This window comes from Triticum urartu, chromosome 3A, assembly GCF_056163025.1.
Source record: "Triticum urartu cultivar PI428250 chromosome 3A, HENAU_Tu73, whole genome shotgun sequence".
NCBI lineage: Eukaryota > Viridiplantae > Streptophyta > Magnoliopsida > Poales > Poaceae > Triticum > Triticum urartu.
The window spans coordinates 667,285,624-667,429,802 of NC_141875.1; the positions used below are offsets into that span (position 1 = coordinate 667,285,624).

At 45.9% G+C, this 144,179-nt stretch overlaps 9 protein-coding genes and 3 pseudogenes across 11 annotated transcripts; 11 read left to right on the forward strand and 1 right to left on the reverse strand.

Moving 5' to 3' along the window:
- Positions 1-158: 158 nt before the first annotated feature.
- Positions 159-853, forward strand: LOC125549080 (protein LURP-one-related 11-like). Its single transcript, XM_048712569.2, has one exon. The coding sequence runs from the start codon at positions 203-205 to the stop codon at positions 794-796; it is 594 nt and encodes a 197-aa protein (XP_048568526.2). The 5' UTR covers positions 159-202; the 3' UTR covers positions 797-853.
- Positions 854-15,975: 15,122 nt separating this feature from the next.
- Positions 15,976-17,178, forward strand: LOC147981276 (uncharacterized). Its single transcript, XM_087517071.1, has 3 exons — positions 15,976-16,038; positions 16,158-16,304; positions 16,654-17,178. Exons 1-3 carry the CDS (start codon positions 15,976-15,978, stop codon positions 17,176-17,178), a joined length of 735 nt encoding a protein of 244 aa, XP_087373197.1.
- Positions 17,179-20,038: 2,860 nt separating this feature from the next.
- On the reverse strand, positions 20,039-22,426 carry LOC147981277 (uncharacterized). Its single transcript, XM_087517072.1, has one exon. The coding sequence runs from the start codon at positions 22,102-22,104 to the stop codon at positions 20,134-20,136; it is 1,971 nt and encodes a 656-aa protein (XP_087373198.1). The 5' UTR covers positions 22,105-22,426; the 3' UTR covers positions 20,039-20,133.
- A 4,566-nt stretch (positions 22,427-26,992) lies between these two features.
- LOC147981278 (protein LURP-one-related 11-like) lies at positions 26,993-27,883 on the forward strand. The gene has a single exon (XM_087517073.1). The coding sequence runs from the start codon at positions 27,037-27,039 to the stop codon at positions 27,631-27,633; it is 597 nt and encodes a 198-aa protein (XP_087373199.1). The 5' UTR covers positions 26,993-27,036; the 3' UTR covers positions 27,634-27,883.
- Positions 27,884-31,252: 3,369 nt separating this feature from the next.
- On the forward strand, positions 31,253-32,545 carry LOC125549082 (uncharacterized). The gene is made up of 2 exons (XM_048712570.2): positions 31,253-32,089; positions 32,176-32,545. The coding sequence occupies exons 1-2, from the start codon at positions 31,394-31,396 to the stop codon at positions 32,200-32,202; spliced, it is 723 nt and encodes a 240-aa protein (XP_048568527.2). The 5' UTR covers positions 31,253-31,393; the 3' UTR covers positions 32,203-32,545.
- Positions 32,546-34,117: 1,572 nt separating this feature from the next.
- On the forward strand, positions 34,118-35,354 carry LOC125549083 (uncharacterized; annotated as a pseudogene). Its single transcript, XR_015599885.1, has 2 exons — positions 34,118-34,928; positions 35,023-35,354. The product of XR_015599885.1 is annotated as an uncharacterized LOC125549083 (transcript).
- A 21,767-nt stretch (positions 35,355-57,121) lies between these two features.
- On the forward strand, positions 57,122-58,267 carry LOC147981279 (uncharacterized; annotated as a pseudogene).
- A 5,246-nt stretch (positions 58,268-63,513) lies between these two features.
- Positions 63,514-65,019, forward strand: LOC125549084 (uncharacterized; annotated as a pseudogene). The gene is made up of 2 exons (XR_015599886.1): positions 63,514-64,380; positions 64,495-65,019. The product of XR_015599886.1 is annotated as an uncharacterized LOC125549084 (transcript).
- Positions 65,020-69,244: 4,225 nt separating this feature from the next.
- On the forward strand, positions 69,245-71,077 carry LOC147981280 (uncharacterized). The gene is made up of 2 exons (XM_087515920.1): positions 69,245-69,555; positions 69,982-71,077. The coding sequence occupies exons 1-2, from the start codon at positions 69,245-69,247 to the stop codon at positions 71,075-71,077; spliced, it is 1,407 nt and encodes a 468-aa protein (XP_087372046.1).
- Positions 71,078-71,297: 220 nt separating this feature from the next.
- On the forward strand, positions 71,298-73,857 carry LOC147981281 (uncharacterized). The gene is made up of 3 exons (XM_087515921.1): positions 71,298-71,681; positions 72,456-73,409; positions 73,489-73,857. The coding sequence occupies exons 1-3, from the start codon at positions 71,298-71,300 to the stop codon at positions 73,855-73,857; spliced, it is 1,707 nt and encodes a 568-aa protein (XP_087372047.1).
- Positions 73,858-80,229: 6,372 nt separating this feature from the next.
- On the forward strand, positions 80,230-81,558 carry LOC125549085 (uncharacterized). Its single transcript, XM_048712575.2, has 2 exons — positions 80,230-81,045; positions 81,146-81,558. Exons 1-2 carry the CDS (start codon positions 80,326-80,328, stop codon positions 81,185-81,187), a joined length of 762 nt encoding a protein of 253 aa, XP_048568532.2. The 5' UTR covers positions 80,230-80,325; the 3' UTR covers positions 81,188-81,558.
- A 19,266-nt stretch (positions 81,559-100,824) lies between these two features.
- LOC125527907 (potassium transporter 6-like) lies at positions 100,825-103,976 on the forward strand. The gene is made up of 6 exons (XM_048692410.2): positions 100,825-100,977; positions 101,078-101,549; positions 101,687-101,737; positions 101,829-102,089; positions 102,188-102,240; positions 102,412-103,976. The coding sequence occupies exons 1-6, from the start codon at positions 100,825-100,827 to the stop codon at positions 103,618-103,620; spliced, it is 2,199 nt and encodes a 732-aa protein (XP_048548367.2). The 3' UTR covers positions 103,621-103,976.
- The last annotated feature ends 40,203 nt before the right edge of the window (positions 103,977-144,179 follow it).

The window sequence follows — 144,179 nt, forward strand, 5'->3', positions numbered from 1 at the left end:
GCAGTACATTAGTACTACTAGATGGAGCATAAACAACTTTGGTGTGCGGCACTATTATATCCTTACGCATGACGCACACACTGCCATTAGCAAAGTAGTTCAAGCATCTATAAATAGATGAAACCAACCACTGCAGCCACCATCCCAATCATCGCAACAGCAGCAGCAGAGCAGAGCTATCTTCTTCTTCCATCTCTCGTCGATGGCCAAGATCCAGCCCCTTCCATCCTCTCCCTGCTCCATCTCTTCCTCCGATGATCACCAGCAGGGCAGACAGGCGTACACGCTCTGGATGAAGTCGCTGGTGTTCAACGGCAACGGCTGCGCGGTGTACGGCCCAGACGGCGCCGTCGCCTTCCGCGTCGACAACTACGGCTTCAGGGGCGGCCGCGAGGTCCTCTTCATGGACCGCGCCGGCAACGCCCTCATCAGGATCAGGCGCAAAGGCTTCGGCATGTTCAGGAGGTGGGAGGTCTGCCGGTGTGCCCACGACGGAGGCGAGGGGGACGAGGCGACTCCTTGGTTCAGCGTGCGCCGGGCCGAGAAGGGCGGGGCCGCAGTCGCGATGCACGACGGCGCGGGGACGTGCTACACGATGGACGGATGCTCACGCAAGCCGGAGTACAGAATCCGCGACGTCGATGGCATGGTCGTGGCCGAGGTGGCGCGGAAGCAGACGGCGGCGGGTGTGGTGCTCGGAGACGACGTGCTGACGCTGACGGTGGGGCCGGAGGTGGGCCACCTGCTCGTCTTGGGCTTGGTCGCCGTGCGTGGTCTCATGAACGGATCCATGTGATAGATGCATGCAAAGGGTGTTCGTTCTCCGGTTCTCCTGGTCAAAAATCTCGACTTTTGAACATCTAGTTTAGAGTAGCCAAGAGTTTGTTTCGCACGGACATTTAGAAACCATTTTGGGAACATTTTTAGCCAAACTGAGGACATGAAAACTCTTTTTGATGGATGGTTTTTCACCCTTTATCAAGGGTTGTTCGACGAAATTCTTGTAGACGTATACATGTGGTAACATAATTATAGATGTTTTCTATTTGGATGGAACGCAACAACAATTTAACAAGTCAGAGCCAGATTCTTTTGAGGATGGGATGCCATGAAAAGGAAATACCATATGGTTGGATGGACTTGGGCTGTTCACTTGCAAGAAGATGAATATATTACTTCTCATGAAATGGTGTTTGAAGCTTTCTTAGAATCCCACGGGGTTGTGGGTGACGATCTTAAATTAGTTTAGATACTAAATTTGCGGTAGGCAACGGATGGGACACTTTTTTCTAGTTCACCAAATGGCTTAGTACAACGCCCCTTCGTGAGAAATACCCTCACCTCTTTGTCCTAGCCTCTGAGCCTACAATTAGTGTTACCAAGATTTTGCAAGACAAGTGAGTCAACATCAAGTTTAAGTGCAACCTCAATTAACTGAGTGCTAGGAAATTGGGATTTGCTCTGTGGGGAGTTGGTTTGAGTTACCCTTAATGACAACACCGATACAACCTCATCGGAGTTGGAAGCATAAGGTCACTACTTGTTTGACACGAGAAAAATATTTAGGGACTCCGGGGAGAAGGGAAGAAGGGAGTGTGTTTCTCTCATACGCTGGGAAAAACAATGAGTATGCGGGCGTGCCAGTGCATTGTAGTACACAAAGAAAATAAGGTACGGGAAGCATGTATTTCATTAATCTCGTTGGAGAAATAAAATTACAAGATCCCATAATAAAAATGTGCGCTCCATGGCCTACTAGCGCGGCCGGGCTGACTATGGCGATTGTATGATCTCCTGGTTCCCGAGGCCTCGGAAGGCTCCCGGTTAATTACTCCCGCGGGTTGCTCCGCGAGATACCTCCGATTGAGCTGTGTGGTCGTCTTCGTCATCTTCGCTTCGTGTTCTCCATGCATGATGATGGTGATGTGTGTGTGGGCGGCGCCAGAGCCCGTGTCCTCTCGGTACACGCGCCGCGTGTAGCGTAGCCTTTGCGATGGCCACGCTCGCCCTCGCCGTCGTGCCTCGTCGGTCTTCGCGACGTTGGAGGAGTTGTTGTTGTTGGGGTAGCATGGATCACGCTCGGCTCGGACTTCTCGACGACCAGTAGCTTCTCGGGGTGTACAAGGGTCTACACCCTACGGGAGTAATTGTCGATGGAGACCGCCGTCGGTGTATGACCGTCGCGTTGCTCGCGCCAGCATGCCTGAGTGGTCGACACCTCGTCCCGGCCAGACGCCGAGTCCACGGCAGTCGGTGTCGTCAAGGCGTCGTCTCACGAGTTCGTAGAGGAGCAGTGTTGTCGTTGAAGTTGCATCGCCTCGCCGTCGCATCTTGTCTTCGGACCAAATAGACATATTTCTCTTCATCCACCGGCGAGCAGGGCGGTGGCACCATCTTCTAAGGAGGCCACAGACCGCCACGTGGTCGACATAAGCTTCTTCCTGCTCGGATGACGACACCGAACTAAATGTCTTCGTCTTCTCTAAGCGCTCGATGTAGACGATGGTGATGATGTTGCAGAACGTAGGAGAGCTTGGTCACGAGTCATCTCGCGTGAGGGCTCCGATGGCTTTTCCGGTCGACGAAAGGTTGACAAACATGCCATCCTGCCATCAAATGACTACGTGCATGGCCCATGCGCGCGCAATGGCCACTTCGTGGTGCACAGCAACACAAAGATGATTTCACCGGCAAGAGGTAGACTAGAAACTTAGCGACAAGGCTAGGCATCTGTCGTCATACGTGGCCGTCTCCAGTGATTGCCAGCCGGCGATCAGTCTTCATGCGTGCACTGGTGCTGGGCCTTATACGTGCACCTGTACATAGTGTACTCCGTCTCACGATGTTCAGCTCTTCTCCGGGTACACCACAGGCGGGGAGGTCCTACTGGGCCGGCCCACACCGAAATACTGTAGCGCAAAAACATACAGAAAAAGCAGGGGTCGACAGGGATCGATCTCACGCCACGACGGTAATGCAAGAGACTAGCTACCACTGTATCACTGGAGTGCTAATAATCGAAAGCAGCGTGCATTTCTAAATAACTATCGCGCACAAAAAGTTCACCAGTTAAAAAAAGGGTGACGAATTTAAATGGAAAAAGTTCATCGTTTTGAAAAAAAGTTCATCAATTTTGAAAAAAAGTTCATTGTTTTGGAAAAAAAATCATAGATTTTGGGAAAAAGTTCATCGAATCTGAAAAAAGTTCATCGTTTTAGAAAAAATTCATAAAATTTGAAAAAAGGTTCATTGATTTCTAAAATAGTTCATCAACTTTGAAAATAGTTCGCCGAATCTGAAAAAAGTTCATTGGATTTGAAAAAAAGTTCATCGGATTTCGAAAAAAAGTTCCTTGGATCTAAAAGAAGTTCATCGGATTAAAAAAAAGTTCATCGGATTTCAAAAAAAAGTTCAACGAAATTGCAAAGGAATTTATTGATTTCGAAAAAGGTTCACAGAATTTGAAAAAGGATGGGGTGAAAAGAAAAATAAAAAACTGAACTTACGTAGATAATAAATAAGTGGGCTAAAAACGGATTTAACAGAAGCGATCACGGCCGGGTGGCTAGAACGTAGCGCTCGCAGCGGCGAGGTACTGGGTTCGATCCCTCGGTCATGCACTTTTTGTTGACGTTTCTCTATAAACAGAAGAAGAAAAAAAAAGCAAATCGGGCCGAGCACACTGCACCGGCATCAAAGTTAGGCCTCGTCATCCTCAACCAAGACATAGGGCAGCATAGTATGCTGTGCTCCGCAGCTTCGTCCTTCAGGGCACGAGCTCGATGTAGCGAGCGAAGGGTGTGTGATGATGGCTATCTTCGTGGCATCCACCTCCATGGCAGTGGCTTGGCGACGTCGGCGGTGGGCGGCATCTCGGCGAGCTCTATGTCAACACCTTCACCGCGCCGCCATGACAAGGTAGATGTGAGTGGTGATGATGATTTTGTTGGAAATATGCCCTAGAGGCAATAATAAAAGTATTATTATTATATTTATTTTTTCATGATAATTGTCTTTATTCATGCTATAACTGTATTATCCGGAAATCGTAATACACGTGTGAATACATAGACCATAATATGTCCCGAGTAAGCCTCTAGTTGACTAGCTCGTTGATCAACAGATAGTCATGGTTTCCTGGCTATGGACATTGGATGTCATTGATAACGGGATCACATCATTAGGAGAATGATGTGATGGACAAGACCTAATCCTAAGCATAACACAAGATCGTGTAGTTCGTTTGCTAGAGCTTTTCCAATGTCAAGTATCTTTTCCTTTGACCATGAGATCGTGTAACTCCCGGATACCGTAAGAGTGCTTTGGGTGTATCAAACGTCACAACGTAACTGGGTGACTATAAAGGTGCACTACAGGTATTTCCGAAAGTGTCTGTTGGGTTGACACGGATCGAGACTGGGATTTGTCACTCCATATAACGGAGAGGTATCACTGGGCCCACTCGGTAATGCATCATCATTATGAGCTCAAGGTGACCAAGTGGTTGATCACGGGATCATGCATTACGGTACGAGTAAAGTGACTTGCCGGTAACGAGACTGAACAAGGTATTGGGATACCGACGATCGAGTCTCGGACAAGTGACATACCGATTGACAAAGGGAATTGTATGCGGGGTTGATTAAATCCTCGACATCGTGGTTCATTCGATGAGATCATCGTGGAGCATGTGGGAGCCAACATGGGTATCCAGATCCCGCTGTTGGTTATTGACCGGAGAGTCGTCCCGGTCATGTCTGCATGTCTCCCGAACCCGTAGGGTCTACACACTTAAGGTTCGGTGACGCTAGGGTTGTGAAGATATGTGTATGCAGTAACCCGAATGTTGTTCGGAGTCCCGGATGAGATCCCGGACGTCACAAGGAGTTCCGGAATGATCCGAAGGTAAAGAATTATATATAGGAAGTGCTGTTTCGGCCATCGGGACAAGTTTCGGGGTTATCGGTATTGTACCGGGACCACCGGAGGGGTCCCGGGGGCCCACCGGGTGGGGCCACCTGTCCCGGGGGGCCACATGGGCTGTAAGGGGTGCGCCCTAGAGGCAATAATAAAAGTATTATTATTATATTTATTTTTTCATGATAATTGTCTTTATTCATGCTATAACTGTATTATCCGGAAATCGTAATACACGTGTGAATACATAGACCATAATATGTCCCAAGTAAGCCTCTAGTTGACTAGCTCGTTGATCAACAGATAGTCATGGTTTCCTGGCTATGGACATTGGATGTCATTGATAACGGGATCACATCATTAGGAGAATGATGTGATGGACAAGACCTAATCCTAAGCATAGCACAAGATCGTGTAGTTCGTTTGCTAGAGCTTTTCCAATGTCAAGTATCTTTTCCTTTGACCATGAGATCGTGTAACTCCCGGATACCGTAAGAGTGCTTTGGGTGTATCAAACGTCACAACGTAACTGAGTGACTATAAAGGTGCACTACAGGTATTTCCGAAAGTGTCTGTTGGGTTGACACGGATCGAGACTGGGATTTGTCACTCCATATAACGGAGAGGTATCACTGGGCCCACTCGGTAATGCATCATCATTATGAGCTCAAGGTGACCAAGTGGTTGATCACGGGATCATGCATTACGGTACGAGTAAAGTGACTTGCCGGTAACGAGACTGAACAAGGTATTGGGATACCGACGATCGAGTCTCGGGCAAGTGACATACCGATTGACAAAGGGAATTGTATGCGGGGTTGATTAAATCCTCGACATCGTGGTTCATTCGATGAGATCATCGTGGAGCATGTGGGAGCCAACATGGGTATCCAGATCCCACTGTTGGTTATTGACCGGAGAGTCGTCCCGGTCATGTCTGCATGTCTCCCGAACCCGTAGGGTCTACACACTTAAGGTTCGGTGACGCTAGGGTTGTGAAGATATGTGTATGCAGTAACCCGAATGTTGTTCGGAGTCCCGGATGAGATCCCGGACGTCACAAGGAGTTCCGGAATGATCCGAAGGTAAAGAATTATATATAGGAAGTGCTGTTTCAGCCATCGGGACAAGTTTCGGGGTTATCGGTATTGTACCGGGACCACCGGAGGGGTCCCGGGGGCCCACCGGGTGGGGCCACCTGTCCCGGGGGGCCACATGGGCTGTAAGGGGTGCGCCTTGGCCTAGATGGGCCAAGGGCACCAGCCCCAAAAGCCCATGCGCCTAGGGTTCCACTTAAGGGAAGAGTCCCAATGGTGGAAGGCACCTCTAGGTGCCTTGGGGGGGAGGGAAACCTCCCCTTGGCTGCCGCACCTAGGAGATTGGATCTCCTAGGCTGGCGCAACCCCCCCCCCCCCTTGGCCCTCCTATATATAGTTGAGGAGAGGGAGGACTTCATACCTCAGCCTTGGCGCCTCCCTCTCTCCTCGTTACGTCTCTCTCTCGTAGTATAGGCGAAGCCCTGCTACTGTGACGCCCTGCATCCACCACCACGCCGTCGTGCTGCTGGATCTTCATCAACCTCTCCTCCCCCCTTGCTGGATCAAGAAAGGAGGAGACGTCATCCGCTCCGTACGTGTGTTGAACGCGGAGGTACCGTCCGTTCGGTGCTAGGATCTCTGGTGATTTGAATCACGTCGTGTTCGACTACATCAACCCCGTTCTTCGAACGCTTCCGCTCGCGATCTACAAAGGTATGTAGATGCATCTAATCACTCGTTGCTAGATGAACTCCTAGATGGATCTTGGTGAAACGAGTAGGAAATTTTTTGTTTTCTGCTACGTTCCCCAACAGTGGCATCATGAGATAGGTCTATGCGTAGTTCTCTTGCGCGAGTAGAACACAATTTGTTGTGGGCGTAGATGTTGTCAACTTTCTTGCCGCTACTAGTCTTATCTTGCTTCAACGGTATTGTGGGATGAAGCGGCCCGGACCAACCTTACACGTATGCTTACGTGAGACCGGTTCCACCGACTAACATGCACAAGTTGCATAAGGTGGCTGGCGGGTGTCTGTCTCTCCTACTTTAGTTGGAGCAGATTCGATGAACAGGGTCCTTATGAAGGGTAAATAGAAGTTGACAAATCACGTTGTGGCTTTCACGTAGGTAAGAAAACGTTCTTGTTAGAACCCTACTTCAGCCACGTAAAACCTGCAACAACAATTAGAGGACGTCTAACTTGTTTTTGCAGCAAGTGCTTTGTGATATGATATGGCCAAAGTTGTGATGAATGATGAATGATCTATATGTGATGTATGAGATGTTCATGCTATTGTACAAGGAATCACAACTTACATGTCGATGAGTATGATGGTGACAGGATGATCATGGAGCCCCAAGATTGAGATCAAAGGAGCTATGTGATATTGGCCATATCATGTCACTATTATTATTTGATTGCATGTGATGTTTATCATGTTTTGCATCTTGTTTACTTAGAACGACGGTAGTAAATAAGATGATCCCTTACAACAATTTCAAGAAGTGTTCTCCCCTAACTGTGCACCGTTGCTACAGTTCGTCGTTTCGAAGCACCACGTGTTAATCGGGTATGATAGATCCTTACGTTCACATACAACGGGTGTAAGACAGTTTTACACATGCAAAAACACTTAGGGTTAACTTGACGAGCCTAGCATGTACAGACATGGCCTCGGAACACAGAGACCGAAAGGTCGAACACGAGTCGTATGGAAGATACGATCAACATGAAGATGTTCACCGGCGATGACTAGTCCGTCTCACGTGTTAATCGGACACGGCCTAGTCGACTCGGATCGTGTAACACTTAGATGACTAGAGGGATGTCTAATCTGAGTGGGAGTTCATTAATAATTTGATTAGATGAACTTAATTATCATGAACTTAGTCTAAAATCTTTACAATATGTCTTGTAGATCAAATGGCCAACGTTGTATTCAATTTCAACGCGTTCCTAGAGAAAACCAAGCTGAAAGACGATGGCAGCAACTATACGGACTGGGTTCGGAACCTGAGGATCATCCTCATAGCTGCCAAGAAAGATTATGTCCTACAAGCACCGCTAGGTGATCCACCCGTCCCACAGAACCAAGACGCTATGAACGCTTGGCAGACACGTACTGATGACTACTCCCTCGTTCAGTGCGGCATGCTTTACAGCTTAGAGCCGGGGCTCCAAAAGCGTTTTGAGAGACATGGAGCATATGAGATGTTCGAAGAGCTAAAAATGGTTTTTTAAGCTCATGCCCGGATCGAGAGATATGAAGTCTCCGATAAGTTCTTCAGCTGGAAGATGGAGGAAAATAGTTCTGTCAGTGAGCACATACTCACTATGTCTGGGTTACATAACCGCTTGACTTAGCTGAGAGTTGATCTCCCGGATGATGCGGTCATTGACAGAATCCTTCAGTCGCTTCCACCAAGCTACAAGAGCTTTGTGATGAACTTCAATATGCAGGGGATGGTAAAGACCATTCCTGAAGTATTTGCTATGCTGAAATCAGCAGAGGTAGAAGTCAAGAAGGAACATCAAGTGTTGATGATGAATAAAACCACTAAGTTCAAGAAGGGCAAGGGTAAAAAGAACTTTAAGAAGGACGGCAAGGAAGTTGCTGCGCCCGGCAAGCAAGCTGTCGAGAAGAAGTCAAAGAATGGACCCAAGCCTGAGACAAAGTGCTTTTATTGCAAAGGGAAGGGTCACTGGAAGCGGAACTGCCCCAAATACTTAGCGGACAAGAAGGCCGGCAACACCAAAGGTATATTTGATATACATATAATTGATGTGTACCTTACCGGTGCTCGTAGTAACTCCTGGGTATTTGATACCGGTGCCGTTGCTCATATTTGTAACTCACAGCAGGAGCTGCGGAATAAACGGAGACTGGCGAAGGACGAGGTGACGATGCGCGTCGGGAATGGTTCCAAGGTCGATGTGATCGCCGTCGGCACGCTACCTCTACATTTACCTATGGGATTAGTTATAAACCTCAATAATTGTTATTTAGTGCCATGTTTGAGCATGAACATTGTATCAGGATCTTGTTTAATACGAGATGGCTACTCATTTAAATCCGAGAATAATGGTTGTTCTCTTTATATGAAAGATATGTTTTATGGTCATGCTCCGATAGTCAATGGTTTATTCTTAATGAATCTCGAGCGTATTACTACACATATTCATAGTGTGAGTACCAAAAGATGTAAGGTTGATAATGATAGTCCCACATACTTGTGGCACTGCCGCCTTGGTCACATAGGTGTCAAACGCATGAAGAAGCTCCATGCAGATGGACTTTTAGAGTCTCTTGATTATGAATCATTTGACACGTGCGAACCATGCCTCATGGGAAAAATGACCAAGACTCCGTTCTCAGGAACAATGGAGCGAGCAACCAACTTATTGGAAATCATACATACTGATGTGTGCGGTCCAATGAGTGTTGAGGCTCGCGGTGGCTATCGTTATGTTCTCACCCTCACTGATGACTTGAGTAGATATGGGTATGTCTACTTAATGAAACACAAGTCTGAAACATTTGAAAAGTTCAAGGAATTTCAGAGTGAGGTTGAGAATCAACGTGACAGGAAAATCAAGTTTCTACGATCAGATCGTGGAGGAGAATACTTGAGTCATGAATTTGGCACACACTTAAGAAAATGTGGAATAGTTTCACAACCCACGCCGCCTGGAACACCTCAACGTAATGGTGTGTCCGAACGTCGTAATCGCACTCTATTAGATATGGTACGATCTATGATGTCTCTTACCGATTTACCGCTATCTTTTTGGGGCTATGCTTTAGAGACTGCCGCATTCACTTTAAATAGGGCTCTGTCGAAATCCGTTGAGACGACACCGTATGAATTATGGTTTGGGAAGAAACCTAAGCTGTCGTTTCTAAAAGTTTGGGGATGCGATGCTTATGTCAAGAAACTTCAACCTGAAAAGCTCGAACCCAAGTCGGAAAAATGCGTCTTCATAGGATACCCTAAAGAAACTGCTGGGTATACCTTCTACCTCAGATCCGAAGGCAAGATCTTTATTGCCAGGAATGGATCCTTTCTAGAGAAAGAGTTTCTCTCGAAAGAAGTAAGTGGGAGGAAAGTAGAACTTGATGAAGTATTGCCTCTTGAACCGGTAAATGGCGCAACTCAAGAAAATGTTTCTGAGGTGCCTGCACCGACTAGAGAGGAAGTTATTCATGATGATCAAGATACTTCTGATCAAGCTCCTACTGAAATTCGAAGGTCCACAAGAACACGTTCCGCACCAGAGTGGTACGGCAACCCTGTCTTGGAAATCATGTTGTTAGACAACGGTGAACCTTCGAACTATGAAGAAGCGATGGCGGGACCGGATTCCGACAAATGGCTAGAAGCCATGAAATCCGAGATAGGATCCATGTATGAGAACGAAGTATGGACTTTGACTGACTTGCCCGTTGAACGACGAGCCATAGAAAATAAATGGATCTTTAAGAAGAAGACAGACGCGGATGGTAATGTGACCATCTATAAAGCTCGGCTTGTCGCTAAGGGTTATCGACAAGTTCAAGGGGTTGACTACGATGAGACTTTCTCACCGGTAGCGAAGCTAAAGTCCGTCCGAATCATGTTAGCAATTGCCGCATTCTACGATTATGAAATATGGCAAATGGACGTCAAAACGGCATTCCTTAATGGTTTCCTTAAGGAAGAATTGTATATGATGCAGCCGGAAGGTTTTGTCGATCCTAAGAATGCTGACAAGGTGTGCAAGCTCCAACGCTCGATTTATGGGCTGGTGCAAGCATCTCGGAGTTGGAACATTCGCTTTGATGAGATGATCAAAGCATTTGGGTTTACGCAGACTTATGGAGAAGTCTGCGTTTACAAGAAAGTGAGTGGGAGCTCTGTAGCATTCCTCATACTATATGTAGATGACATACTTTTGATGGGAAATGATATAGAACTCTTGGACAGCATCAAGGCCTACTTGAATAAGAGTTTTTCAATGAAGGACCTTGGAGAAGCTGCTTATATATTAGGCATCAAGATCTATAGGGATAGATCGAGACGCCTCATAGGTCTTTCACAAAGCACATACCTTGATAAGATTTTGAAGAAGTTCAAAATGGATCAGTCCAAGAAAGGGTTCTTGCCTGTTTTGCAAGGTATGAAATTGAGCTCGGCTCAATGCCCGACCACGGCAGAAGATATAGAAGAGATGAGTGTCATCCCCTATGCCTCAGCCATAGGTTCTATTATGTATGCCATGCTGTGTACCAGACCTGATGTAAACCTTGCCGTAAGTTTGGTAGGAAGGTACCAAAGTAATCCCGGCAAGGAACACTGGACAGCGGTCAAGAATATCCTGAAGTACCTGAAAAGGACTAAGGAAATGTTTCTCGTTTATGGAGGTGACGAAGAGCTCGTCGTAAAGTGTTACGTCGGCGCTAGTTTCGACACAGATCTGGATGACTCTAAGTCACAAACCGGATACGTGTATATGTTGAATGGTGGAGCAGTGAGCTGGTGCAGCTGCAAGCAGAGCGTCGTGGCGGGATCTACATGTGAAGCGGAGTACATGGCAGCCTCGAGGCAGCACATGAAGCAATATGGGTGAAGGAGTTCATCACCGACCTAGGAGTCATACCCAATGCGTCGGGGCCAATCAAACTCTTTTGTGACAACAATGGGGCTATTGCACTTGCCAAGGAGCCCAGGTTTCACAAGAAGACAAGGCACATCAAGCGTCGCTTCAACTCCATTCATGAAAATGTTCAAGATGGAGACATAGAGATTTGTAAAGTACATACGGACCTGAATATAGCAGATCCGTTGACTAAACCTCTCCCCAGGGCAAAACATGATCAACACCAGAATTCCATGGGTGTTCGATTCATCACAATGTAACTAGATTATTGACTCTAGTGCAAGTAGGAGACTGTTGGAAATATGCCCTAGAGGCAATAATAAAAGTATTATTATTATATTTCTTTGTTCATGATAATTGTCTTTATTCATGCTATAACTGTATTATCCGGAAATCGTAATACACGTGTGAATACATAGACCATAATATGTCCCTAGTAAGCCTCTAGTTGACTCGCTCGTTGATCAACAGATAGTCATGGTTTCCTGGCTATGGACATTGGATGTCATTGATAATGGGATCACATCATTAGGAGAATGATGTGATGGACAAGACCTAATCCTAAGCATAGCACAAGATCGTGTAGTTCTTTTGCTAGAGCTTTTCCAATGTCAAGTATCTTTTCCTTTGACCATGAGATCGTGTAACTCCCGGATACCGTAAGAGTGCTTTGGGTGTATCAAACGTCACAACGTAACTGGGTGACTATAAAGGTGCACTACAGGTATTTCCGAAAGTGTCTGTTGGGTTGACACGGATCGAGACTGGGATTTGTCACTCCATATAACGGAGAGGTATCATTGGGCCCACTCGGTAATGCATCATCATTATGAGCTCAAGGTGACCAAGTGGTTGATCACGGGATCATGCATTACGGTACGAGTAAAGTGACTTGCCGGTAACGAGACTGAACAAGGTATTGGGATACCGACGATCGAGTCTCGGGCAAGTGACATACCGATTGACAAAGGGAATTGTATGCGGGGTTGATTAAATCCTCGACATCGTGGTTCATTCGATGAGATCATCGTGGAGAATGTGGGAGCCAACATGGGTATCCAGATCCCGCTGTTGGTTATTGACCGGAGAGTCGTCCCGGTCATGTCTGCATGTCTCCCGAACCCGTAGGGTCTACACACTTAAGGTTCGGTGACGCTAGGGTTGTGAAGATATGTGTATGCAGTAACCCGAATGTTGTTCGGAGTCCCGGATGAGATCCCGGACGTCACGAGGAGTTCCGGAATGGTCCGGAGGTAAAGAATTATATATAGGAAGTGCTGTTTCGGCCATCGGGACAAGTTTCGGGGTTATCGGTATTGTACCGGGACCACCGGAGGGGTCCCGGGGGCCCACCGGGTGGGGCCACCTGTCCCGGGGGGCCACATGGGCTGTAAGGGGTGCGCCTTGGCCTAGATGGGCCAAGGGCACCAGCCCCGAAAGCCCATGCGCCTAGGGTTCCACTTAAGGGAAGAGTCCCAATGGTGGAAGGCACCTCTAGGTGCCTTGGGGGGGAGGGAAACCTCCCCTTGGCTGCCGCACCTAGGAGATTGGATCTCCTAGGCTGGCGCAACCCCCCCCCCCCTTGGCCCTCCTATATATAGTTGAGGAGAGGGAGGACTTCATACCTCAGCCTTGGCGCCTCCCTCTCTCCCCGTTACGTCTCTCTCTCGTAGTATAGGCGAAGCCCTGCTACTGTGACGCCCTGCATCCACCACCACGCCGTCGTGCTGCTGGATCTTCATCAACCTCTCCTCCCCCCTTGCTGGATCAAGAAAGGAGGAGACTTCATCCGCTCCGTACGTGTGTTGAACGCGGAGGTACCGTCCGTTCGGTGCTAGGATCTCCGGTGATTTGAATCACGTCGTGTTCGACTACATCAACCCCGTTCTTCGAACGCTTCCGCTCGCGATCTACAAAGGTATGTAGATGCATCTAATCACTCGTTGCTAGATGAACTCCTAGATGGATCTTGGTGAAACGAGTAGGAAATTTTTTGTTTTCTGCTACGTTCCCCATCAGATTTGTGTCGTTGGCCTCGATTGCTAGCTTGGTGAAAACGAGCCCCGGCGACTCGTCGTCTCCGTCGAGGGGTGGTGAGTAGGGGCGGCATCCGTTGCGTCGATGCCCAGGGCATCGAACTTGGTGGTGTCAGCATCCGTAGCGTGGGCTTGGTGAAGTCGAGCTCCGGCGGCGCGTCATCTTCGTCGAGCGGTGGTGAGTGGGGTCGGCCTCCATGGCGTCGACCTTCGGGACATCGACCTAGGTGGCGTCAGCATCCATAGCACGGGCTTGGTGAAGACGAGCTCCGGCGACGTGCCGTCTTCGTCGATCGGTGATGAGTGGGGGCGGCCTCCGTGGTGTCGACCTCCGGGGCATCAACCTTGGTGGCGTCAGCGTCCATAGCGTAGGCTTGGTGAAGACGTGCTCCGGCTACGCGTCGTCTTCGTCGAGCGGCGATGAGTGGGGTCGGCCTCTGCTTGCGTCGACCTCCGGGGCATCGACCTTGGTGGCGTCAGCGTCCATAGCGCGGGCTTGGTGAAGACGAGCTCCGGCGACGCGCCGTCTTCGTCGAGCGGTGATGAGTGAGGGCGGCCTCCATGGTGTCGACCTCCGGGGCATTGACCTTGGTGGCGTCAGCGACCATAGCGCAGGCTTGGTGAAGACGAGCTCCCGGAGATGCATCGCCTTCGTCGACCTCATCTTCTAGTCCGGTGGCTCCATCTCCGGCGGCGGTCCGATCGTGCGAACTTCGCGTTCGGCAACGCTCCCGGCTTGTGTGCGTGCATGCTATGTGCGTGGAAGAAAGAGAGAAGTGAGATTAGTTAGACAATCCTTTTACTCTCCGGGAACACGAGTTTGGCCCCCATTGTGGTTTGGCTCCTCCTCCTCGCGTTGCTCCCGGGATGCAGCCGCCTGAAACTCTGCCAGAGGTGATCCACTCGGCCTCCGGCCGCTGCGTGAGGACTCTACGTACGTGCTTCCCTTCGCCTGGCCGTGAGTCCCGATCGATGGGTGCGTGGGTTGTGGATGGATGGATTGCTGCGTGATTTGATGGATTGATGTGTGCGTGAGATGACCAATGGATGCGTGCGTGCGTGCCTTAAGAATGGGTGTGTGCTTGAGTCGCCTCTCCCGTCTCTGAGGAACCTGCTAAGGAAATGAAAAGAAGAGGGCTGTTGTATGTGCATGCATCTCGAGCCCAGGATGCTCCTCGTGTACGACGCGCCCTACAGCATACCGCCGCCACGGGCGAGTCTCCCGCGTGTGCTTGCGCCTTTCTCTCAGCTGGGTGCCCCTTGGCGCACGCGCGGCCGCATGGGCGCGCCCTCCGATCTCCTCGACGCTGCCACCAGGGGCGTGTCTCCGTCTTGTCTTCTCTCCTGATGTTTGTTTGTGCTGGACTCCTTCTTTCGGTTGTTCTTCTTGTGTAGAACCTGATGGATGGAAGACATAGTAACAAATAGAATTAATCAGCGGGGCTTGGTCTTCTCCCGTTTCTTCATCTCCTCGGACGCCTACATGCTCGCCGTGGGCAGACCGCCGCCGTCGCCTCCTGGGGCGTTCCTTTTGGATCCCTCCTGGTGCCTCCTGGTGCGAGGCCTCCCTGCCCAAGTGGTGCTCGTGGACCCTTGTACGTGTATGTGGTTCCTCGCCTGATACACAAGAGAGATAGATGAATGTATTTATTGTTAGTTAACCTGAGAGATGGTACTCCATGTTGTATCTTGACACGCCAATCCGCTTGCGGCTGCCGTCCTCCTTGTCACCGGCGTAGCCGCCGGATAGGCAGGGGTGCGTGTGTGTGCGCAAGGGCGCCGGCGCCAGCCACGTCCTCAAGACTTGACGTGTGTTGCCGCCATAGCAGCGAGCGCGTCACTCGCCGTGGTTGCCCTTCGCCCCCTCAAGGCTTATCTGCATCTGCATGTCGACGCTGCCGCCATCGGGCGCGTCTTCTCTTGGTGCGTCCATCCCGATCTCGTTGATGCTGCCGCGAGGGCGCATCTCCTCTTCGTCTTCTGTGAGTTATTTACCAGCAACCACCACATTATGGGCTAGGGTAACAAATCAGTACCACAATTGAGGCAGGGCACACAAAACCACCAACAATGGGGCTAATCTGTAACGCGGAGCACTGACGCTGCGTTTTAGCCCAGAAAACAGCGAATCCGACAGGTGGGTCCCGCCTGTCGGGCTGACGTGGCGCTTGTTGACGGACGCCGTTAGACGGCGAGAGACGGCCGTTTCGGCGCGCCCGTTCAAGTGGCCCGTACCGGTCGGTGTTCGAACCAGACCAGCCATTTCCTCACTCTCTCTGTCCTCTCTCTCGACCCCGACCACCGCCGGCGCCACCACTGTCGACTCGCCGCCTTTCGCCGCTCCGCCATGGTTTCTTGGAGCGACCAGTCCTCGAGCTCTTCTTCGGACGGCGAAGAAGTCACTAGCCAGGTATGCGTGTTCTCCTCTCGCCTCCCCCACGGATTAGGGTTCATCCCGCTAGGGTTAGGGTTCATCATTTGGGGATTTTTTACCAGGCCACTGATTTGTGCAATTTGTGTGCTGGTTAGCTTCCTAGGACTATCTCTTGCTATGAATGGAGTGGCATTGCTCACGACCTGTCGTCTCGTTGTCTGCATCAAGCACCTTGCGTCAGGCTTGTTGCATTTGAATCTGTGGACACAGGCAGACGTTTTCTTGCGTGTGCTGAGGAGAAGGTATGTTGCTTCTGTTGCTTCTGTTGATGTAATAGTTGTTGCCCATAATCTATGCATATACAATCTTATAGATGGAAAAAATTATATATGCTTTTATAATTGGTTCTGCCCATAATTTGTGCATACAATTTTGACAATATATCTATTAATTAAGAGTGATGTAATATTTGATTTAGGCACCAATTGATGCATAGAATATAATTCAGTGGATAGAACTAAACTAAAATTCAGTGGATATAACTGAACTACAATTCAGTGGATAGAACAAAGTAGAGAGTGTACAGAGTATTATAGAATTTGTGCACATTTCATACAATTTCTTATTGAGAACATATTTATTTAATTGTAGGCAGAACTAAAGTGCAATTATCTGGAGTGGATAGACCCAGAGTGGTCAGTGGCTATGCAGTTCACCCTCACTGAATTGTGGAGCATGTATAACAAAGAAATCGATGACAGGCTGAAAGAAAATGTTGAGCTTGGTGAAAGAAATTACAAACTAGTTGGAGAAAAGAGGAAGATGGAGGAAGATCTGAGGTTTTTCAAACTGGACTTTGCAAAAATGGTTGCTGACAAGGAGGATGCTATCACAGAGCTGGGCAATGTTAGGTTGGTTCTAAGTGATCTCAAAGAGGAGATGGAGAAGAAGAAGCTGGCAGACCATGGTTGTACCAATCTTCATCAGGTACTTAGGGCAAAGGCAGAGAAACAGAGGGACCAGCTAGTGGCAGAGAGAGACCAAGTTGTGACAGAGAGGGACCAACTAAAACAAGAGAAGAAAAAACTGGAGTACATGATTGCAGATCTGCTCAAACAGAAACATGGGTACAAGGACAAGATCAAGAAGTTGAAGGACATATGTGATGATTTTTAAGTATGTATTGTGGTGTGGTTTAGGGTAGCACTGTAGTTGATATGAATGTGCTCTTATGCACTTCCAAAGTTGTGATGCTTTATGTATCTTTATGTCCAATACTTGTGTTGTGTACTCCGAAGACTTGTGTTGTGTACTCCCAAGAACTAATTAATGTTCTACTTATTATCAATGTATCCTTGGATCAATGGCCTACTTATTAATGTATTTTGTTTGTATCAAATGAAATGTTTGTAGTTGTCCATACTATTTGCACAGAACATATATTGCACAGATCTTTTTTGCTCAAAATTTATTTTGCACACAACATATATTTGCACAGAACATATATTGCACAGATCTTTTTTGCTCAAAATTTATTTTGCACACAACATATATTTGCACAGAACATATATTGCAAAGATCTTTTTTGCTCAAAATTTATTTTGCACACAACATATATTTGCACAGAACATATATTGCACAGATCTTTTTTGCTCAAAATTTATTTTGCACAGAACATATATTGCACAGATCTTTTTTGCTCAAAATTTATTTTGCACACAACATATATTTGCACAGAACATCTATTTGCATAGAATTTTAACAGCAGGAGATAAACATAGATAACTTCAAAGTGCCATACATAGGTTCACAACTCCATACATAGGTTTTAACAAACATAGGTTCTGAGTGCCATACATAGGTTCATAATGTCAAAATAAAGTGATGTAATGCCTGATTTAGCACACATAGACTTCAAATTTGAGCATTTAGTAGTTCCCACTGGCATAGAAGTACCCCTCCATCCTCTTGCTCATGTACTTTGTCCTCTTTGGCCTACTGCCTGCAGGCTGGCTAGTAGAAGCTTCTGCAGAACTTCTTGGAGGCTTGAACCTTTTTGCACCCCTTCAAACAGCAGTGGAAGATCTTGCACCTCTACCAGCAGCAGTAGGAGAAGAACTAGCACCCCTTCCAGCAGCAGGAGTAGTAGCAGACCTTGCTCCCCTTCCAGCAGCAGCAGGAGTAGTAGCAGACCTTGCTCCCCTTCCAGCAGCAGCAGGAGTAGTAGCATACCTTACTCCCCTTCCAGTAGCAGCAGGAGAGGAGTTTGTAGTAGATGATGATGGTGCACCCCTAGCACTTCCAGTAGCTGATGAAGCTGCACCATGGTGCCATTCTGGTACAGTCCTGTTTGCCTGTAATCAAAAAATTAAACAACTTTATAATGATCAGTCAATAGAAATGAACATTCAAGTGATTTCAAAATGAAAATACCATGTGCTTGTTCTTCCTGATTTGCAGATCAGGCCTCAATGGCTTTGGACAACTTGTGTACTTGTGTCCTTGCAGCTTGTAGTTCCCACATGTTATAGTAGCCATCCTAGATGTCTGCTTTGCTTGAGGTGGCTCAAACTTTCCTTTTTTCCTTTTCTCTTCTGCCGGCCCCTTCTTGTCATCTTTGAACTGTGGTGGTTCAATGTCAGGTGTTGGAGTTTTCACCCAGCTATCTGGACCAGGAACAGGGTAAATCACTGGCTTATATGCCTCCAAGTACATAGATTTCTTGAAAAACACATTGATATGATCCTCTGGCAGCTGTTTAGACCTATAGATGGCAGAACAAGCATGTTTGCAAGGAACTCCAGTGATGTCCCATTTCTTGCACCCACATGTCTGTATGTTTGTGTCAACACCATAGGTCTTGTCTCCACTAGTGACTTGGAAAAGTCCTTGGCCAGCTATGAGTGCTTTGCAATCCCTTGCATACTTCTTGTTCATCTCCAACTTCTCTGCATAGGTTGGTGCAATCTCCCATCTAGCACATTTTCCACCCTCTCTCTTCTGGTGGAACCTCACTAGCAACTTGTCCTTGATCCCATTGATCATTGTGACAATTGGCTTGTTCCTTACATCTAGAATGTACTTATTAAAAACTTCACTGAAGTTATTCACCACTAAATCAGTTTTGCAATTAGTGTCCATTGCATGCCTAGACCAAGCTTTAGCAGGAATTCTTGACATCCACTCCCAAGCAGCAGTGCACTCAGCCTTCATGCTTTCCATGGCCAAATTGAAGTCATGTTCAGTGTAAGCATAGGCAGCTGCATCCATGCATCTCTTCAAATCCTCTCCTCCAAATCCTGCTCTCTGGAAGTTTGCATAGATGTGCCTCAAACAGTACCTATGATGGCAGTTTGGGAATACTGTTGTCACTGCATTGAGTAGACCCTGCATGAAAGTGAATTGAAATGATTTTAAATGATTTTAAATGATTTTATATGATTTTATATGAGTTAATATGATTTTATATGATTTTATATGATTTTATATGAGTTAATATGATTTTATATGATTTAAAATGATTTTATATGAGTTAATATGGGTTAATATGATTTTATATGAGTTAATATGATTTAATATGATTTTATATGGGTTAATATGATTTTATATGAGTTAATATGATTTTAAATGATTTTATATGATTTTATATGAGTTAATATGATTTTAAATGATTTTATATGAGTTAATTAGATTTTAAATGATTTTATATGGGTCACCCTAGTCACCCTAGGCTATCTATGCCTAAGTGTCGACAAGAAGGGTTACGACTCGACACCTACCAACTAGTCATGATGGCATCACTTTGATGATGGATATGTCATATGATACCACATGGGTCACCCTAGGCTATCTATGCCTAAGTGTCGACAAGAAGGGTTACGACTCGACACCTACCAACTAGTCATGATGGCATCACTTTGATGATGGATATGTTATATGATACCACATGGGTCACCCTAGGCTATCTATGCCTAAGTGTCGACAAGAAGGGTTACGACTCGACACCTACCAACTAGTCATGATGGCATCACTTTGATGATGGATATGTTCTTTGATACCACATGGGTCACCCTAGGCTATCTATGCCTAAGTGTCGACAAGAAGGGTTACGACTCGACACCTACCAACTAGTCATGAACAAGTAAATGAACTAAATGAACATGTAAATGAACAAGTAAATGAACTAAATGAACAACTAAATGAACAAGCAAATGAACTAACCTTCTGTCTATCAGACATGAATGTGTACTTTCCAAACTTGCCCTCTTCACTTCCCCCTAGAGCATACTTTAGCTGTGTCAAGAACCAGGACCAGTTAACTGTATCTTCAACTCCAACCACTCCAAAGGCAATGGGGTACATATTGTTGTTTGCATCCCTTCCAGTAGCTGCTAGTATCTGTGCACCACTAGTCAATTTGATGAAGCAGCCATCTAGACCTATGAATGGCCTACATCCATTCAAGAAGCCCTCACAACATGCATTCAAACTGAAAAATAGACCATGGAACCTTGGTCCAGCAGTAGGATTTTCTCTGGTTCCACTAACAGTAGTGACAATGCACCTAGATCCAGGATTTGTAAGCTTCACAGTCTCCAAATAGTCTCTCGGCCTCTTATATTGCTTCTTGTGATCACCAAGCACAATCTCTTTTGCTTTCTTCTTAGCCCTCCATGCCATCATCCTAGGAATCTCAAGCCCAAATTGCCTCTTTGCCTTGTCAACAATAGCAGGTACAGTAGTGTTGGGATCTGATCTGATGGTCTCAAGCATTTTGTTGCCAAGCCACCTTGAACTAATCCTAGTTTTCTCAGACTGGGTGGGACATGTGTGCTCCAACCTCATCTTCTTAATGCAGAAAGTGGGCTCATTTGTTATCTGTGCTGCTACCATGTAGAACCGACAACCATCTCCCTCACAGCAAACAATTACCCTATCACTGCAGTTTCTGTGGTATTTATACCTTCTAAGTTGTTTCACATGCAAATTGACTAGGGCCTCTCTGAATTGGTAAACATCTTTGAAACAGAGCTTTAGCTGGAATTGCTGTTCTGGATGCATCCTGTCCTCATCATACCAGACCCTAGGTGGTCTTTTCTTAGCCCTACTCCTTCTGCTAGAGCTGATAACAAAGGACATTGGTTCATTTCCATCATCATCTGCTTCAAAGTCTGTATCTTCCTCTTCTGAAGATGGAAACCAATCAGGATTAATGCTTGGACCAGCACTAGAGTGGGACCTACTAGTAGGACCTGGCCTCTTTGCCTTCTTCTTAACAGGCTCAGGAACTGGAATCTCTTGGGCCTCCTCATCATCTTCTTCCTCCTCCATGTCATATATATCTTCAGGATCTGTGTCCCCCTCACAGTGTGTACTTGACATATATTCAACTCTCTTCCTCTTTATTTCAGAAAGAGTTTCATCTAGCTCAGGTTCCTCTGTCCTCCTATTTGCAATTTGTTCTTCTACATAATGCACTGAATCTGAGTCATCTTCTTCTTCTCCTGCATCTAAGTGGTCAACATCAACTACAAAATCTTCATCACTGCTTGAACCTTCCTCACTAACTGCATTGTCCTCCTCATCAGTGTCCATGCCTACAGGAATTGCTTCCTCACTAACTGCATTGTCCTCCTCATCTGAATCAAACTGAAAATCAGCATAATTGACACTTACTTCAGTGTTAAGCTGTGTCCCAAAATGGAACTGGTAGTTAGGAGGAACTGATGTGAGTGGCAAAAAATTTACACTTTCCTGTGTCCCAAGATGTAACTGACAGTTAGGAGGAACTGTTTTGTGCACAACACCTGATTCAGCAACAGCAAAAACAACAGGTGCTTCTTCTTCTATTTGCTGTGCATGTTGATCTTCTCCAACTGCTGGTTCAATAACTACCTTTCCCTTTCTAACTGTCAGTGACAATGTCTGGGTGCTCTCAAATTGTCTCAGCATGTGAATTACTTCAATGTTGCCTTTAATCACACAAACACCTTGCAGCCCTATATTTTCATCTTTCAAGTAGCAAAGACTGTCATCCTTACAGTATCCATTGCTGACCATTACATTGACCAAACTACCATAAGTGATTTCTCTTTCAGACATCTTAACAAGAGCATACTTCTCTCCAGGAAACTGGAAATAGATTGACCATAAATCTTCAGGCCTAAAATAGACATACAAATGAATATTAACAAGTCAATTGTATTAACATAACTGACCATTATATCTGACAATTATAATGAACTATTTTAAATTATAGTAACTGGCAAATCAGTACTAACATTACTATCAGTGTAAGCAAAATTTTAAATTACAGTAACATGACAATGCAGTGTAAGCAATTCAGGCCTAAAATAGACATATATTAACAAGACAATATCTACAAGCCTAATATAGCTCAGACTGGTTACAATGCAGTGTAAAGCATTACAATGCAGTGTAGTGTAGCAATACCATAAATGAAAACTACAGTGTGATTTCCTCCAAAAATTCAGAACCATACAGTACTACTAAGATAACTGAACCCTAGCTAAAGATGTGATAGTCGACAAAAATTCAGGACTACAATCACTTCTAAATGACTAACAAATAAATGTTTAAAACAGATGCTGCAGTAAGGAGGAAAGATTGAAGCCCGGTGACGATGGGATGATCCTGTAGTCGATAAACATGGCCAAATGATCCTGCAGTAAGAACAGATTTTGAAAGATTCAGATTACCTAGCTGAAGATGGGACGAACGGGAGCACATCCGCGGGACCAATCTGCGAAGCTGCTTCCTCGGTACCATGCTCCGGTGACAGGCCCGCCGCCGCGGCAGACTCTGGATCTAGGTCGCAGCCGCCATCGGTGTGGGGGCCGATGACCCCGCATTGCGAGCGCAACAGCTTCTGCCCTGAAGTAGTACCAAGGCCCTCGCCGCTGAGTGCGGCGTCGCCGCTTCCGTCGACTCCGTGTGCGCCGTCGCCGCCGGAGCTGGTCGCCATCGGAGCGGAGCGGGGAAGGACTGAATCGACTGGATTGAATCGAGCGGGGGAAGGGAACGGCTTGACCTCGTAGACGGGCGCGCCGAAACGACCGTCTCTCGCCGTCTAACGGCGTCCGTCAACACGCGCCACGTCAGCCCGACATGCGGGACCAACCTGTCGGATTCGCTGTTTTCGGGGCTAAAACGCAGCGTCAGTGCTCCGCATTACAAATTAGACCCATTGTTGGTGGTTTTGTGTGACCTGCCTGAAATGTGATACCGATCTGTTACCCTAGCTCATAATGTGGTGGTTTTGGATAAATAACTCGTCTTCTGTCCCTCGGCCTCGTCTTCCTTTGGCTGTATGTGTGCATTTATAAGCAGGAGGAGATAGGCGCTGCGCGTAGCCTCGGCTGTTCGGCCGCTCCGATCTTCTTGGCCAAGGCGACGTCTGAGTTATCTTATCTTTCTCTCGTGCTTATCTTCATCTGTAAAAGAAAACAACTTATACATATCTAGTTAGCTTTCAACTGACTGCAGGTGGGTCAATCTATTTGCCAAACGAGTGACTTTTTGCCGTGTCGGAGGTTCATCAACTGGATACGGGTATTCGGGTGTGTACGCGTGCTTGCCGGTCGGGTATTTTGTACGCAGTTGTGCGTGTCGGTCGTGGCGGCCGATGCGTACAGGCAAAGAGGTGCACATTGCTGCTATACCTGGTCTTCACTGCATGCTTGTAGTACGTAGGCATTCCTTTTGTTTGTGCCATGCACCATGCACCACGTACAAGGATATGCATGCATGCTCCTTGTATACACATATTCTTCTCTTTATCCTGCACTCAAGAGAAACATTCTACAACAATATTTCAATCATATGGGTTAGTCATATAAAAGCGAGAAAAGCAAATCATGGGATGATTCTTTTTTACTACAAAAGGTATTTGACTTTTCTGCTTTGGTACAAAATCGCGTCGAACACTACTATGTTAAATCTATGTATAAGTGTTTGCCTTGCTAAGTGCCTTTGGTCTACAATGTTGCCACTGAAAGTGTGTGTCTTCTTGTGGAAAATGGTACGGGACTGTCCCGGCCTTGGCCATCAACCCACTGAAACATCATGGCCTAGGTGGTGGCATATGTGTGTTACGCTTGAACCTGAGAACACCAATCACATTATCTTCATATGCACTGACCGGATCATTTGGAGATGTATTTGCGAATGCTTTGGTTGCACTTGGGACCCAACCTCTTCTAATGAGGTGATTGATATCCTCAAGAATCTTAGAGGTCATCTCGGACGCGTAGCTTGAAGGGCATTTGTGATGCTAGCCTTGAAGTTGTGTAATTGTCGCAACAAATTTGCTATTGAGGGGGCATCCCAAATCATCCAACTGACTATATTAAAATCTCTATTTTCTTTAATTGTGGGAGTCCCTATGGAAGATGAAGGCCATAGGAATGTGCACTGAATCAACAGAGAAAGTCAGATCCCATGATCATCACTAGCAACGTTTATCTAGAACCCATTCCTATGTTTGTGTGCTGGATGTCGAGGCCTTGTTTTAGTATTTGGTACTTACATATCTTTGTAATTTTTGTTTGTTCTATAAGACTATGTTATGTTGGTCTATCCACTTCTCGAGCGTTATTCATTTAAAGTAGGAAGCTTCAGGCACCTTTCATATAAAACAACTACAAATGTTCTCTTAGCGAGTACATTTTCCTGAACTTTATCATTAGCAAGATCAATGATCTTGGTCATGCTTTAATTTGAACTGGAGAATAGGATCGTTCAATTCCTAAATCACCTCCCAGAACAACTTACATAAAAGGAGGCACAAACATCATATATCCATTTAATGTTTGTTACCTACTTATATGACAGCTTCAACCCGGTCAAATACATTCTTATTTGACCAATTGGCTCAAGAAAAAGTGTGTGTGGTAAACCATACTTTCCTTGGAATTTCCACTGGTGGGTGCTAGAAGGACCTCTGTTTTTTAAATCTGCTATCGTGATTCGTATTTTTTTTAATTTCTGTAAGGGTTTGTGCTGATTGATATACAACTTCTGGACTTTTATCAAGAGAAAAAGTCGCACACACGTGGGGAGAATCCACATTTTGCGTTGGGAAAGGGGCACAAGTCACATTTGTATTATTTCTAATATTTTTACCTACTTATATGTCAGTTTCCATTCAACCCAGTCAAATATATTCTTATCTCACCAATTAACTCATGAGCCAACACGACCCTGTATGATTAAGCATACTTTCCTTGGAATTTCCACCAGTGGCTGCTATCTAAAGAATATCTCTATTTTAAATTTGCTAAATTGTTTCAAACTTTCAATAGGGATGAAGTTCCAAGGTTGATCATGGCTTCACCGGAAACGGTTAGAATACAATTTATTTGCTGGTTAATGAAAATATCACCTAACACAGAATGCATAGTTTCCTTTATGAGACAGATAGTTTGATACCTCGTGCGTTGAGGGTACAACCACCCTCCCTAACCATTCAACCGTATGTCAAGCACGGAGTCTTTGATGATAAACATGTGCTCTATGGTTGTCACTACCGTTGTAGACTTGTATTAGTCTGATCCATTCGTTGAGGTGTCACTTTCATTTCTATTATTCTCACATCTTGCAGAAAAAGTGCAACTGATATGGTCAGCAAGCTTCACTTCTGAAGATTCCATTTGTCTCGTATAAAGTACTCCGGTACAGTAGTAGTTACGTATGCATGCATCTTGTGATCTCTACCAAAATGATTAATTGTCACCACTAAATGATTTCAGAAGTCTCCCGTCCCAAAAAAAAATTGTTTATGCTAAAAATAATCCGCAGAAGGCTCCCGAGTTCGTGGTACGCATGCCATCTTGTGTTCCTAGCTCTTCTGATATGGGAGATAAGCTAATCACTTGGCCCATTACAATATACTCACTTTCTCTCATATTAGTTGTCGCTGAAATAGATGTATCCGAGTTCTCACTTCAGCATTAACCATGTAGTGCATCTGTATCCGTTTATATTAGGTCATCACCACAAACTGCCACTACATTGCAGGAAACACGCTCATCCGTGCACTAATCTAGGTAGATGATGGAAACATATGAATGGAGCTTCATTTTTTGGTACTCTGTCAACAGCCATGTGTGGATAACTATCTGTTTAGCAAAAAAAAAATCATGGCATGGCGTTTGTGGAGTGACATCAAGAAAACGACACTGTAAACAAGTACGGGCATTAGATCGCCCTTTAGCTAAACCTAGATAGCCTTTTTTAGCTAGCAACTTAATTAGGTGCAATGCAACAAAGAGTACTTATATCGTTGGGTCGCTGTGCGTACACGTACCCGCTTTATAGATATATTATATGCTCACCAAATAGAACAAATAATCAGTAAGATGTTCCCATCATCGGCATTGTGATTGGTCCAATAACTCGCAGAAACTTTCCTCGTGCGCAAGCGATTGGGTTTGCAGCTCGCTTCATGTCGGTGCCTCCAGCCTCTAAATCTGAAGGTTGTGACCCACTATTTGGATCGGCCGACAAAATTATGCTATGGATGTTAAGGCCGGTTAGACCATTCTTTGGGCTGCAAACACCATATGAGTTGTTATTACGGTGATCCGGGTGACATGGCGCATCTGCTAGAGTTTGTTCTCATTGTGCTGCTTCAGATTAATTTGCTTCCATTTTTTCCCCCTCTGATGCACTTGCAAATTTCATTAACCACTATGCCCCAGATTGCCATGTCATACTAAAAACCAAGTCCAAACAAACGACATGTCATGCAAAATGCTCCACGTACAGGCACCATGCAAACGTGGCGCTAACTGAATGCTGGCTGGCAGGTACCCAGTGCAAACAACTCGGGTGCAGAACTATTCTATACTAACGCGTGATGTGTACAGCGCCGATAGACTAATTCAGACGGACCACGTGATAACGAACGAGGTGCGAGTATACATAGGTGGAACCAGCCATTGACGCTTACCATCCCAATCATCCCATCTACTTCGTCGCAACAGCAGCGGAGCAGAGCAATCATTCTCGACCATGGCCAAGATCCAGCCCCTTCATTCCTCTCCCTGCTCCACTTCTTCCTCCGGAGTTCAACAGGGCAGGCAGGCGTACACGGTGTGGATGAAGTCGCTGGTGTTCAACGGCAACGGCTGCGCGGTGTACGGCCCCGACGGCGCCGTCGCCTTCCGCGTCGACAACTACGGCTGCAGGGGCGGCCGCGAGGCCCTCTTCATGGACCGTCAAGGGAACGCACTCATTAGGATCAGACGCAAGGGCTTCTGGACGTTCAGGAGGTGGGAGGTCTGCCGTTGCACCCACGACGGCAGCGAGGAGGAGGAGGCGACGCCGTGGTTCAGCGTGCGTCGTGCTAAGAAGGGCGGGGCCGTCGTGGCGATGCACGGTGGCGCAAGGACGTGCTACAGGATGGACGGGTGCTCCGGCGCGCGCAAGCCCGAGTACAGAGTCCGCGGCGTGGATGGCTCGGTCGTGGCGGAGGTGGCGCGGAAGCAGACGTCGGCGGGGGTGGTGCTGGGGGAGGACGTGCTGATGCTGACGGTGGCGCCGGAAATGGATCACCTGCTCGTCCTGGGCTTGGTCGTCGTGCGTGGTCTCATCAACCGCTCCTTGTGATGGATGCCTGAACTGGCAATCCTCTTCTTCTGGTTCAGTTCTCTCCAGGTGATCGATGCTTGGAACGGGTCGTGACTCTCCTAGAGATTTTGGCGAACATATTGAAGTTTCTGCTAGCTAGTTTGAGAGTTTGTTTCAGGTGAAACATTTAGAAACTCTAATTTGCGAGCTTTTTTTTTGTCGAACATGGTGGATGGTTTTTCACCAGTTTAGGCCATGCTTTAAATTTTGTACTAGGGAATATCTTAATGCATAACCTAAATAACCACAGTTGACCCACATGTTAATTTTATTTTATTACCTTGTTAACCTATTTATATAAATTATATAAACCATCGTCACCTAGACAAATTTACATGTGCCCGTTCACGCAAAAATAGTAAAAATGTATTTCTCACAACTTGATGCACGCTGGATCCACCCGTCTTTCTTCGTATATTCCCATCAACCCACATTTCCAGCAAAATTCTTTTCTAAGCCTTCTTCTTTTCTCCAGAAAAGTGCTTGTTCCTTTCTACTATCTGTGATCCATGGTCTCCATGATAGATAGTCCCTTCTCGATGTTGTCTGCTAGCTTCCTAGGGCTCCCTCCATCAACGATCCAAGCCTCCACTCTTGCCCACCTTCGCAAGCACATCACAACTGCATGACCTAATAGTGCCCATTTTTTGCCATGGATGCCTCTCGTCGTTCACCACGGTAAGACGTCATCAGAGGAGGTCTAGGACATGGTAGGGATGGCCAAAAAACTCAACTTTGTTTTGTCCTTTTTTGCAGTATAGATATGAGGTGGTTGAGTTCGAAAATTGATGTGTTCGAGCTTAAGCTTCGCTCGAAGACCAAATTTGAACCCATCACTTTCCTTTTTAGATATGTTTGGTATCAATCCAGTTCGGTCAGATTATTCAACTGCTACTATATCTGTGTTGAGAAGAAGCGTAGCTTTCTTAATTAGTTTCATCATCACTTACAGGTAGGGGGTGATGTGGTGTAATGTCATATCTGCCTCTTATCTGTCAAAATTAGGAATTTGGGCATGCTACTATACATACAATGTGCTCAATTGTTTTATGGGATGGAATTTGCTTCGATCATAGGACAGTAATCTTGCTCTGCATCGCGTTACCGGTTATCTGGTATGGCTGTGAATTGTAATGATCGACCCATAGTCACCGAGAAACTCATGATGAACTGCATGATACATTTGCTGGTCAGGTTGTTTGGGAGGATGCATCAATAACAGTATGCTTCCTACATGTGCCACACTTCAGTCAGTTGGTAGTTAAAAAAATAAAGGTGGTTCAGATTATCAGAGATTCAGAGTTAATTACAGTTTGTCCTTTGTACTTATGTGAGAAACTCACTTCAGTCCTGGCGCTCGTGGAATGCTGATTCGATATCATAGGCTTTTCTTTTTACCGCACTTTAGTCCTAAGAGCATGGCCAATGCATAGTCCTAGAGTGATGCCCCGCATTCCCGGACAACTGGCTCCGTTGGGGTGATCGGCGCAACCACCGACTCGGCACGAGTGGGGCTGCCGGAAGCGACGAGCCTGGCCCGTAAAGCCAACTGGACCTGCTCAAGCCCGTTCAGAGGGACGGGGATCCCGTGAAGGACCGGCTCCGTGAGATGGAAGCGGTCGGATCTCGGGACAACGTCGGCTTCCAAGGATCGGGCGCATTGGCGCGCCACACAATAGAGATCCCGGTGGTGAGCACCCTTTGTGCAGTGAGTTCCGCACGGACCTCAATTTTGATTATTTTTGTGCCAAATATTAACTAATGTTTTCATAGTTTTCAAAGTTTCTCCACCGGATCATTTCTTGAGTATTCACCGGATCAAAACAACACTTTTGGTTTGGAAATGTTTTTAATCACACATCATCCGTGCAAGTCCGCCACCCGTCAATGACACCACGGCACCCAACGACACCACTTCCCTGCGCGCAAACTGCTGAGCACGTCGCGGTCGCCGCCGGCACACTGCAGCACCATGCCACCAAGTACCACCAGCCGATGCAGCCTGAAGTCTCTGGAGGATATGTCGTGCGTAACACCTGCCGGCCAGGCATGACACAGCATAGCACCTGTTGGCGAGACATGACTTGACATCTCTACCGAAGCTCCGTCCAAGACGAAGCCGCTCCACCTCGTGCCTCTGTCATCCAGCGCAACTCCACAAAGGATGCTCCCAAGAGAGAAACGACACCACAGTGCCGCTATCATCCGATCTAGAAGGCCAGATCCTAGGGTTTGCCTCAGAGCAGTACGAGTGGGTCGACACTAGTTACACGATGATGCCTTCATCAAGATAACGGCGCAGAACACCGCCATCGCCCGCCGCCGGCTCGGTTTTCACCGACAAATATGTCTCCCCGGCTCGCAGCCGGGACTAAATGACGGATCTCGAGATCCGATCACCCATTGTTTAGGCCGACCACCTCCGACGAAGGAGATAACCACCACCAAGCTTAGGGTCGTCGCCCCAGGCGTCGCGTGATGATGGAGGAGAATGGATGTGGGGTGGGTAACTCTAGATCCATTGCTGCTAGTCGTCATGGACGGCCTCACGCTCCCCCCCCCTGTCGTGGTGGCTCAGCCGCCGCCCAATCATACAAACTCCGCCTCCACACCGGGCTCCCAGGGTCGTCGTCGTGTCTTGGCTAGAGATCCCCTCGCGGAGAGAGAAGGAGAGCTCGCCGTCCGTCGGGTGAGCTTCGCTCGCCGGCCTCCTCCGGCGGCGGCGGGGAAGCATGGACGGATCAAAAAAACATTTCTGTTTGGAAATGTATATGAGCTCGGGATCAAAACAACACTTCCAGTTTGGAAATGTATATGAGTTCGGGATCAAAACAACACTTTCGGTTTGGAAATGTATATGAGTTCGGGATCAAAACAACACTTTCGGTTTGGAAACGTATATGAGTTCAGGATCAAAACAACACTTTCGGTTTGGAAACGTATATGAGTTCGGGATCAAAACAACACTTTCGGTTTGAAAATGTATATGAGCTCGGGATCAAAACAACAGTTTCGGTTTGAAAATGTATATGAGCTTGGGATCAAAACAACACTTTCGATTTGTAAATGTCCTTCACTCCCCAGCTCACCTTTCTTCAAAGCTCCAACCTCTCCTCTCCCCTCAATTCTTGAAGTCAACAAGCGGAGCGGCAAGCATGGCAGGAGAGGTGAGCAAGGAGAAGGTAGGGAGCGTGCACATGCATGCAGGCCATGCTGGCCCGCAGGAACTTACGGTGGCAACGCAACCTCCTCCAAGAGCGCCAACGAGCCGCCTGCTACTCGGACATCTAGGACGGCAATGTTGGCCATGGTCGCTCGATTCTCGCTGTGCTGCCCAACTCGACGGTCTTCCCTTTGCACCTAGTAGATGCTAGTCGATGCAAATCCCCGTGTTCCTATGATACAAATTTACAAAAAAAATCCACTGTGTTGCCAGTAAGAATTTTTTTCTCAGGGTTTTGAAATTTCAAAAATCACCTACAGTGATGGTAATTGTCCTGTAGCGGTAGCTGAGGTAGCAGGCGACCCTTGGTGACGGCAGCCAAAAGGAGTCAAAGAGGCCGTTCGAGTGGGCCCACCTGGCAGAGCCTCATCGCCTGCAAAGCCAGAAGGATTCGCGTCCGTTGCCCCATCCCGATTCCCTCCTCCATTGTTCAAAAATCAAAGCTCCAAACTTTTCTCCTGTCCTTCCTCCCATCCCACAACTGCGATCCGAGAGAGAGATCAGGAGGCGGCGGCCATGGCGGGAGAGGTGAGCAAGGAGGAGGTAGGGAGCGTCCTCATGCAGGTCATGATGGCCGCCAAGAACCTGCGCCCGCAGCGCGACCGCCTGCTGCAGCTCCAGCGCCGCCTGCAGCGCCTGCGGGCCGCCACCCCCGCCGCCGCCCCCGCGAACGCCGACGACGCCAAGCTCCGGGAGCTCGCCACGGACCTCTTCAAGGTCTACTACATCGGCATGGAGGCCGGCGCCCGCATGCTGAGCACCTGCCTCGAGCTGGCCGTCAAGACCGGGGGCCGCTTCGCCATGAACCCCTCCTTCGCCGTCATGCCCGACGAGCAGCTCCACGACGCGCTGCTCGCGCAGCGCCTCCCGGCCCGCCCCACCACCCAGCCCGAGGCCTTGGCCCGCGTCGAGGCCGCGCTCTTCGCCGTCAAGCTGCCCGAGGAGTACCACATCCCGCGCTGCATCGAGCACCTCGTCGGCTCCCGCCCCTCGCACCCCGGCGGCAAGCGCGACACCGCCTCGCCGGACGGCAAGCCCAAGACGGCCATCGACCTGGACAAGGCGCTCGACTTCCTGGACCGCGGGTGCACCATCCTGAGCCTCGCCGTGAAGCACGTGGACCTCGCCGTCGCCGTGCTCTCCCGCTTCCTCGACCCCAAGGAGCTCGCCAGCCTCGCCGAGTTCACCGACAAGGTCACGTACATCTCAGAGGTCTGTCCAAAGCCCAACAAACCTTCCTCTGCTGTCCAATTCATCCATCAATGATCAATCTGAGTGTCCAATTCATCTTGCTGCAGGACGGGCCATATCCATCAACAGATTAGGCAGCTCGTTACTTCACCCGATCGATCCAGGCTGTTGACAAGCGATTCAAGGTGGTGGGATTGGGAACCCTTGAATTGTTGATCCAAGCCATGCTCCTCCTACCAATCAGTCTTTTCTGTTACCTATGATGATCTCTAGCTACTGTACTTTATTATTCAGAAGACTTATGGTTTCAGTTCAGTTTGGTCCGTCAGATTAATCTGCTGCTATGCTACTATCTGTATTTAGCTTCATCAGTCAGGGGTAATGTAGTAGTGTAGTATGGCTCTGCATATTATCTGTGACTGTGAGACAATCGAATCGAACGTCAAATTTGGGATTTTGGACATGCCACTATGTTTTTAATCATGCATTCCCCAGTTTGTATTTTGTTCTAGCTGTGATGCTCGATTTGTGGTCAGCAAGCACCTCATGAACCGCATGCACATCCTACATGCCGGTTAATTATCCCATGCATTATTAATCGTCAACGGCGAGTTTAACTAGTTTGTTATGCAGACTTATGATTTAAATTCATTTCCGTCAGATTAGTAATTTGCTAGCTGCTGCTAGTATCTGCGTTTACTTAATCTCTAAACGGTTCCTGCTATCTAGTGTAATGTCGATCTAGCTGCATCTTATTAGTGGCCTAGCTAGTGGGACAACCGGATTGAATCGAATTGTTGCGTACAATGGATGTCAAATTTGCGATTTTGGGCACGCTATGTTTGATCATGTTCTGTCATGTCATTTGCTCCAATTCTAGGATTGCTAGCAATCTTGCATCATGATATGTCCATGATGCCCGGTTTGTGAATATTCGCCCGAAAGGCATAACAGTGATTCTCTTCTGGTCGATTTTTTTTCTTCTGAAATGATGAAGAGATGATCGATAGTCACCAAGAAACTTATCGACTGGATCCTACTTCCTCCGTCCCACAATATATGACATTTTTACAAGTTATGTTAGCTTGCAAAAACGTCTTATATTGTGAGACCGGGGAAGTAAATGCTAGTTGGTTATATGGGACAATGCATGAGGGATACTGTGCTAGTTGCCCCTTCTCCAGCATGTTTGGTAATTTTCTGCCTATTTTAGTTATTTTTGTATGTGTAATCTTGTCCCTACTTGCTCGATACAAATCTATGGAAGTTCTTGTAGATAAAAAGACAAGGTCACTAGTGATTCCTGCGTGAGTAGTTTTTTTTAATATTTAGTTTAAGATCCAATGTTTGCAAATATATGTCTTTTGTTTACGTTCCCTAATGTGTTTTTAGATGAATCAAATCGCATATCTTTACACGGATACTAGCTCCTTTTACTTAAGCAGGCATGCTAAGAAAGGATTATGTCTGAAATTCGTAAAGCATTCTACATAAGCAGGTTCATATGTTGGCATGCCATATTTTCATTTGGTATTGCGAGAGACTATCTTGTTCACTTGTAATGGGTCTGAGCTACTAATAAGATATCCTAATGTCGGATAACTGAACCACCATCACTCAATGAAAATCGATCAAGCAAACTGACGTTTTTGAACTACCACCACTCAATGAAATCCATCTAGCAAACCGAGTTTTGTGAACCACCATCACTCAATGTGCATGTGTCAGAAGAATCGTCAAAAAGGCACAAAACCCATAGTTCACAAGTAATCTACATTGCGTGTAACCAATTTTATGATAGGAGTATTTATCTACCAGCATTTTCAAATTTGGAAAATTTACTTCAAGAGTGATGGTGATTGTCTTTGTAGTGGTAGCGGAGGGAGCAGGCTACCCCCTTTGGATGAGCATGACCTCGGTCAAAATGAGTCAAAGTGGGAGGCCGCTCTGGTGGGCCCATCCTGCAGAGCCAGCCAGCAGCAGGATTTCTCTTCAATAGCCACACGACACGTGTCCCCCTCCATTTTCTTTTCACCTGTCTCGCTCGCCTCCTCTGAAAAATCCAACCTTTCTCTGCTCTCCTTCCTTCCTTACAGCGAGAGAGAGGAGCGGCGGCCATGGCGAGAGAGCTGAGCAAGGAGAACCTGGAGTTGGTCCTCATGCAGGCCATGATGGCCGCCAAGAACGTGCGGACGCAGCACGACCGCCTCCTGGAGCTCCACCGCCGCCTGCGGCGCCACCAGGCCGACGCCGACGCCAAGCTCGGGGAGATCGCGTCGGACGTCTTCAAGGTCTACTACTTTGGCCTGGATGCCGGCGCCAAGATGCTCTCGGTCTGCCTCAAGATCGCCGTCGAGAACCGCGCCGTCTCCACCATCAACATCGCTTTCGCGCTGATGCCCGGCGAGCAGCTCTACGACGCTCTGCTCGCGCAGCGCCTCCCGGCCCGCCCCACCACCCAGGCCCCATCGCCCGCGTCGAATCCGCCATCTCGGCGGTCATGATGCTCGGGGAGCACCACCTCCCCCGCTGCGTCGAGTGCCTCGTCGGCGGCCGAGCCCCCGTCCGAGGCAAGCCTGACAGCAGCCCCGACAGGGACGACGATCCGGTCGCCGCCGCCACCGAGGGCTTCGCTAAGGTCGGCCTTTCAACCGCCTCCGCCACCGCCAAAACCGGCAGCAAGCCCCGTCACGCAGACGTCGACAAGGCGCTGGACTACCTGTGCCGCGCAATCAGGATGGCGACCCTCGCCATCAAGCACATCGACCTCGTCGTCGCCGTCCTCTCCCGCTTCCTTGACCCCAACGAGCTCGCCCGCCTCGCCGAGGTTACCGACGGTGCCGCCTACCTCGGAGTTGAGGTTCAAAGTCCAATCCTCTGTCTTGTGTTCCTTCCTCCTCCCTAGCATATCAATCTGACATTTCCGATTATGCATCATGTTCATCTCACTGCAGATTAGCCAGCCCACTACTTCACCTGATCCGTCAACAGATTAGCCAGCCACTACTTCGCCTGCTGATATGGAATTAAGCCATGCTGATGCTCCTCCTTTCAGTCACTTAGTTTACCAATTACTATGCAGACTTATGGTTTTCAGTTCAGTTTCGTCAGAGTAATCTGCTGCCGTGCTACTCTATACGTGTGTTCAATTCATTCCTGGACGGCCGGTGGCAATCCATGGGATGATTGCCGAGTTTATCTGATCGTAGCTTCATCCGCTAGGGGTAATCAATGCTGAACTACATCTTGTTCTTATCTATGTCTATGTGTTTTACTCCCTCCGTTCCGAAATAAATGACATAATTTTGTATTAAAGTTAGTACAAAATTGTTTCATTTATTTTGAAACGGAAGAAGTAATAATCATGTTGCGTGATGCCATATTTTTGTTGGGATCCTAGCTAGCTAGCTAGCTAGCGTGCATCCCCAGTTTGCAAATCATGTTTTCTTCTGCATGCAGTACATAGTCAGCACAGCAGCGTGCCCGGTTATCTTCCTAGCTAGCAAGCTACGTGTCTGCTCAGACCATCTACAATCGGGCGCCCCACACTCTCTTCAAACGTCCGGGGCGACCAACTCAATCGCTGACCGAACATAAAAAATTAACTCAGACGGACCCTCAAACGGACCTTAAAGTCTGGTCTGACCGACACCCCTCATATCCAGCTCAAATATGAAGCGGGTATGGGGCGCTCGGGCACACTCGACACGCTGGCCTGGCTCACAATGACCCCACTCCAGCCCCGACAAATATATGACAACCGACGAGCAAACCCTAGTGATGTGAGCACGACCTCAGGCGTGCCGATAATTTGTCCCGATCTTTTACGATGCAACGAACTCCTCCAGATCCACCGATAAAAAATACCCCCAATTACACGAGCAGTACGCGTAACCTGAAGTAGGGGTGACGACGACCAACAGACAATCCCCCGGCACACGAGGAACCTCCCGCCATAGTAGACGTAACCAGCGCGCAACCCGTCGATGATGACGGACCTCAAACCAAGTGCAACTTTCACGTAGAAAATTCATATAAAATAGATAACAACGACACCCAAAGAGGGCCGTTTAATAGTCGATACACATGTTGTCTAAACTGGAGAAAATAACCTCATTTTTACATCGGCTATACCTGGCTATTTATAGCCTTACATGACTTGCACACGTACCTAACACGACTGAAAAAAACTGACTTGAATTAAACAAACGAACGACAAATAGAGACCCGCCATAGAAGTTGCTATATAAAATCTGGACTCTATTCACGTTGGTCTCTCTTGGTGGGGCCCATCCAGTTTCCTTCAAGCACAAAAATCTTCATGGTAGAAAATCTCTGGACCTGCCTTTTATTTCCTTTCGTGGTAAAAAGATAAACCCAAATCTGATCTTGGTCACTTGCCGTTTGAATAAAAGGTAGATGGATGTCCACGGGAAGCAACAAGACTTGTTCCTAACAAAACCAAACAACCCTTCACGTAATTCTCTAAGTTGGTAGCTTCTGGTTAATATTTGGCTAGGCCCACTTGCATGTGTAGCTAATTTAGCCTTGCATTTCAAGGTGCTAGCTTGCCTCTGGTCATTCTCTTTGAACCGAAAATACAGAGTCCCGTGAGTAACATTATATATTGGCAGCGCCACATCACCTAGTTAAACCCAGTCCGTACTTACTTAACCTCTCCACTTCTCCCCCAAATCCACTTCGTCTTACCCCGCCCAGCATGTCTGACAGTGAATCCGACCAACCGTAGTGGCTCAAGGCCGTCGGGGATTCTGATGGCTCGTCGGCGCCCGACGAGGAGGAGCTAGCGCCCGACATTGCCCTCCGCTGGTCGCTGCTAGATCGGAGCGGAAGCTCCTCTTTCGGGGCGTCGGTAACTGGCCGCGTGGGTGGCCGCGTGGGGAGCAGTAGCTTTGCGTCGCCCCGCGCTCGTCCGTCGCGCTCCCTTTCGGCCCCTGCCTGGCGGCACCTAGCACTGCCCGCACCTGCCCCTCTAGGGCGCCACTGGGTGCTGTTGCCGGCGGAACCGCAGTTGGAGACTGTGGGCCGCGCGTATCGGCTCGCAAAGAAGCGGGCGGAGGAGTTGGCTAACATCCACGAATACAAGGGAGGATCGAGCAGATCCGTGCCACGGCCACTTTCCCCTGTCAGCTACGACGACAAGGACCTCCGCGCCGCCATCCACCGCTCGTTCACGTCCACGGGGACGAACGCCCGCCGTCATCGTCACAAAGAAGCAAAGGCGCTTCACGTGTAACTGGAGGAGTCGAAGCGGTTGGCGAGGCAGCGGGCGACAGTGATGGAGAGAGCCGCACGGCTCCAGGAGGAGCAGTACCATGAAGCCCGTCGCATGGCGGGTATCATCATCTCATCGTCCTCGTCCTCCGCTTCAGACAGTGTCGACGACGCGCCCAGAGCAGCTAACGCCTATGCCGAGTCCAGCCGCCGAGACCCCAAGGGAAAGCGTCCGGCATGGAGGAAGTGGTGAAATCCCCTCCCCTGTCGGTTTTAGTTAATTTTTAGTATTGTAAGTGATGAACTCGACCTACATTCTTTGTATCGAACTATCGGACTATTGGAAATATGCCCTAGAGGCAATAATAAATTGATTATTATTATATTTCCTTGTTCATGATAATCGTTTATTATCCATGCTATAATTGTATTGATAGGAAACTCAGATACATGTGTGGATACATAGACAACACCATGTCCCTAGTAAGCCTCTAGTTGACTAGCTCGTTGATCAATAGATGGTTAATTGATAACAGGATCACATCATTAGGAGAATGATGTGATGGACAAAGACCCAATCCTAAGCCTAGCACAAGATCATGTAGTTCGTATGCTAAAGCTTTTCTAATGTCAAGTATCATTTCCTTAGACCATGAGATTGTGCAACTCCCGGATACCGTAGGAGTGCTTTGGGTGTGCCAAACGTCACAACGTAACTTGGTGGCTATAAAGATACACTACAGGTATCTCCGAAAGTGTCTGTTGGGTTGGCACGAATCGAGACTGGGATTTGTCACTCCTTGTAAACGGAGAGGTATCTCTGGGCCCACTCGGTAGGACATCATCATAATGTGCACAATGTGATCAAGGAGTTGATCACGGGATGATGTGTTACAGAACGAGTAAAAGAGACTTGCCGGTAACGAGATTGAACAAGGTATCGGGATACCGACGATCGAATCTCGGGCAAGTATCGCACCGCTAGACAAAGGGAATTGTATACGGGATTGATTAAGTCCTTGACATCGTGGTTCATCCGATGAGATCATCGTGGAACATGTGGGAGCCAACATGGGTATCCAGATCCCGCTGTTGGTTATTGACCGGAGAGTCATCTCGGTCATGTCTGCATGTCTCCAAACCCGTAGGGTCTACACACTAAAGGTTCGGTGACGCTAGGGTTATAGAGATATTAGTATGCGGTAACCCGAAAGTTGTTCGGAGTCCCGGATGAGATCCCGGACGTCACGAGGAGTTCCGGAATGGTCCGGAGGTAAAGAATTATATATAGGAAGTGCTATTTCGGCCATCGGGACAAGTTCCGGGGTCACCGGTATTGTACCGGGACCACCGGAAGGGTCCCGGGGGTCCACCGGGTGGGGCCACCTGCCCCGGGGGGCCACATGGGCTGTAGGGGGTGCGCCTTGGCCTATATGGGCCAAGGGCACCAGCCCCAAGAGGCCCATGCGCCAAGAGAAGAGGAAAAGGGAGAGTCCTAAAAGGGGAAGGCACCTCCGAGGTGCCTTGGGGAGGATGGACTCCTCCCCCCCTTGGCCGCACCCTTCCTTGGAGGAAGGGGCAAGGCTGCGCCCTCCCCCTCTCCCTTGGCCCTATATATAGTGGGGGGAAGGGAGGGCAACCATACCTAAGCCCTGGTGTAAGTGCATCTAGTGCCACCCCTAGTTGGTTTTGGAGTATTGACGACAAACCTAGTTGAGGGACTAATGTGTTTGTGAGAATTGCAGGATAACACAGGTAGAAGTCCCTCATTGATTCGGTTTCACTACCATAGATGACCCCTAAAAATGTACGAAGACATTGAAGACAATGGTGGTTTATGAAGATATTCATATTGAAGACAATGACATAAGAAGACTCCCTATGAAGCTTATGGAACTCGAAGACTTAGATCCTTCGTAGTGTTATTTCATTTATGTTGTGTCATAGGAACCACCGTACTGTTAAGTGGGGTCCAAGAGAACCAGTCAGAATGATTGAAGTGATGCCTAATTCAAAGCCTATGTCTTCGAGCGAAGACTATGAGAGCAAATCTTGTCCAGAGTCGGACAAGTCAGCTTTACTTGCAGCTCAAGTAAAGTTGCCATGAGAGTTCGAAATCTGACCATTGAGACACGTGTCAGTTCCTTAGTGACCCAGGGTCATTTCTGACAAATCAGGTCGGGTTGCCAAGTGGCTATAAATAGCCCACCCCCACAACCTTAAACGGTTGGCTGCTCAGATTTCAGTGCACGGCTTTTGTCATTTGAGAGCAACCCACCTCGAAGCCTTTGAGAGAAAATTCCTAGTAAGGAGAAAAGCCCTAACCACCCAGAGCCAGAGTAAATTGGGCATCACTTAAGTCTTCTTGTCTGTGTGATCTGAAGACTTATTACACTTGAGGACTGTGAATCCTCCAGACGGTTAGGCGTCGCGTTGAGAGCATCCAAGAGACATTGTGGATTGCCAGTGAACGAAGTCTGTGAAGGTTTGGGAGTCTACCTTGAAGACTTACCAGAGTGATTGGGCGAGGACTAAGTGACCTTAGCTCGGAGATTACGGTGAGGACTTGGTGTCCTGAACTGTGTGTTCAGGACTGGGTGTCCGGGACTGTGTGTCCTAAGGTTTAAATACCTAGCCGCTCCAACCAGACGTACAGTTGTCACAGCAACTGGAACTAGTCCAACATATCATTGTCCTCAACGAGTCACTGGTTTCATCTTCACTTCCTTCTCTTGTTGTTACTCATTGTGAAGTCATTGCGTGCTTGCTTTATCATTTGTCTTCACAACGTGAATGCATGATCTGTTTGGCTTCATAACTTCTTCCTACTTGATCCTTATTACACTGAAGCTGTTTGTCACTGTGCTTTCACTCTATTGAATACATGACCATGGCTGGCCTAGTGTAATCTAACTTCCGCTGCATAGTAATAGGCATAATCTTCACTGTTTGTCTTCATAACTCCCAAGTTTTGAAGAGTTTCATAAAAATCGCCTATTCACCCCCCCTAGTCGATATAATGCACTTTCAATTGGTATCAGAGCAAGGTGCTCCCTTGTTCTGTGTGATTCGGTTTAACCACCTGGAGTTTTAGCTATGTCGACTGCAAGGATAATCAAAGTCTCCGCTGCGTGCCCCGTCTTCGATGGAACTGAATATCCCTACTGGAAGAATAAGATGCGCATGCATCATGAAGCCATTGACGTCGACCTATGGTATGTCGTCGAGAACGGCGTTCCCAAGGCTGGAGAAGGTGTCACTGCTGCTGATGTCAAGAAATTTGTTCAACTGGACTCTACTGCCAAGAACATCATCTGTGGTCATCTGACCAAAGAACAGTATGGCCGTGTGAGTGCCTTGAAGACATCCAAACTGGTCTGGGACTGGCTCTCCAAGGTCAATGAAGGCATCTCAACCCAGAGAGATCAACGAATCAGTGTCCTTCGCAATCTCTTCAACCGCTTCAAGCGAAATGACAATGAGAATGTCCAGCACACATTTGATAGACTCACTGACATCACAAATGAGCTTCAAGCCCTCGGCGCCACTGAAATCACCAAACATGAAATCGTCAAAACACTGCTGAGATCACTTGATAGTTCGTTTGACATCCTGGCCCTGATGATTCAAGAACGTCCTGATTTTAAGACACTCGATCCGTCTGACATACTTGAGAGGCTCAACACATACGAGTTTCAGCTTTCTGAGAAAAGAGATATCTACGGTCCAAATTATGGGCGAACTCGCGCCTTGAAGGCAAAATCTGTCTCCTCATCTGAAGAAGAATCTGACTGCAGTTCTGATGATCCTGAAGACATTGGAAGAGAACTTGCAATGCTAGTGAAGAAGTTCCAAAAATTCACCAAGAAGAAAGGCTTCAGAAAATCTTCACGATCAAGCTCAAGGAATGATGAAGTTTCTGCTCATGACTACAAGAAGAAAACATGTCACAAGTGCAAGAAAACTGGACACTTCATCTCTGAGTGTCCACAGTGGGACAATGAGAACAGAAGGAAGAAGAAGAGCAAGGAATATGATTCTGACAATAAGAAGAAGAAGAAATACTCAAAGTCTTCTTCCAAGTCTTTATCAAAGTCTTCATCACACAAGAAGAGCTCATCTGGCAAGGCACGTGCGTTTGTTGGAAAGGAGATGGATTCAGAGGAGGAGTCCGCATCTGAGGAGGCAGAGGTGGAGTCTGAGGAGGAGTCTGATTCTGGCATTGCGAGTCTGGCTACAGCATACGTCGCCAAGTCCATCTTCAACACTGAAGACAATGACTGCATCACCGACACCAACGCAAATGACAAGAACGACTCCACTCCTACCTACTGCTTCATGGCACGCGGTGCCAAGGTAAACACATGCACTACTCACTATGAAACATCTAGTGACGATGACTCTGAATGTGATTCAAAACCTAGCTACAAAACACTTGCTAAAATTGCAACTGAACAACAGAAAGCTATGGAACATATTCAAAAACTGTTAGACAGAAGCGATGATCTATTGGGTGCTGAAATGACTCGATCTGAATCCTTAATTGAAGACATAAAAAACCTTCACGTTAAGTATCAGGAACTTGAAGATCGTCATGATACTCTCTCAACAACTCATGAAAAGCTTTCCTATGATTATCTTCAAAGGAAGCAAGAACTTGAGAAATTGAGGCTGCCTCATGAAGATCTTCAAAAGGAAAACGAGTCACTTCGCTCCGAACAGATCAGTCCCGCTCAGGAAGGATTTGAACCACCATGTCTTAAATGCATTGAGCGTGATAATGCCAATTCTGTTGCTGAATGTTCCATTTCTACTGCTGCTGCAATATCTTCAACTGTTGACGTGGTAACTAACCCCTCTGCTGAGAATACCACTGCTATTGCTGATGAGAATGATATGTTGAAGACATTGCTTGAAATAGGGATGTACAAAAGTCTTAAAGGACATCAGACACTATGTGATGTCCTCAAGAAGCAGATCCTGAATCGAAACCCTAGGAAAGAGGGTGTTGGATTTGTGAGGAAAATCAATGCAGATGGCTTTTACTGGAAACCTGAGCAGTACCCCAAAACCACATGGGTTGCTGCAAAGAAACTTTCAGCAGATCCATCCAACTTATCTGGCTTCACTTGTGCTAACCCCATTATCATTGATGAATCCTTTGATGCAAACTACAAACTGTTTAAGAATCAGAATGGTGAAGTGTTTGCCAGGTACATTGGTACTAACTGCAGGAATGGACCGCCTATAAAGAAGATTTGGGTTTCCAAAAGGTGTCTGGAAATCTTCCTGTGAATGTCTTCATGACACCTCACTTGAAAAAGACAAATCTCAGACCAAAGGCTTCATACGGTCCAATGGCTTCATACAAACAGAGGACTCACCTGAGTCACACTAACACAAATGTTTTGTAGGGAAACTATACTCAGGCACATGAGTATGAGAGCGGCTCATCGAACCGTGTTCATATGACCAAAAATTATTCTGCTTATTCCTATGAGTATTATTTTCCACCTGCTAGACTGTTTGCTAAGGCTTCAAAGCCAAAATTCTCAGATGCTGCACTTAGACTTATTGCTTCTAAACCACCCTTGAAGATGTGGGTGGTTAAGAAAGCTTAACTCTCTTTTGCAGGGAAAGGTCTCCAGCAGAAAAATAAAATCTTCTGACGCTATTGCTGGGGACCTTAAAAATCTTGCAGCGCGCAAGATAAAATGCCCGAATGGCATCATTATGTACTTCGTTCCTGAATCGCATGCTACTCTCCCTATTAGTCCTAATCTGGATTTAAGTTTTCATAACCCACTGGTTCGTCAAATGTTTATGCTTCACAATTCTCTTCGTGAAGCCTATCCCCCTAACTGTACTGTAGGGTACGACACCAGCGACTTCAAAATCTTCAGAATGGATTATTGACAGTGGGTGTACAAATCACATGACTGGCAGAAGAAGCCTTCTTATGGACTCAACATTACGTCCATCCGACAAGAGCCACATCACATTTGCTGACACTGGTAAAAGTAAGGTATTGGGTCTAGGTAGAGTTGCAATCTCAAAGGATCAACACATGGATAAAGTCATGCTTGTTGAATCCCTTGGCTTCAACTTAATGTCCGTCTCAATGCTTTGCGATCTGAATATGATTGTAATGTTTGGAAAATATCGCTGCCTGGTGCTAATGGAATCTGACAAATCTCTAGTGTTTGAAGGGTTTCGGAAAGGTGATTTGTACGTGGTAGATTCCTCAGCAGGACCACAACTTGCGGTATGCCTTCTTGCAAAAGCTTCAGAATGCTGGCTTTGGCATCGAAGGCTTGGGCATGCTGGCATGAGGAACCTCCACACCCTTGCGAAGAAGAAGCATGTCATAGGCATCGAGGGCGTCAAGTTCAAGAAAGATCATTTATGCGGTGCCTGTGAAGCAGGGAAGATGACAAGGGCAAAACATCCGTCGAAGACAATCATGACTACTACACAACCCTTCGAACTGCTCCACATGGATCTTTTCGTTCCCACTCACTACTCAACTTTTACTACTACTGCTTGCCTCTATGGCTTCGTTATTGTTGATGATTACTCTAGATATACTTGGGTACACATAATCCTTTACAAGAGTGAAGTGCAGGATGTCTTCAGACGCTTCGCAAATCGAGCTATGAACAACTTTGGCGCCAAGATAAAGCACATCAGAAGTGACAATGGCACTGAATTCAAGAACACTGGCCTTGATACATATCTGGATACCTTGGGCATCACACATGAATTCTCAGCTCCATACACGCCACAGCAAAATGGCGTCGTCGAACGCAAGAACAGAACACTCATTGAGATGGCCAGAACAATGCTAGATGAATACAAGACTCCAAGAAAATTCTGGACTGAAGCCATTGATACTGCATGCCATACAATCAATCGTGTTTATCTTCACAAGCTTCTGAACAAGACATCTTATGAACTCCTAACTGGCAAGAAGCCAAATGTCAGTTACTTCAGAGTATTTGGCGCAAAGTGCTGGATCAAGAACCCACACCACACCTCAAAGTTTGCATCAAAAGCACATGAGGGCTTTATGCTTGGATATGGAAAGGATTCACACTCCTACAGAGTCTTCAATCTCTTCCATTACAAAGTGGTCGAAACAGTGGATGTGCGGTTTGATGAAACAAATGGTTCACAAAGAGAGCAACTGCCAAATGTGCTAGATGAAGTCCCAGCTAGTGAATCAATCAAGCTTATGGGAACTGGAGAGATCATGCCTTCTGAAGCTCATCCTGAAGAAGAACTCATCATCTCAGCACCTGATCAACATGAAGACAATGCTCAGCATGAAGACATTCCTCCAAACGACAACGCAGATCAGCAAGAGCAAAGTCTTCGCCCTATACATCCTCGTGTTGCAAATGAAGTGCAAATTGACAAAATACTTGACAGCATCAATGCACCTGGTCCACTCACTCGTTCAAGGGCAACTCAGCTAGCAAACTTCTGTGGGCATTTCGCATTCGTCTCAATATCAGAACCCAAGAAAGTTGAAGAAGCCTTCATGGAACCTGAATGGATTCAAGCTATGCAAGAAGAGCTTCAAAAGTTTGAGCTGAATAATGTATGGGAACTGGTTAAGCGTCCTGATCCACGGAAGCACAACATAATAGGCACCAAATGGATATACCGCAACAAGCAAGATGAGCATGGTCAAGTTGTCAGAAATAAAGCTCGTCTCGTTGCTCAAGGATATACTCAAAGTGGAGGGCATTGACTTCGATGAAACATTTGCTCCTGTGGCTAGGCTTGAAGCCATACTCATACTGCTGGCCTATGCAAATCATCATAACATACTTCTATATCAAATGGATGTGAAAAGTGCCTTTCTCAATGGCAAGATTGAAGAAGAAGTGTATGTTGCACAACCACCTGACTTTGAAAATCCAAAACATCCTGATATGGTATACAAACTCAATAAGGCACTGTATGGCCTCAAACAAGCCCCTAGGGCCTGGTATGATACTCTCAAGTACTTTCTGAAGAGCAAAGGCTTCATACCTGGTTCCCTGGATCCCACTCTTTTCACGAAGACATACGATGGTGAACTGTTTGTGTGCCAAATATATGTGGATGACATTATCTTCGGCTGCACCAATCAGAAGTACAGTGAAGAGTTTGGATATATGATGCAAGAGCAATATCAGATGTCCATGATGGGGGAGCTGAAGTTCTTTCTTGGTCTTCAAATCCGACAACAGCGCAATGGCATCTTCATATCTCAAGAGAAGTATCTCAAAGATTGCCTGAAGAAGTTCGGTATGCAAGACTGCAAAGGCTTCACAACACCAATGCCAGCCAAACATCATTTAGGTCCTGACGACAATGGTAAAGAGTTCGATTAAAAGGTATACCGCTCCATGATTGGGTCTTTGCTTTATTTATGTGCATCTAGGCCAGATATCATGCTTAGTGTTTGCATGTGTGCTCGATTTCAAGCGGCATCAAAGGAGTCGCATCATTTAGCTGTGAAGCGAATTCTTCGATATTTGGCTCACACCCCAACTCTAGGATTATGGTATCCAAAGGGCTCAGAGTTTGACTTGGTTGGATTTTCGGATGCTGATTATGCTGGTGACAAAGTTGATCGCAAGTCTACATCAGGCACATGTCACTTTCTAGGACGATCACTTGTATGTTGGTCTTCAAAGAAGGAGAACTGTGTATCTCTCTCCACTGCTGAATCTGAATACATTGCCGCTGGATCTTGCTGCGCTCAGCTTCTGTGGATGAAGCAAACACTCAAGGATTATGGCATTCATCTGAAGCAAGTGCCACTTTACTGCGACAACGAAAGCGCCATCAAGATTGCCAAAAACCCAGTTCAGCACTCGAAGACAAAGCACATTGAAATTCGCCATCACTTTCTCAGAGATCATGTTGTGAAGGAAGACATTGATATCATACACGTCAACACTGAGGAGCAATTGGCAGATATCTTCACCAAGCCCTTGGATGAGAAGAGGTTTTGCAAGTTACGGTGTGAGCTAAATATCTTGGAATCCTCAAATGTCCAGTGATCAGGCACACATCCTAACACTTATGCATATTGATGATTTAGATGTGCAACACACGAAGTAACGTATATCTTCAATCAATGAAGACATACATTCTAAGTGTGAATACATTAATGTGGAATTTGACTTCGGAGCGCCACGATAATTGTGCGCCGTGTCTGGGTCTAATACTTCCTATACGGTGGGTAACGCCACCACCAAACGTTCTATTTTGAAGTGTTTCACTCATGGCGTTACCTTGCAATGTCTTCACATTTGGTTTGGCTTCAATCTCAATATGTCTTCATGATTATCTTCACTGCGTTGATTATATATATATATATATATGTACTGGTGTTCTGTCCTCTACAGCATTCACTTATAGCTATGTCTTCTTGTTTGAATCTTTTGAACTAAGTGAATGTGATCGGACCCTAACCTCTCCATGATTTCTACCTCAAACTCTATCTCTCCAAGTCGTATGCATTCTATTGAAACTGTCGAATGTCTTCTCTGCATCCTTGTCAGCAGAAGACACAGAGATAAACTTTAAAACCGTTTTTGATGCTCATATCATCCACAAGAAATCCGGAGAAGTAGGAACGACACCCGACAATCAAGGCGTGCGTGGGATGTGGAACTGCCCCCGAAATACCGCATGATGGCCACGTGCTGTTCAGATGCGAATCGCCAGGGGCACCTGAGTAATAGCACAGTGCCGCCTCTATCCCTATAAATACACGATTCACTGCGGCCATTATCTCTTCTTCCACCCTCGCACGAACCCTAGCGCCACCGCTAGCTCTCAACGACGCCGGCGACGAAGCGCTTCACTGCCGCAACCTCTCCGACGCCGTTTTCACGCCAACAGCGGACATCACTCTCTCCGCCGTCGCCGTAGGTGTCTTCCGTCGCCAAGTTAGGGCACGGAGGATCGAACTGCTCGGCCTCAACTCCCACTTCGTCTAGCAGTTCCAAGTGTGAGTACTTGCAGCATCACATCAACTCTCCTGAAGCCAGTTCTTGTTGGTCAAGCAAAAGGAAGCCTTTGAAGACTTTGAACGTCTTGAAGCTTTCCAAGTTAAGATTCATGGCTTCAGAAACAGCAGCAAGGAAGGGAGGCAGACAGAGACATGGTGAAACGTCCAAAGATCTGCCTGATGAGTTGGCAGAGATGTACAAAACTGATCCTGAAGAAAGCTATGGTCAGCGCAAGACACGAATCCAATGGATTCGAAGATATTGGACAGAGCAATGGTTTCAATACCGCTTCATCACTCAGGAGTATGCCGAAAAGTGCGCCATCAAGAGACCGTGGGGAAACGTATTATACAAAAATCTCGTACCCAGGTCCAGAGACGAAGCCATTGCTCAGGGCTTCTATCCATGCATGGTGAGAGGACCACAACCAGCTGAAGCTCATCCGTCATCACTTCTCTGGTGTCACGATGACAATCTGTTCAGGCGCAACTTCCAATTTGCTCAGAACTCTGCAAAGCAAAACAAGAAGAAGCTGAGATTAGACTTCAACCCTGGTCCCTCTGAACCAAGAGCAGATGGCACACGCGACACCGATCCCAATATCATCGGGCCGTATGCCAATCTTGCAGGCCTCATCACCCGCATCCTAGTCCAAGGGACTGCCGTGAATGACCCTCCAGCAGATACTGAGTCTGATGACGCCCCTGCTGCGCCGAAGCCAAAGCAGAAGAAACCAAAAGCTTCAAAGCCGGCCCCTGCCTCAAAAATCTCAAGGGCGAAGCCATTGAAAACTGCACCTCCTGAAGTCAGTGTGCAGTCTGAAGATGTATCCCGCATCTCCAAGCCCCTGAAGGATAAGGAGCCCCAGCAACACACAGGCAAAGAGCTCACTGCTGCTGCCATTCTGCGCAGTGAAGCCATTGATCTATCAAGCGATGAAGATCTTGGAGATGACGCTCTTGAGCAGCTCATCAAGAGCAAGGAGGAGGCTGAAATCTTCAACAATCTGCCTCTGTTTGATGTTGCCATAATCCACAGCTTCATCGATGAATGGTTTGACACTCCAGATATGAGCTTCGATGATCTGCAGCTGCCCATAGGCCTCAGCGTCGTCTTCCAAGGCGCAATTGCTTCAGAACTGGCCATTGCTCAGCGCATTGTTGAGCTGAAGCAGAAAATTGATTTCGAAAAGGCTCAGTTCAAGAAGCACGTGGCCAAGCTCAACGTGCAAGAAGTGAAAAACTTTAAGATCATGTTGCATGATCTCAAAGAAAACTTTCTGAAAAAGCGTGCTGAAGCTCAAGGCTCACGTGAAAGGATGAAGTCATTGGCTGACAAATGTGTTCAGGCCTACAATGAGGCTGAGAAGCACAAGGCACTTGGGCGTCCCGGCATTGACCCCAGGATGGCCACGAAGAAGAAAAAGAAGCCTGCTGTGCCTGAACCAGAGGCGCCAAGGTCAGAAACTGCTCCGACTGTCTTCCCCACTGCAACGACTGGCTCAAAGCCAAAGAGTCGATCTACCGCCTCAGAGCTCAAGAAGACACGGACTGCAGAGGCTGAAGCCAGGAAGAGGAAACACTCTGAAGCCTCTCCTTCTGACCCCACCATCAAAAAGCGCAAGACCAAGAAATCTCGGGCTGCTCCCACAGAGCCCTTGATAGTTGAACCCCTCTCTGTCCGCTATCCTGACGCAGATCGTCAGTTAACAGTGCATGAGCCTGCTTTCACAGAGGCTCCGCACGCTGAAGACATTCCAGCAGCCGACCCCAACGCTGCTGAAGACATTGGTCTCCAAGACAATGTCCAAGGTGATGCAGCCCTTCCTCAGCTTGAGACAAGCGAACTGATCAGCATTGGTCGTCCATTGACGCCAATCACACAAGATGCATCGTGGGCAGATCGCCTACAGGAGGAAGATAATGAGCCCCAGCCCACTGCAACTCCACCGGCGTCGCCTATATTCCGTAGGCTTCGCAAAGGGCCAAGGGCTCAGGCTGACGACATTCCGGCTGCATCAGCCGAAGAGCATGCAGAAATACCACAAGCTCCAACTCCCCCGCACGAACAAGAAGCAGTTCTCCAGAAGAACGTGCCTGAGTTCGTCCCTCCCACTACACGTGTGGAGGCTGCAAATGTTGAGGCTGCCACAAACAACGCCGAAGCAAATGTGGAGCCCTCCCCAACTACAGCTTCAGAAGACACTGAAGCTACTGCTCCTGAATCTTCTGTGCCTGAGTCTGCTGCCGGTCCCCAATTCAACTATCATGTTGCGCACAGGCCCCAGGTCCAGAAGCCGATCCCACGACTGCCAAGGTTCCCAGGTCCTGCATCAGCTCCTGGCTCCTTTAACATCAACAGCTTCAGGGCAGACAACACATTTTTTAACAGCTCCAAGAACCCTTATTCAAGGGAACGGATTGTATCAGATAGGTTCTGGAGCTGTCAACAGCGCAGCTATTATTCATGCATCCTATACAACCAAGGCCGCATCTTTCCTCACAAGCGCCTTGAGGTTGAAGCTGTTGCTGGCTTGCCTAGCCTGGAAGACGCACTGGATTGCTTCAAGCAAGTGGGTCTGCTGCCGTTTATCACCGATGAAGAGCACTGGAATGAAGAGCTTCTGCTCCAGTTCTATGCCACCCTGCATATCAAAGGCTACAACAGAGATCCGAAAACTTGGGTCCTAGAGTGGATGACCGGCAATGTCCATCATGAAGCCAATGCTTTCGATATCATTGAGCTTACCGGCCTTCCCACTCCTGGTGAATTCTTCGAAGAAGGCTGCCAACCCCATGCTGAAGCAATTGAGAGCATATTTCAGCGTCCTAAACCAAATATGAGTCAGATGCTCTCAATGATGAAGCCATTGCCTCATGATGCACCTTATCCAACTGAGTTCTTCGTTGAAGACTTAGAGTACCTGCCCAGAACTATATATCACATCGTCCGGCGGACCCTATGGCCCATTAAGGGGCACTCTCCATATGCCAAGGTTGAAGGTGCAATGAAGACTCTTATCTTCTGTATTCTGCATGGCAAATGCTTCAACGCACAGGATCTCTTTATCCGCCAACTTGCAGCATCCGGCTCAGATCTCTTTGGTTTGAAGTTTTATGCTCGTTGGGTTATGAGGCTGATTAAGGTTCACTCTGCAACTTCATATCAGCCCTCAGCCCGCAACCATCGGATCTTCTTGCCAGATGTGGACACCTCTGCTAAAGCAATATACCCTGAGCCTGCCAAGCAACCAATAAGTCTTCAGAATGCCGAACACCAGAGCTTCACGCAGAATGTTGAAGGTGTTGAAGCCATGTCCAGGGTCTATCCGATGGCCGGCACCACACGTGCACCAGCATCAACTGAAGCCACAGATAGCGCAAACGCTCCAAGACCCAAGAAGCGTGCTCGTGTCCTCACTGACCGAGAGCTTCTTGTGGCCCTTCACCAAAAGCAAGATAGGCATCACGACTGGCTGAAACGTCAGATGAAGAGCCTCTTGGTGGATGTCAATCGTCTTCGAAACCTGGCCACCAAGAATGCCTTCGTTACGCATGAGACTTGCCGTCGTACGTGGAAAGGGCTCTCAATGATCTGCACTGAAGCTGAACTTGAAGAGGATGGCTTCACAGAGCGCTTCAAATTTAACACCACACCTCCTAGGAGGGCTGTGATGCGCAATACACCGTCACTTGAAGACTCTGAGTATTCCTCATCTGCTGCCACCGTCACTGCGAGGATCATTGATGAAGATGATGATGCTACTTCACCACCACCTGCCTCAGCACCTCAAAGCTCAGCACCGCCAAACAACTCCACCGACTCTGCTACGCCTGGGAACGCGTAGAAAACTCTATGTCCTCAAACCTTTTTGGTCATTTCTGACAAAAGGGGGAGAAGCATATGATGTTTATAGTCTTCAAGCGGGTCAACATGGGCGGGTGCCTTGTTTTGTTATACTTTGCTTCGTGTTTACAACTCTTGTTTTTGCTTCATTTGGTTCTTTTGAGTTGTAAACACTAAAACTCGATGGTCGTCTGCTACCTGTTTACCACTCTGTTTGCGAAGATAAATTCCGCATGTGCGACGATAAATTCCGCACTCATCTCATCCTGCAGACGTCCATTTTCCATTATGCATGTCATTATCTTCATATACTCTCACATGCATAGTGGATTGTCATCATAAGCTGAAGCTGATCTCCACAAGTACAACCTGCCATGTGCATTTGCATTCCAAAAGCAAATTACTTATATGCACATCTTCAGGGGGAGCCCTTGCAACTTATGAAGACAATCCCTTTACAATTTCACAAATTATATTCCCCGTTGAAAACTTCAACTAGTTTGTCATCAATCACCAAAAAGGGGGAGATTGTAAGTGCATCTAGTGCCACCCCTAGTTGGTTTTGGAGTATTGACGACAAACCTAGTTGAGGGACTAATGTGTTTGTGAGAATTGCAGGATAACACAGGTAGAAGTCCCTCATTGATTCGGTTTCACTACCAGAGATGACCCCTAAAAATGTACGAAGACATTGAAGACAATGGTGGTTTATGAAGATATTCATATTGAAGACAATGACATAAGAAGACTCCCTATGAAGCTTATGGAACTCGAAGACTTAGATCCTTCGTAGTGTTATTTCATTTATGTTGTGTCATAGGAACCACCGTACTGTTAAGTGGGGTCCAAGAGAACCAGTCAGAATGATTGAAGTGATGCCTAATTCAAAGCCTATGTCTTCGAGCGAAGACTATGAGAGCAAATCTTGTCCAGAGTCGGACAAGTCAGCTTTACTTGCAGCTCAAGTAAAGTTGCCATGAGAGTTCAAAATCTGACCGTTGAGACACGTGTCAGTTCCTTAGTGACCCAGGGTCATTTCTGACAAATCAGGTCGGGTTGCCAAGTGGCTATAAATAGCCCACCCCCACAACCTTAAACGGTTGGCTGCTCAGATTTCAGTGCACGGCTTTTGTCGTTTGAGAGCAACCCACCTCGAAGCCTTTGAGAGAAAATTCCTAGTAAGGAGAAAAGCCCTAACCACCCAGAGCCAGAGTAAATTGGGCATCACTTAAGTCTTCTTGTCTGTGTGATCTGAAGACTTATTACACTTGAGGACTGTGAATCCTCCAGACGGTTAGGCGTCGCGTTCAGAGCATCCAAGAGACATTGTGGATTGCCAGTGAACGAAGTCTGTGAAGGTTTGGGAGTCTACCTTGAAGACTTACCAGAGTGATTGGGCGAGGACTAAGTGACCTTAGCTCAGGGAGATTACGGTGAGGACTTGGTGTCCTGAACTGTGTGTTCAGGACTGGGTGTCCGGGACTGTGTGTCCTAAGGTTTAAATACCTAGCCGCTCCAACCAGACGTACAGTTGTCACAGCAACTGGAACTGGTCCAACATATCATTGTCCTCAACGAGTCACTGGTTTCATCTTCACTTCCTTCTCTTGTTGTTACTCATTTTGAAGTCATTGCGTGCTTGCTTTATCATTTGTCTTCACAACGTGAATGCATGATCTGTTTGGCTTCATAACTTCTTCCTACTTGATCCTTATTACACTGAAGCTGTTTGTCACTGTGCTTTCACTCTATTGAATACATGACCATGGCTGGCCTAGTGTAATCTAACTTCCGCTGCATAGTAATAGGCATAATCTTCACTGTTTGTCTTCATAACTCCCAAGTTTTGAAGCCTTTCATAAAAATCGCCTATTCACCCCCCTAGTCGATATAACACACTTTCACCTGGCGCCTCCCTCTCCCTCCCATGACACATCTCCCTCCTCCCACAGCGCTTGGCGAAGCCCTGTTGGAATCCCGCTACTTCCACCACCACGCTGTCGTGCTGCTGGATCTCCATCAACCTCTCCTCCCCCCTTGCTGGATCAAGAAGGAGGAGACGTCGCTGCTCCGTACGTGTGTTGAACGCGGAGGTGCCGTCCGTTCGGCGTTAAGATCATCGGTGATTTGAATCACGACGAGTACGACTCCATCAACCCCGTTCTCTTGAACGCTTCCGCGCGCGATCTACAAGGGTATGTAGATCCACTCCTCCCTCGTTGCTAGATGACTCCATAGATTGATCTTGGTGACACGTAGAAATTTTTTGAATTATTGCTATGTTCCCCAACACGGACTATGTTATCTATGCCGGATTGCTATGTTCTATGCTCAAGTACGTAGAAACACCGTTTGCACGGTTTTGTATGGATTTGAGGTAAGACAAATGAAGGATGCGGTTGTGGAACAGAAGAAATGAGGTCCACCCGGTCACCTTCAGCGGACGCACCTGGACGCATTCACGGGCGTATAGGAGGTCAAATTAGGTGACCGCGGCTGTAGATGCTCTTATCTATCTCGGAACGGAAGAATCTGTCAGGAACAGTGTGCTTGCTGTCCTAGAATGTAGAATGTGGCACTGTACTATGCCAACAAACTAGTTCAGTTTTGTGTTTTCCTTGTTTTGTTTCTGCGGACCACCCGTTGGCTCTTCCCAAAAATGGACACTTGTTTTCCCAAAATGGAGGCTAAATTTCGTGCTTTGACCCTTTTCCAAACCTATTTGAAATCTGACTCTAGTTTGATTTTTTTCGAGATTTGACCCTTTTGCTACCGCCAGGGACCATGGAGGTAGGGTATTACAGCCTACCGCCAAGGACCCTGGCGGTAGGGTTGCATGCCCTACCGCCAAAAACCTCCTAAGTATTGAACATAGTGTGTCCTCGTGCCTACCGCCAAGCACCTTGGCGGTAGGGTTGTGCAGGCTACCGCCAGCCCGTTTGGCAGTAGCGATGTTTTCAACTGCCAAAGTCCCTGGCGGTAGGCTGTTAGACCCTACCGCATGGACTCTGGCAGTAGCAAATGGGTCAGATCTCGAAATTTTTTCAATCTAGGGTCAGATCTCGAATAGATTTCAGAAAAGGGTCAAAACATGAAATTTTGCTAAAAATGGACACCTGTTTCACGTAACTGTCCAAGAATTTCAAAACTAAAAAAGAGCTTGCTTTTTTGGAATTGTCTTTTGTCACCAAAGATATTATCTTTAAAAAATGATTTTTATTTTGCTAGTGCTGAACAATTGAGGTTGTCGACAAGCGACCCAAGGGGATGGAATCCCTTGCATTGTTGATCCAAGTTCAGTTCAAGCCGGGCTCTCCTTATGAGTCAGTTTACTTCATCTATGATGATCCATAGCTAGTCCATTATGCAGACTTATGTTTTCAGTTCAGTTCAATGCGGTCACACTAATGCTAGTTTACGTACATCTAGCATTACTCGTGCTACAAACTACGTATAAACGGTTGGCTGTTCCCGAAAATGGCATTCGTTTGACTTGTCTGTCCAAGAATTTGAAGACAAAGAAAACATCTGCATTTTCGAACCCCTTCATCACCAAAGAAATTGGCTTAAAAACGAGAGAAAAGTATACTTTTCGTCCCTCAGCTTTTAACGGAGTCTAGATTTGGTCCCTCGGCTTTGAAAGACAAGATTCATCCCTTGTCTCGGTTTTGGTGCTGGCTCACCCCGGTTTTGACAGGTGCTGACTTAAATACATGTATATCTTTCAAATCTATAAATCTTTTGAAATTCATGTAGTTTTTCCAAATCTTTGTACTTTTTCACGCTTCCGTAAAAATTTCAAATTCACATACCTTTTTGAAATCCGCACTATTTTCAAATCCACGTACTTTTTCAATTTCACATAATTTTCCAAATTTGCATACTTTTTCTAGTTCGCGTATTTTTCTCAAATCCGCGTACTTTTTTCAAATCCGTGTACTTTTTCGAATTCATGAACTTTTACAAAAAGTACATGGATTTTTTTAAAAAGCACTTGAACTTGAAAATGGTATGCATGCCTGAATAAAATAAATGTATTTGAAGAAAGTATGCGAATTTGAGTGTAAACATGATCAAAACCGGCAAAAGTCAGCACGAAAACCGGTCAAAACCGTGTCCAGGGACAAACCTTGTCCGGTTTTAATAGTTTGGGGTGCAAGTTGTCCGATTTCAGAGTTGAGGGACCAAATCTAGACTCTGCAAGAGTTAAGGGTATCCCCAACCCACCAGGGTTCAAATCCTGGTGCTCGCATTATTCCTGGATTTATTTTAGGATTTCCGGCGATACGCTTTCAGTGGGAGGAGACGTTCCCGTCGACGACGAGGCGCCTACGGTGACTTCGTAAATCTCAAGATGATATGCCGGCTCAGTCTCTCGGAGGTGCTCATAGGGGTAGGGTGTGCGTGTGTGCGTTCATAGGGGTGAGTGTATGCGCGTGTATATGAGCGCTTGTGTCTGGACTGATGCTCAAAAAAAAAGAGTTAAGGGACAAAAAAAATGAAATTTTCGATCGATCGATGGAGGCTGTTGACAAGTGCGAAGGAGTTGGCATCCGTATCTCATTGTTCCAAGCCGTAATAACCATTTACTTATTGAGACTTCATTTCTATTCTGGCAGTAAAATGTCATGCATGCATGCAAGCAGCTTTGCATGCCCATGATCCATCCATCCATCCTGCTCCTGCTCCTCTATGGGCTGCTGCTGTGCTATTCTGTTTGCCCACGCTTATCTTCATCTACCGTGCAGCACGGACAACTTTTGGCTCGTCAGGACAGAGGGATATGGTACACGTTCTGTACAAGATGATTTTCTTTTTCCGGATCACAGGGTGTTTGATTTGATTTGATGGCACGGGAAGAAAGGAAATGATACACGCCCTAGCTCACTCTTGACCGTCGCAACCATGTTTCACTCCGGCAACGGCACCTCCTCGGAAGCCAACCACATTGCATAGGATGTTCTCGTGACGGAGTGTGACAAGGACCCTCAGTCAGTCATGGATGGATAGGGGTGGAAGCTTGAGCTCCGCATCTAAGTTTGGGAATAGTTTGGGCTCAAACTTAAGTTTTAGTTTGATTTTCCTAGTGAGTCGTTTTGGATTGGTTTAAATGGTCTGGAGCCGTAATGTAATCTGGTCTGGTTTGGATTTTAGCAATTATTGAACTAGATTGGATCGGTCTGGACACAGACCAAGCAGTCTCAAAATCGTTTCGATCTTGTACTCTAAATCAGCTAACGTACCTGCGAACAGACCAGCGTCTCTAAAAAAAGACGTATGAGACCAACTTCAACTGCGAATCGCCAGGTCGTCGTTGCTACAGGAGTTCCGGCCGCCGCATTTCCCTAGCGGCAGCGCACCCGCGTGCCCCACTTGGCGGAGGCGGTGACATTAATCTCTGCCACCAAAGACGCATAGATTGACCTGTCAATGTCCTTGTCCTTCAACATGTTCACCGTTATTAATGAATCTATCTCAATACAAGCTGAAAGTTCCGTCCGCTAAAGTTTATCCATTACTTCATCTCTATGCTAAGCTGCCAGTAAAATTAAAATACCTACCCATACACGCATGCAAGCAGCATTGCATGCCCATCCATCCATCCTCCTCTATGCACAAGCTTCCGGCCTCCACGACCCAGAACATCGCACTCAATGTGGTTGGTTTGGGAGGAGCATACTCCGATCGCCGCCGTTTGTCACGACCATGTTCGGCATCAACAACGGCTCCTCCGAAACCAACCACACACACGCACACACACACTCGGGCATACTCCAATCGCCGCCGTTTGTCACGACCATGTTCGGCATCAACAACGGCTCCTCCGAAACCAACTATTAAAGTATATATTCGGTTTGTATATTTGGTAGTTTAAATTGTAATCTATCTCTACTATCCTTGACCCCCAAGTTTTGTATCTTATATAAACAGCCCTTTGAGGCCCTAATACATATTCATGGTATCCTTCAACCCTAGTTCCCTTACCCACCACCAATATGCCCTTCTGCCACCACCAATCTCTCTAGCAGATACAATTGCCGATGTTGCGCCGTTTATACCCATCTCGCTTGACCTGGCTGCCCACAATTACTACCATTGGCGCCATCTCTTCCACATCCACCTTGGTCGCTGCGGTCTACGCCACCATAATCATCCATCCTCTGTGCCGCAGCCTGCCAATCCTCGTTGGGTGAAGGACGATCTTACGATCATCCAATGAATTTATACTCGGATCTCCACCGAGCTTTTCAATCTTGTCTCCAACGACGATGCCACTGCAGCCGATCTTTGGGCCGCCCTTCAACAGTTGTTTCAAGACAACTCCGACGCCCGCATCAACGCTCTCCACACCGAGCTCCGCACCATCACCCAAGGAGACTCCCCGGTCACCGTCTTTTGCCAGCGGATCAAGTCGATCGGTGATGAACTCCGGCAACTTGATGATCACGTCGACGACCGCGTTCTTATAAACGCTCTTCTCGTCGGTCTTGGTGAGCAGTTCGAGAAACAGGTGGCCTTCATCCCCATGTTGCGGCCCTACCCGTCCTTCGGCGAGGTCCGCTCTCTCCTTCAGCTCGAGGCTCAGAATCAAGCTCGCAAGGCCACTCGTCCACAAGTGTTTCACGCCACCACCAAGTCTTCGGCGCCAGCTCCATCCACTTCGTCGTCGGCCCCTGTCCAGCCGCCTCCAGGCTGGCGCCCGAGCCCTAACTACCGCGGCAAGAATCCCGTCTACCGGCCGCCCCAGCCTCGCTCCGCCAGCTCCTCGGCGTCATCATCATCATCGTCTACACCGGCATCTACTCCAACGGCATGGCACCAGCAGCAAGATCCCTGGACCGGGCTGGTTCAGGCGTGGCCCATGCCTTGGTCTGCTCCGTCTCCTTACGGCGCTCCTCCAGCATACACGGGCGCCTGGAGCCCGGGCCATCGTCCTGCCACCGGCTCCCCTGGTCTCCTCGGACCCTGACCGCCGGCTCACGTCTACACCGCCACTACTACACCGACCACGCCCGGCGCCCCCGTGCTTCCGCCCGGCTACGCCCTGGTTCCCTATGCGCCCGGTGCTCCTTCGGCTCCGTCACCGTACGCATACGGGTAGCATGCACCAATGAACATGCCTGCTCCCTCTCCTACGACCACATCGCCGAGCTGGGATCAGGCTGCTTTCATCGCCGCCATGAACAATTTCAGCCTCAACAACGAAGGTACGGATTGGATTTTCGATTCTGGTGCATCTACGCATATGTCTTCAACTATGAATTTTCTGTCAGCTCGTTTCCCTTCTTCTTTTTCTTCCATTACCATCGGTGATGGTTCTACTATTCCTGTCTCTTGCACCGGTGATTCTTACATCCCCTATTCTTCTAACAATTTTCTTTTACGCAATATTCTTGTAGTCCCATCCTTAATTACTAATCTTATCTCCGTTCGTCAGTTTACCATCGATAATCAAGTTATTGTGGCCTTTGACCCCTTTGGTTTATCTGTGAAGGATCTGACAACGGGGGAGGTTCTAGATCGGTACAATAGCACCGGCGATCTTTATCCTCTTCATGGCGCCCCCATTTCCACTCCTCGCGCCATGCTTGCATCAGTTCATCTATGGCATCGTCGGCTTGGTCATCCTAATAAAGCTACACTATCATCATTGTTACAGGAATTTTGTATCCCTAGTTCTAGTGTCCCTCATGATTCCTCTCTTTGTAATGCCTGTCAATGTGGCAAACATGTTAGACTACCTTTTGGTACATCCTCTACTATTAGTACTTTTCCTTTTGAATTGCTCCATTGTGATCTATGGACCTCTCCAATTCCTAGTGTTTCTGGTTACAAATACTATCTTGTAATTCTTGATGATTATTCCCATTATGTTTGGACCTTTCCTCTCCGAGCCAAGTCCGATGTACACTCAATTTTTCTCAATTTTCATCAATATGTTCTAACCCACTTTGGTCTTCCAATACGCTTTATTCAATGTGACAATGGACGAGAATTTGATAATACTCGCAATCGCACTTTCTTTCTTTCTCACGGCATACTTCTTCGTTTTTCTTGTCCCTATACATCTCCTCAAAATGGCAAAGCAGAACGCTCTCTTCGTTCCATCAATGATATTCTTCGCACCTTGCTTATTCAAGCTTCTCTTCCTCCCCGTTTTTGGGTTGAAGCATTACGCACTGCCACACTTCTTCTCAATATTAGACCAACCAAAACATGTCCTCTCTACACTCCCTTTCAATCCCTCTTTCTTTCCCATCCCGACTATCTTTCCCTTCGCGTTTTTGGTTGTCTCTGTTTTCCCAACATCACTTCTACCACTTCTCATAAACTAGAACCTCGCTCTTTACCCTGCATTTATCTTGGTCTCTCCGATGATCATAAGGGCTCTCGCTGCTTTGATCCCTCATCCGTCCGTGTCATTATTTCCCGTCACATCGTCTTTGACGAATATACCTTTCCCTACGCTGCCACACAAACATCATCCACAACCCAACCTTCCTCTGTTCGTTCTTCATCTCCTCTCCTCCCTCTTCTAGCTCCTACCTCTATTGTCCCGGAGCAACAACCACCACCGCATCAGTCTTCCATGCCTCCACAGCAGCCTTCTGCACCGCCCACTTCTCCTTCACCACAGCCTTCCGCGCCCCCACTCCTCCCTTGACAGCAGCTTCCTCTCCTCCCACGCCCATCTCCCCTATTGTTGCTTCTCCTTCTTCCTCTTCTTCCTCCACACCGCCTCTTCCATCTAATGCCGTTCCTATAATACCTCCGGCCAATGATCATGTCATGTGCACTCGTGGTAAGCGTGGCTTTCACCTCCCTACACGACGTCTTAACCTCACGGCCGTTCCCACTATCTCCCCTATCCCTACATCTTATAAACGTGCTCTTCTCGATCCTCTTTGGCACTCTGCTATGCGTGATGAGTTTCATGCTCTTCAGCAAAATAACACCTGGACTCTCGTTCCCAAACCACCCGGTGTCAATGTTGTTTCCGGCAAATGGGTTTTCCGTCACAAATTTCATGCTGATGGTACTCTTGCTCGTTATAAAGCTCGTTGGGTTTGTCGTGGGTTTTCTCAGCAACACGGTGTTGATTTTGATGAGACTTTTTCTCCAGTTGTAAAACCTAGTACCATTCGTGTTGTTCTCAGTCTCGCTGTCTCCTCCTCTTGGCTGATCCATCAGTTAGATGTTAAAAATGCCTTCCTCCATGGCACTCTCAATGAAACTGTCTATTGTCAACAACCTTCGGGTTTTGAGAATTCCTCTTCTCCTGATTTTGTTTGTCTTCTTCACAAATCTCTGTACGGTCTTAAACAAGCTCCTCGTGCTTGGTTTCATCGCTTCACCACCTTTATTCACACAATAGGTTTTACCGCGTCTAAATCTGATTCATCTCTCTTCATTTTTCGTTCCTCCTCCCATACTGCCTATCTTCTCTTATATGTTGATGACATAATTCTCACTGCCTCTTCTGATTCCTTTTTACAACACATTATATCTTCTCTTAATCGTGAATTTTCCATGACTGATCTCGGTCCTCTTCATCACTTTCTTGGGATCACTGTCTCCCGCACTTCATCTACACTCTTTCTGTCTCAACGCCAGTACATTCTTGACTTGCTCTCTCGTGCAGGGATGACTGACTGTCAACCATGTCGTACGCCGGTCGACGTTGGTACCAAGTTGTCGGCCGACGGTGAACCTTTTTCTGATCCTACTCTATATCGCAGTATCACTGGTGCTCTCCAATATGCCACACTCACTCGTCCTGATATATCTTATTCTGTTCAACAAGCGTGCTTATATATGCATGATCCTCGTGTTCCTCATTATTCTCATGTCAAGAGAATACTTCGGTATCTCAAAGGCACTATTGATCATGGTCTTCTCCTTAATTCTTCCTCTCCAACAAGCTTGACAGTTTATTCTGATGCAGACTGGGCGGGTTGTCCAGATACTCGACGATCTACATCCGGCTTTTGTGTTTATTTGGGTGACAATCTTGTTTCTTGGTCTTCTAAAAGGCAGGTTACAGTTTCCAGATCGTTTGCAGAAGCTGAATACAGGTCTGTTGCTCATTCTGTGGCCGAGGCGGTGTGGCTCCGTCAGCTTTTGGTTGAGCTCCATCGACCAATCGAGCGTGCAACTATTGTTTATTGCGACAATATTTCTGCAGTCTACATGGCGTCCAATCCTGTTCAGCATCGACGCACCAAGCACATCGAGATTGATATTCATTTTGTTCGTGAAAAAGTGGCTCTTGGCGAGGTCCGTGTGCTTCATGTTCCTACCACTGCGCAATTTGCTGATATTTTCACCAAGGGGCTCCCCACTGCAGCATTCACTGGCATTCGCTCCAGTCTCAACATTGTTACACCTGATGTTGACACTGCGGGGGGGTATTAGAGTATATATTCGGTTTGTATATTTGGTAGTTCAAATTGTAATCTATCTCTACTATCCTTGGCCCCCAAGTTTTGTATCTTATATAAACAGCCCTTTGAGGCCCTAATACATATTTAGAATTCAATAATCTTCACCAACCACATTGAGTGCGATGTTCTGGGTCGTGGAGGCCGGAAGCTTGAGCTCTGCGCCCTCCCCGGTGGCCCGTCGAGGCTCCCTCCAGCCCCATGCCCGACTGTGGTGGCTCGTCGCGTTCCGCGCCCCCAACGGGGCTCTTGAGGCGTTCGGGCTGCCCCCTATCGCCACCGACACATAATGCAAAAGCATTGCGGTTCGATCTTGAGGCGTTTGGGTGCCTCGCGAAGGAGCAAGTTGCCGTTGCCTCCATTGTCGGTCGTTTCTCCAAGCAGCATGCCAGTATGCGAAGGAGTACAATGAAAGACCATTGTCCTCAACTTGTTTGTTTCAAATAAGGATTGAGTGCCTGCTAACAAAGCTTGGGAATCTTGCTGGGAAGAGGTTACGTGGCCAAGAATCACAACATTATGGCGAGTTACTACTGTTCAAACTCCTTGTTGTCAAACACGTATGTTTTGCTTCGAGTTTTAAAGGTAAGTGAACATGTAGTAAAATGATCATTTTTCATGTTTTATTCATCATGCATGTGATGGTGATGGTAATATACATATGGATTCACCCCCTTCCCTTTGACCCCCTCCATGCGAGCGAGTTTTCTTCCTAAGGTTTAGTTGGGGGTCTCACACATAAATGTTTGTTTTTAATTAATCAATTCAATGATCAAATGTAGACTTTTGAAATTCATGTATGCGAACGTAACCAACAAAAATATGCATCATGCATGCGAACGAAATTAGCTTCAATATACATGCATGATGGGGCAGTTCGCATGCATGATGCATATACATCATGCAAACGAAACCAAGAAAAATGGATAGATCTTGCATTGATCTATCTTTTCTTCAACTTCACCATCTTCAAAAAAAAGGCAGCCCAGTGCATGTAGCTCCCGCTTTCGCAGGGTCCGATCATTTTGGATCTATAGTATGCAGCCTTTCCCTACATTTCTGTCAAGGCAGCAGCTTTACCACAGCGCCAAGGCTCCCCTTCAACTTCACCATCTTCGAAATCCAACTCTAAATTGCGAGTGAAAGTGACTACTGAGCTTTTCTTTCTCTGTGTTCTTGGTCACTTAGAGGAGTAGAGGCACTGAAGGTAACCAGACTGCTTCTGCGCACGGAGTAACAGCGTTGCATATAAAAAGGCGAGGAGCACCTCAGTGTCGGCACAACGGGTTAAAACTCACCTACCGCAGCCTCGGATCCCAGCCACGGTGCTGTCGTGTTAGCCGCAGTAATAGAAGCACCGTCGCCTCATCAGCAGCAAGAGCAGTGCATGCCGCCTTACCCGGTGGCGGCAGGGCCCACCACAGCGGCCCCGTCCCGTCATGAGTTGCCGCTCGCCGAAAATTCCTGCAATGGGTGACCTGCCGCCCGGCCCTATGGCGGGAGGGCCTGCCGCCTTGGATCGCGCCGGAATGTGCCACGTGTCAGCTGACGCGCCTGCCGTCACCGCTCGGGTGGTCTTTTGTGCCAATTTGACCCAGAGGTGGTGCTTTGAGTCAACTCCACGACAGGTGATCCTTCTAGACAAAAATTGTGCATTTTCAAATTTTCTGTGGTGATGTTACAAAGCATTCCACCTTGCATGCATTTTCCAAATTTTGAAAATCACCTACGGTGAGAGTTGTCTTGTTGTGGTAGCTGAGGTGGCCAAACGAGTCATTGGGCAGAGTGGGCCCATTTTGTCTGTAGAGCCAGCAGCAGGAATGGCCGCTCGACACGTGCCCCCCTCGTCCTCTTTTCACCTTCGGCCATCGCTCGCCTCCTCCAAAACTCCAGCCTTTCTCTGCTCGTCTGCTCTCCTTCACCTCCGGCCGGCCTCAGAGCGAGCGAGAGAGAGAGAGAGAGCGACCATGGCGGGAAAGGGGAGCAAGAAGGACATCGAATCCGTCCTCATGCAGGCCATGCTGGCCGCCAAGACCGTGCGCGCCCAGCGCGACCACCTCCTGCAGCTCCAGCAGCGCCTGCAGGAGCTCCAGGCCGACGCCGCCCCCGCCGTCGTCGAGGCGGACGCGGACGCCAAGCTCAAGGAGCTCGCCTCCAACCTCTTCAAGGTCTACTACATCGGCCTGGAGGCCGGCGCCCGCATCCTCACGACCTGCGTCCACCTCGCCGCGGAGAAGGACATTCGCTTCTCCCCGCCCAACCTGGCTTTCGCAGTCATGCCCGACGAGCAGCTCCACGACGCGCTACTCGCGCAGCAGTTCCCGGCCCGCCCCAGGCCATCGACCGCGTCATGGCCGCCGTCTTGGCCATCAAGCTGCTGGAGGAGCACCTCCTCCCGCGCTGCGTCAAGTGCCTCATCGGCGGCGAGGCCCCCGTCCCCGGCAAGAACGCCGACTCCTCCTCGCCCGACAGCAGCCCCGGGGACGACAACCCGGTCGCCGCCGCCTCCGAGGCCCTCGCCAAGGTTGACCTCTCCGACGACCCGGACGCCACCGCCACCGCCAAGTCCGGCTCCAGCAAGCCCCGTCAGGCAGCCAGAGGCGGCGGCGGCGACGTGGGCAAGTCGCTCGACTACCTGTACCGCGCAAACAGGATCGCGGGCCTCGCCGTGAAGCACATCGACGTCGCCGTCGCCGTCCTCTGCCGCTTCATGGACCCCAAGAAGCTCACCAGCCTCGCCGAGTTCTGCGACGACCACGCCTACATCTCCGAGGTCCGTCCAAACTCTCCAAACCTTGCTCTTTTCTTCTCCTTCCTCCTAGTCCTGGATGAAAATGATGAATCCATGGATGGATCACGGTGGAATCCATTTGTTCGCTTGCTGCAGGAGGGATTCTATGATTCTATCTAGCATCCGATTGACTACTTCACCTCATCGATCTTCAAGCCATGCTCTCCTTATCGGTCTTCTCTTTAATTTACCATCCATACAGACAGACCTGTGGTTTCAGTTCAGTTTGGTCAGCTATGCTCTTCTATTTGTGCTCAATTAATTCCTGGACGCCCGTGGCTATCTATCTTAGCTTCATCACATCAATTAGGGGTAATCAGTGTAGCATTGTGGTCATGTTGATCTGCATCTTATCGTACCTGTGGGACAAATGATCGAATCGAATCTCAGGAGCTATCTTAATTAGCTTCATGTATCGCAGTAGTTCAAATGTCCTAGCTGCATCTTGTTTGTGGACGATGGAATCGAATCGCATGACAAAATTGGGATTTTGGACGTGCTACTACTATGTGTTTTAGTAATCATGTTCTCTAATGCCATTTTTCTGTTCAGATCCTAGCTGGCTTGCATCCCCAGTTTGTGAATCATGTTTTCTTGTATGTGGCGTAACAACATTCTAGTGTGTTTGGCAATCCTCCTACACGCCTTTTTTTAGCCGAATCGTCCTGAATGCTGGTTTATCTGGGAAAGTTTGCTTGAAGTCCCTGTTATCCAGAATGTTTGGTGGCCTTCTGCCTTAATGTCATTATGTGTGTTGTTCTGATGTCCCTACTCCTTCTTTTGAATCATTATATTGAAGATGGAAGTATAGAACCAGCATACATGATCTGGAACCTTTTGATTTCAGTTGCATTGCTGGTCGTAGAGGAGCTCCTGCTAGTCGCTTAGTTCATCTATATATGCTCTCTAGTTCATGCAACCTTTTGATTTCAGTGCAGTCGGATCAGATTACTCTGCTGCATGCTCCAAATTTGTGTCAAATTAATTTCTGGGCGACCGTGGCTATCTTAACTAGCTTCATTAGGGGTAAATGTCGTATGCAGTGTAATGTTAATCTTAGACATACTATATGTGAGACAACTGGATCAGATCAAATTGCAGTTTCAGCGCATGTCAAAATTGGGATTTTGGACATGCTACTAATATGTGTTTAATCATTTTCTGGGATGGCATTTGCTTCGATCATAGGATAGTAATCTAGATTGATTAGTGAATGTGTTAACCCCCAGTTCGGTAATCTTGTTCCCAATGGCGTAACAGTTATCTGTTATGGTTGTGTACTGTGATGATTGATCGATGGTCACCGAGAAACTCATGGTGAACTGCATCCTGCATATGCTATTGGTTTGGGAGTATGCATTAGTCACAGTACTCTGTCGCTTTTCCAGCATGTTGTTTGGAAATTGTCTGCCTAGTCTTGGTTATTTTGTACTACTCCCTTTGTTTCTAAATATAAGTCTCTTTAGAGATTTAAATATAGACTACATACAGATGTATATAGACGTATTTTAGAGTATAGATTCACTCATTTTGCTCCGTATGTAGTCTACATTGAAATCTCTAAAAAGATTTATTTAGGAATGGCGGGAGTAGAGTAGTAGGTAGGATAAGATGAGGGTGATTCAGATTAGAGTTAAATACACGTACGTTCTTGTACTAGTGTGATTAGTTTGCTTCATTCCTCTACTCCTGAAATGCTGGATGGATATGAAAGACATTTCTTTGTGACACATTTTATTCTAAATCTTGCTAGTGTGATTAGTTTGCTTCATTCCTCTACTCCTGAAATGCTGGATGGATATGAAAGACATTTCTTTGTGACACATTTTATTCTAAATCTTGCTAGTGTGATTAGTTTGCTTCATTCCTCTACTCCTGAAATGCTGGATGGATATGAAAGACATTTCTTTGTGACACATTTTATTCTAAATCTTGCTAGTGTGATTAGTTTGCTTCATTCCTCTACACCCAGTCGTTGTGTCCAAAGATAGAACAACAAAGAGAAAAGTGACTTAGATCCTGAAATCAATCCCCATTGGGCACTAACTGATCCTATTGTTGAGCTTACATTCTCCCGTGATAATAAAAAATAAAAAATATAGTTAAACGTCGGATAAAACTGAAATGTTTGCAGCAAATATGCTCATGCCTTTACATGCATAAATTATTGTGTAAAAATGAAAACAAATTTAAAACTGTGCTAAAATAGCATTTGAATATATATTTTTAAACACAACCTTAGAGGTGGTGGAGTGGAGTTTAGAGGTGGAGTGTACTTGGGTGAAGTAGAGTAGTCCCAAACACAACCTTAGACTCATGAAAGCAATGCGACATACTCCCTCTGTTTCTAAATATAAGACCTTTTAAAGATTTCAATACGGACTACATATGAATGTATATAGACATATTTTAGACTGTAGATTCTCGCATTTTGCTCCGTATGTAGTTCATATTGGAATCCCTAAAATATTGTAGACAAGATTATGTGAAATTATGTGGACAGCACCGACTATATAAAATGTGAAATTATGACTTATGTTGAATTGAATCTAATGATATATGGGTAGACGTAAATGTTTTTTTCTCCACAACCAGTATGTTTCCAAACTTCTGTAAGAAATACACAAGCAATTGAACGAAAGCAAAACTACAATTGTACGTGCTGTTGAACAACGTGTATGATGATCAGACTAGAGAAGGAGTTGCCTTGTGGCTAAAGGAGTCCTGTAGCGATGACGTTTGGTGACTCCATGCCAAAGAGGCCCCATGCAGCAACGGCCAACGGACGCCCACGCGTCGGCTCCTTGTTCGCCTCACGTCCGCATGTCGGCCACCCACCTACTTCCTACCGCCCAAATTAAGTGCACACCCACCTACCAGTCACCCATCCACCCGGTCATCATCCTTTTTAATGTGGAAGCCGTGGTAGGCCAGTCCACAAGCTTCCACTTCCATCTTCGTCTGCCTCCTCAAACCCCGACACCCAAATCCTAGCTTGCTGCTATTCCACATCCTCTCCTCCCCTGCGGGCGACAATGGTGTGGGAGTGCATCCCCGACTGCGCGGGGGAAGGGGGGACACGACCACGAGGCCGGGTTGTCTTCCGGCCATCGTGGCCGCTCCAACCCTACTCCTCCACCTTCCGCATTCCACATTCCACATCGCACCACCGGCGGCCGCACCTTGGATGCGACCGTATGCCGTGGACACTTCGGTGTGGAATACATGGCTCCATGACGAGCACGACCTTCGTCGACAATACTTCTTTGCCGGTCATGATCCGAGCCCGCCGAGCGGCGTGCTCTGCCCGCGCCGCAACCGCCTCAGCCACACGTGCGTAGGCTAGTTCGTGGCCTGACGCCCACGTCGTCCCCGCCACCACCCGTTCCGATGACCGCCGAGGAGGAGGAAGAGTTGATCAGGCGGGTGCTGGAGGACTATGTCCACACCCATGACGAGGCCGAGTGGCAGGTCCTCGAAGAGATGATGGCCCTCTCCGCGGCCAGCGACGTCGCCATGGAGGTGAAGAAGGAGGCCATGGAGGAGAAGGGGCCCGTGGCACTGGCCGGCCAGAGATGGTCATGGACGGAGACAGTGCCGTGCACACCGGAGCACGTGCACGCCAACGCAGGGTCACCGTCCATGTCATTGCTAGAGGTGATGCAGGCACATCCGCATGCGCCTCCCGAGGCCACCTTTGGACGCCGCCGGCCTACATCGACCTCACTGGCAACGAGGACGGCCACGGCGGCAACGGGCTTATCTACCTTTTTAAATTTTGTTTAAATTTTTAGGTTAGTTAACTATGTGGTGGACTGGACTTTTGTGGACGTTTATGTCTATATTAATATTTTTATAAATTATGTTCAATGTCTATTTGAGTTTTATTTGGGTAAATTTGCAAGTCTAAAAAAAAGACAATTTAAGATGCGGCGGACCGTTACCGTATCCGGATGCTCATGTCCGTTTTGCTGATCCAAATGACCAAATCCGAACAAAACATACGTCTGTTTGGATTCCACGGTTGAAGTTGGGCTGATCAGAGTTTGGGGTCGACGGTTGAAGCTGGGCTTATCAGATCACCGGCAAGCAAAGCAGCTTGTATGTACCGTACAAAGCAAAGCTACTGCTGCCTACTCCATTTTGTCCGCCAGCGATCCATGAGCTGTACAGTGCAGGACGGGACTACTGTGGGAAGACAACTTTTGACCGGTCTGTCCCCGACATTTGCCAGACTATTGATGGTCACAGGAAGCAATGAGACACTCGTATGAAACGAATAAACCGGGGATGATCAAATCAAAAGGTCGGTTTCTTTCTTGAAGCAAAACAAAATAATACTCCAGTTCAGTTCATCCCATTCCTCCAAGAAACAGCATAGAACGTGCGCGTTCGGTGTTTCAGTGTATCTTGACCATTACTGCTACTGTTGCTGCTGGGTTTTTCTAACGTAGATGCACACACATATGCACATATACCAACCGCTAGGAATGCACACTTTAACCTTACGAGGGCCGATGTACTGTGTCGACGTGAGTTATTTACCCAAAACCACCACACTTGGGGTTAGGGTAACAGCTCAGTACCAGATTTGAGCCAAGTCACAAAAAACCACCAACTCTGGGCCTAATCGGTAACGCGGAGCACTGACGGGCCGATTTAGCCGCGAAAACAGCGAAACCGACAGGTGGGACCCACCTGTCGGGCCGACGTGGCGCGGGCTGACGGACGCCGTTAGACGGAGGGGGACGGCCGTTTCCGCGCCCGCTGATTAGGTCACGCACCCGCCGTTTCCCTGTCCAATCCCCGATTCAGTTTCCTCCCGCGCGTTCCTCCAGCTCCACTCATGGCGACCAGCTCCGGCGGCGGCGATGGCGAAGAAGGAGTCGACGGCTCTGGCGGCGATGGCCGTTCTAAAAGTGGCCGCCGCCCGCAATGCGACCCCGATGGCAAGTCGGTCCCCAACCCCAATGGCGATTCGGACTCGACGGCGGCGGCTTGGGGTAAAGCTGTCCTGCCGCTGCCGTCCCAATATGCGGAGGAGGTAGGGAAGGCAGCTGCGGAGGAGGCAGAGAAGGCAGCTGCGGAGGCCGAGAAGGCGGCGGCAGCTGATTCGTTCGGGGAGGAAGTAACCCCCTTGCATCCATCTGAATCCAGGTAAATCTCAGTGCAAAATACCTAGGGTTAGGGTCTAGCAGTACTGGTTGGTTAGGATACCTAGTGTCAGTTCTAGCTGTACCTAGGGTTAGGCCTAGTTGATTGCAGCAATATTGTGCTGAATATGTAATAGTTTTTATTGTGCTACTGAATGAGGAATTGCATTTTATTATCTGAATATTATACATAGATCTTAATTGTATTTTATTATCCTCATACATAGATCTTAGTGAATGAGGAACTTCTTATTAATGACATGTTGTTCAGAGTTGTTTGTACTGAATATTGCTGTTATTCAGTGTTTTTGTACTGAATATTGCTGTTATTCAGTGTTGTTTGTACTGAATATTGCTGTTATTTAGTGTTGTTTGTACTGAATTTTTTAACTGTACTGAAAATGTTGTTATTTTGTTTTGTATTGTGTAGGCCTGAGGAGCCATGGTCATTATATTTTAAGTTTCCTTCTAAAGATGCTGCCAGAAAGTATGCCCTTGTGAAGATGTATGAGAGAGACATCACTTATGGCAGTTTGCTTAATGTGATGGTCAGAAATGGATATGGAAGTGATGACAGTATTTGCTACCTGAGGAAGGATGGCATAGGGATGCAAGGGATATCTGTCATCACAAACAACACTGAAGTGGATGATATGATAAATCAATTTAAAACCAGTCAGACATTGTGTTTGTATGTTAAAGAGGGGAAGTTATATAGGAAGAGGAAGCAAGCACCAGTAGAACCTGAAGAAGTGGACCCAGCTGAAACAGTTGTAGATTTGACAGTGGACCAACCTGTTGTTTTTGCTGTTAATGAGTCAGGTGTTGTGCACAAAACAACAGATCATTATGGTGGCTCATCATATGTTCTTGGTACACAAGAAAGTGTGAACTATATGCCAATAAAAACAATTCCTCCACCATGCCAGCTTGTTGAGCCAGAGAAGGCAGATGCAGAGCATGAAAATAATGCATTGCAGCAAGTCAACACTCAAGTAAGTGTGAATTATGCAGATTTCCAGTTTGATACAGATGAGGAGGAGCTTGCAGCTACTGAGGACACATCTGATGAAGATGATGATGACTCAGTATTTGATGAAGACTTTGTAGCTGATCTGGACATCCCAGATGCAGATTCAGATTCCATGGACTATGAAGAAGAAGATAATGTAGCTAGAGAAGAAGAACAGAGGAGTAAAGTGGACAGTGATCTGAAAGACACAATTGCTGACATTAAGAGGAAGAGAGCTCAATACATGAGCAGTACACACTGTGAAGGGGACACAGACCCTGAAGATTTATATGACATAGACTTGGAGGAAGAGGATGATGACTATCAAGAGATAGCAGTTCCTGAGCCTGTTGAGAAGAAGATAAAGAGGCCTGGGCCTACTAGTAGGTCCCACTCTAGTGCTGACAGAAGCATGAATGAGGACTGGTATCCATCTTCAGAAGAGGATGATACAGGCTTTGAAGCTGATGATGATGGCAATGAACCAATGTTCTTTTGTAATCCCATCTGGTAGAAGGAGCAGAGCTAAGAAAAGACCACCCAGGGTCTGGTATGATGAGGGAAGGCTGCATCCAGAGCAGCAATTCCAGCTTAGGCTTTGTTTCAGAGATGTGTACCAATTTAGAGAGGCTCTTCTGAATTTGCATGTGAAGCAACTTAGAAGATACAAATATCACAGAAACTGCAGTGATAGGGTAATAGTGTGTTGTGATGGAGAGGGCTGTCAGTTCCACATGGTTGCAGCAAAGATCACTAATGAGCCCACTTTTTGCATTAAGAAGATGATATTGGAGCACACATGTCCCACCCAATCTGAGAAGATAAGGATTAGCTCAAAGTGGCTTGGCAACAAAATGCTTGAAACTATCAGATCAGACCCCAACACTACTGTACCTGCTATAGTTGACAAGGTTAAGAGGCAGTTTGGTGTTGAGGTGCCCAAGATGATGGCATGGAGAGCAAAGAGGAAAGCAAAGGACATTGTGCTTGGAGATCACAAGAGGCAATACAAGAGGCTGAGAGATTTTTTGGAGACTGAAAGCTACAAATCCTGGATCAAGATGCATTGTCAGTACTATGAGTGGAAAAACAAGAGAAAACCCAACTGCAGGACCAAGGTTTCATGGTCTTTTTTTCTGTTTGAATGCATGTGTTGAGGGATTTTTGAATGGATGCAGGCCATTCATAGGCCTAGATGGTTGTTTCATTAAGTTAACTAGTGGGGCACAAATACTAGCTGCTACTGGAAGGGATGCAAACAACAATATGTATCCCATAGCATTTGGAGTGGTTGGAGTTGAAGACACACCAAATTGTTCCTGGTTTTTGACTCAACTGAAGTATGCCCTAGGAGGGACTGAAGAGGGAAAATTTGGGAAGTACACATTCATGTCTGATAGATAGAAGGTGAGTTCATCTACATTAGTTCGGCACTTAGTATAATTAGTTCATTATGTTGTTTTGCATTTAGTCTAATTAGTTCAGCACTTAGTATAATTAGTTCATTATGTTGTAATGCAACTTGGCGACACTTTGGTCAAGATAGCCTAGGGTGGCCCAAAAGGGCCACCATATCCTAACCAACCTTAATTTGAGCCCACCTACCCTAGTTGCCACTTGTCGAGTGGTACCGCAACTTGGCGACACTTTGGTCAAGATAGCCTAGGGTGACCCAAAAGGGCCACCATAACCTAACCAACCTTATTACTACACCAATTAAATTGAATTAAATCAATATAATATTACTACACCAATTAAATTGAATTAAATCAATATAATATTACTACACCAATTAAATTGAATTAAATCAATACAATTAAATCATTATAATTTCTTTTCATAATTTGTTTTCATAATTTCTTTCATGTTAACGAATTCAAAATCCTTTTCAGGGTCTGTTGAATGCAATCACAGCAGTCTTTCCCAACTGCCCTCATAGGTACTGCTTGAGGCACATTTATGCCAACTTTCAGAGAGCAGGATTCAGAGGGGAAGACTTGAAGAAATGCATGGATGCAGCTGCATATGCTTACACTGAACATTACTTTCAGTTGGCAATGGAGAGCATGAAGGCTGAGTGCAAGGCTGCTTGGGAGTGGATGTCAAGGATTCCTCCAAAAGCTTGGTCAAGACATGCAATGGATACTAACTGCAAAACTGATCTAGTTGTCAATAACTTAAGTGAAGTTTTTAATAAGTACATACTTGATGTAAGGAACAAGCCAATTGTCACCATGATCAATGGGATCAAGGACAAACTTATGGTAAGGTATCAGCAAAAGAGAGAGGGTGGACTAGTTTCAAGATGGGAAATTGCACCAACTTATGTTGAGAGGTTAGAGGTGAACAAGAGATATGCAAGGGACTGCAAATCATTGATAGCTGGACCAGGTCTTTTCCAAGTGAGTAGTGGGGATAAGACCTACTCTGTTGACACTAATCTGAAAACATGTGGTTGTAAGAAGTGGGACATCTCTGGAATTCCTTGCAACCATGCTTGTTCTGCCATCTACAGGTCTAAACAACTACCAGAGGACCATGTAAATGTTTTCTTCAAAAAGGCTATGTACTTGGAGTCATACAAGCCTATCATTTACCCAGTTCCTGGTCCTGATTGTTGGGTGAAAACTGCAACTCCTGACATTGACCCACCTCAGTTCAAAGAAGACAAGAAGGGACCAGCAGAAGAGAAAAGGAAGAAAGGCAGATTTGAGCCTCCTCAAGCAAAGCAGACATCAAGGATGGCTACAATAACTTGTAGTAACTGCAAGTTGCAGGGCCACAAATACACAAGTTGTGCAAAGCCATTGAGGCCAGATCTGCAAATCAGGAAGAACAAGCACATGGTATGTTTTTTTTGACTTCCTTCTCTGTCTCATCACTCATTAAGTATCACTGAAATTTATCCAACAAAAATAATTGCAGGAAAACAGGACAGTCCCTGCATGGCAGCAAGGTGGAAGCTCAACATCTGGTACAACAACTCCTAGGGGTGCAAGCTCTACATCTGCTTCAAGGGGATCTGCTGCTGGTGCTTCAAAGGGCAAATCTGCTAGAGCTGCTGCTACATCTGCTAGAGCTGCTGGTTCATCTGCTAGTGCTGCAAATTCTTCTCCTTCTGGTACTGGTACTGCTGCTGCAAGGAGAGGTGCAAAAACAGGTGCAAGAAGCTTCAATCCTCCAAGAACTACTGCAGAAGCTTCAACTAGCCAGCCAACAGGAAATAGGCCTAAAAGGACAAGATACATGAGCAAAAGGATGGAGGGGTACTTCTATGCCAGTGGGAACTATTGAGAGTTCTTGTTTGACTATGTATCCAAGTGCATGTGTGCTCCATCAGGCACTAGAGCAATTTATGTACCTATCTATAATTATGTGCTTGCTAAACCTATGTATGGATCTTGGTTTTATGCTATGAGGAACTGCTATCTATTATTCTTGTGTACCGCTATGTTGGCTTGCTTCAATCATCATGTACCTATCTATAATTATGTGCTTGCATTGCTACATTTACTCTGTACTGCTATGTTGTTTGCACTCCCTGATAATCACATTATGTGCATAATAATAATGCCAGAAGGTTCCTGGTATACTCATGCCATAAGTTACTAGTATTTCAAATTTTTCTGTGCACAATAATCAAACTATCACACCAGTTTCACCTGGAGTGAAGTAAATATAATATAGTACTCAATATGATACAAGAGATAGCACTACAAATTAAGTTCAAATTCATGCCATAAGTTCAAATTCTAGACTTGCAGATAAACTGCATAACAGTGCACTTCTAGTAGGGCTGATTATTCAGTGCAACAGAGCACAACTACACAAGTACAATGCCACATTACATAACTAAAATTCATCACAGATATCCTTCAACTTCTTGATCTTGTCCTTGTAGCCATGCTTCTGTTTCAGCAAATCAGAGATGATGTACTCTAGCTTTTTCTTCTCTTCCTTTAGTTGGTCTCTCTCTGTGAGCACTTGGTCTCTCTCTACCACAAGCTTGTCCCTCTCTTGCTCTGCCTTTGCCCTGAGTAACTGATGTAGTTTGTGCAACCATGGTCTGCCAGCTTCTTCTTCTTCATCTCCTCTTTCAGATCATTGAGAGCCAACCTAGTATTGCCCAGCTCAGTAATAGCATCCTCCTTGTCAGCCACCATTTTTGCAAAATCAAGTTTGAAAAATCTCAGCTCTTCTTCCATCTTCCTCTTTTCTCCAACTAATTTGTAATTCTAATCACCAAGCTGAACATTGTCTCTCACCCTGTCATTGATTTCTTTGTCATACATGCCCCACAATTCAGTTAGGCAGAACTGCATAGCCACTGACCACTCAGGGTCTATCCACTCCAGATAGTTGCACTTTAGTTCAGCCTATAATTCAGGAAAAAAATATTGTCAATCATACTACATAAGAGAGCCTATCAAATTAATATGTGTTGTCAATAAGAAAGCCTATCAACTTGTGTTCATTTAAATGCACAAACAATTCAGAAAAGCCTATCAAATTAATATGTGTTGTCAATAAGAAATTTTTGTCACTTTTAACATCATATAAACTAAATATATGTTGTCATTAGTAAGTACAAAAGCATAATTTCCTACTGGCACTACTTAATTTTTTGAGCAAATTACACTGCCATAGCATAATTTCCTACTGGCACTAACAATGTTGTACACTACTTAATTATTTGGAGCAAATTACACTCGCGTAGCATAATTTACTACTGTAAGAGCATAATTAAATCCAACTGTGGGCAATGACAATTGTTCACACTAATAAGCAGAGCAAAATTTCCTTCTGGCATTTGAATGGAGCAAAAACTAACTAAGGTTAACTAAATACAGTACTAACCAACATACCTTCTCCTCAGCGCAAGCAAGAAAACGTCGGCCAGTGTCCGTAGATTCAAATGCTACTAGCCTGAGGCAAGGCTCGCGATGCAGACAGCGAGAGGAGAGCTCATGAGCAATGCCACTCCATTCATAGCATGGGATAGTCTTAGGAAGCTTAAAACCAAAGAGATTGAAGAAATCAGCGAGTTGACTCTAAGAAATCCCCAACTCAAGAACCCTAACCCTAAATGCTGGAATCCCCAAATGCACGTACCTGGCTAGTCACTGACTCGTCGTCCGAAGAAGAAGAGCTTGACCCCTCGCTCCAAGAAACCATGGCGGACCGGCGGACGGCGGCGAGACGACGGTGGCGGCGGCGGCGGTCGTCGAGGTCGAGACAGAGGGGTCGGATGTGCTCTGGTGCGGTCTGGTCCGACCAGCGACCCGCATGGCCCACTAATCAGCGGGCGCGGAAACGGCCGTCCCCCTCCGTCTAACGGCGTCCGTCAGCCCGCGCCACGTCGGCCCGACAGGTGGGTCCCACCTGTCGGTTTCGCTGTTTTCGCGGCTAAATCGGCCCGTCAGTGCTCCGCGTTACCGATTAGGTCCAGAGTTGGTGGTTTTTTGTGACTTGGCTCAAATCTGGTACTGAGCCGTTACCCTAGCCCCAAGTGTGGTGGTTTTGGGTAAATAACTCTGTCGACGCATCATCTTGAGATTGACCAAATCACCACAGACGTCTCTTAAACGAGAGGAATGTCTTCTACTAAACGAACATCATCGGATTGGTTGAAATAAATCTAGAAAAATGGGAGCATCAATGCCAAGTCTATGACTTGTGAGCCCTGGTGGACTGTTTTCATCCTAAAACCTAACCATCTGAACTATGCTCATAAGAAACCACTTTTGAAGGGGTGATATTGCTTTATTGTTTGTAAGATTTGTTTGCTCGTGGAACAAAAGATTCTTGTGTTACTCACATTTCGTACAACCAAAAATGATGCAAACCATTTTAAGGCAACTTATCGTAGAATGTCTTGGCACAACTACGGAGCGGCTCGGGGCTTGCCCATGCGAAGCCGTTAAACAATGTAATAACATGGAAGGACTGCATTAATTGTCTAACGTTATGTTTTAAGCGTACCTAGAGAGAAGGCCTCAATTCTCTGCACTGGAGTAGTTACAAGCATGCATGCAATGAAATAACTCAAACCGTCATTTCATGTTGGTATGTTTGAAATTTTTAGAATATTTTGTAGCCCAAACCGTCACTTTGATTCAAATCCCATCATGTTGGTATGTTCGCAACGAGACCTTTGAAACTAGAACTCATGTTGGTATATTCCAAAAACATTTTTGAGGGATCAAAAAGTTATCACGCCTGCCCATAGACCACCACAACAAGCTCCTGCCGCAGAAAAGAAACGATCATTAGCTTCACGGTACCCTTCTCTTGCAGTTGCAGTTGGAGTGTCCTCTTTTTTTTTTTCTTTTTTTGACAAAGGCATGCAGTGCCCTTGTGTTTGGCGAAAGAAACGTACGAGTTGATTGGGAAATGCATCCTAGTGACCTATTGTTTGCTCTTCGTTTTCTACTCCAACAAATTACTACTCTCTCTGTTCCAAGTTATTCGTCGTGAAAATGAATGTATCTAAAACTAAAATACATCTAGATAAACATCCATACCTGCTACAAGTAATTCGGAACGGAGGGAGTAGTTGATTGTGAAATGCAGCGGAGCTACACTTGCTCAAGGATGCGATCCAAGCTAAATTTAACCCGAACAGCACTTGCTCAAGGTGTTTGCTGTTTGTGCCACCGGACGAGGTGAGAATGTGATGATCAGATCACCGGCAAGGCAGAGGTACTACTGTATATTTTCCATGGGGTGTACAGTGAGTGCAGGACGGGACTGCTACGAGTGCCCTGCCAGTACGATGGATGACAACTTTTGAACGATGGATGACCACTTTTGACCCCACTTTGACAGCCAAGGTGGTAAAGTCCTGTTGACGGTCACAGGTAGAGATATGGTACACTGCACAAGATGATGATTTTCTGTCCGGATGATACGTCGCTTCATTTGATGTGGTTGGATGGGACGCCACAGAAGGCCATGAGCCATCCATATGATCGAATAAACCAAGGGTCATCTCACTGAATTTCGTACTGGCGAAGAGCAGAGCAGAGGTCCCTCCCTTCCTTCCAAAGTTCCACCATGTTTAAAAGCTCCAATAAAGAAGAAATAAAATAATGAAGGTTTTCTAGGAAATAATGAATAAGCGGCACTGGTATTACCCTATAAGAACAACTAAAATAAAATAAAAATGAAACAAAATCAAAATAATGAACTTTTCAAAGAAAGAATGAACTAGTGGCATTGGTGTTACCCTTCAATATGAAAAATAAATAAAACACAATGAAGAAATTCCTTCACTGTTTTCTCTAATCTTGCCGTGCACATAGCTCTGCCATTGCACAACTTGTGTGTTTTATAATATGCATAAAATAAACGCCCAATACTTGAATTCGCACAAAAAGTAGGTTCCCCAAAAAAATGAATTAGTAGAATTGGTATTGCCCTTTCAAAAAAGAAAGTGAAAAAACTAAAACAAATAACATAATTTGCACACCGTTTATACAGAAAATTGCACCTTTTGTAATATGCAATAATTAGCATATAATACTGAAATTCTAAAAAAACTTTCATTTGAAAGGATGTATTAGTAGCATTGGCATTACCAGTAAAGAAGAAAGAAAACGAAATAAAAACTAAAAAAGTCAAAAATAATTAAATTTTCAAAGAAAGGATGAATTAGTGGCATTCGTATCACCTTTAAGAAAAAATGTTTTAAATAATAATAACACAAATTTTCCACAATTTACACAGAAAATACATTTTTTTATAATATGCAAGTACATATAACAATGGAATTTCCGAAAAACTCAGTTTTCTAAAAAAAAAGAATAAATTTGTGCCATAGGTATTGCCTTTAAAGAATAAAATGAAAAAATAAAGAAAAATATAAGTAAATTTTCTAAAGAAGACTGGATTAGTGGTATTACCCTTAGATAATAAATAAAATAAAACAAAAAAAGTAATGACAAAATTTGCACACGGTTTACATTGAAATCGTGTTTTCTTTTAATATGCAAGAATACGCATATAGAGTGGGGTTTTCATAGAATAGTAAGTATCCTAGGAAGCAATGGATTAGTGGCATTGTTATTAGCCTTAAAGAAGAAAGAGAACAAAATAAGAAACTAAAACAAAATCAAATTAATAAAGTTTTCTAGGGAAGAATGAATTAGTGGCATTGCTATTACTCTTCCCAAAAAAGAAAATAAAAATATTAAAACACTTAATGAATTTTTTTGCGCATAATTCACACAGAAAGTACGCTTTCTTCATAATATGCAAGGATAAGCATATATTACTTAAGTATATTAAAAAAGTTTCGTATGGAGAAATAAATTAGTGGCATTGATATTACCATTAATGAAGAAATAAAAACAAAAAAAAATCAAAATAATGATTTTTTATAAGGAAGAATTGATTAGGGGCATTGGTAGTACCCTTTTAGAAGAAAGAAAATTAAATAAAAACTAAAAAAATCAAAATATTGTAATTTTTGTGGAATAATTAATTTTTATAAGGAATAACAAATTAGTGGCATTGGTATTACCCATTAAGAAGAAATAATGAAATAAAATCTAAAACAAAATCAAAACAATGGATTTTTTCTAAGGAATAATTAATTAGTTACATTGGTGTTATTTATTAAGATACACCATCTCCAACACTGACATGAAGTTTTGCAGTGCAATTGCACGAGCAGAGACAATGTGGCCATCAGGCTTGTCAACCATGGAGATCATAAGTTTTGCTTCTTGTTGCTCTACATATTGGTCAATTCATTGATTCACTCAAATTTTCAATTTGATAATCACCACGTTGTATAGCCCGGACAGGTTAAGGAACACAACTCCTATACACTCTATGACGAGGTTGAAGTTAGCCAACCTTTGTCGGTCGAAACAAAAGCTAGAGGACCAAAACACACAATCATGCCATCTGCTCTGCCGGACAGTGCCACCGAGATAAACCTACGGAATAAAAACAAATCCGACTCAAAGAAACAGATCAAGGGAAACACCTCGCAACAACACAAAAATACCATTAGCGCGAGAATGAGCCAGGGAAGACTTGCTCCATGTTTGACGATAGCTCCATCGCCACACCACCGACGACAAAGGATCAAAACCTTAATAGAAAAACCCAGCTACTACCATCGACACGAAATAATAAGCTCCATGTCTCTTTTCGTTGCGGAGGTGGCGAATGGAGAAAGGGAGCGGGGGGAGGCGCGAGCTCGTTGGGAGGAGGTAGATCAGCAATGTTGTGCTACTACCTCCGTTCGGGTTACTAGTCCTCATATTTTGATCATATTTTTATAGTGAATTTAACTTATAAAATATAATTTATACGTAGCAAAAATATTTCAATAAAAAATACATTTGGATACGAATCCAACAACATATTCTTTTTATGATATCCTTAACATTTTGATTTTGCTAGTCAAATACATGGTCAAACCTCCATCCCGAAGAGAGAGGTTTCACGGTACTATTGATGGCATTTCCCAAATGCTATTCATCTGCCACCTTTCCTAAATTTCTGAAATTGCACGTCTTGTAGTGGTAGCGGAGGGAGCACGCCACCCCGGTCAAAAGGAGTCAACGTGCAGGCTGAGACGCGGTTCTGGTGGGCCCATCCTGCAGAGATGCATTGCCTCCATTAGCTCTCCAGTAGCCGCTCGACACGCGTCCTCCTTTCACCTGCCTGCATTCTCTGTCGCTCGCCTCTCCGGAAAACCCCAACCTTGCTCTCCTCTCCTCTCCAAGAACTCACCTCCGTCCGGCCATGGCGAGGCAGGTGAGCAAGAAGGACCTGGAGCTGGTCCTGACGCAGGCCATGATGGCCGCCAAGAACGTGCGGGCGCAGCGCGAGCGCCTCCTGGAGCTCCACCGCCGCCTGCAGCGCCACAAGGCGGCCGCCCCCGCCCCCGCCGACGCCGACGCCAGGCTCGGGGAGCTCGGCTCGGACGTCATCAAGGTCTACTACCTCGGCCTGGAGGCCGGCGCCAAGATGCTCGGGAGCTGCGTCGAGATCGCCGTGGAGAACAGCGCCATCGCCGCCATCAACATTGCCTTCGCGCTCATGCCCGACGAGCAGCTCTACGACGCGCTGCTCGCGCAGCGGCTCCCGCCCCGCCCCACCACCCAGGCCCACGCCTTCGCCCGCCTCGAGGCCGCCCTCCTCGCCGTCAAGATGCTCGAGGAGCACCACCTCCCGCGCTGCGTCGAGTGCCTCGTCGGCGGCCAGGCCCCCGTCCCCGGCAAGCCCGCGCCTGATGCCGCCTCCGCCGACGCCGACCGCCCGGACGCCACCGCCAAGAAGAGCAGCAAGCCCCGTCAAGACGTGCACAAGGCGCTCGACTACCTGCGCCGCGCAAACAAGATCACCAACCTCGCCGTGAAGCACATCGACCACGCCGTCACCGTCCTCTCCCGCTACGCCGACGCCGAGGAGGTCGCCCGCCTCACCGAGTTGGCCGACAAGCACGCCTACCTCGGAGTTGAGGTCCGAACTCCAAACCTCTCTCGTGCTCCTTCTTACTGTAGAATCTACCGGCATGAGCATCAATCTGACAGTTCGATTCACCATGTTCATCTCACTGCAGATTAGCCAACCCACTACCTCAGCTGACCCATCAACAGATTAGCCAGCTTACAACTTCACCTGATCGATCGAGGCTGTCGACACGATCAAGGGGGGTGGGATCCCTTGAATTGCTGATCGAATTAAGCCCTACTCCTCCTAGCATATATACCAGTGGTTGACTTCATCTATCATCTCTAGATAGTTCATCATGCATTGCAGACTACTTATGGCTTCAGTTGAGTTGGGTCCTTCAGATTAACCTGCTAATATGCTACTATGATCTGGATGCAATCTATCTTAGAATTGCAGGAGCTATCGTACTAGTTCAATGCGAAGCTGCATCTTTGTTCGTGGTTGATCGAATCGAGTTGCACGATAAAATTGCATCTGTTGTGTGTTTGTTTAATCACATTATATGTGATGTCACTACCATGTTTGGTAATCTTCGTAGCTACATGTTGGTTATTTGGGACTGGGAGCATCGATCAGGCACAGTTTGCTTGATGTCCCTGTTCATCCAAACTTACTGCCTAATTGTGTTATTATGTGTGGTGGCCTGATGTCCCTACTTGATGTGCCTCAAGGTAGAACCAGCGTACATGATTTCAGTTGCATTGTTGATCAAAACCGATCGAGTTCTTATCAGTCGCTTAGTTTATCTAGGCTCTCTAGTTCATCCAACCTTTTGATTGATATCAGTTAAGTTTGGTCTGTATAATCTGCTGCTACTATATCTGTGTTTAATTTCGGGAGAACTGTGGATATTCTTAATTTAGCTTGTAATATAGGAGTAGTAGTGTGATGCTGACATGCATCTTGTATCTGTGGGACAACTGAATCGAATTGCCGTTTAGGAGCATGTCAAAAATTGGGATTTTGAACACACTACTACTATGTGTTTAATCATTTTCTGTGTTGGCATTTGCTTTCGATCATAGGATAATAATCTAGATTAATAAATGTGTGCATCCCCAACTTGGTTAGTCTTGTTCTGCATGGCTTAACAGTTATCTGGTATGGTTGTGAATTACAATGATCAACCATAGTCACCGAGAAACCCATGATGAACTGCATCCTACGTATGCTGTTTGTTTGGGAGCATGCATCAGGCACATTATGCTATCCTTGCTCCAACATGTTTAGTAATCTTCTGCCTCGTATTATTTTGTATGCAATCTTTTACCTACTAGTTAGTTGTTGGCGTGATATCTGAACTGATTCCGCCTAGTGATTCAGATTAGAGTTAGATATACCACTACGGGAAAAAGGCTCGTCGAGTTCTTTTCTGTGGGTACTCGGTAAACAAGGACCTTGCCAAGTGCTCCCCAAAATAAACTCTGCAAAAAGAAGACACTCTGTAACTACCAACCATCCTTAGGTAAACTCCGCAAGGGCCTTAGGAAAAAAATCCCTCTTTTTCCTCGAGGAGAGGCACCGAAGTTGGAAGGTAAGTGTGATGTAAATCACAAAGTAGTATCATACTCAATCTAGTGGGTAAGTAGGGTAACAAATAGAGAGATCAAACTAATCTTGTAAAAAGAAAATTAGTAATCCAGGAAGGATTGGTCAGAGAAATTAAATGACACACTTTGGGCTTATAGAACTGTATATAAAAATCTTATGGGTATGTTACAATAAAAAATGCTTTATGGACAACATGTCACTTACCCTTAGAACTAGATCATGAAGCTCATTGGGATGCATGTCAATCAAATTAGTTATAATTTCCAGTTAGCCGAAGAGAAGAGGTTGTTTGACATGAGTGCTTTAGATGAATGGAGGAATGAATATTACAAAAATGCAAAGATGTTTAAATAAAAAGTTAAAAATTGGCGTGAGGAGAGATACAATATGAATTAAAAATAGGAGACAAACTTATTTTCTTCAAGTCTAGTTTCAGACATTTTGCTAATAAACTTCTATCCAAATGGGAAGGTCCAAATATCATGGAGGGCATTACCGGTTAGGTGCAATCAAGATCAGTGATGCCATGGGCACAAGAAGTGGTGAACAGGAAAAGACTCAACATTCTATTGCCTACCTCAAGTCAAACAACCTCTTGAAGTGGACACCGATGTTATAAAACTAAGTACCCCAGAAGAATTCATTGAAAATAAATTCTGGGAGGCTCCACAACCGGAAAAAATAGGTATGTGAAAAGGTTTGAAAATGACCTCCTGACAATTATGTATTTTTTTGCGAGCTTTTATGAAAGTCAGGAATATCGGACGAAAGAAGTAACAGAGGGGAGACACTTGGGGCCCATGTGTCCCTACCTCACGGTCCACCCTCGGTCATGAGCCAGGGGCGTGTGAAGCCTGCGGGGTCCCCCTCTATCCAGTCTTTTGCCCGATGCTCGTCTATATACTTTTTTCGGATTTTTCTGATATGTGTATCGAACCTATTAGCCTCTGTTTCATATCGAGTTATTTTCTATCTAGATTTTGAGGATGTACATTACCATGTCTTCCATCTAACAAGGAGTATGTAGCACGACTTGTTGATCCTGCCATGATTTCCAACCCCCGCTAATAAAAACCGGAACCACACAGTCTACTGGTTAATGATTTAATTAGTATCCAGGTGTGTGTCCAGTTAGGCGGGATGGGCTCCAACGAGGCAAAAGATCCGCGTCGATGTTGCGATGATCTGATGGAGGCAAAGACGGTAACATGGAACAAGCTACATGCATGGCTACCTCGTCCGTTTCGATGTGTTACGACAGAGAGGGTAGCACTAGAAGGCAGCCGCATCCGCAGTGTCGCTCGCACGTAGATCCGCTGCTAATTCTTTCTTTTTTTACCCTATATATCATTTGTCCGCCACCTCCTACGGTTTTGCTATTTGTGCTGCTCGGTCAGCCGCGTTCTTCTTCTTCCATGTGACACCTTCGTGCCCTCTGCCTTGCCGCCACCCCCTATAGCACGGCTATTTGTGCCTATGCTTATGTGAAAGGGAAGTATGTTCTGGAATTACACATAGATCTAGGGATTCTCAATTCTGGTCCAGCATATTAAAAGTGAAGGGACTTTTTTTATCACAATGTTAAAAAATTGGGGATAAAAAAAATAGATTCTAGGAGGATTGGTGGGTTGATATAAACCTTTGAAAGAAGCCTATCCTAATATTTATTTATCAACAATGATCATAACATTTATGTTTTAGAAGCTATTGAAAAAGGATGGCAAAACTTTCTTTTAGAAGAGCTCTTTTTGGAGTCTTTAGACATTTAGAACAGTTTAAAATTGAGATGTGAGGAAGTGTTGATGCATGGTGGTAGAGATAAACCCATGTGGATGCTCACTTATGATAGAGTGTTCTCTATGAAATCTTTGTACTTGCATTTAATCAAGAATGATTGTGGCTTCCCTCATAAATTTTTGTGAAAGTCAAAGTGCCTACTAAAATAAAAGTTTGTCTTTGGTTTTTGAATAGGAAAAGCATATTAACTAGATATAGTTTGTTGAAAAGGGGATAGAAAGGAGATAAGAATTGCATTTACTGTGGAAAAGATGAAAGCATTGACCATTTGTTTTTCTCTTGCTCTGTAGCTAAATTGATTTGGAATATTTTAAGATGTGCTTTTGATTTACATTCCATTCCTATTGATTTGCATGATTGCTTTAGCAGATGGATCAAAACATTTGCGAAGAATGATCGAAAGTGAAGGAAATATGCCCTAGAGGCAATAATAAAGTTGTTATTTACATTTCCTTATATCATGATGAATGTTTATTATTCATGCTAGAATTGTATTAACCGGAAACTTAGTACATGTGTGAATACATAGACAAACATAGTGTCACTAGTATGCCTCTACTTGACTAGCTCGTTAATCACGTTAAAGTTTCCTAACCATAGACTTGAGTTGTCATTTGATAAACGGGATCACATCATTAGAGAATGATGTGATTGACATGACCCATCCGTTAGCTTAGCAATATAATCGTTTAGTTTATTGCTATTGCTTTCTTCATAACTTATACATGTTCCTATGACTATGAGATTATGCAACTCCCGAATACCGGAGGAACACCTTGTGTGCTACCAAACGTCACAACGTAACTGGGTGATTATAAAGATGCTCTACAGGTGTCTCCAATGGTGTTTGTTGAGTTGGCATAGATCGAGATTAGGATTTGTCACTCCGATTGTCTGAGAGGTATCTCTGGGCCTTCTCGGTAATGCACATCACTATAAGCCTTGCAAGCAATGTGACTAATGAGTTAGTTGCGGGATGATGCATTACGGAACGAGTAAAGAGACTTGCCGGTAACGATATTGAACTAGGTATGGGGATACCGATGATCGAATCTCGGGCAAGTAACATATCAATGACAAAGGGGGCAACGTATATTGTTATGCGGTTTGACCGATAAAGATCTTCGTAGAATATGTAGGAGCCAATATGAGCATCCAGGTTCCGCTATTGGTTATTGACCGGAGATGTGTCTCGGTCATGTCTACATGGTTCTCGAACCCGTAGGGTCCGCACGCTTAACGTTTGATGACGATTTGTATTATGAATTATGTGATTTGATGTACCGAAGGTTGTTCAGAGTCCCGGATGAGATCACAGACATGACAAGGAGTCTCGAAATGGTCGAGACGTAATGATCGATATATTGGAAGGCTATATTCGGATATCAGAAAGGTTCCGAGTGATTCGTTTATTTTTTGAAGTATCGGATGTTGGGTTTCGTAGTAATTTCAAAATTTTCCTACGCACATGCAAGATCATGTGATGCATAGCAACGAGAGGGGGAGTATGATCTACATACCTAGTAGATCGACAACGGAAGCGTTTGGTTGATGTAGTCGTACGTCTTTACGATCTGACCGATCAAGCACCGAAACTACGGCACCTCCGAGTTCTAGCACACGTTCAGCTCGATGACGATCCCCGGACTCCGATCCAGCAAAGTGTCGGGGAAGAGTTCCGTCAGCACGACGGCGTGGTGACGATCTTGACATACTACTGGTGCAGGGCTTCGCCTAAGCACCGCTAAAATATTATCGAGGACTATGGTGGCTGGGGGCGCCGCACACGGCTAAGGAATAGATCACGTGGATCAACTTGTGTGTATCTGGGGTGCTCCTGCCTCCGTATATAAAGGACTAGAGGGGGGAGGCTGGCCGGCCAAGGAGGGCGCGCCAGGAGAGTCCTACTCCCTCTGGGAGTAGGATCCCCCCCCCCCCAATCCTAGTTGGAATAGGATTCGCGGAGGGGGGAAAAGAGAGAGAGGGGCCGACCCCCTCTCCTTGTCTTATTCGGACCAAGGGAGGGGAGGGCCGCGTGGCCCATGTAGGGCTGCCTCTTCTCTTTTCCACTAAGGCCCATCATGGCCCATTTAGCTCCCGGGGGGTTCCGGTAACCTCCCGGTACTCCGGTAAAATCCCGATTTTACCCGGAACACTTCCGGTATCCAAACATAGGCTTCCAATATATCAATCTTTATGTCTCAACCATTTCGAGACTCCTCGTCATGTCCGTGATCACATCCGGGACTCCGAACAACCTTCGGTACATCAAAATGCATAAACTCATAATATAACTGTCATCGTAACCTTAAGCGTGCGGACCCTACGGGTTCGAGAACAATGTAGACATGACCGAGACATGTCTCCAGTCAATAACCAATAGCGGGACCTGGATGCCCATATTGGCTCCTACATATTCTACGAAGATCTTTATCGGTCAGACCGCATAACAACATACGTTGTTCCCTTTGTCATCGGTATGTTACTTGCCCGAGATTCGATCGTCGGTATTCCAATACCTAGTTCAATCTCGTTACCGGCAATTCTCTTTACTCGTTCTGTAATACATCATCCCGCAACTAACTCATTTAGTTGCAATGCTTGCAAGGCTTAAGTGATGTGCATTACCGAGAGGGCCCAGAGATACCTCTCCGACAATCGGAGTGACAAAACCTAATCTCGAAATACGCCAACCCAACATGTACCTTTGGAGACACCTGTAGTACTCCTTTATAATCACCCAGTTACGTTGTGACGTTTGGTAGTACCCAAAGTGTTCCTCCGGTAAACGGGAGTTGCATAATCTCATAGTTATAGGAACATGTATAAGTCATGAAGAAAGCAATAGCAACATACTAAACGATCGGGTGCTAAGCTAATGGAATGGGTCATGTCAATCAGATCATTCTCTTAATGATGTGATCCCGTTAATCAAATAACAACTCATTGTTCATGGTTAGGAAACATAACCATCTTTGATTAACGAGCTAGTCAAGTAGAGGCATACTAGTGACACTTTGTTTGTCTATGTATTCACACATGTATTATGTTTCCGGTTAATACAATTCTAGCATGAATAATAAACATTTATCATGATTATAAGGAAATAAATAATAACTTTATTATTGCCTCTAGGGCATATTTCCTTCAGTCTCCCACTTGCACTAGAGTCAATAATCTAGATTACATAGTAATGATTCTAACACCCATGGAGCTTTGGTGCTGATCATGTTTTGCTCGTGGAAGAGGCTTAGTCAACGGGTCTGCAATATTCATATCCGTATGTATCTTGCAAATCTCTATGTCTCCCACCTGGACTAGATCCCGGATGGAATTGAAGCGTCTTTTGATGTGCTTGGTTCTCTTGTGAAATCTGGATTCCTTTGCCAAGGCAATTGCACCAGTATTGTCACAAAAGATTTTCATTGGACCCGATGCACTAGGTATGACACCTAGATCGGATATGAACTCCTTCATCCAGACTCCTTCATTTGCTGCTTCCGAAGCAGCTATGTACTCCGCTTCACATGTAGATCCCGCTACAACGCTTTGTTTAGAACTGCACCAACTGACAGCTCCACCGTTTAATGTAAACACGTATCCGGTTTGCGATTTAGAATCGTCCGGATCAGTGTCAAAGCTTGCATCAACGTAACCTTTTACGATGAGCTCTTTGTCACCTCCATATATGAGAAACATATCCTTAGTCCTTTTCAGGTATTTCAGGATGTTCTTGACCGCTGTCTAGTGATCCACTCCTGGATTACTTTGGTACCTCCCTGCTAGACTTATAGCAAGGCACACATCAGGTCTGGTACACAGCATTGCATACATGATAGATCCTATGGCTGATGCATAGGGAACATCTTTCATATTCTCTCTATCTTCTGCAGTGGTCGGGCATTGAGTCTTACTCAACTTCACACCTTGTAACACAGGCAAGAACCCTTTCTTTGCTTGATCCATTTTGAAATTTTTCAAAACTTTGTCAAGGTATGTGGTTTGTGAAAGTCCAATTAAGCGTCTTGATCTATCTCTATAGATCTTAATGCCTAATATGTAAGCAGCTTCACCGAGGTCTTTCATAGAAAAACTTTTATTCAAGTATCCCTTTATGCTACCCAGAAATTCTACATCATTTCCAATTAGTAATATGTCATCTACATATAATATCAGAAATGCTACAGAGCTCCCACTCACTTTCTTGTAAATACAGGCTTCTCCAAAAGTCTGTATAAAACCAAATGCTTTGATCACACTATCAAAATGTTTATTCCAACTCCGAGAGGCTTGCACCAGTCCATAAATGGATCGCTGGAGCTTGCACACTTTGTTAGCTCCCTTTGGATCGACAAAACCTTCTGGTTGCATCATATACAACTCTTCTTCCAGAAATCCATTCAGGAATGCAGTTTTGACATCCATCTGCCAAATTTCTTAATCATAAAATGCGGTAATTGCTAACATGATTCGGACAGACTTAAGCATCGCTACGGGTGAGAAGGTCTCATCATAGTCAATCCCTTGAACTTGCCGAAAACCTTTTGCGACAAGTCGAGCTTTGTAGACAGTAATATTACCGTCAGCATCAGTCTTCTTCTTGAAGATCCATTTATTCTCAATTGCTTGCCGATCATCGGGCAAGTCAACCAAAGTCCACACTTTGTTCTCATACATGGATCCCATCTCAGATTTCATGGCTTCAAGCCACTTTGCGGAATCTGGGCTCACCATCGCTTCTTCATAGTTCGTAGGTTCATCATGATCTAGTAGCATGACTTCCAGAACAGGATTACCGTACCACTCTGGCGCGGATCTTACTCTGGTTGATCTACGAGGTTCAGTAGTATCTTGTTCTGAAGTTTCATGATCATCATCATTAGCTTCCTCGCTAACTGGTGTAGGTGTTGCAGAAACAGTTTTCTGTGATGTACTACTTTCCAATAAGGGAGAAGGTACAGTTACCTCGTCAAGTTCTACTTTCCTCCCACTCACTTCTTTCGAGAGAAATTCCTTCTCCAGAAAGTTTCCGAATTTAGCAATAAAAGTCTTGCCTTCGGATCTGTGATAGAAGGTGTATCCAATAGTTTCCTTTGGATATCCTATGAAGACACATTTCTCCGATTTGGGTTCGAGCTTATCAGGTTGAAGCTTTTTCACATAAGCATCGTAGCCCCAAACTTTCAGAAACGATAACTTTGGTTTCTTGCCAAACCACAGTTCATAAGGCGTCGTCTCAATGGATTTTGATGGTGCCCTATTTAACCTGAATGCGGCCGTCTCTAGAGCGTATCCCCAAAACGATAGCGGTAAATCAGTAAGAGACATCATAGATCGCACCATATCCAGTAAAGTATGATTATGACGTTCAGACACACCATTACGCTGAGGTGTTCCGGGTGGCGTGAGTTGCGAAACTATTCCATAATTTTTCAAATGTACACCAAACTCGTAACTCAAATATTCTCCTCCACGATCAGATCGTAGAAACTTTATTTTCTTGTTACGATGATTTTCAACTTCACTCTGAAATTCCTTGAACTTTTCAAATGTTTCAGACTTATGTTTCATTAAGTAGATATACCCATATCTGCTTAAATCATCTGTGAAGGTGAGAAAATAATGATATCCGCCACGAGCCTCAATATTCATCGAACCACATACATCTGTATGTATGATTTCCAACAAATCTGTTGCTCTCTCCATAGTACCGGAGAACGGCGTTTTAGTCATCTTGCCCATGAGGCACGGTTCGCAAGTACCAAGTGATTCATAATCAAGTGGTTCCAAAAGTCCATCAGTATGGAGTTTCTTCATGCGCTTTACACCGATATGACCTAAACGGCAGTGCCACAAATAAGTTGCACTTTCATTATCAACTCTGCATCTTTTGGCTTCAACATTATGAATATGCGTGTTACTACTATCGAGATTCAACAAGAATAGACCACTCTTCAAGGGTGCATGACCATAAAAGATATTACTCATATAAATAGAACAACCATTATTCTCTGATTTAAATGAATAACCGTCTCGCATCAAACAAGATCCAGATATAATGTTCATGCTTAACGCTGGCACCAAATAACAATTATTTAGGTCTAATACTAATCCCGAAGGTAGATGTAGAGGTAGCGTGCCGACTGCGATCACATCGAATTTGGAACCGTTTCCCACGCGCATCGTCACCTCGTCCTTAGCCAATCTTCGCTTAATCTGTAGTCCCTGTTTCGAGTTGCAAACATTAGCAACAGAACCAGTATCAAATACCCAGGTGCTACTGTGAGCATTGGTAAGGTACACATCAATAACATGTATATCACATATACCTTTGTTCACCTTGCCATCCTTCCTATCCGCCAAATACTTGGGGCAGTTCCGCTTCCAGTGACCAGTCTGCTTGCAGTAGAAGCACTCAGTTTCAGGCTTAGGTCCAGACTTGGGTTTCTTCTCTTGAGCAGCAACTTGCTTGCCGTTCTTCTTGAAGTTCCCCTTCTTCTTCTCTTTGCCCTTTTTCTTGAAACTAGTGGTCTTGTTGACCATCAACACTTGATGCTCCTTCTTGATTTCTACCTCCGCAGCTTTCAGCATCGCGAAGAGCTCGGGAATAGTCTTATTCATCCCTTGCATATTATAGTTCATCACGAAGCTCTTGTAGCTTGGTGGCAGTGATTGGAGAATTCTGTCAATGACGCAATCATCCGGAAGATTAACTCCCAATTGAATCAAGTGATTATTATACCCAGACATTTTGAGTATATGCTCACTAACAGAACTGTTCTCCTCCATCTTGCAGCTATAGAACTTATTGGAGACTTCATATCTCTCAATCCGGGCATTTGCTTGAAATATTAACTTCAACTCCTGGAACATCTCATATGCTCCATGACGTTCAAAACGTCGTTGAAGTCCCGATTCTAAGCCGTAAAGCATGGCACACTGAACTATCGAGTAGTCATCAGCTTTGCTCTGCCAGACGTTCATAACATCCGGCGTTGCTCCTGCAGCAGGCCTGGCACCCAGCGGTGCTTCCAGGACGTAATTCTTCTGTGCAGCAATGAGGATAATCCTCAAGTTACGGACCCAATCCGTGTAATTGCTACCATCATCTTTCAACTTTGCTTTCTCAAGAAACGCATTAAAATTCAACGGAACAAAAGCACGAGCAATCTATCTACATTCAAACATAAACAAGCAAGATGCTAATCAGGTACTAAGTTTCATGATAAATTTAAGTTCAGTTAATTTACTTAAAGAACTCCCACTTAGATAGACATCCCTCTAATCCTCTAAGTGATTACGTGATCCAAATCAACTAAACCATGTCCGATCATCACGTGAGATGGAGTAGTTTCATTGGTGAACATCATTATGTTGATCATATCTACTATATGATTCACGCTCGACCTTTCGGTCTCCGTGTTCCGAGGCCATATCTGTATATGCTTGGCTCGTCAAGTATAACCTGAGTATTCCGCGTGTGCAACTGTTTTGCACCCGTTGTATTTGAACGTAGAACCTATCACACCCGATCATCACGTGGTGTCTCAGCACGAAGAACTTTCGCAACGGTGCATACTCAGGGAGAACACTTCTTGATAATTTAGTGAGAGATCATCTTATAATGCTACCGTCAATCAAAGCAAGATAAGATGCATAATAGATAAACATCACATGCAATCAATATAAGTGATATGATATGGTCATCATCATCTTGTGCTTGTGATCTCCATCTCCGAAGTACCGTCGTGATCACCATCGTCACTGGCATGACACCTTGATCTCCATCGTAGCATCGTTGTCGTCTCGCCAAGCTTGCGCTTCTACGACTATCGCTACCGTATAGTGATAAAGTAAAGCATTACATCGCGATTGCATTGCATACAATAAAGCGACAACCATATGGCTCCTGCCGGTTGCCGATAACTCGGTTACAAAACATGATCATCTCATACAATAAAATTCAGCATCATGTCTTGACCATATCACATCACAATATGCCCTGCAAAAACAAGTTAGACGTCCTCTACTTTATTGTTGCAAGTTTTACGTGGATGCTACGGGCTTAAGTAAGAACCAATCTCACCTACGCATCAAAACCACAACGATAGTTTGTCAATTTGACTCCATTTTAACCTTCGCAAGGACTGGGCGTAGCCACACTTGGTTCAACTAAAGTTGGAGAAACTGTCACCCACAAGCCACCTCTGTGCAAAGCACGTCGGGAGAACCGGTCTCGCGTAAGCGTACGCGTAATGTCGGTCTGGGCTGCTTCATCCAACAATACCGCCGAACCAAAGTATGACATGCTGGAAGGCAGTATGACTTATATCGCCCACAACTCACTTGTGTTCTACTCGTGCATATAACATCAACATATAAAACCTAGGCTCGGATGCCACTGTTGGGTTTCGTAGTAATTTCAAAATTTTCCTACGCACACGCAAGATCATGTGATGCATAGCAACGAGAGGGGGAGTATGATCTACATACCTAGTAGATCGACAACGGAAGCGTTTGGTTGATGTAGTCGTACGTCTTCATGATCCGACCGATCAAGCACCGAAACTACGACACCTCCGAGTTCTAGCACACGTTCAGCTCGATGACGATCCCCGGACTCCGATCCAGCAAAGTGTCGGGGAAGAGTTCCGTCAGCACGACGGCGTGGTGACGATCTTGACGTACTACTGCTGCAGGGCTTCGCCTAAGCACCGCTACAATATTATCAAGGACTATGGTGGCTGGGGGCGCCGCACACGGCTAAGGAATAGATCACATGGATCAACTTGTGTGTCTCTGGGGTGCTCCTGCCTCCGTATATAAAGGACTAGAGGGGGGAGGCTGGCCGGCCAAGGAGGGCGCGCTAGGAGAGTCCTACTCCCTCTGGGAGTAGGATTCCCCCCCCCCCCAATCCTAGTTGGAATAGGATTCGCGGAGGGGGGAAAAGAGAGAGAGGGGCCGGCCCCCTCTCCTTGTCCTATTCGGACCAAGGGAGGGGAGGGGCGCGCGGCCCATGTAGGGCTGCCTCTTCTCTTTTCCACTAAGGCCCATCATGGCCCATTTAGCTCCCGGGGGGTTCCGGTAACCTCCCGGTACTCCGGTAAAATCCCGATTTTACCCGGAACACTTCCGGTATCCAAACATAGGCTTCCAATATATCAATCTTTATGTCTCAACCATTTCGAGACTCCTCGTCATGTCCGTGATCACATCCGGGACTCCGAACAACCTTCAGTACATCAAAAAGTATAAACTCATAATATAACTGTCATCGTAACCTTAAGCGTGCGGACCCTACGGGTTCGAGAACAATGTAGACATGACTGAGACATGTCTCTAGTCAATAACCAATAGCGGGACCTGGATGCCCATATTGGCTCCTACATATTCTACGAAGATCTTTATCGGTCAGACCGCATAACAACATACGTTGTTCCCTTTGTCATCGGTATGTTACTTTCCCGAGATTCGATCGTCGGTATTCCAATACCTAGTTCAATCTCGTTACTGGAAAGTCTCTTTACTCGTTCTGTAATACATCATCCCGCAACTAACTCATTTAGTTGCAATGCTTGCAAGGCTTAAGTGATGTGCATTACCGAGAGGGCCCAGAGATACCTCTCCGACAATCGGAGTGACAAAACCTAATCTCGAAATATGCCAACCCAACATGTACCTTTGGAGACACCTGTAGTACTCCTTTATAATCACCCAGTTACGTTGTGACGTTTGGTAGTACCCAAAGTGTTCCTCCGGTAAACGAGAGTTGCATAATCTCATAGTTATAGGAACATGTATAAGTCATGAAGAAAGCAATAGCAACATACTAAACGATCGGGTGCTAAGCTAATGGAATGGGTCATGTCAATCAGATCATTCTCTTAATGATGTGATCCCGTTAATCAAATAACAACTCATTGTTCATGGTTAGGAAACATAACCATCTTTGATTAACGAGCTAGTCAAGTAGAGGCATACTAGTGACACTTTGTTTGTCTATGTATTCACACATGTATTATGTTTCCGGTTAATACAATTCTAGCATGAATAATAAACATTTATCATGATTATAAGGAAATAAATAATAACTTTATTATTGCCTCTAGGGCATATTTCCTTCACCGGAGAGTTACGAGAATTCACCGGGGGAAGTAGTGGGCCTTAATGGGCCATACGGGAAAGGAGAGAAGGGCCTCAAGGGGTGGCCGCCCCCCCATGGCAAGTCCGAATTGTACTAGGGAGGGGGCGGCGCCCCCCTCTCTTTCCTTCTCCCTCTCCTACTCCTTCCCTCTCCCCCCTCTTGGAAAAGGAAGGGGACTTCAACTAGGATTGGGAATCCTAGTTGGACTTCCCCTATAGGCGCGGCCCTCCTAGGCCAGCCTCCTCTTCCCCTCCTTTATATACGTGGGCAGGGGGGCACCCCGAAGGCACTCCAAGATTTGTCTTAGCCGTGTACGGTGCCCCCCTCCACAGTTTTCCATCTCGGTCATATTGTTGTAGTGCTTAGGCGAAGCCCTGCGTCGGTAACTTCATCATCACCGTCACCACGCCGTCATGCTGACTAAACTCTCCCTCGGCCTCAACTGGATCAAGAGTTCGAGGGACGTCACTGAGCTGAATGTGTGCAGATCACGGAGGTGCCGTGCGTTCGGTACTTGGATCGGTTGGATCGCGAAGACGTTCGACTACATCAATCGCATTACTTAATGCTTCCGCTTTCGGTCTACGAGGGTACGTAGACACACTCTCCCCTCTCGTTTCTATGCATCTCCTAGATAGATCTTGCGTGTTCGTAGGAAATTTTTTGAAATACTGCGTTCCCCAACAGAAAGTTGGTTTTAGTAGGAATTTCAGCCCTATTTTGGGCAATTTGGAAAAGTCATATGACATGATATTCAACAGAAAGAAAATTTATGGTCCTATGTGTGTGGTGAAACTAATATGCAACTGGATTTCAGATTGGACCATTTTATAGATAAAGGAACTAGAGGAAAGAACGTTGATGCTGGGGGCAAAGGTGGTAGAACAAGTGGCAAGTAAAGTCTATCGTGTTGCACAGGGATCAAGGCTGGGTGTTCCAAGACTTGGTGACTAAAGCTGAGTTCACAGGAGCGTGTTGGTCTCTCACCTGGCATGTGATCTGCCACTTTTGTGTAGTATAATGTCTAGTTGATCGTTTATCTTTCAATGTTTGGTTGCTTGATGTGAGTATGTGACCAAGTTGGGCCAGGTCTGTATAGACTTAGCAGGAGTTATGTTAAGTGACTTCTGATGGTGGGAGTGAGAAAATGAAAATTGAGGGGCAAACCCCTCTTTTTCTAAAAAAATGTGCCGATGTTGGACGATCGGACAGTTGGGTTCTCCTTCTCGGTGACATCTCTATACCCTCTACCTTGCAAACATCTCTCTCTCTCTCTCTCTCTCTCCCAGCGTTGTTGCCCCCAGGAAGTGATGCATGGAGCCACAAACCATCGGCGAGGACTCAGTTCAAGCTGCCTACACAAGGCACCATGTTGATGGCTACGATGTGGCATTGTTGGATGTGCTACTTCAATTTAGTGCATGTTTTAATTAACCAATATCGTTATGCATACAAATAATCATCACCAAGAAGGCTTGCATCTGTAGTACTTTAAGGACATAGAGGAAAGCATATCGGTTGCAGAAGAAGAATGCATTGTGGTTGCATGAGTGTGTTGTGCCCAATGAGGTGAAGTGATTAGGAGGCTCACGCTAGGTGCCAATGGCGAGTACGCTACATGCAGATTGCATCGCGCATCCAGATGCGGTAAGTAGATATTGTATCAAGCAGGTTTAATATTACTATGTGTTTTCTCTAGATTTGGATAGTGCATATGATTTGGTGGAGTTGTGGAATTTGTTGATACTTTGACACAAGATGTGATAACTACACATATCTTCTTATTTTTTTCAGACCAAGAGGCGGAGGTCTCCGCTGACAGTGCCCACCATGTTGCGCGGGATGTGCATCGACCTAGGTTTTGGCACCAAATTATATAAGGGTGTGTCATCGCAGGTGCATCTGGGATCTGTATTCACTACAGTTACCTGCGAGTCTGTAGGGTGATCACCAGCGAGCTAAGCATCTCCTCGACCTTCCGACAGCATGACACCTTCTAGTTTAATCCCAGAGATGGCCCTGCTACCTTCATCCCTCCCTCAACCTCGCCGGGAACTCTGAATGTAATAAAATCATGCAATGCTTTCTCATTTTTTTTCAACAACATATCATAGGATTTTGCAGGCGACTGAAGTAAACCATTGCTCATTGGTACCAATCACACAGTCGGCAACCTCACTAGGGGAGATAGGGTGACATAGAAGGAAGCAACGAAACCGATGGCAAATGGGAAGACTGAGATGGAGGTCTAATTTGGCGGCATCGCAGTCACCAACCCACCAGTGAACGTCCTCTCCATTGATGGTGAATCACTCCCATTTTCCTCAATGTCATAGTTTCAGTGCATAAATTTGTTAGATTTTTTGCAAAGATGGTATGCTTAAAAGAATAATTCTTCTTCATGATAGTGATATAGGCCATACTTACTCCATTTTTGTTGAGAGAAACATACTGATTGAATTAGGAGTGTCGGAATGCAATGAAGTGTTCTCCCGTTGCAAAACACGGGCGTATTTGCTAGCCTACTAATAAGAAGAGGTGTGTTTCTCCAATTTTTTGGTCCATTCATCCATATTAAAAGTTTTCATTTGTCCAAAATATTGGTATATTTTCTCGATCGCTATTTTTTTTCCTTCAAGCGCACAAGCTGGTGTCTATTGGGCCTCATCCGCCATGTGACCCAGTATTATAGTCAGGAGAAACTTCTTTTTGAAGAAAATGGGTTTTCCCCCACCCCATTTTATTGAAAAATGAGGCAACAACAAGACATAGCTAAACTGTTTTCAATGCTTGAGCAAGCGAAGGTAGGTGAACCAGATTAAACCAAACTTTTTAGACAGGAGGAGGGAGAGCCAACTGCGACAAACGACAGCATACATGATTTATCAAAGACAACCAGGCAAAACTATTATAGATCATCTAGCCTAGTAGGAATGAGCCTTCAGATAGAAGCCCCGGTTTTTGCCTTGGTGGATCATCTTAGTCTTCCCTGCTAGGCGATCCTCTGGACCTCTCCTCTTCTTTGGTCCAGCAGATGAAGGCATTCTTTCATCAGCTTTGATTGTTCATCCGAGAACAAAACGGTCCGCTGGTGAAGAAGTAGGCTTATCTTTCCCAGAATAGTCCAGGTATCTTTCCAAACATCTCCCTGAAAAAAATCATTAAGAGTGGTCCATAAGCAGGAAATGGTAGCAATCTCAACCATAGCAAGAACATTTTTCTTGTTATTCCTATTCCACATATCAAACATAGCCAAAAAAATCATATCAGCTGAAAATCCATAAATGTCAGCAATATCCCTCCAAATAAGCTTAGCAACAGTGTAGATTCTTGCTCATAAAAGAATAAGCAGGAGATATCCTCCAAATGTTGTCTTTTACTCAGATTATCTCTAGTAAGGATTTTATTATGAATAGCAATCCAAACAAAGACTAAGTACCTATGGGGCATAATTATCTTCTAACATTTATACTAACCTGGATTAGAAACCCACCCCTCCCCCATTAATACTTTATAAAAAGATTTAGTAGAATAATTACCAGAAGCTTATCAGGTTCACTAGAAGGAATAAAATTACTTACAGTCTCTTTAAGCATATTCCACATATGTAACACATCGATCAGGGGCAACACACCTTCTAAAAGTAAGTTTTAGAGTATGGCCATCCTACACTTGTTTGACAGTGCAATTCTGTTACTGACATAAATCAAACAATACCCAATATTGAGTTGTAAGAGAAATCTCCAGCCCAAGCTTCATGCCATAAGGATATAGTATTCCCATTCCCCGGGGCCGACCTATAGAAAGGCCTAATCCAACCAGAGCCCATGTAAACCCTTTCCATAAAGGGGAGCCCACTTGTTCCATGCACTAGAAGATGTTAGGTTTCTCAGTTAAGTATTTACGATCCACCGAAGTCACCCAGTTTTTCCCCCTTCCAACAAAGTTTCTCCTAGACCAAGAAGCAAGCGAAGACATGTTTACTTCCCTTAAGTTAGGAATATTCAAAACCCCAAATTCTTTTCTCCGAGAAACCAAATCCCAATATTCTAGGTGGTATTATGGATATCCCCAAGGTATTCCCAAAGGAAGTGTGCCATTTGAGATGTAATGGCCTTAATTGCCCATTTAGGAAACTTAATAATAGACATCAAATAGGTGGGGATATAGCAATACAAGCTTGAAGAAGCACCAGTTTAGCTTCGTAGCTAAGTAGTCTCACCGTCCAGCCACATATTCTTTGGATAATTTTATTAATTATAGGTTGGAGTTCCTCTCTGCGCTGATTTGCAAAATGCAAAGGCACACCGAGATATTTTAAAGGGAAGGATCTCAGTTTATAGCAGAAAATCTGGGCTAGTAGTTTAGAAATCTCCTCCTCAACATTGAGAGTGATCAGATCACATTTACTAAAGTTAATTTTCATGCTAGATAATCCAACAAAACAAGATTGTAGCCATTTAACATTTCTAGCATTTTCCAAACTAGGTTCTAAGAACAAAAGTGTATCGTCGGCATATTGCAAGCTAATGATCCCTCCAGGGACAACATTAGGGAGAACCCCAACAATAATACCTACCTGAGAAGCTTTAATGAGCATTTTAGAAAACACATCAGCCACCAAATTGAACAGAATGGGAGAACGTGCCCCCCCTATTTTAACCCTTTCCCACTAACAAACAAGAGCTATTGTTATCATTTAGTCTCACACAAAAAGAACAATTCTAAATAGTGTTCATCATTCAACTAATCCATTTATTACCAAAACCCCTAGAAGAAAGCATTTACACAAGGAAATCCAAACTAACTCTATCATAGGCCTTTCCAAAGTCCAACTTGAGGACAACCCCAGGTAGCTTGGACTCGTGGAGTTCATGAATAGTTTCATGAGCAGTCACCGCACTTTCCAGGAGGTACCTACCTTTAACAAAAGCCGACTAGCAAGAAGAAAGCAGCCTATCACTAATAGGTCACTATTAGTCATGGCTTTACTGAAATTTTTTATGGAGCAATTGCCCAAGCTAATAGGCATGAACTGTTTCATAAGCTTGGCATCAGGCTCTTTTGGAATCAGATTAATAATAGCATAATTAATTCTAGCCATATCTAATACCCCATTTTCAAAATCCCTGACTAAAGCCATGAAATCATGCTTAATAAGTTACTAGAAAGTTTGGTAGAAAAGAAAAGAAAGCCCATCACGGTCTGGAGCACCACAAGAGTAGGACTCCATAATAGCATCCTTAATTTCTTTTTCAGAAAAAGGTTTTCAAGAGCATCTACTTTAGCAAAATTCAATCTTTCTTGCTCAGGCCAGAAGGAGGGATCCAAATGAATGTTCTCCTTTTGTTCAAAACCAAAAAGGTTTCTATAAAAGTCTATGGCAATTTTCATCATGTCAGTGTTAGTGGTCACATGACCTTCATCCCCCATTAACATAGCTAAGTGGGTTTTCCTCCTCTGGTTGGCTAGGGCATGGAAATAATTGTCCCCTTCCAGAATTTTCTTAGTCACATGGCAGTTTCCTCTTTTCTCCAAATATCTTTCAACTCAGCTTGAATATCTTTCATTCTTTGATGATCAACATCAGAAATCAAATTCTTCTCAGAAAAAAACATCAAGGATGTCAAATTCTAAAATCATGTCTCTTTTCTTCTTAATAGCAGCATCATTATTGATGCTCCACCCTTTCACCTCTTTCCTGAAAATTTTGTTTTAAAACTCCAAGTATCAATAGGAGAGTTATAAGGGGAAGGGGTAGACCAAATCTCCTCAACTAATTTAATTGTTGAGTAAGGAGAAACTCGGCTATTAAATTATCCCACCTCGCTTTCTTACAATTCACGCATCAATTTATATATTCTATGAATTGAAACCAATAAGCCGCCTCAAGGAGTGGGTCCCGTTCGGTCACAAATATGAACAGAAAGGAAAGGAAGAATTAAATTCCGCTTTTGTGTCGAGGAAGGAAGAAAAAGAATTAAAGAAGGAATTTATTGCCCTATTATGAGCCCTTGAGCATGAAGGAAAAAAAATAGAAGAAGAAAATAAATTCGGCAAAAACAAAAAAATAAATTAGAAGAAGAAAAATAAATTTTGGTTCTCTATGCATGCACTTATCTCTAGCCCCGAGAGGTTTTAAGTTGAACATGGCCAAATTGGGTCCCACAAAAACAAAACGCGGTTTGTTCATCTCACCAACCATTTTTGCAGATATATATATATATACGCTTTATAAATGCACCTTTGGGACGTGTTGGAGTCGGACCCTTGAGCTCGATCGGCCTCTCCCCATGGAGCGGCGCGCCGATGCGAATGGCGACATCGTCCTCGAGATGGCCTCTCCCCCCGCCGACGACCACCAGCAGGGCGGCGATGGCGGCGCAAGCGGTGGTCGGACCCTGAGCTTCAGCCAGGCGTACAAGATGCGACACCGGACACCTCAGGCACGTATATAATATCCATGCATCGTTACTTAATATATCGATCTCCACCGATTCTCGACCAGATCATGATTTTGTTGCATGGATGGATGGGTGTATGTAGGCGTTCACGGTGTCGCAGACGCTGCTGCTGAGCTTCCAGTCGCTGGGCATCGTGTACGGCGACCTGGGCACGTCGCCGCTCTACGTGTTCCCGTCGGTGGTCCTCCCCGGCGCCGGCGAGCGCGACTTCCTCGGCATCCTCAGCCTCATCCTCTGGACGCTCACCCTCATGAGCCTGGTCAAGTACGTGCTCATCGTGCTCCGCGCCGACGACCACGGCGAGGGCGGCACCTTCGCGCTCTACTCGCTGTTGCGGCAGCACGTCAACTTCAAGGGCGGCACGCCGGCGCAGGTCACGCGGCTGCCCTCCGACCTCCACCTCAGGTTCCACGGCAAGAAGAAGAGGCCGGAGCCGTCCCGCATGCAGAAGTTCCTCGAGGGCAGCGCCGCCGCGCAGTCGGTCCTCACCTACGTCGTGCTCGTCGGCACCTCCATGGTCATGGGCGACGGCGCCCTCACGCCGGCCATCTCAGGTACGACCCGACGTACCAGCAATATTTTCTTCTGTTTGAATTGAACAGTTTGTTAAGTTGTTCAGATATTTTTCCTAACCGTCCGTCCGTAACAACCTGATTGATCTCTTTTTTGTCTGTTTCTTGTTTCCGGTCAGTTCTTTCGGCCGTTCAAGGGATCCAATCGAGATCACCCAAGATCGAACAAAGTAAGAAGGAGAAGAAGAAGATTTCGTTACTACATTATCTGCTAGTAGATCATTGTGATTTGACGTGCGGTTAACATTTTCTCTGTTGCAGAGCATGTGGTGATGCTGTCGGTGGTGATCCTGCTGCTGCTCTTCCTTTTCCAGCAGATGGGCACCAGCAGGGTCAGCTTCTCCTTCTCCCCGATCATGCTCGTCTGGTTCGGGTCAATCGCCATGATCGGCCTCTACAACATCATCGTCTACTACCCGCCGGTTCTCAAGGCCGTCAACCCCTACTACATCTACTGCTACTTCGCCAGGAACGGGGCCGCCGGCTGGGAGCAGCTCGGCGCCGTCATCCTCTGCATCACAGGTGTCAAACTGTTCTCAAATTTATGTCATTCTTCCCAAGTTTATTAAACACAAAAATGGAGATTAAGAAATTTTTAAAATTGCACTGAATCTGAATAGGTGCTGAAGCTATGTTTGCCGACTTGGGTCACTTCAACAAGAGATCAATTCAGGTACATTGCCCCTGCAAATTGTACCATAATGGCATACAAAATGTTACTCCCTCTGTAAACTAATATAAGAGCGTTTAGATCACTATTTTAATAAACTAAACACTCTTATATTAGTTTACGGAGGAAGTACTGTATTTAGTGCTCAGTGGTATCATTTTATTTATCATGCAGGTGGCGTTCTCGACGGTGGTGTACCCATCACTCATCCTCGCGTACGCCGGCCAGGCAGCGTACCTGATCAAGAACCCGGCTGACCTGAGCACGGCGTTCTACAGCAGCATCCCGGGAGCCCTGTTCTGGCCCATGTTCATCGTCGCCACCCTCGCCGCCATCGTTGCCAGCCAGTCGCTCATCTCCGCCAGCTTCTCCATCATCCGGCAGTCCATCGTGCTCGACTACTTCCCCCGCGCCACCGTGCGCCACACCTCCGACAAGTACGAGGGCCAGGTGTACTGCCCCGAGGTGAACTACCTCCTCATGGTCTTCTGCGTCCTCATCACCATCGGCTTCCAGGGCGGCCCCGAGATCGGCCACGCCTTCGGCGTCGCCGTCATTTGGGTCATGCTCATCACCACGGCGCTCATGACGGTGGTCATGGTGGTTATCTGGGACGTGCACCCGGCGATCGCCGCCACGTTCTTCGCCGTCTACGTGGCCGTCGAGGGTCTGTACATGAGCTCGCTGATGAACAAGTTGGCGCAGGGCGGGTGGGTCCCGTTCGCCATCACCGCCTTCTTCGTGGTCATCACGGTGTCCTGGACCTACGGCCGGAAGAAGAAGAGCGAGTACGAGGCGGGTCACATGATCTCCGGCAACGAGCTCGCCACGGTCGTGGCCAGGTCGGCCCGCGTGCCGGGGGTCTGCTTCTTCTTCACAGACCTCATGAACGGCATCCCGCCCATCGTGCGCCACTACGCGGAGCACACGGGCTGCCTCCGCGAGCTGCTGCTGTTCGTCACCGTCAGGAGGCTGCCGGTCACCTCGGTGCTGCCTGAGGAGCGGTTCCTCGTCGCGGCGGAGGAGGAGGTGCCACCGGGGGTGTACAGGTCCGTGGTGCAGTACGGGTACATGGACAAGCAGGACATGGAAGGCGAGGAGTTCCTGGAGTCGGTGCTCGCCGCGCTCAAGGAGATCGCCCGCACAGCCGAGGAGGCCTCCATGATGGATCGAGCCTGCAGGAGCGGGGTGAGCGTCGTGATCGGGAGGACGATCCTGACGGCGAGCGGCGGGAATCGCGTGCATGGATGGTTCAGGCGATTCGTCGTCAATCACATGTACAGGTTCCTGCAGAAGAACTTCAACTCGGGCGTTTCCAACCTCAAGTTAGATCATGACAAGACGATGCAGGTTGGGATGAACTATAAGATTAAGCTAGATTGAATTTGTTGCTACATTTTAGAACATGTAATACCCACGCATTTCTGAGCCTAAATTCGAAGACTCCTTTTGCTCATTAGTCATGTTTCTTATATTTGATTACCTCTCCTTTCTCGCTTTTCTTGATTGATTACTTGCTGCTCGTAGTTAAGTTGTCAGCCGTGCGCTTATCCGGCGCTCCCACGGCTTCTTTTCCATTTGTGCTCACTCCTTTTCAATTTCCTCCCATATCTCAAACAAGATTGCATGCATGATCCCGGTTACCCCAGGAAAAAATATCGGGCGGCAAAATGCGGAATTTTAGTTTGCTCGGTACGAAAAAACCCTGCCACGCACACACCTCAACTATTTTTGCTGCATTCCCATGCGTGCTATTCGGATTTGCCTTTCATAAGTATGCAACAAAGAGGTCATAATATAGATGTACTCAAGTTAGTTGGTCATTACTCATTACAAACTTGTGCAGCGAAATGGGATTGGGGTTGTGAGTTGTGATGGGTCATGCATTTAGCTGGGTACTTCGTCACAACATTTCGGTGGCGTGTGACCAAAGCTTTACTAGTTATGCGACCATAGTTTTATGTAAAAGATACATGAAACTAGCAAAATAAATTTATGGAGCACTAGTTCATTTTTTGCTTCTTTTCTACTCACGGATGAAGCTCAACTGGGTGTTGAGTCATTTGTTGGCCGGACCTTTGTGGACAGTTGACAAAATAGCAACATATCAACTCCTGAATCTATCCCTCTGGATTAGTCCCCACTACCAAGTGATCGGTTACTACTGTACAAACAAACTGAGTTATGGCACGGCACGCTGTTAGTAGCAACACTTATCACTGACGGGCAACCGGGTACTTCAACTCCGGTGTTTCCAACCTCAAGTTTGATCAACACAAGATGTCGCAGGTTGGAAAATTATAGTTAGACTGACACTGTAAAAAGAAAGATTGGGATTGAATTAAACCATTCAACTATATATGTACTAGCTTACATATTTAAATTCACTGGTAACTCGCTCATGCTCATTTTGCAAGCACCACACGACGAGGTTCGTCATTTGAATTATTTCCTCCCGGCGTGGGAAACTTGTAGAAAATGAGATGTCACAATCTTAAATCCTATTAGTAGAAATATGAAAAGAGATGTCATTTGGTTCATATCATAGGAAATTTTTCACTGAGTCTAGACTAATGTTGATTTTTTTATGAAACGTGGAGGATACGAAGAATTCCTTCATAGGAATTTTCCTATAGAAGTTATATCTTACAAAATTACTATAAAATTCCTCCAAACCAAAGGAGGCCGAAACTTTTTGACATATATACACATTCCTTCGATGTCACCGCCATATGGGCAGGCACGGATTCAGGGGGGGGGGGGGGGGGGGGGGGGCGAGACCCCCCCTAACGATCGCGTCGCACCTTAATAGCGATAAGTTAATCGCTAAATTTTTTGGCCCCGCAGTTGTCCGTGGCTTGCTTCGCCCCCCCTGTGCCTCCCATAGCCCAGAGCCCATATGTTCTTTTTTGGAAACGCCCAGAGCCCATATGTTGTTGAACAAGTGATTGCAGCATAAAGACCCAAATCCATGGAAAAGAAAATAGGAAATAGCCCACCGTGAAAGCAAAGGGGCCAGGCTCTATGAAGCATTACGCGCACAGTTCAGGTCTACCGTAATCCCTTCGTTTCAACCCTACTGAAAAAAACTGCTCCTGCGATCGACCATGCCGCCGGCCGCCGGCTGCCTGCTAGATCTTCATATAATCTCTCCGGGAAGGGGACACAAAAGTGTTGTTGTATCGATCCAACGGCGCATTCCGGCCGGCCGGCCATACATGTGAGAGCTACCAAACGAGGAAAAGAGGTTAGTGTTTTTTTTCACCATTAGATCTTGAGTCGGAGGTTAGTAGCTCACACGATTTGGTCCTGTATTCCCAATATCACGGCCGCCGCCCGCTAGTTTCCATCAGCCACCGTCAGGAATCATTGTTGTTTATAAACTAGAGAAAATGGTGATTCTGCGATGGCCGCCGCTAATTTCCGCTGCCGGCGGTAGATCGTTTCTCTAGCTATAAACATATTATTAATATGGTCTGATACGCTAATCATTGCATTAGTTAGTAGCATTTCTGCCGTTGTACTCACATGTATTTACTCGATGTTAGATAGAGATCTAATATATTGTTCATCTCTGTTTAGCTGTACTTCTCTACACACACAAAAAACAGAACATATCTTTGCACTGAAAATACGAATTCAACTTGCTAATTTTATGATCATATAGGTAATGGTAGGACTAAATTAACACCCACAGTTGCAAAATATGTGTTATTTTCTCATGCAAAAATTATGTGCAACTAATGCAAAATATACATTGCGGCTTTATATGAGACTTGATATACATATTATGTGTGTGATAGTTTCGCCCCCCCTATGTTCAAATTCTGGCTCCGTCCCTGCATATGGGTCATGCTTGTGACGGTGGTCATGGTGGTGATCTGGGACGTGCACCCGGCGCTCGCCGCCGCGTTCTTCGCAGTCTACGTGGCCGTGGAGGGCGTGTACATGAGCTCGCTGATGAACAAAGTGGTGCAGGGCGGGTGGGTCCCGTTTGCCATCACCGCCTTCATCCTTGTGATCACGGTGCCTTGGACCTACGACCGGAAGAAGAAGAGCGAGTACGAGGTGGGCCACATGATCTCCGGCAACGTGTGTGTGTGTGTGTGGGGGGGGGGGGGGGTCTACTTCTTCATTGGTCTTATGAATGGCACACCGCCCATCGTGCGCCACTACGCCGAGCATACGGGCTCCCTCCGAGAGCTGCTTCTGTTCATCACCGTCAGGAGGCTTTCGGTCACCTCGGTGCTGCCCGAGGAGCGGTTCCTCGTCGCGGCAGAGGGGGTGCCACCAGGGGTGTACAGGTCCGTGGTGCAGGTACATGGACAAGCAGGACATGGAAGGCGAGGAGTTCCTGGAGTCGGTGCTTGCTGCGCTCAAGGAGATCGCCCGCACGGCTGAGGAGGCCGCCATGATGGATCGAGCTTGCAGGAGCAGGGTGAGCGTCGTGATTGGGAGGATGATCCTGACGGCGATCGGCGGGAAGCAAATGCATGGTTGGTTCAGGCGATTCGTCGTCAATCACATGTACAGGTTCCTGCAGAAGAACTTCAACTCCGGCGTTTCTAACCTCAAGTTAGAATTTAGATCATGACAAGACAATGCAGGTTGGGATGAACTATAAGATTAAGCTAGATTGAATTTGTTGCTACATTTTAGAACATGTAATAACCACACATTTCTGAGACTAAATCCGAACGCTCCTTTTCCTCGTTGCTCATGTTTCTTAGACAGATTACCTCTTCCCATTATCGTTTCTTGATCTTCCCTTTAACGTTTCTTGATTAATTACTTGTTGCTCATAGTTAAGCTGTCAGCCATGCGTTTATCCAGCGCTGTGACGGCAACTTTTCCATTTGTGTTCACTCTTTTTCAGTTTCCTCTCATATCTCAAACTCGATAATTCCCACACCGATTTTTGGTTACCCAGAAAATATATCGGACGAAAAAATGCAGATATTTTTTTGCTCGGTAAGGCGATTTCTCGGCAACTGATTTTTCGCTCTGTACCAAAAACCCTGCGACACACACACACCTCCACTAATTTGGCTGCATTCCTATGTGTGGCTAATTTTTCTGCATTCCTATTCGGAGCTGCCTTTGATATAAGTAGGCAACAGGAGCTCATGATAGATGTACTGAAGTTGGTTGGTCATTACACACTTGTGCAGCGAAATGGAAATGGGGCTGTGAGTTGTGACGGGTCATGCGTTTAGCTGGGTAATTTGTCATGACATTTGGGCGGCGAGTGAATCAAAGTTTTTGCTGATCATATGCGATCATACATAGCCCATACATTAAACTAGCAAAATAAACTTATGAAAAACTAGTTAATTCTTGATTCTTTTGTACTCACGGATGAAGAGATCGAGGCAGTTGTTCCCTCTTCTAATTCTAACTCTGCCCCGGCCCGATGGGTTCTTTATTTCCTTCTTTAAAAAGTTTTGATCTCTGCTTCGTTCGCTGGTATGTGCGATCATTCAGGGCTTCAGTTTGTGGACAGGTGACCTTTCTTGGCTTAAGTATGCTATCCTTTCTCTGATTCCCAAAATCAAAGAGGCTGACTCTATTTCTTAGTTTCATCCGATTGTCTTCATTAATAACCTAGCTAAGTTTCCGGCCAAAGGTTTCGCAGTCTGCCTATCCCCGGTTGTGGATAAAGTTCTTAGTCTCTCACAATCTGTTTTCGTGAAGGGGGATGGATTGGTAGGAAAGACCTGTTGGAAATATGAGCAATTTACCGAATGATTTTATTAACGGAAATACTAGATAAAATATGACTAATATAATAGAGATAAAACAAGTCATGCGTTCGGACAGAGAGAAGGTAAAGAGTATCTGCATATATGAACTTGAACTAAACACATCTAGAACAGACATTAGATGAAGTTGTATATATGAAGTAGAACCTAACACATGTAGGACGGAAAGTAGAGCAAAGAACTGTGTCATGACATATAACAGAAAGAGCAATAACACGTACGGGACTGTAGCAGTGGAAGTGCTGGACTTGGGGTCGGTGTCCTCGCGTGCCATGTCGTCGAGGAGATCGTGGACGTCGGGGAAGAAGTCGTCGGCGACTGGATCGTCCGTGATGAAGCAGCCAGTAGTCGCGCTTCGGAGGCCTACATGACTCAAAAGGTGCGGTTTCGGAGGCCTACTGTCCCGACCTGCGGTGCATGCCGCAAGCCGGGATGGGGAAGATCGTAGCAGCAGCACAGTGCTCAGGAACTTGTGGAGAGAGGAGGAAGAGGTTCTGGTGCGTCTCTCTGGGAGGAGTGACCTCCCTTTTATAGGCGCAAGAGAAGGAGGCGAGAGGGCAGCGACGGGAGGCGAAACGAAGAGACGGAGGCGAAGCGAATAGCCAGCAGCCGAAGGGCTGCACTGTTCGCATTCGAACTCCACTTTCGCAAAAATCTTTTCAGCTTCCGTGTGACCTTTCGTATACCCGTAGTACGTGGCAAAAATTTAGATATCGGCTCGGCTCATTCCCGCAACCCGCGGCGCGGCACGGCGCGTCGTGGCGAGGCGGGCGGCGGCGGAGGAGCGCGCGAGGATATTCCTCTTGTTCTCATGCTCATACAAGTGGGGAAAGAACTTCCCTTATAAGGAGGTCCAACTCCCACTCAACTAGCAATGTGAGACTAAACTTTAGTAGTATCCCTTGCCTTGCACAAATGGGCTAAGTGGGCTTCTAAGATTTACTAGGAATTTCTAAAACTGCTATTGGGCTAGACCCAAAATAGACAAAATTCCAGCAAGACCATCGCTCGTCCCCGACCGTCACTCATAAGGAAGACAATCAATAAATAAATCATGCTCCGACTTCATCACATAACGGTTCACCATACGTGCATACTACGGGAATCACAAACTTTAGAACAAGTATTTTTCAAATTCACAACTACTCAACTAGCATGACTCTAATATTACCATCTTCATATCTCAAAACAATTATCAAGTATCAAACTTCTCATAGTATGCAATGCACCTTTTATGAAAGTTTTTATTATACCCATCTTGGATGCCTATCATATTAGGACTAATTTTATAGCCAAAACAAATTACCATGCTGTTTTAAAAGACTTCTAAAATAATATAAGTAAAGCATGAGAGATCAATAATTTTTATAAAATAACACCACCATATGGGTCATGCTTGTGAGACGGTGGTCATGGCGGTGATCTGGGACGTGCGCCCGGCGATCGCCGCCGCGTTCTTCGTAGTATACGTGGCCGTGGAGGGCGTGTACATGAGCTCGCTGATGAACAAAGTGGTGCAGGACGGGTGGGTCCCGTTTTCCATCACCGCCTTCTTCCTTGTGATCACAGTGTCTTGGACCTACGGCCGGAAGAAGAAGAGCGAGTACGAGGTGGGCCACATGATCTCCGGCAACAAGCTTGCCGTGCTCGTCACCAGGTCGGCATGCGCGTGTGTGTGTGGGGGAGGGGGAGGGGGGTTGGGGGGTACTTCTTTTTCATCGATCTTATGAACGGCACCCCGCCCATTGTGCGCCACTACGCCGAGCATACGGGCTGCCTCTGAGAGTTTTCTGTTCATCACCGTCAGGAGGCTTTCGGTCACCTCGGTGCTGCCCGGGGAGCGGTTCCTCGTTGCGGCAGAGGAGGGGGTGCCACCAGGGGTGCACAGGTCCGTGGTGCAGTACGGGTACATGGACAAGCAGAACATGGAAGGCGAGGAGTTTTTAGAGTCGGTGCTTGACGCGCTCAAGGAGATCGCCCGCACGGCCGAAGAGGCCGCCATGATGGATCGAGCTTGCAGGAGCAAGGTGAGCGCCGTGATCGGGAGGACGATCCTGACCGCGAGCGGCGGGAATCAAAGGCACGGCTGGTTCAGGCGATTCGTCGTCAATCACATGTACAGGTTCCTGCAGAAGAACATCAACTCCGGCGTTTCAAACCTCAAGTTAGATAATGACAAGACGATGCAGGTTGGAATGAACTAAAAGATTATGCTAGATTGAATTTGTTGCTGCATTTTAGAACATGTAATAGCCCACACATTTCTGTGCCTAAATTCGAAGACTCCTTTTGCTCATTACTCGTGTTTCTTATATTTGATTACCTCTCCCCTCTTGCTTTTCTTGATTGATTACTTGCTACTCGTAGTTAAGTTGTCAGTCATGCGCTTATCCGGCGCTCCCACGGCTTCTTTTCCATTTGTGCTCACTCCTTTTCAGTTTCCTCCCATATCTCAAACCCGATATAGTTTCCATACGGATCCTGATGCATTAAGATTTTTTATTACCAGGAGGGAAAATGCGGTTTTTTATTTTGCTTGGTACCAATAAGAGCAAGTCCAATGAGACGACCCATTTCGTCCACGGCCGTTCGTTTGGGTCGGCGCGGATAGAAAAATCGGCCCAACGCGTCGACCCAAACGGACGTGTGTCCGCTTTCGCCCGTCTGCCGACCCATTCCCGGTCCATTTTTGAGACTGATTTACGTCGGTGCGGACACAAGACGGACGCGCGCGCTTGCCCTTTTTTCTCACCGGGCCCGCTGGTCGGTGGCACATTGGTCTCTTCACATCAAACATCACATCCTCGCCCGCCTGCTTCGTCGCCGACGCCGCCGACCATTTTTCCGATAAAAATGGATACATAGATAGTTCTAGCGTACACAGATAAAAGAAAAAACCAACTATTCGTCGCTTTTCGACTCCGACTCGGTAATGTCCTCCTTCGACGTCTGAATGTAGGCGTCAGCATGCTGCTCATCTTCGAAGTCCCAACCCGACGTTTCTCGTAGCTTCAGTTTCAATTGAGCGGCCTGCTTTCGCGAACGCTTGTCCTCCCGATAGGCGGCTCGCTCTGTCCTCCTCGCGTCTCTCTCCGTCCTCCTTTGCTTGTAAAACTGGCGCTCGTCGACGATGTCCTGTGGGAAGCGTTCGCGCCACACCATCATGGCTTCCAAGTTCATCTCGGCGATGGCGAGGCGACGCTGCCGCCTCAGGTGGACACGACGATCTTCGTCAGTGAAAAGTCGCGGGAGAGGCGCGAGATCCTGCGCTCGCTGGCTCGACACATCGGGAAAATTCATATCCCGACGAGGCCTCAAGAGGTGCCACGCCGCCGCGTCGTGCGCGCGGGCCGCCTCGTCTGCGGTGTCGAAGGTGCCGAGGATGAGGCATTTCTCACCAAACCAGATCTCAGAGGAGAAGGCGCTGGAGCGGTGCTCGCGGACTCCGTGAAAATCCGAAGCGCCCAGGCGGCCATCGACATGGTGGCGCAGAGGCGGCGAGGCTAGTGAGAGGGGGCGAGACGAGTGGGCGGCGGACAGAATGTGAAGGGAGCGCCTTTTTATAACGAGCGCCGTCCGCGGCGCGCGCGCGAACCTTTTCCGCGCGTTGGAGCGCCAAAATCAGCACATGCTAGGCCGCTTTTCCCCCGCGCGCTGGAGCGCCAAACCAGGGCGACGGCATGGCTGCTGGCATGATCTAAAGCGCTCGCGGTCATGAAATGGGTCGGCCCGTTGGATACACTGCCGACCCAAATCTAAAAGAGAGCGGACGGCGGGCGGGCGGCCGATCCAAACGGATAAAAAACGGACAAAAGGTTTGGGTCGGCCCATTGGAGTTGCTCTAAACACCTCGACTATTTTTGCTGCATTCCCATGCGTCCTATTCGGAGTTGCCTTTCATAACTAGCTTGGATAATTTTTCTGCATTCCTATTCGGAGCTGCCTTTGATATAAGTATGCAACGGGAACTCATGATAGATGTACTGAAGTTGGTTAGTCATTACACACAAGTGCAGCGAAATGAAAATGGGTTGTGAGTTGTGACGGGTCATGCATTTAGTTGGGTAATTCGTCATGACATTTGGGCGGCGAGTGAATCAAAGTTTTTACCGATCATATACGATCATAGCCGATACATTAAACTAGCGAAATAAACTTATGAAAAACTAGTTAATTCTTGATTCTTTTGTACTCACGGATGAAGAGATCGAGGCAGTTGTTCCCTCTTCTAATTCTAAGTCTGCCCCCGGCCAGATGGGTTCTCTATTTCCTTCTTTAAAAAGTTTTGGTCTCTGCTTCGTTCGCTGGTATGTGCGATCATTCAGGGCTTCAGTTTGGGCACAGCTGACCTTTCTCGGCTTAAGTATGCTATCCTTTCTCTGATTCCCAAAATCAAAGAGGCTGATTCTATTTCTTAGTTTCATCCGATTGCCCTCATTAATAACCTAGCCAAGTTTCAGGCCAAAGGTTTCGTGGTCCGCCTATCCCCGATCGCGGATAAAGTTCTTAGTCCCTCACAATCCGCTTTTGTGAAGGGGAGGGTTATTCTTGATGGGATTCTCAGTCTTCATAAAATCGTACATGTCCTTAGGGTGAGGAAGACGAAGTTTTGATCCTTAAACTTGATTTCGACAAGGTGTATGATTCTGTTAGCTGGGATTTTTTCACGCAATGTTTTGTTGGCAAAGGGTTTTGATGGGGCTTATGTGCATCGTCTTATGCAATTTGTGACCGGTGGTCACAATGCTGGCTGTAAATGGTGTGATTAGTAACTATTTCGTCAATGGTAGGGGCTTGCGGTAGGGGGATCTCATCTCCCCGCCTCTTTTTAATTTGTTGCTGATGCGCTCTCATGTATTTTGTCTCGGGCCGCTGGGTCAAGTCACATTTCTCCAATGGTCTCGCACCTTATCCTGGAAGGAGTTAATCACTTTCATTACGCTGACGATACATCATCATGGTTGAGCTTAACGATATGTGCATCCACCATTTCAGTGATCTGCAACGCAACCGTTAATTCAGTGCTAGATATACGTATGCTCCTCTCATCACAATCACAACCTTGATGTGATCCCTATTCTTTAACTTACACGCTCCAAACACATCCACTTTAGCATTGGAGTTCTCAATATTTTTGTGGCTTGATGTCTAGATGAGCACTTCTCCGCCTGCACTCTTCATGAAGAAAACACACGGCCTTTTGGCAATGCTTAATATGATCCTACGAGTGGAATAACCAAACCTTTTTGACATAAGTCTCTCTGACTTCCTTGTAGAAAACCCAATCAAGCTCAAAAGATCACATGCAAAGTTGCTTTAGTTCCGTATTTTTAAAAGTTAATTTGATCATTTTGTATATGATAAAGAAGATCAACACAAACATCTTTTGGCACTAAAATTTTGTTACATTTGTTTATGATACCAAAATATAGGTTTGGCTCGAGATAACTAGTATCATGGAGAGAAGCCACAATAGAGGGTTATTGATGACATCAAGTGTCGGTTCTTCCAAGAAAATAAGTAGCCCATGCATGAACACAGAATATACAGTCAGCAACTACTAGTCAAAAATAACTATTCTCACATAATAACCCTCTTGAAGTCTACTCACTCAACTTTAGACGTTTCATTATAGTGCTCACCGACAAAACCAAAATATAACCCAATGTATTATGCTTGCTTTGCAAATTTGAAACCCCTAATCTATTATAAGACTGGTGTGTACTCACATGTTGCACGTATCTTGTGGTACAATGTTTCTAGTTTTCTCCCACATCTCAAACATGATACCGATGCGAGGCCTCTATTTTTTGTTGCATTCCTATCCCGAGTTGCTTATATATGATGAAGCATGTAATGGGAGTTCATCATAAATGTACCTGAATCGGTCATTACATAGTTGTGAAGCGAAATGTGAATGGGATTGTGACGATTCATGCATTTAGAAGTCAAATTATGTACTTCTTCACAACATTTGTGCCCTCACGAGTGTATAAGTCCGTGTAGCAGTACGAGTATATATGGATAAGCAGGACATGGATGTCACGAACTGAATATACCTCATATGGCTAGGTTCCTTGTAGTGGAACCAACCCACCCAGGTTCAACCGTTCAAATCCTAGTGCTCATGGGGGGTAATGTGCGCGCGTGCATTCATCTGTTCGACATGATTTGGCTGCCATTTTGTGAAGTATAAAAAATGGCATCAATATGTACGTGCAAGCACAACCCGAACTTAAACCGGATTTTTTAGCTGACTTGGTGCGGATCTGTGGAGACAAGACTCTTCCAATCCTAGTCGAAGGGGATTTTAACATAATTCGGAGGAGAGATGAAAAGAACAATGATAACTTTGATGGACGTTGGTCTATGATGTTTAACATGATTATTGAGAGTCTTAGTTTGAGAGAAATTGAGCTTACCGGTAGACAATTTACATGGGCCAATTCGTTGCCCACTCCAACTTATGAGAAGTTGGATATGGTGCTCGCTAGTGTGGAATGAGAACAAAAGTACCCATTAGTGTCGGTACATGCGATGCAGAGGGCTATCTCAGACCACACACCATTACTTGTAGACTCGGGAGAGGCTACACATATTGCAAACAAGAATGATTTCTCTTTCGAACTAGGTTGGTTCAAGAAAGAAAACTTTTTGGAGATCGTTGCACGCGAATGGGCAAAGCCTGTTAGTGGACAAACTAGTATTGAGAGATGGAAAAATAAAATTAGACATCTGAGACAGTTCTTGCGAGGTTGGGCCAGAAACGAGAGTGGGATATACAGACAGAAAAAGAGCGACTCATGCAGTTAATTGAAGCACTAGATTTAAAAGCTGAAGTTAACCTTCTTACGGTGGATGAGCAGAGCTCCAAGTCCGAAGCTGAGAAAGCCTTACAAGCCCTTCTTAGAGAAGAGGAGCTCAAGTGGGCATTGCGTGCTAAAGTGCTTAAGGTTGTCCAAGGGGATGAAAATACACAATTCTTCCATATGATCGCGAATGGTAAACATAGGAAGAAGAAAATAATACAGCTTGAACAGGACGAAGGGACAATAGTGGGGCATGAGAATCTTAAAGCTTATATCTCTAACTATTATAAACAACTTTTTGGGCTTCCGAAAGTAAGCACGGTGTCCCTAGATGAATCCGCTATTGGAGATATCCCTCAGCCCGTGTAGAGGAGAATGATATTCTATCTACACCGTTTACTAAGAAAGAGGTTCTGGATGCAATCTCACAAATGAAACCGAATAAAGCACCGGGACCATATGGGTTTCCAGTTGAATTCTATAGGAAATGTTGGCATATTATTAAGGATGATCTTATGCCTATGTTTCATGATTTTTTAACAGTCATTTAGAGCTGTTTCATCTTAACTTTGGTATGATTATGCTGTTGCCAAAGAAAGAAGAGGCAGTTCGGATCGAACAATTCATGCCAATATGTCTTCTTAACGTGAGTTTCAAAATATTCACGAAAGTGGGCACCAATAGATTGACACAGATTGCTCACTCAGTGGTACAACCGAGCCAGGCATCGTTCATGCCAGGGCGACACATACTTGAAGGGCTGGTCGTTCTGCATGAAACGCTGCATGAAATTCATTCGAAGAAGCTATATGGGATTATCTTTAAAGTGGATTTTGAGAAGGCATATGATAAAGTTAAGTGGCCTTTCTTTCAGCAGGCAATGCACGTGAAAGGATTTAGTGAGGCCTGGCGAAACCAAGTGGGATCTCAAGTCCAGAAGGGTAGTGTCAGAATCAAGGTTAACGATGATATCGGTCACTACTTTTAGACACACAAGGGATTGAGACAAGGGGATTCCATGTCTCCTCTCATATTTAATATAGTGGCCAATATGTTGACCATTCTTATTGGCAGGGTCAAGCAAAACGGTCAAGTGGAGGGGTTAGTGCCTCATCTGGTCGATGGGGGAGTCTTCATTTTACAGTACGCTGACGACACTATCTTATTCATGGAACATGACATTGCTAAGGCATGCAATATGAAAATTATATTATGTCTCTTCGAACAATTGTCTGGTTTAAACATAAACTTTCACAAGAGCGAGTTGTTCTGCTTTGGGAAGGCCAAAGAAGAGCAACACACTTATAGACAACTGTTCAGGTGTGAATTAGGTTCTTTACCATTTAGTTATTTGGGCATACCGATTAATCACCGTAAGTTATCCAGTAAAGAATGGAAGTGCATCGAAGATCGAATTGAAAAAAGCTTAGTTGCTGGAAGGGCAAGCTTATGTCATATGGAGGTCAGCTAGTGCTGATTAACTCGGTACTGACTAGTATGCCAATGTTCCTACTATCGTTCTTCGAGATTCCAAAAGGGGTACGGAAGCGGCTTGATTTCTTCAGATCTCGATTCTTCTGGTAGTCAGATGAGGCCAAGAGGAAACACTGTCTCGCGCGATCGGATATTCTTTGCCGACCTAAGGACCAGGGGGGTGATTCGTCTCCAACGTATCTATAATTTTTCATTGTTCCATGCTATTATATTATGTGTTTTGGATGTTTAATGGGCTTTATTATGCACTTTTATATTACTTTTGGGACTAACCTATTAACCGAAGGCCCAGTGCGAATTGCTGTTTTTTTGCCTATTTCAGTGTTTCGCAGAAAAGGAATATCAAACGGAATCCAAATGGAACGAAACCTTCGCGAGGATCTTTTTTTGGAACAAACGCAATCTAGGAGACTTGGAGTGGAGGTCAAGAAAGCAACGAGGCGGCCAGGAGATAGGGAGGCACCCCCACCCTTGTGGGCCCCTCGTAGCTCCACCGACCTACTTCTTTCGTCTATATATACTCTTATACCCTAAAAACATCCAAGGGAGCCACAAAACCACTTTTCCACCGTTGCAACCTTCTGTACTCGTGAGATCCCATCTGGGGACCTTTTCCGACGATCTGCCGGAAGGGGATTCGATCACGAAGGGCTTCTACATCAACACCATAGCCTCTCCGATGATGTGTGAGTAGTTTACCACAGACCTTTGTGTTGGAAATATGCCCTAGAGGCAATAATAAAATGGTTATTATTATATTTCTTTGTTCATGATAATTGTCTATTGTTCATGCTATAATTATGTTATCCGGAAATCGTAATACATGTGTGAATACATAGACCACAACACGTCCCTAGTGAGCCTCTAGTTGACTAGCTCGTTGATCAAAAGATAGTCATGGTTTCCTGACTATGGACATTGGATGCCATTGATAACGGGATCACATCATTAGGAGAATGATGTGATGGACAAGACCCAATCCTAAGCATAGCTCAAAGATCGTGTAGTTTGTTTGCTGTAGCTTTTCCGAATGTCAAGTATCATTTCCTTAGACCATGAGATTGTGCAACTCCCGGATACCGTAGGAGTGCCTTGGGTGTGCCAAACGTCACAACGTAACTGGGTGACTATAAAGGCACACTATAGGTATCTCCGAAAGTGTCTGTTGGGTTGGCACGAATCGAGACTGGGATTTGTCACTCCATATGACGGAGAGGTATCTTTGGGCCCAGTCGGTAATGCATCATCATAATGAGCTCAATGTGACCAAGTGGTTGATCACGGGATCATGCATTACGACACGAGTAAAGTGACTTGCCGGTAACGAGATTGAATGAGGTATTGGGATATCGACGATCGAGTCTCGGGCAAGTAACGTACCGATTGACAAAGGGAATTGTATACGGATTGATTGAATCCTCGACATCGTGGTTCATCCGATGAGATCATCGAGGAGCATGTGGGAGCCAACATGGGTGTCCAGATCCCGCTGTTGGTTATTGACCGGAGAGTCGTCTCACTAGTAGAAAACAGGGCTTTTGTCCAGGCCGGGTCAGCCCATTAGTCCCGGTTCAGTCTAGAACCGGGACCAATGCCCACATTGGTCCCGGTTCATGAGCCCAGGGGGCCGGCCAGGCCACGTGGGCCATTGGTCCCGGTTCATCTGGACCTTTTGGTCCCGGTTGGTGGGATGAACCGGGACCAATGGGCCTCGTTCCTGGCCCACCACCATTAGTCCCGGTTGGTGGCTTGAACCCCTTTAGTCCCGGCTCATGTCACCAACCGGGACCAATGAGGTGCCTATATATACCCCTCGCTCGCGAGCAGAGCACCCCAGTGCTCTGTTTTTCTCTGGCCGAGGGGGAGAGGGCTTGGTGGTGCTCTAGCTCACCTCCTATGCACACAAGGTGTTCAATGGAATGCCCGAGCCACACTACTTAAGCTTTCTCCTCTCCAAGCTCGACCTCCAAGCTCCATTTTCCATAATATTTGTCTAGGTTTAGCGGTCCGTCACGCCCCGTCCCCGTCTTCACCGCCGTCGATCACCCGCGCCGAGCTCATCGCCGGCACCACTGTGGTGAGCCTCTTGTTCATATCTTATTTCTGAAAGGAAAAATATTCTTACTTGTATGTTTACATATATACTTGTATTATTTTCTTACTTTTATTATTGCATCTTATATAGTGCGATGGTTTTGGTATCCGCCCCCGTCGGCCCTCGTCCTGTCTATGATTCGGATGTGGTATATATATTATCTTTATAACTATTGGTTCATTTATTGTTTATGAAAATTATGCCGACCAACGTGACATAGATTTTATTTATGTAGGATGTATGTGAATCGGAAATGCCAACCGACCCTATTGTCGAGAGGTTAAATTTAGTTGAAGAAGAAAACAATTTGTTGAAGGAAAAAATAAAAAAATTGAGGAGGAGAAGATGATATTGGAGTTGCATGTTGCGGATGTCGTCGATGATCACAAGATCAAGATGGATGCAATGCGCTTGAAGATTAGAAAGATTATAAAATATGCCATTCATACCGAGGCTTGGTATCATTATGCCGTTCGATCAATTGTTACCTTGGTTGCGATTATGATCGCATTTGTTTTCGCATTGAAATGTTTTACATAGTTTCAATGTATGGTTTAATTAATTAGATGCTCTGGAGAGCTATATGTTGTTAGATGAGAACTACGTATGCACTTTGGTTTTAATGTGATGATGAACTTCTATTAATTTGGAAACTTAATTATATATAACGCACGCAGATGAACCGGCAATGGATGTACGGTGACAGACACACCTGCGAGTACATTAAGGGCGTGCATGAGTTTCTTGATGCGGCTGAGGCAAACAAGCAGAATGGTTTTATGTGTTGTCCATGCACTGAATGTGGGAATACGAGGTCTTACTCTAACCGGAAAATCCTTCACTCCCACCTGCTTTACAAGGGTTTCATGCCACACTATAATGTTTGGACGAGGCACGGAGAAATAGGGGTTATGATGGAAGACGGCGAAGAAGAAGAGTACGATGACAACTATGTGCCCCCTGAATACGGTGATGCTGCAACGGGGGGAGCTGGTGAAGATCAAGAGGAACCAGACGATGTGCCCAATGATGTTGCAATGGGTGAAGCTGCTGAAGATCAAGAGGAACCAGACGATGTGCCCGATGATGATGATCTCCGCCGGGTCATTGTCGATGCAAGGACGCAATGTGAAAGTCAAAAGGAGAAGCTGAAGTTCGATCGCATGTTAGAGGATCACAAAAAGGGTTATACCCCAATTGCGAAGATGGCAACACAAAGCTCGGTACCGTACTGGAATTGCTGCAGTGGAAGGCAGAGAATGCTGTGGCTAACAAAGGATTTGAGAAGCTACTGAAAATATTAAAGAAGAAGCTTCCAAAGGATAACAAATTGCCCGACAGTACATACGCAGCAAAGAAGGTCATATGCCCTCTAGGATTGGAGGTGGAGAAGATACATGCATGCCCTAATGACTGCATCCTCTACCGCGGTGCATACAAGGATCTGAACGCATGCCCGGTATGCGGTGCATTGCGGTATAAGATCAGACGAGATGACCCTGGTGATGTTGACGGTGAGCCTCCCAGGAAGAGGGTTCCTGCGAAGGTGATGTGGTATGCTCCTATAATACCACGGTTGAAACGTCTGTTCAGAAACGAAGAGCATGCCAAGTTGATGCGATGGCACAGTGAGAACCGAAAGAAAGATGGGAAGTTGAGAGCACCCGCTGACGGGTCACAGTGGAGAAAAATCGAGAGAAAGTACTGGGATGAGTTTTCAAAGGACCCAAGGAATGTATGGTTTCCTTTAAGCGCGGATGGCATTAATCCTTTCGGGGAGCAGAGCAGCAATCACAGCACCTGGCCCGTGACTCTATGTATGTATAACCTTCCTCCTTGGATGTGCATGAAGCGGAAGTTCATTATGATGCCAGTTCTCATCCAAGGCCCTAAGCAACCCGGCAACGAAATTGATGTGTACCTAAGGCCATTAGTTGAAGAACTTTTACAGCCGTGGAATGGAAATGGTGTACGTACGTGGGATGAGCACAGACAGGAGGAATTGAACCTTAAGGCGTTGCTGTTCGTGACCATCAACGATTGGCCCGCTCTGAGTAACCTTTCAGGACAGACAAACAAAGGATACCACGCATGCACGCACTATTTAGATGACACTTAAGGTATATACCTGGACAAATGCAGGAAGAATGTGTACCTGGGCCATCGTCGATTTCTTCCGACCAACCATCAATGTTGAAAGAAAGGCAAGCATTTCAAAGGAGAGGCAGATCACCGGAAGAAGCCCGCCATGCGTACCGGTGATCACGTACTTGCTATGGTCAATGATTTACACTACGTAATCTTTGGAAAGGGTCCCGGTGGACTAGCTGTTCCGAATGACGCTGAGGGACACGCATCCATGTGGAAGAAGAAATCTATATTTTGGGACCTACCCTACTGGAAAGACCTAGAGGTCTGATCTTCAATCGACGTGATGCATGTGACGAAGAACCTTTGCGTGAACCTGCTAGGCTTCTTGGGCGTGTATGGGAAGACAAAAGATACACCTGAGGCACGGGAGGACCTGCAACGTTTGCACGAAAAAGACGGCATGCCTCCGAAGCAGTATAAAGGTCCTGCCAGCTACGCTCTTACGAAAGAAGAGAAAGAAATCTTCTTTGAATGCCTGCTCAGTATGAAGGCCACGACTGGCTTCTCGTCGAATATAAAGGGAATAATAAATATGCCAGAGAAAAATTTTCAGAACCTAAAGTCTCATGACTGCCATGTGATTATGACGCAACTGCTTCCGGTTGCATTGAGGGGGCTTCTACCGGAAAACGTCTGATTAGGCATTGTGAAGCTATCTGCAGTCCTCAATGCAATCTCTCAGAAGGTGATCGATCCAGAAATCGTACCAAGGCTAAGGAGTGATGTGGCGCAATGTCTTGTTAGTTTCGAGCTGGTGTTCCCACCATCCTTCTTCAATATCATGACGCATGTCCTAGTTCATCTAGTCGACGAGATTGTCATCCTGGGGCCCGTATTTCTACACAATATGTTCCCCTTTGAGAGGTTCATGGGAGTCCTAAAGAAATATGTCCGTAACCGCGCTAGGCCAGAAGGAAGCATCTCCATGGGCCATCAAACAGAGGATGTTATCGGGTTTTGTGTTGACTTCATTCCTGGCCTTAAGAAGATAGGTCTCCCTAAATCGCGGTATGAGGGGAGACTGACTGGAAAAGGCACTCTTGGAAGAGACTCAATAATATGCAGGGACGGATATTCTTGGTCTCAAGCACACTACACAGTTCTACAGAACTCTACCTTGGTGACCCTGTATGTCGATGAACACAAGAATAGTCTGCACTCCAAACACCCGGAGCAGTGCGACGACTGGATTACATGTGAACACATCAGGACTTTCAGTAGTTGGTTGGAAACACGTCTCAGAGGTGACAACACTGTTTGTGATGAGTTGTACTTGTTGTCCAGGGGACCATCTTTGACTGTATTGACTTACAAAGGATACGAGATAAATGGGAATACATTTTACACGATCGCCCAAGATCAAAAGAGCACCAACCAAAACAGCGGTGTCTGCTTTGATGTAGCAACCGAGAGCGGAAAGGACACATATTATGGTTACATAGTGGACATATGGGAACTTGACTACGGACCTGTTTTTAAGGTCCCTTTGTTTAAGTGCAAATGGGTCAATCTGTCACGCGGCGGGGTACAGGTAGACCCACAGTACGGAATGACAACAGTGGATCTAAAAAATCTTGGGTACACTGACGAACCGTTCATCCTAGCCAATGATGTGGCACAGGTTATCTATGTGAAGGACATGTCTACCAAACCGAGAAAAAGAAAAGATAAGGAAGTGAATACATCATACGATGAGCCAAAGCGCCACATAGTTCTTTCAGGAAAAAGGGACATCCTGGGAGTGGACGGCAAGACAGACATGTCTGAAGATTATGAAAAGTTTCATGAAATTCCTCCCTTCAATGTCAAGGCTGACCCAAGCATCCTGATAAACAATGAAGATTATCCATGGTTATGGCGCAATAAGCAAATGACACAAGCGAAGAAAAAGTGAAGACTTTCTCCCGCAACTATTATGATGATACCATGCCAACTTTGTAACACACGAATATGCTACCATTGTCCGTTTTGTACATGCACATGCTATGTGGGTGAAATTATGATACCATGCCAACTTTCAACTTTTTCAGAGTTCATTTGAAATGCTTTCATGTCTTATGGTTCGGCCCTCGTAATACCATGACCATTAGTCCCTGGCCCATGCCAACTTTCAACTTTCAACTTTCTAAAACTAATGGCACTAACAGAAAGTTTATAATTTTGCTGCTCGCCCCTGGCCCATGACCATTAGTCCCGGTTTGTGCCACAAACCGGGACTAAAGGGTTGGTCCTCGTTGCGGGCAGAGTTTAGCCCCACCTCGCCAACCGAAGGGGGCTCACACCGGTTTATAAGCCCTTCCCTCTCTGCCTTGTTGAGATCCTCTCAAAGTGAAAATAGATGCCCTAATAGAGAAAAGTTTAACCTAAATTCATAGTGAATTTCTCTGAAATTCATAGAAATTTACTATGAATTTAGGTTGAATTTTCTCTATAAGCGCATCTATTCTCATTTTTTAGTAAGTTAATCACAAACTTGTGATTCAAACAATTTTCGAAGAATTCAAATTTTAACTATTCAAATTTGAAAACTAATGGCACTAACAGAAAGTTTATAATTTTTCTAAAACTAATGGCACTAATAGAAAGTTTATAATTTTGCTAACCTAAAAGCAAGCAGAATTAAAAATTAAAGCAAAAAACAAAAGAAAATAAATAATGCAAAAAAATAGGAAAAAAACTATTTTTATAGTAAAGTTAATCACAAAATAAAATGGCACTAACAGAAAGTTTATAATTTTTCTAAAACTAAAAGCAAAAAGAATAAAAAAAGTAAAGCAAAAAACAAAAGAAAATAAATAATGCAAAAAACAAAACAAAAAACTGGAAAAAAATAGCAACAATAAGTATTTTGTTGTAAGTAGAAACAAAATAAAATAAATAAAGCAACAAAGAAAACAAAAAAACAAAAAAAGTGTTTTCAAATTTGAAAACTAATGGCATTAACAAAAAGTTTATAATTTTTCTAAAACTAAAAGCATAAAGAATTAAAAAATAAAGCAAAAACAAAAGAAAATAAAATAAATAAAACAACAAAAAAAACAAAAAAATGCCACCTACTGGGCCCCCACGGCCTGTATACGAGTAGAAACCCATCAAAGGGCCAGGATTCAGGCCCGCAGGAGGCCTAGTAGGCCCACAGGCATAGCAGTGACAATTAGGCCCGTAAGCCTGCAATGGAGAGAAGCTCGAGAGGGGTGCGCAGTGGTTTATAAGCCCCACTGCGCACCCCTCTCAACTAGCGAGGTGGGACTAAACTTTCGACGCCGCAGCCGCACAAGGCCTTTGGTCCCGGTTGGTGGCACCAACCGGGACTAAAGGGGGGCATTGGTCACGGTTCGTGGCACAAACCGTGACCAATGCCCCCCTTTAGTCCCGGTTGGTGCCACCAACCGAGACCAAAGGCCTTTTTTCAGCAGCCCACACTTGTGAAAATTTTGGTTCAGTTTCTTCGATCCCGCCCCGACGACGCCGCCAGGCTGCCCCTCTGCTCGCCTCACCGTCGTCGCCGTTGCCCCTGCCCCGCCACCGAGCGCGCCCTGCCTCGCCGTCGTCGCCGGCCGCCCGTCCGCCGCCCCCGAGCACCCCCTGCGCCGCCGAGCCCGTCCGCCGCCCTCGAGCACCCTTTGGGCCTCGCCGTCGCCGCCGTTGCCCCTGCCCCGCCCCCGAGCGCGCCCTACCTCGCCGTCGTCGTTGGCCGCCCGTCCGCCGCCCCTGAGCACCCCCTGCGCCCCCGAGCCCGTCCGCCGCCCCCGAGCGCGCCCTGCCATCGCCCTCGCCGACCCTGAGCCTGTCCTCGTCGCCGTCGCCCCCGATGCCGCCCGCCCGCGTCTCCTCCCCGATCCCTCCGGGAGAGGTAGCTACCGCCCCATCCTCCCCCCTTCCTTCCTTCCCTGCTCCTTAATTTTCATAATACTGTAGATGCATGTATGATGAATTTTGATATTTTTTGTTCATATATAATGTAGATGCATGTCTATGTATGTATGGAATGATATCGATGGATTTATGTATATAGAACATTCGTAGAAAATATGACGAATCCGATATGACCAATGTCCCCCTCTGGTTCACTCGGGAACACTAACTCTCTCGGAGAAAAAAATGTTATCGGGGAAAAAAATGTTATCGGGGTCGAGGGTCGTCGAACATGAGAGGAAGAAGAGGATAAAAAAGAAGAGGAAGAAGAAGAAAAAAGAGGAGAAGAAAGAATAGAGGAGCTTCTCCTCTATTCTTTCTTCTCCTCTTTTTTTCTTCTTCTTCCTCTTTTTTTTATCGGGAACGAGGGTCGTCGAGGGTCGCCGAGCGGTAGAGGAAGAAGAGGATAAAAAAGAAGAGGAATAAAAAAAAGTGGGGTCGACGGTCGCCTAGGGGTCGAGGGTCGAGAGGGGGTCTAGGGTCGCCGAGAGGGGAGAGGAAGACGAGGAGAAATAAATAAGAAGAAGAAAAAAGAAGAAAAAGAAGAGGAGAAGAAGAAAGGAATAGAGGAGAAGAAGAGAAAAATAGAATATATATTCTATTTTCTCTTTTCTCCTCTATTCCTTTCTTCTTCTCCTCTTTTTTTTTCTTTTTTTTTCTTCGACACATGGGGGGTCGAGAACGTCGGACATTCATGAGAGAGGCGAGGAAGAAGGGGAAGAAGAGGGAGAAGAAGAGGAGACGAAGAAGAGGAAGTCTTCTCCTCTATTCTTTCTTCTCTTCTTTTTTCTTCTTCTTCCTATATGTATTAGTTTTTTATTTAGGTTGTTAATTAGTAGATATTAATTTTGTTCATATATGTATGGATGCATGTGATATGTATGTATGTATGTATCGGGTATGTCGTTGTCGATATACCCCCTACCCGATAACTTCGACATGAGGGGGTCGAGAGGGGGTCTAGGGTCGCCGAGGGGTCGAGGGTCGTCGAACATGAGAGGAAGAAGAGGATAAAAAAAGAAGAGGAAGAAGAAAAAAAAGGAGAAGAAAGAATAGATGAGTTCTTCTTATCTTTTTTTCTTCTTCTTCCTCTTCTTCTCTTTTTTTCTTCTTCTTCTTCCTCTTTATTTTATCGGGAACGAGGGTCATCGAGGGTCGCCGAGCGGTAGAGGAGAAACCCTAAATAGAAAGTATCGTCGGTGTGAGATACATTTACCGTCGGTGTCGGACAATACATCCATGTCCCACAAGTGGCGCGGGCTTCGACGCCCACGTCACTTGTGGGACGTGGATGTAGTGTCCGACACCGACGGCCACATGTATCTCACACCCACGATACTTGCTATTTAGGGTTTCCTCTACCGTTCGGCGACCCTGACCCTCGACGACCCTCGTTCCTGATAAAATAAAGAGGAAGAAGAAGAAAAAAAATAGAAGAAGAGGAAGAAGAAGAAAAAAAAGAGAAGAAGAACCCTCGACGACCCTCGTTTCCGATAAAATAAAGAGGAAGAAGAAGAAAAAAAAGAGAAGAAAAATCTTTCTTCTCCTCTTTTTTTTCTTCTTCTTCTTCTCTTCTTCTCTTTTTTTCTTCTTCTTCCTCTTTATTTTATCTTTCTTCTCCTCTTTTTTTTCTTCTTCTTCTCTTCTTCTCTTTTTTTCTTCTTCTTCCTCTTTATTTTATCGGAAACGAGGGTCGTCGAGGGTCAGGGTCGCCGAGCGGTAGAGGAAACCCTAAATAGAAAGTATCGTCGGTGTGAGATACATGTGGCCGTCGGTGTCGGACACTACATCCACGTCCCACAAGTGGCACGGGCTTCGACACCCACGTCACTTGTGGGACGTGGATGTAGTGTCCGACACCGACGGCCACATGTATCTCACACCCACGGTACTTGCTATTTAGGGTTTCCTCTACCGCTCGGTGACCCTTGACGACCCTCATTCCCGATAAAAAAAAGAGGAAGAAGAAAAAAAGAGGAGAAGAAAGAATAAAGGAGTTCTTACTCCTCTATTCTTTCTTCTCCTCTTTTTTTCTTCTTCCTCTTCTTTTTTTATCCTTGAAGCATTGTCGAGGCCACCCCAAACCCTAGAGAAGCAGCGTCCAGGCCACTAATTAATATTAGTTCTATGTTTGCCACTAATATATCCATCTGTCATGTTTGAATAATAATTGCCATGTTGTCAATATTTGTAGAAACTATGGACACCGCCCGAGACGAAGTACAAGAAGAGTTGTTGGGGGACATAATCGCACGAGGAAGTGATGCCGTCTGCTTGTTGTTTCTCAACGACATTGATGGTCTGGAAGCAGCTGGCTATGATTATGATGGCTCCGGTGACCTAATGCCGGTGCAAGAAGGAGACCGTGAGGACGGCTCCGGTGACCCAATGCTGGTGCAAGAAGGAGACTGTGATGACGTCTCCGGTGACCGAACCGAGTCTGGCCAGGTATATATATTAGTTAAGCTTCTGCTGACTAGCTAATTGATGCATTCATTGTTTTGGTATGTACACATATTAATTAAGTCTTTGTTCTTTTTTCTATCCTCCGGATCGAGCACAACTTCAGTAAAGAGACGAGGCCCGAAGAAAAAGTTGAGCTCGGATGAAAAGTTTGAGATCATAGCAATCGCGCCCGACGGCCAACCGATTGAACCTCTCCAGACAAAGAGCGCATTTGTTGCTCAGTGCGGGGTTTTGGTTAGGGACAAGATCCCGATCAGCATCCAGCAATGGTTAAAGCCGGCTACAGAAGACCCTGAGGTGTCTTATGTCAATGATATGCAGAAAAATGATCTTTGGACTGAGCTGAAGTCAAATTTCACCCTACCGCCAGAGGATGATCCAGAGAAGCCAGTTAAAGAGCAATTAATCATGTCTTTTGCTCTTAAGAGGATGGCAGAACTATTCAGGAGGTGGAAGAAAGAGCTGAATAAGTTTGTCGAAAATAATGAGACACCAGAATTCAAGGGCAGATATGAGAAGATCAGAGATCACTGGCCCGCATTTGTGGCCCACAAGACATCGGAAAAGAGTAAGAAGATGTCGGCGACAAACAAGCAAAATGCTGCAAAGAAGAAGCATCACCATCGCACGGGGTCAGGTGGCTACCTCGTAGCCCGGCCTAAGTGGGCCAAGACTGATAATGATCTGGTTGATAAAGGGATCGAACCAGAGACAATTAACTGGCCAGACCATTGCCGGACTTGGTTCTTCGGGGCTGGCAGAACCTTGGACCCTGTAACAGGGAAGTGCATTTGGACGAACGATCAAATGGACATACCAGTCAGGAAGCTTCAGCAGTATATCGAAGCAGCGCAGCAAGGGACGTTCTTTCCAGACAGAGAGAACGACGAGCTCATAATGGCCCTCGGGAATCCTGAGCACCCTGGACGGACACGAGGCACGCCAGGCTCCATTCCGTGGAAGTTTGGGTTTCTAGACGCAGGCGGTTACAAATCCCAGGAGAGGAGGAAAAAATTGCAGCAGACCCAAATGCAGGCGCTGCAAGCAAGGGTACAAGCGATAGATGAACGAGAAGCAAATCGCAGCAAACGTACTGCCGAAGCTTCCCCGAAGCTACCCCGCCATCTCAGCGGAGAAGCAGCGTGGCTTCCACCGAGCTACTTCAGCCGGAGCATGCCTTGACGGCTCCTGCCAGCTATCCCGTGGATGCTATCACGGAGTCTCAAAATTGCCACCTTATGACGCAATGTATGAATTTGAAGGTCAAGGCGGCTGTTGGCTCTGTTTATCCTACTGAACCCGGCACAACTTTTCACTGCAGGTCGATTCCAGAAGGATATGCTAGGGTGATGGTGGATGAAATAACGGAGGGATTTGAGGACCTCCAGCTTGACCACCCTACCGGTGAAGGGAGACTAGGCTGGGGTCTGCTCTGAAGACTCCATGCCTATGGCAGAAGGAGCTCATCAACCTTCCGAACTGGACGCCTCCGCCTCCTCCTCCTCCGGCAAGTCAGGGCACGCCGCCTCCTCCTCCTCCTCCGGCAAGTCAGGGCACTCCGCCTCCTCCACCGCCTCCTCCTCCGGCGAGTCAGGGCACTCCGCCTCCTCCACCGCCTCCTCCTCCGGCGAGTGACGATCAGGGCACTCAACCGGCTCCTTCTCCAGCGTGTGGCGGCACTCCGCCTCCTTATCCGCCTGCGCCGACACGCCCGAGCAGCCAGCCTCCTCCTTCTTCGCCTCGTCAGCAAGGGCGGAAGAGACCTGCGCCGCTCCGGCTGCTCCAGCGCGTCGTAGTCCTTCTCCTCCGCCTCGTAAGCAAGTAAAGAAGACAACCGCTCCGTCTGCTCTGCCGGCATCTAGCAGTACAGCCAAAGGCGGGAGGAAATACGGATTTGGTCCTTCTCTGAAGACTCCAGAGAAGTTACCATACAAGAGGACCCCGGAGGAGAAGGTAGATCCGGTGAAAGCGAAGCGCACTCTAGCTGCCCTGACAAAACCACCCAAGTCTCTGCCGAAAGGAAACTATGAGCGCATTATTGGAAAGGAATTTGCCGAAGCGGAGTGGCCGGGAAGTACTGTCAGTGATCAAAGGCTGAAAGAACGATGAGCTGGGAAACAAATTGCCCAGCTCGGCGAACAAGCGAAGCAATCATGCCCCCCGCTCAAGGTGCCTAGCGACAACGTCGCTAATGATCCGAGGATGGTGCCCGGTTATAGCAATCTTGGCGATTACCTGCCCGACGATGTACATTATGATTTCATGGAGGTGCAGATACAAAGATACGAGTACGGGAAGCCTCTCGTCAAAGATGAAAGATCTCTGTCAACGATGATGCGAAGATTGCATGATTGGTACTTGAAAATCTGCAGAGACTCTGGGGGGAGGAGTACTTTGTATGTGAAAGTTAAAAAGGAGCATGACCTCGTTGGAATTGAACTGTTGCCTGTTCCATTTGAGGAGTTCTTTCAGTTTTTCAATCAATTGGCCCTCTATAAAACAACGGTCGCCTGCTACTCTCTGTAAGTAGTACTACTTCTGTCATTAAGTCTCTCTATATAGCTCAGCTCTTTCATTGCATGTATTTATAATCATCCTCAATATATTATGCAGATTGAAGATCGCCGAATTGAAGAAAAGACAAGTCGGTGATATTGGGTTCATTAACACATATCTCATAGATGCAACTCAGGTTAAATTTCATGCCGCAGATACCGAGGCCAACTTACTACGATCGTTGGTAATAAATGAAAACAAAGATATAATACTCTTTCCTTACAACTTCAAGTGAGTGTTACTGTCTTGTGCGTATTCGGTTTCCCTTATATATTAGTCAAGGTTATAGTAATGTAATTGATGAGTTATGCATGCGTGTGCAGTTACCACTATATTCTCCTAGAGATTAAGCTTGAGTAGGGACTACTAACCGTCTTAGACTCAAGACGAAAAGATCCCCAGGACTATGCAGACATGATTCAAATGCTCGAGAAGTAAGTTAAATCGATCATTATCCACCATATCAGCAACTTTGTTCATTTCCTGATATATCAAGTAATTGTTTTCTTTGTCTGGCAGGGTTTGGAAAAAATTCTCCAAAAAAGCTCCAGGACTCCCGAAGAAGCTGCAATTTAGACACCCGAAAGTAAGTACTATAGTAGCATGTTCCGCGCATCTCCTATTGATTCAAGCACTAGTTTCATCAATACCATTTGGCATTCTTTCTTATCAGTTTGATTGACCTCTATTTCTTGTAAAGTGGTTGTGGCAGGAACAAGGGAATGATTTCTGTGGATACTACGTTTGCGAGTCCATCCGCCACACGACCTGTGAGCGGGGCTACACTGACGAACAATATGAAGGACGTAAATAACAACATTCACAATTTTATTTTATTACCATCATTTGTGTTGAGTTTCATTCATTCATATATATATATACATATATATATATATGTATTGACCCCCTTCTTTAAATTAGATGTTTCGGAAGCGGGATGAACTCCTAGCACCAGCTCGCATGCGAGCAATTCAAGAGGAATTGGCGGCATTCTTTCTTGACCACGTGATCGCTGAAGACGGAGAATATGTGGACCATGAGTCCGTATGATTATACTTGTAAGAGATAATTATTGTATATATGTAGCCGGTAGTGTCGGATAGATATACGAGAACTTGTTGTTCGACCAATCTCTCGGAGAAGGAGAGGTGGTCGATATCACTTCTCTCTGTATGCATATATGTTCATGACGATCTTCTGTTTCCTTCGTTTGCTTACTAGCTAGCTAGCATGTCTAGTCCTCTCTATACGTATGTATAGCATGTAGCGTCGACCAAGCACGGACATAAGAGAGGACACTTCTCTCTATTAATTATAGCTAGCTAACACAATATATGAAACACCTAAATTAACCCCCCAAAACCCCCAACCCCCCCCCTTTCAAAAAAAAACAAAAACCCCAGCCACAGAAATGCTAACGCGTGGATGCCTATTGGTCCCGGTTGGTGCCACCAACCGGGACCAAAGGGTCTCCTGCCTGGGCTCCGCGCACAAGCCACGTGGAGGCCCATCTGTCCCGGTTCTGGATTGAACCGGGACTAAAGGGACATGGAATTAGTACCGACCCTTTAGTCCCGGTTCAGGAACCGGGACAAAAGGCCCTTACGAACCGGGACAACATGCCCTTTTTCTACCAGTGTCTCGGTCATGTCTGCATGTCTCCCGAACCCGTAGGGTCTACACACTTAAGGTTCGGTGACGCTAGGGTTATAGAGATATTAGTATGGAGTAACCCGAAAGTTGTTCGGAGTCCCGGATGAGATCCCGGACGTCACGAGGAGTTCCGGCGGTAAAGATCTATATATAGGAAGTCCAGTTTCGGCCATCGGGAAGGTTTCGGGGGTCGCCGGTATTGTATCGGGACCACCGGAAGGGTCCCGGGGGTCCACCGGGTGGGGCCACCTATCCTGGAGAGCCCCATGGGCTCAATTGGGAGGGGAACCAGCCCCTAGTGGGCTGGTGCGCCCCCCCTTGGGCCTCCCCTGCGCCTAGGGTTGGGAAACCCTAGGGGTGGGGGCACCCCCCACTTGGCTTGGGGGGGAAGCCACCCCTTGGCCGCCGCCCCTCTTGGAGATCCATCTCCTAGGGCCGGCGCCCCCCAAGGCCCCTATATAAAGAGGGGGGGGGAGGGAGGGCAACCGCACCCCTTTCTCTTGGCGCCTCCCTCTCCCTCCGTAACACCTCTCCTCCCCGCTTGCGTTTGGCGAAGCCCTGCCGTGATCCTGCTGCATCCACCACCACACCGTCGTGCTGCTGAATCTTCATCAACCTCTCCTTCCCCATTGCTGGATCAAGAAGGAGGAGACGTCTTCCCAACCGTACGTGTGTTGAACGCGGAGGTGTTGTCCGTTCGGCACTTGGTCATCGGTGATTTGGATCATGACGAGTACGACTCCATCAACCCCGTTCTCTTGAACGCTTCCGTGCGCAATATACAAGGGTATGTAGATGCACTCCTCTCTCCCTCTTTGCTAGATGACTCCATAGATTGATCTTGGTGATGCGTAGAAAATTTTAAAATTCTACTACGTTCCCCAACAGTGGCATCATGGGCTAGGTCTATGCGTAGTTTCTATGCACGAGTAGAACACAAAGTAGTTGTGGGCGTCGATATTTTCAATTATCTTGCCGTTACTAGTCTTATCTTGATTCGGCGGCATTGTGGGATGAAGCGGCCCGGACCGACCTTACACGTACGCTTACGTGAGACTGGTTCCACCAATCGACTGACATACACTAGTTGTATAAGGTGGCTGGCTGGTGTCTGTCTCTCCCACTTTAGTCGGATCGGATTCGATGAACAGGGTCCTTATGAAGGGTAAATAGAAATTGGCAATTCACATTGTGGTTTTGGCATAGGTAAGAAACGTTCTTGCTAGAAACCTATAGCAGCCACGTAAAAACTTGCAACAACAATTAGAGGACGTCTAACTTGTTTTTGCAGCAAGTGTTTTGTGATGTGATATGGCCAAAGGATGTGATGAATGATATATGTGATGTATGAGATGATCATGTTCTTGTAATAGGAATCACGACTTGCATGTCGATGAGTATGACAACCGGCAGGAGCCATAGGAGTTGTCTTTATTTATTTATGACCTGCGTGTCAACATAAACGTCATGTAATTACTTTACTTTATTGCTAAAGCGTTAGCCATAGTAGTAGAAGTAATAGATGACGAGACAACTTCAAGAAGACGTGATGATGGAGATCATGGTGTCATGCTGGTGACAACGATGATCATGGAGCCCCGAAGATGGAGATCAAAAGGAGCAAATGATATTGGACATATCATGTCACTATTTGATAGCATGTGATGTTTATCATGTTTTACATCTTATTTGCTTAGAACGACGGTAGCTTAAATAATATGATCCCTCATAATAATTTCAAGAAAGTGTTCCCCCTAACTGTGCACCGTTGCGAAGGTTCGTTGTTTCGAAGCACCACGTGATGATCGGGTGTGATAGATTCTAACGTTCGAATACAACGGGTGTAAGCCAGATTTACACACGCAATACACTTAGGTTGACTTGACGAGCCTAGCATGTACATACATGGCCTCGGAACACAGAAGACCGAAAGGTCGAGCATGAGTCGTATAGAAGGTACGATCAACATGAAGATGTTCACCGATGTTGGCTAGTCCGTCTCACGTGATGATCGGACATGACCTAGTTAACTCGGATCATGTTTCACTTAGATGACTGGAGGGATGTCTATCTGAGTGGGAGTTCATTGAGTAATTTGATTAGATGAACTTAATTATCATGAACTTAGTCTAAAATCTTTACAATATGTCTTGTAGATCAAATGGCCCACGTTGTCCTCAACTTCAACGCGTTCCTAGAGAAAACCAAGCTGAAAGATGATGGCAGCAACTATACGGACTGGGTCCGGAACCTGAGGATCATCCTCATAGCTGCCAATAAAGATTATGTCCTAGAGGCACCGCTAGGTAACGCACCTGTCCCAGAGAACCAAGACGTTATGAATGCTTGGCAGTCACATGCTGATATTACTCCCTCGTTCAGTGCGGCATGCTTTATGACCGGGGCTCCAAAAGCGTTTTGAGAGACACGGAGCATATGAGATGTTCGAAGAGCTGAAAATGGTTTTTCAAGCTCATGCCCGGGTTGAGAGATATGAAGTCTCCGACAAGTTCTTTAGCTGTAAGATGGAGGAAAATAGTTCTGTTAGTGAGCACATACTCAAAATGTCTGGGTTGCATAACCGCTTGACTCAGCTGGGAGTTAATTTCCCGGATAACGTGGTCATTGACAGAATCCTTCAGTCGCTTCCACCGAGCTACAAGAGCTTTGTGATGAACTTCAATATGCAGGGGATGGAAAAGACCATTCTTGAGGTGTATTCAATGCTGAAATCAGCAGAGGTGGAAATCAAAAAGGAACATCAAGTGTTGATGGTGAATAAAACCACTAAGTTCAAGAAAGGCAAGGGTAAAAAGAACTTCAAGAAGGACGGCAAGGGAGTTGCCGCGCCCGGTAAGCAAGCTGCCGGGAAGAAGCCAAAGAATGGACCCAAGCCTGAGACTGAGTGTTTTTATTGCAAGGGAAGTGGTCACTGGAAGCGGAGCTGCCCCAAATACTTAGCGGACAAGAAGGCCGGTAACACTAAAGGTATATGTGATATACATGTAATCGATGTGTACCTTACTAGTACTCGTAGTAGCTCCTGGGTATTTGATACCGGTGCGGTTGCTCACATTTATAACTCAAAGCAGGAGCTGCGGAATAAACGGAGACTGACGAAGGACGAGGTGACGATGCGCATCGGGAATGGTTCCAAGGTCGATGTGATCGCGTCGGCACGCTACCTCTACATTTACCTACGGGATTAGTTTTAAACCTCAATAATTGTTATTTAGTGCCAACTTTGAGCATGAACATTGTATCAGGATCTCGTTTAATTCGAGATGGCTACTCATTTAAATCCGAGAATAATGGTTGTTCTATTTATATGAGAGATATGTTTTATGGTCATGCTCCGATGGTGAATGGTTTATTCTTAATGAATCTCGAGCGTAATGTTACACATATTCATAGTGTGAATACCAAAAGATGTAAGGTTGATAATGATAGTCCCACATACTTGTGGCACTGCCGCCTTGGTCACATAGGTGTCAAACGCATGAAGAAGCTCCATGCAGATGGACTTTTGGAGTCTCTTGATTACGAATCATTTGACACGTGCGAACCATGCCTCATGGGTAAAATGACCAAGACTCCGTTCTCAGGAACAATGGAGCGAGCAACCAACTTATTGGAAATCATACATATTGATGTGTGCGGTCCAATGAGTGTTGAGGCTCGCGGTGGCTATCGTTATGTTCTCACCCTCACTGATGACTTGAGTAGACATGGGTATGTCTACTTAATGAAACACAAGTCTGAGACCTTTGAAAAGTTCAAGGAATTTCAGAGTGAGGTTGAGAATCAACGCGACAAGAAAATCAAGTTCTTGCGATCAGATCGTGGGGGAGAATACTTGAGTCATGAATTTGACACACACTTAATAAAATGTGGAATAGTTTCACAACTCACGCCGCCTGGAACACCTCAGCGTAATGGTGTGTCCGAACGTCGTAATCGCACTCTATTGGATATGGTGCAATCTATGATGTCTCTTACCGGTCTACCGCTGTCATTTTGGGGCTATGCTTTAGAGACTGCCACATTCACTTTAAATAGGGCTCCGTCGAAAACCGTTGAGACGACACCGTATGAATTATGGTTTGGGAAGAAACCTAAGCTATTGTTTCTAAAAGTTTGGGGATGCGATGCTTATGTCAAGAAACATCAGCCTGAAAAGCTCGAACCCAAATCGGAAAAATGTGTCTTCATAGGATAGCCTAAAGAAACTATTGGGTATACCTTCTACCTCAGATCCGAAGGCAAGATCTTTGTTGCCAAGAATGGGTCCTTTCTAGATAAAGAGTTTCTCTCGAAAGAAATAAGTGGGAGGAAAGTAGAACTTGATGAAGTATTACCTCTTGAACCGGTAAGTGGCGCAACTCAAGAAAATGTTCCTGAGGTGCCTGCACCGACTAGAGAGGAAGTTGATGATGATGATCATGAAACTTCAGATCAAGTTGCTACTGAACTTCGTAGGTCCACGAGGACACGTTCCGCACCAGAGTGGTATGGCAACCCTGTCTTGGAAATCATGTTGTTAAACAACGGTGAACCTTCGAACTATGAAGAAGCGATGGCGGGCCCGGATTCCGACAAATGGCTGGAAGCCATGAAATCCGAGATAGGATCCATGTATGAAAATGAAGTATGGACTTTGACTGACTTGCCCGATGATTGGCGAGCCATAGAAAATAAATGGATCTTTAAGAAGACAGACGCGGATGGTAATGTGACCATCTATAAAGCTCGGCTTGTCGCTAAGGGTTATCGACAAGTTCAAGGGGTTGACTACGATGAGACTTTCTCACCCGTAGCAAAGCTGAAGTCCGTCCGAATCATGTTAGCAATTGCCGCATTCTATGATTATCAGATATGGCAAATGGACGTCAAAACGGCATCCCTTAATGGTTTCCTTAAGGAAGAATTGTATATGATGCATCCGGAAGGTTTTGTCGATCCTAAGAATGCTGACAAGGTGTGCAAGCTCCAACGCTCGATTTATGGGCTGGTGCAAGCATCTCAGAGTTGGAACATTCATTTTGATGAGATGATCAAAGCGTTTGGGTTTACCCAGACTTATGGAGAAGCCTGCATTTACAAGAAAGTGAGTGGGAGCTCTGTAGCATTTCTCATATTGTATGTGGATGACATACTGTTGATGGGAAATGATATAGAATTCTTGGAAAGCATAAAGGCCTACTTGAACAAGTGTTTTTCAATGAAGGACCTTGGAGAAGCTGCTTATATATTAGGCATCAAGATCTATAGAGATAGATCGAGACGCCTCATTGGTCTTTCACAGAGTACGTACCTTGACAAGATATTGAAGAAGTTCAAAATGGATCAGTCAAAGAAGGGGTTCTTGCCTGTATTGCAAGGTACGAGATTGAGCACGGCTCAATGCCCGACCACGGCAGAAGATAGAGAAAAGATGAGAATCGTCCCCTATGCCTAGACCATAGGGTCTATCATGTATGCTATGTTGTGTACCAGACCTGATGTAAACCTTGCCGTAAGTTTGGTAGGAAGGTACCAAAGTAATCCCGGCATGGAACACTGGACATCGGTCAAGAATATCCTGAAGTACCTGAAAAGGACTAAGGATATGTTTCTCGTTTATGGAGGTGACGAAGAGCTCGTCGTAAAGGGTTACGTCGATGCTAGCTTCGACACAGATCTGGATGACTCTAAGTCACAAACCGGATACGTGTATATTTTGAATGGTGGGGCAGTAAGCTGGTGCAGTTGCAAGCAAAGCGTTGTGGCGGGATCTACATGTGAAGCGGAGTACATGGCTGTTGGGGAACGTAGCATAAATTCAAAATTTTCTACGCATCACCAAGATCAATCTATGGAGTAATCTAGCAACGAAGGGAAGGAGAGTGCATCTACATACCCTTGTAGATCGCTAAGCGGAAGCGTTCAAGAGAACGGGGTTGATGGAGTCGTACTCGTCGTGATCCAAATCACCGATGATCCTAGTGCCGAACGGACGGCACCTCCGCGTTCAACACACGTACAGCCCGGTGACGTCTCCCATGCCTTGATCTAGCAAGGAGAGAGGGAGAGGTTGAGGAAGACTCCATCCAGCAGTAGCACAACGACGTGGTGGTGATGGAGGAGCGTGGCAATCCTGCAGGGCTTCGCCAAGCACCGCGAGATATGAGGAGAAAGAGAGGGAGGGCTGCACCAATAGGCAGAGATCAGATCGCGTGTAATGAGCAGCCCCCATGCCTCACTATATATAGGGGAGAGGGAGGAGGGTGCGCCCCCTCTAGGGTTCCCACCCCTAGGGGGCGGCAGCCCTAGTTTGGAAAAGGGGAGGCGGCCAAGAGGAGGTTTCCCTCCCCCCCAAGGCACCTAGGAGGTGCCTTCCCCTTGTGGGACTCTTCCCTCCTCAAAACCCTAGGCGCATGGGCCTCTTGGGGCTGGTGCCCTTGGCCCATATAGGCCAAGGAGCACCTCCCACAGCCCATGTGGCCCTCCGGGGCAGATGGCCCCACCCGGTGGACCCGCGGGACCCTTCCGGTGGTCCCGGTACAATACCGATGACCCCGAAACTTGTCCCGATGGCCGAAACAGGATTTCCTATATATAAATCTTTACCTCCGGACCATTCCGGAACTCCTCGTGATGTCCGGGATCTCATCCGGGACTTTGAACAACATTCGGTAACCACATACAATCTTCCTTTATAACCCTAGCGTCATCGAACCTTAAGTGTGTAGACCCTACGGGTTCGGGAGACATGCAGACATGACCGAGATGACTCTCCGGTCAATAACCAACAGCGGGATCTGGATACCCATGTTGGCTCCCACATGTTCCACGATGATCTCATCGGATGAACCACGATGTCAAGGACTTAATCAATCCCGTATACAATTCCCTTTGTCTATCGGTACGACACTTGCCCGAGATTCGATCGTCGGTATCCCGATACCTTGTTCAATCTTGTTACCGGCAAGTCTCTTTACTCGTTCCGTAACACATCATCCCATGATCAACTCCTTGATCACATTGTGCACATTATGATGATGTCCTACCGAGTGGGCCCAGAGATACCTCTTCGTCACACGGAGTGACAAATCCCAGTCTCGATTCGTGCCAACCCAACAGACACTTTCGGAGATACCTGTAATGTACCTTTATAGCCACCCAGTTACGTTGTGACGTTTGGCACACCCAAAGCATTCCTATGGTATCCGTGAGTTGCACAATCTCATGGTCTAAGGAAATGATACTTGACATTAGAAAAGCTTTAGCATACGAACTACACGATCTTTGTGCTAGGCTTAGGATTGGGTCTTGTCCATCACATCATTCTCCTAATGATGTGATCCCGTTATCAATGACATCCAATGTCCATGGTCAGGAAACCGTAACCATCTATTGATCAACGAGCTAGTCAACTAGTGGCTTACTAGGGACATGGTGTTGTCTATGTATCCACACATGTATCTGAGTTTCCTATCAATACAATTCTAGCATGGATAATAAACGATTATCATGAACAAGGAAATATAATAATAATCAATTTATTATTGCCTCTAGGGCATATTTCCAACAGTCTCCCACTTGCACTAGAGTCAATAATCTAGTTCACATCGCCATGTGATTAACACTCACAGGTCACATCGCCATGTGACCAACATCCAAAGAGTTTACTAGAGTCAATAATCTAGTTCACATCACTATGTGATTAACACTCAATGAGTTCTGGGTTTGATCATGTTGCTTGTGAGAGAGGTTTTAGTCAACGGGTCTGAACCTTTCAGATCCGTGTGTGCTTTGCAAATCTCTATGTCATCTCCTAGATGCAGCTACTACGCTACATTTGGAGCTATTCCAAATAACTGTTCTACTATACGAATCCAGTCTACTACTCAGAATAATCTGGATTAGTGTCAAAGTTTGCATCGGCGTAACCCTTTACGACGAACTCTTTTACCACCTCCATAATCGAGAAAATTCCTTAGTCCACCAGTTACTAAGGATAACTTTGACCGCTTTCCTGTGATCCATTCTTGGATCACTCTTGTACCCCTTGACCGACTCATGGCAAGGCACACTTCAGGTGCGGTACACAGCATAGCATACTGTAGAGCCTATGTCTTAAGCATAGGGGACGACCTTCGTCCTTTCTCTCTATTCTGCTGTGGTCGAGCTTTAAGTCTTAACTTCATACCTTACAACTCAGGCAAGAACTCCTTCTTTGACTGATCCATCTTGAACACCTTCAAGATCATGTCAAGGTATGTGCTCATTTGAAAGTACCATTAAGCATTTTGATCTATCCTTATAGATCTTGATGCTCAATGTTCAAGTAGCTTAATCCAGGCTTTCCATTGAAAACACTTTCCAAATAACCCTATATGCTTTCCAGAAATTCTACATCATTTCTGATCCATAATATGTCAACAACATATACTCATCAGAAATTCTATAGTGCTCCCACTCACTTCTTTGGAAATACAAGTTTCTCATAAACTTTGTATACACCCAAAATCTTTGATCATCTCATCAAAGCATACATTCCAACTCCGAGATGCTTACTCCAGTCCTCAGAAGGATTGCTGGAGCTTTGCATACTTATTAGCATCTTTCAGGATTGACAAATCCTTCCGGTTGTATCACATACAACCTTTCCTCAAGAAAATCGTCGAGGAAACAATGTTTTGACATCCTATCTGCAAGATTTCATAAATAATGCAGTAATCGCTAATATAATTCCAACAGACTCTTAGCATCGCTACGAATGAGAAAGCCTCATCGTAGTCAACTCCTTGAACTTGTCGGGAAACATCTTAACGACAAGTCGAGCTTTCTTAATGGTGATACTTACCATCATTTTTCGTCTTCCTTTTAAAATCCATCTGCACTCAATAGCCTTACGACCATCGAGCCATTCTGCCAAAGTCTACACTTTGTTTTCATACATGGATCCTCTCTCGGATTTTATGGCCTCGAGCCATTTATCGGAATCCAGGCCCACCATCGCTTCTCCATAGCTCGTAGGTTCATTGTTGTCTAGCAACATGACTTCCAAGACAGGATTATGTACCACTCTGAAGTAGTACGCATCCTTGTCATCCCACGAGGTTTGGTAGTGACTTGATCCGAAGTTTCATTATCACTATCATAAGCTTCCACTTCAAATTGGTGTAAGTGCCACAGGAACAACTTCCTGTGCCCTGCCACACACTAGTTGAAGAGACGGTTCAATAACCTCATCAAGTCTCCACCATCCTCCCACTCAATTCTTTCGAGAGAAACTTTTCCTCGAGAAAGGACCCGATTCTAGAAACAATCCCTTATTGCTTTCGAATCTGAGACAGGAGGTATACCCAACTATTTTGGGTGTCCTATGAAGATGCATTTATCCGCTTTGGGTTTGAGCTTATCAGCCTGAAACTTTTTCACATAAGCGTCGCAGCCCCAAACTTTTAAGAAATGACAGCTTAGGTTTCTCTAAACCATAGTTCATACGGTGTCATCTCATCGGAATTACGTGGTGCCCCATTTAAAGTGAATGTGGTTGTCTCTAATGCCTAACCCATAAACTATTGTGGTAATTCGATAAGAGACATCATGGTATGCATCATATCCAATAGGGTGCAGTTATGATGTTCGGACACACCATCACACTATGGTGTTCCAGGCTGTATTAGTTGTGAAATAATTTTCACAATGTCTCAATTCTGTGCCAAACTCGTAATTCAGATATTCACCTCTATGATCATATCATAGATATTTTATCCTCTTGTCACGACGATCTTTCAACTTCACCCTGAAATTACTTGAACCTTTCAATAATTCAGACTCGTGATTCATCAAGTAAATATACTCAACATCTACTCAAATCATCTGTGAAGTAAGAACATAACGATATCCACTACATGCCTCAGCACTCATTGGACTGCACACATCAAAATGTATTACTTCCAACAAGTTGCTTTCTAGTTTCATTTTACTGAAACCGAGGCTTTCAGTCATCTTGCCCATGTGGTATGATTTGCATGTCTCAAGTGATTAAAATCAAGTGAGTACAAAAACAGTCCATTTGCATGGAGTTTCTTCATGCATACATACCAATAGACATGGTTCGCATATCTCAAACTTTTCAAAAACGAGTGAGCCCAAAGATCCATCAACATGGAGCTTCTTCATGCGTTTTATACCGATATGACTTAAGTGGCAGTGCCACAAGTAGGTGGTACTATCATTACTATCTTTTGGCATGAACATGTGTATCACTACGATCAAGATTCAATAAACCATTCATTTTAGGCGTAAGACCATTGAAGGTATTATTCAAATAAACAGAGTAACAATTATTCTCCTTAAATGAATAACCGTATTGCGATAGGCATATCGAATCATGTCTATGCTCAACGCAAACACCAAATAACCATTATTTAGGTTTAACACCAATCTCGATGGTAGAGGGAGCGTGCGATGCTTGATCATATCAACCTTGGAAACACTTCCAACACATATCGTCAGCTCACCTTTAGCTAGTCTCCATTTATTCCGTAGCCTTTTGTTTCGAGTTACTAACACTTAGTAACCGAACCGGTATCTAATACCCTGGTGCTACTAGGAGTACTAGTAAAGTACACATCAACACAATGTATATCCAATATACTTCTATCGACCTTGCCAGCCTTCTCATCTACCAAGTATCTAGGGTAATTCTGCTCCAGTGGCTGTTCCCCTTATTACAGAAGCACTCAGTCTCGGGTTTGGGTTCAACCTTGGGTTTCTTCACTAGAGCAGCAGCTGAATTGCCGTTTCATGAAGTATCCCTTTGTTCCCTTGCCCTTCTTGAAACTAGTGGTTTCACCAACCATCAACAATTGATGCTCCTTCTTGATTTCTACTTTCGCGGTGTCAAACATCGCGAACATCTCAAGGATCATCATATATGTCCCTGATATATCATAGTTCATCACGAAGCTTTAGCAGCTTGGTGGTAATGACTTCGGAGAACCATCACTATTTCATCTGGAAGATCAACTCCCACTCGATTCAAGCGATTGTTGTACTCAGACAATCTGAGCACAAGCACAACAATTGAGATTTTCTCCTTAGTTTGCAGGCTAAGAAAATCGTCGGAGGTCTTATACCTCTTGACGTGGGCACGAGCCTGAAATCCCAATTTCAGCCCTCGAAACATGCGACGTTTCAAAACCGTCTTCGGTGCCTCAATTCTAAACCATTTAACTGAACTATCATGTAGTTATCAAAATGTGTATGTCAGATGTTCGCAACATCCACAGACGACGTTCGAGGTTCAGCACACTGAGCGGTGCATTAAGGACATAAGCCTTCTATGAAGCAATGAGGACAATCCTCAGTTTACGGACCTAGTCCGCATAATTGCTACTATCAACTTTCAACTAAATTTTTCTCTAGGAACATATCTAAACAGTAGAACTATAGCGTGAGCTACGACATAATTTGCAAAATCCTTTTTGACTACGTTCAGGATAATTAAGTTCATCTTATGAACTCCCACTCAGATAGACATCCCTCTAGTCATCTAAGTGATTACAGGATCCGAGTCAACTAGGCCGTGTCCGATCATCACGTGAGACGGACTAGTCAACATCGGTGAACATCTTCATGTTGATCGTATCTACCATACGACTCATGCTCGACCTTTCGGTCTTCTGTGTTCTGAGGCCATGTCTGTACACATGCTAGGCTCGTCAAGTCAACCTAAGTGTTTGCATGTGTAAATCTGTCTTACACCCGTTGTATGTGAACGTAAGAATCTAACACCCGATCATCACGTGGTGCTTCGAAACTACGAACTGTCGCAACGGTGCACAGTTAGGGGGAACACTTTCTTGAAATTTTAAAGAGAGATCATCTTATTTACTACTGTCGTTCTAAGTAAACAAGATGTATAAACATGATAAACATCACATGCAATCAAATAATAGTGACATGATATGGCCAATATCATATAGCTCCTTTGATCTTCATCTTGGGGCTCCATGATCATCTTGTCACCGGCATGACACCATGATCTCCATCATCATGATCTCTATCATCGTGTCTTCACGAAGTTGTCACGTCATCCATTACTTCTACTACTACAGCTAACGGTTAGCAATAAAGTAAAGTAATTACATGACGTTTATGTTGACACGCAGGTCATAAATAAATTAAGACAACTCCTATGGCTCCTGCCGGTTGTCATACTCATCGACATGCAAGTCGTGATTCCTATTACAAGAACATGATCAATCTCATAAATCACATATATCATTCATCACATCCTTTTGGACATATCACATCACATAGCATACCCTGCAAAAACAAGTTAGACGTCCTCTAATTGTTGTTTGCATGTTTTATGTGGCTGCTATGGGTTTCTAGCAAGAACGTTTCTTACCTACGCAAAGACCACAACATGATATGCCAATTGCTATTTACCCTTCATAAGGACCCTTTTCATCAAATCCGATCCGACTAAAGTGGGAGAGACAGACACCCGGCAGCCACCTAATGCAACTAGTGCATGTCAGTCGGTGGAACCAGTCTCACGTAAGAGTACGTGTAAGGTCGGTCCGGGCCGCTTCATCCCACAATGCCGCCGAATCAAGATTGGACTAGTAACGGTAAGCATATTGAACAAAATCAATGCCCACAACTACTTTGTGTTCTACTCGTGCATAGAAACTACGCATAGACCTAGCTCATGATGCCACTGTTGGGGAACGTAGCATAAATTCAAAATTTTCTACACATCACCAAGATCAATCTATGGAGTAATCTAGCAACGAAGGGAAGGAGAGTGCATCTACATACCCTTGTAGATCGCTAAGCAGAAGCGTTCAAGAGAACGGGGTTGATGGAGTCGTACTCGTCGTGATCCAAATCACCGATGATCCTAGTGCCGAACGGACGGCACCTCCGCGTTCAACACACGTACAGCCCGGTGACGTCTCCCATGCCTTGATCCAGCAAGGAGAGAGGGAGAGGTTGAGGAAGACACCATCCAGCAGTAGCACAACGACGTGGTGG

Bases quoted from the DNA above. Each gene is read 5' to 3' on its own strand.
- LOC125549080 (XM_048712569.2), top strand. From the start codon at position 203: ATGGCCAAGATCCAGCCCCTTCCATCCTCTCCCTGCTCCATCTCTTCC.
- LOC147981276 (XM_087517071.1), top strand. From the start codon at position 15,976: ATGGTTTCTTGGAGCGACCAGTCCTCGAGCTCTTCTTCGGACGGCGAA. The intron at 16,039-16,157 runs GTATGCGTGTTC...TGTGCTGGTTAG, and splicing joins GCGAAGAAGTCACTAGCCAG to CTTCCTAGGACTATCTCTTG. The intron at 16,305-16,653 runs GTATGTTGCTTC...ATTTAATTGTAG, and splicing joins TTGCGTGTGCTGAGGAGAAG to GCAGAACTAAAGTGCAATTA.
- LOC147981277 (XM_087517072.1), bottom strand. From the start codon at position 22,104: ATGTCTGAAAGAGAAATCACTTATGGTAGTTTGGTCAATGTAATGGTC.
- LOC147981278 (XM_087517073.1), top strand. From the start codon at position 27,037: ATGGCCAAGATCCAGCCCCTTCATTCCTCTCCCTGCTCCACTTCTTCC.
- LOC125549082 (XM_048712570.2), top strand. From the start codon at position 31,394: ATGGCGGGAGAGGTGAGCAAGGAGGAGGTAGGGAGCGTCCTCATGCAG. The intron at 32,090-32,175 runs GTCTGTCCAAAG...ATCTTGCTGCAG, and splicing joins AGGTCACGTACATCTCAGAG to GACGGGCCATATCCATCAAC.
- LOC147981280 (XM_087515920.1), top strand. From the start codon at position 69,245: ATGGCGACCAGCTCCGGCGGCGGCGATGGCGAAGAAGGAGTCGACGGC. The intron at 69,556-69,981 runs GTAAATCTCAGT...TGTATTGTGTAG, and splicing joins TTGCATCCATCTGAATCCAG to GCCTGAGGAGCCATGGTCAT.
- LOC147981281 (XM_087515921.1), top strand. From the start codon at position 71,298: ATGGTTGCAGCAAAGATCACTAATGAGCCCACTTTTTGCATTAAGAAG. The intron at 71,682-72,455 runs GTTTCATGGTCT...AATCCTTTTCAG, and splicing joins AACCCAACTGCAGGACCAAG to GGTCTGTTGAATGCAATCAC. The intron at 73,410-73,488 runs GTATGTTTTTTT...AAATAATTGCAG, and splicing joins TCAGGAAGAACAAGCACATG to GAAAACAGGACAGTCCCTGC.
- LOC125549085 (XM_048712575.2), top strand. From the start codon at position 80,326: ATGGCGAGGCAGGTGAGCAAGAAGGACCTGGAGCTGGTCCTGACGCAG. The intron at 81,046-81,145 runs GTCCGAACTCCA...ATCTCACTGCAG, and splicing joins ACGCCTACCTCGGAGTTGAG to ATTAGCCAACCCACTACCTC.
- LOC125527907 (XM_048692410.2), top strand. From the start codon at position 100,825: ATGGAGCGGCGCGCCGATGCGAATGGCGACATCGTCCTCGAGATGGCC. The intron at 102,090-102,187 runs GTGTCAAACTGT...GAATCTGAATAG, and splicing joins CGTCATCCTCTGCATCACAG to GTGCTGAAGCTATGTTTGCC. The intron at 102,241-102,411 runs GTACATTGCCCC...TTTATCATGCAG, and splicing joins TCAACAAGAGATCAATTCAG to GTGGCGTTCTCGACGGTGGT.